Source organism: Candoia aspera, chromosome 6 (genome assembly GCF_035149785.1).
Source record: "Candoia aspera isolate rCanAsp1 chromosome 6, rCanAsp1.hap2, whole genome shotgun sequence".
Taxonomy (NCBI): Eukaryota; Metazoa; Chordata; class Lepidosauria; order Squamata; family Boidae; genus Candoia; species Candoia aspera.
Genome location: NC_086158.1, coordinates 32,404,648 through 32,548,826, shown reverse-complemented (window position 1 = coordinate 32,548,826; position 144,179 = coordinate 32,404,648). Strand labels below are relative to the sequence as shown.

General features: G+C 38.5%; 3 protein-coding genes across 3 annotated transcripts; all 3 read right to left on the bottom strand.

Moving 5' to 3' along the window:
• Positions 1-31,329: 31,329 nt before the first annotated feature.
• On the bottom strand, positions 31,330-38,273 carry SCG2 (secretogranin II). The gene is made up of 2 exons (XM_063306693.1): positions 38,170-38,273; positions 31,330-33,882 (listed from the first exon to the last, which is right to left on the bottom strand). Exon 2 carries the CDS (start codon positions 33,866-33,868, stop codon positions 32,063-32,065), a length of 1,806 nt encoding a protein of 601 aa, XP_063162763.1. The 5' UTR covers positions 33,869-33,882; positions 38,170-38,273; the 3' UTR covers positions 31,330-32,062.
• Positions 38,274-82,706: 44,433 nt separating this feature from the next.
• Positions 82,707-102,239, bottom strand: AP1S3 (adaptor related protein complex 1 subunit sigma 3). The gene is made up of 5 exons (XM_063306692.1): positions 102,134-102,239; positions 92,155-92,333; positions 88,643-88,751; positions 86,732-86,869; positions 82,707-84,071 (listed from the first exon to the last, which is right to left on the bottom strand). Exons 1-5 carry the CDS (start codon positions 102,134-102,136, stop codon positions 84,036-84,038), a joined length of 465 nt encoding a protein of 154 aa, XP_063162762.1. The 5' UTR covers positions 102,137-102,239; the 3' UTR covers positions 82,707-84,035.
• Positions 102,240-109,045: 6,806 nt separating this feature from the next.
• WDFY1 (WD repeat and FYVE domain containing 1) lies at positions 109,046-136,419 on the bottom strand. Its single transcript, XM_063306691.1, has 12 exons — positions 136,138-136,419; positions 133,073-133,140; positions 132,844-132,917; positions 130,861-130,915; positions 128,493-128,643; positions 126,419-126,531; positions 120,629-120,755; positions 119,160-119,265; positions 117,462-117,563; positions 116,701-116,831; positions 112,051-112,159; positions 109,046-110,187 (listed from the first exon to the last, which is right to left on the bottom strand). Exons 1-12 carry the CDS (start codon positions 136,272-136,274, stop codon positions 110,128-110,130), a joined length of 1,233 nt encoding a protein of 410 aa, XP_063162761.1. The 5' UTR covers positions 136,275-136,419; the 3' UTR covers positions 109,046-110,127.
• Between the last annotated feature and the right edge of the window lie 7,760 nt (positions 136,420-144,179).

Genomic DNA, 144,179 nt, shown 5'->3' with positions numbered 1-144,179 from the left:
GTGTGTGTGTGTGCGCACGCACACGTTCGAGTCGACTCCTGATGACTGCCTGGACAAGTCCCTGCAATTTTCAGTAGTGGATTGCCACTGCCTCCTTCCTAGGGCTGAGAGAGAGTAACTGGCCCAAGGTCACCCAATTAGCTTTGTGCCTAAGGCAGGACTAGATATATATCTATCTCTCAGAGAAGTGTAATGCTATCAACGTTCTGTGGTCTATGGTACATAAATGAGTAACTGTCCTAACAGCCAGGAACCACACTGAGACAAGGAACTGGTCTCTAATGTTTTATTGCTTGTACATAACAGGAATCCTAACAAACTGAAGAAGCGTGGGAAAAACCCAGACATATAAACCCCAAAGGGTTAAGGCGGTCCCGATCTGTGTCTCTTTGAATGGCTGCCCAATTCCTCAGTGCTACGCATGCGCTTAACAGTCTGGATGGGAGCCCCCTGCTCACCTCCCTTACTCATGACAGTAACTTCTTTTTATTTTAATTTTTATTTGTATATTTGATAAGACGTATTGAGCAAGGATTTCAGTAAGTGAGCTGATGACATCACCCGAGCAGTTCTGCTGATTTGTTTTTTGTTTTGTTTTGTTTCATTTTTACTATCTTTGGGGGTTGTGCATTTCAAGGTATGTTAAGTCTACGTGTAGTTTAACCCAACAGATTTCCTTTGTTTCCTATCAAAATCAATGGAAAATAGCATTTAGTGATTTATGGACAAATTTTGCCTGTGTGATGTTGGGGAGTGGCTCAGGGGAATGTTGAAAAGGACCCTGAGAGAATCATATAAACCATAGTTTATTGCTGATGGCTTATTTTCATTACAGGGAGCACAAAAAGGCACATGTGAGAATTTGGATCAGTGGGGACTTGAAATTTTAAGTAAAATACTCAAAACACAGATGATGATGATTTTAAGTCAATTTGCTCCAGAGCATGTGGCAAATTGAAAACCTGTATAAATACACATTTGAAATGTAAGTGGTATCATGTGGGATATGGTTTCCATGGACACAAACTAATGGCCTGATACTGACTCAGGGATTGTGTATGTTTAGCTTGGCTAATGTTTTACCAGCTTACATCAGCCTCTCAGAGAGGCTTTAAACTCCAAAACTCTAAAAGAAGTAAACCTCCACTAATGGGAATTGTACCTTCCTGAATAAAATTTCAGCTCTGTATTTAATTTTATTTGCATTTAGTTCTAACCAAACCCAATTCCTTTAGGGCATTTAACCAACCTTTCCATTTCTCATCTCTTCTAAATCCACTTTAAAGTTCACCTGAGACTGATTTAGGATGTTCCAATAATTTTCAGATCTATTCTGATATCAGGACAAACTGGGGATTGAAATTTCTATGGGTTAATGAGCCAAGAATCTTTAATCAGTGCTTGCCCTTTTTGGCCAATGGATGACCATAAAGGTTTGGCTCTTACCAGGGCTCAGTTACCTGCCTGCCTCATCCTATTCCCAAGCCTGCCTGAAAAAGACATCTCTCCACTTCACCAACATTAAAAAAGAATACCTTTGCTTTTTAATTTGTCAGTATGCTAACCATAATGGGAAACCTTCCAGATTACTGAAGGTGATGGCAGTTTTGCATCCGAGTTCTTTTATCTAATTAAGCTAGGTCATCAGAACTGGACAGCAGTGTGAGCAAATTCCTGTAAGAACTGCTATGCTCAAACCCCAAAGAAACTTCACTCATCTTCTTTGCAGAAATGAAAAGCTTTAATTTGGGATAGAATGCACAGTTCAAAGGAAAAGCTGCAACTGCTTGAATTTGGCGAGCAATTTCTAATTAACACACTCCTTTCTCAGTGATTTCATCTCCCCCCTCCCACATCTGGCTGAATCAGTCAGCTCGACCTTGGTTCCCGTAGCTCTGCTCCTCCTGGAATCCAACCCCTCCCGCTCGTCAGTCCAAACAATCTTGACAAGTGTTCAGCCATCTCACTCTGCCTGGTACTGACAGGAACCAGCAATCAAATGCACTGCGTTCACTTGATTGTGCAAGTCTGACAATTCCATGCCATTGAAGTGACTGTTTGGAAGGTGATATGCATTGCCTTAAAATGGATTTCCCACATTCATTAAAACAATAGGAATGTATTGGAACTTTGTGCAAACTTTGTCCTCCCTTCCTCTCCTCCATGAATATTATCTGATTACAGAGACTTAATCTTACAGCAAACCTGGAATTGAACCTTCAGTGGAACATTGTTAGCCCAGTCTTCCCATCCTGGCATTCTCCAGATATGTAGAAATTATTGTCCCAAATTCCCAGGTTTGATGGGAATTTTGTGAGCTATAGCCCCAAGGCATCTAGGGGATGCCAGGGTGGAGAAATGTTAGTCCTAATTGTTGTCCAACCTAACTGTTATGTTTCCAGACAGACTGTGTTTCCAAACAAAAACTACCATTCAAAATCAATAGTCTTCTGCAATTAATCAGGTAGTGAATATAACTTATTTCCATGCAATTTGGGGACATGAGGCACTGTCTTTTCTCTGTCCTTTATCTTACTGGACTATGGTTTCGACGTGGTACTTAACAGGCTGATGACCTCTTACAGTTTCCCCTCATAACAACTGCTCAGATTTCTGGAAACCACCACATAGGAGTATACAATATGTACTGAGTAGTGGTTTCCAGAAAGTCTGAACAGTTGTGATGAAAGAAGCTTCCTGGCTGAAAATTCATAATTTTTCTGTTACATTCAAAATACTCTGTCAGCTGTCTAGTGAAATGATAGTGTGTCATAATTTTCCAACCAGGTAATGCATTTTCCTAATTGCTTTAACCAAAGTTACTTGAGCAACAGCAGCTGGACTGGGGAAGAAGAAAAAGGGATTCAGAAGAACAAGAATAGTAGCAGGTTTGAACCCAGGAACTGGGAGATGGAGTGCTGCAATGGCAACCGCCAATGGGAAAATGGATTGCACACAAGCTCTTTAGAGTTGCAGCAATTCAAAGAAAAAGACTCTCTTTGCTGCAATTTGTTACTCATCCGAACTGAGTCAAAAATAAATAGCTCCCCATACTTTGCCCTTATTTTACACAGGCTAGTCCACTACAGTGTCTTACTTGTAGAGGCCAGTTAGAACAAACACACACAGAGACTCCTTCCCTCCCTCCCTCCCTCCCTTTATATGAAAAGCTGGAGATCAGGCAGTAAAAGTAACAAATTCAAAATTATATAAGGAATAGGTACCTATGCTCCTGTAGATGTTGCTGAACCATAACTCTTAGCAGACCTATCCACATACAAGATGTCAGGAATTGTAGTTCAGCAACATCTATAGCAATATAGGTTCCCAATCTATACTGTATGCATAAAAAGTTGCTTTTGAATTATGACAGAGGTAGGCAAACTGCAGCTCTCAGGCTAATTTTATGTGACCACTGACCTAAATTTAAAAACCCTCCTTCAAAATATCAGCTTAGACTCTTGTAAAAGCAATTTTCCTTTCCCTCAGCTCACAGAAATGGACAAAACAACAACAACAAAAAGAATAACATCAGAAAAAGATAGGGAAGGTTTTTTTAAAAAAAAAATTAAAACTCTTTGGATTCTAGCTCTGTTCACTGCTTGTTTTATTTCCATTCCCCTGTGGCCTGCAACAGATATTCCCCCAAGTCTTTCTGCCCCTCCTCTTCCTCCTCCTCCATTTTTTAAGATTTCCAATCTCTATATTTAGAGAAGGAATAGAGAGTGGCTGCTATGAGGTAGATGCCTTATATAGATGCCTCATACAATGAACCTTTGAAAAACACAGTACATCATTTGCCTTGGCAGCTTAAAATAATCAAACCTTGAAATGTGCATACATTCAGGTTGGTCACTGGATATTCCTAGACAGGAAGGCTTTAAGTGACTTGGGTTTCAGTCTGGCCCTGCCTGAAGAACAAGGCTTTCTTGAATGTTAATGTCTTTCTATACCTTTCAACTGTCTTTTAGTCTTGACTTGGTCTTTCTCTTCTGCCTATCTCCTTTTGTCCTTTCATTCTCACTGAGGGCACTTTCACAGTGCCATTGTTCCACAATTCCACAGTGCCATTCCATTAATCCAACATCACTGCACCATCATTTCTTCCAACAACTTCAGAACTCTGAGAACAAGGAACTAAGAATGTTATTTAACCACAGCTCCATCCCAAGTAGCCACAGTCCTGAAATAACAAAATCCTCTTACTTGCACTCAAAGCAAGAGGGAAATATTAAAAATTGCTTACATGCCTTCCCCCTTCCACTAAAAATAAATTCTCTCTGTGTAAATGTTCTATTCATCTTCATGCACAGAATACTTGAATGGAAGCCAAGCAAATGCAAGCAGTATCTGTAGAGGACAAATGAACAAAGCAGCTGCCCATATTTGAACTAGGGTAAGAAGATTTACAGCTGCTAGAACCAGATAAACTATGAGTTGAGTCAGTGCTGTTGAACTTTACATGGAGATTATCCTGAGATAACGTATAAGGAATTTTGTGTCTCAGCCAGTTCTAGATAAACTTTTCTTAATCTTCTATGTCCCTTCCTCACCAGAAAGATTTAATGTCTCCTTTAGGCTAGAACCTTAAATTGCTTCCCATTCTAAATGGACATATAAATGTGCAACAGTACAAGAATTAGCCTGCCTGTTCCTGTCAAGCTGATGTTTCTATCATAGTTTCTATCATAGTTTCTAATTTCTATCAAGTTTCTAGACCCTTTTTAGGTTCCATGTAAAAAACAATTTCTTAAAGTTCAGTCACTGGGTTCTAGCAATTGCTCCTGAAAAAATAAAGGAGAAATTTCAGTGGAATAGATTTCAGTGAAATAGATTTCATGCTGCTTTTGGATTTCTGATAGGAAACGAAGGATAATTGGTATAGTTCACTTACATTCTTGGTAATTTTTTTCTGAGAAAAGTCCTATTGATTGTGCTTATACTGTATAAAGACTTTTGATTCTGCAAACACAACATATTCTGAATGACTTTGGATGGTGGGTTAGTTATAGCAGCACTGAGTGCATTGTTGGAAGACCTGAAAGACCAAGTTATGGACAGATTGTCATGGAGAAAATCTATCGCTGTGGTTTCTAAGACTTGACACCAACTTGATGGTACATAATCAGTCAACTGGGCCACGTAATCTGCCTATTGAAGAATTTATATGCTTACAAGGAAGCAACAAGTAGAATGGAATATAGAAAAACTAAGTAATTCAGAATTGGGAAAGGAGTGTACTTAGAGATATACTATCATTGTGTTTGTTTAACTTATATGCAGGATAATCATGAGAAATGCTGGACTAGAAGAACTAAACATTAGAATTAAATTCTTGAGAGAAAGAATTATCAGCTTTAGATATCCTAATAATACCACTTTCATAGCTGGAAGTGAGGAAGACTTAAGGAAGTGTCCTCAGGCATATGACAGGTATATTAACAGGTTAATCTAGATGGGGAGTTTCCAGAGGGAGTTGAGGCATAATGGACAACCTCTGTGGACTGGATGCTATTTGTTTCTGGTCAGCATGCCATGAATTCACAAATCATGTGGATGGCAGTGGGGAGCATGGAGTCCTAAAGGGACAGCCATTGGTTTACTGACTTTTCAACTTCCAGGGATAGCCCTTCTTCTACCAGACTGGTTGGGAGATTTGGGATTTGAACTATGATTTCTGCTGCTGCTGTCTAGGCCACCCACTTACCACAGGTGCCTCAGCTTCATCAACATCATTCAAAGATTCCAGAGGTGGCATAAAATCATTAGGAGAAAGACATTGATTAATTGTCCTTTCTTTCAGTGGTTGCACAGAGCAGCCTGCCCACAAATGTGTAGGTATACTATTAAATAAATCACAGATTTGTTTAGATTGTACTCTTTGAATATCTTTAATGGACTGTGACATTTCTTGTAGTTTGCCAATATCCTTACTTAGGACATATCCTCCCTCCTCAGTGTTGGTAAGGTAATTGTTTTGTGATTCATTAACCTATTTCTTTTCCATCACAAGATAAGCTGTTTCTGGCTTTTCTCCTGGACTCTTCTGTTGATCCACACTTTATCTTCTCAAATTTGGTTTTGGGTTCCTCCATGTATTCAATATCTTCCTTATTTCTACTGCATGGGAGATAGCAACATTATCTTGAAAATCTGATGGGAAAGTTTTTGAACATGGCCAAATAATTAGGAATATGTTTGGATCTGCTTGGAATTTGACTTTGGGCAAAGGTAATTATTAGTCTTTGTGAAACCTTGTATTTGGCAACCAAAGCAAGGATTGTGGAGTCCTTGGTGCTCTCTGAGCCTTGTTGCTTTCTTGCAGACATTTCATTGCCAGACTAGGCAACATCTTCCGTGCAAAGAGGGAGTGGGCCTTGCTGTCAGTTTATATACTGTGGCTTGCCCTGCTTGTGTTGGTTGGGGTGTTGTTCTCTCCTTGGGAGTTCTTTGATTGGGCTGTTGTTTGCTGCTTGGTTGATTGCCTGAGTTAATAGTTCCTTGATTAGGGTGTATTGTGCTGTTTGATGGTTCATCTGGTGTTAATCCTAGTGTTGATTTTTGCATATCTGGGTGTTGATTGCTGGCAAGGGAGTGTACTGGTCTTTTGGCTTTTCTATTGTCTCTTTTGAATGGTGTGTAAATGTTGTTCACCTCTCTGTAGCTGTTGATGGATGCTTTGTCTGAGTGCCAGGCTTCCAGGAATTCTCTGGCATTTTTGGATTTAGCTTGGTTTAGGATGCTTACCGTTTCCCAGTTGAAACTATGGTTGAGTCTGTCCATGTGTTGTGAGATTAAGGAGTTCTCATCGTTTTTTCTGACTGCTAGTTGGTGTTCATGGATGCACTCTGCTAGTCTTCTGCCTGTCTGTCCTACATAGTGGCTGTTACAGTCTTTGCATTGCATGTTGTAAATAACTCCTGTTTTTTCTTCTTGGGCTATTGGGTCTTTTGGGTTGCTTAATATGTTTTGAAGAGTTTTAGTTGGCTTATGTGCTAGGGTGATGCCATGTGGTTGTAACCATCTGTTGGTGGTTTCTGAGATGTTTCTGATGTATGGCAGTGTTATCCTTTTGATAGTTTCTATTGGTTGGGTTGTAGTGGGTTGGGTGGTGAGGCACTTTTTGATAAAGTTGAGCAGGTATCCCTTTTGTTGGAAGATGCTGTCCAGATGTTCTTTTTCTTTTTTCTGGTGTTCTGGGTTGCTGCAGTGTGTAAGTGCTCATCTGAATAATGTTCTTACACAGCTTCTCTTGTGAGATTGGATTGTCACTTTGGTAGGCACTTGGTTGGTGTGGGTAGCTTTCCTGTAGACGTGTGTTTCTAACTTACCACCATTTCCTCTACTGATGAGGATGTCCAGGAATGGTAGTGAGTTGTTTAGTTGCTTTAAGGCTATTATATTTAGGTGAAGTCTTTTGTCATTTCTTAGAACCCATCCTTGCTTTCCCAGACATTATTTGTAAATAAAATAATAAAAATAAAATAAACTCCCATGGCTGCCCAGGAGAGAGATGTTTATCTCTTCTATCAGAGCACCTCAGGATATTGGCTCCTGCTGTGACACCAACTTCCTTAACCCTGATTTCATGGAGAAATTGTCAAGTTTTCTTGCCTATTGGAATTAGAATTATAACGTACAATGCTATTTCATCTTATGATGTTAATGTTTATAGATCATAAACAGATATGGGAACTGTGAAATGGAATACAAACATTTTAATTGCTTGAAGACCTGTTCTAGTACGTAACATGCTGATTGATGAGAACAAGCATATTAGGGAGGGGGGCAGCCTTCCTTCCGGAGTACAGTGTTGACTTTTAAGTCTCTTTTTTTCACTTGATGGTGTGATTTTCTGTTGCTAAGGTAGGTTTCTATGGCAAAGCCCTTCAGGTAAGTAAAGGTTGTAAAAGAGTAAATGTTCCAAGCAACCTTGGCAAACCAGTATTTTGCTCTTTCCATGAAAAACAGATTAGGGGGGAGACTGATTACTAGGAAAATGCTTTATAGTTTAAGATAAGACCTGTAAAGGCAATTCTTCTGTCAGATATATTTAAATTTCTGGTTAGGTTAAAGCATCAGTAAGTATTTTCTAGGCTATGCTGCCCTTCTTAAGCAGTCAGTCTGGCACAGATCTGCAGCTGGATTTCTTTCAAATTTCACAAGTCTCTTCTAATGATCACAAAAGATAATTTGATATTTTGGCCTCTTAGTTCAACTTCTTTTTAACTCTGTTAATTGCTTTACAAAATGTGTTGCCTGAAAAAATCTTGATTTTCATTATAACTCAGGTTTCCTGTGCAGTGGAGCTTTGCTTTAATCAATGGAAGTTGGGATTTACAAATCAAACCCTGGGTTTAATCCTGATTCACTCTGTCATAATTCCAATGAAAATATCCTGTCAAGCTGCCATTAGCTATATGTGGGGTGAGTGCACAAATTCAGTCAGGTCCACTGAAGAAAGGACTAATCCATAGACTACTCCATAGAGAGATAACAGGAATGTGAAGCCTGCTAAATGTTTTGAACTCCAATTCCCACAATTATTTGTATGCAGAGGACTGATGCAAGGTAAAGTTCAAACCATCTGGAGGGCTTCAAGTTGCTTACACTTGGACTAAGCCTTTAAGGCTGCTTTCTAGGTTGCAACTTGAGCTGTACGCATACAAGCCAGAGTCAGGAGGTGTGCATAGGAGATGGGTGAAAGTCAGATTAGGAAAAAAGAGGAACCAAAGGTCAAAGTGAGAAGCAGCTAAGTTTTAGTTCAAATACTTGGATGTTGTCCGTTGAGTTGCAAAGTTACCTGACCACCTTGAACCTAGTGGGTCATCTTATAGTTTTCAAGTCTATGCCAATAGTTCCCATACAGGGGCAAATCTAACCTCCAGAGTGATGAAACAGATCACATAGCATCAGACCTTTAAGGAATGGTGCCAGAACACTGACACAGGCTGACACTGATAGCTCTGTACAGACTCTGTGCCTTAATGCTCTAGTATTCACTAGCTGTTCAGTCCTTGTACACCAGTTAACTCTGTGATGTAGATACTGTCATGGATTGATTCAGTCTGCATCAAAGGAAACAGACTGAAAGAGAAAACAAAGGTCTTCTTCTTCAATACTGTATGTATTCAATCTATGACTCAGTGGTTAAACAATGGAGTTATTTCTTTCTCAAAATCCATATGAATTCACTGTTGGTTCTCATGATACTTATGGTTATTGGTGAGTCTCCAGCCAGCTGTCAATGTTGCCTTCCTGCTAGTGTCATCATTACTTGATAATCTTTGAATTAAACAACTGCAGCTTGTGCTAATATGCTTGCAGTGGGATTGTGCCAAATGCCTGGGATCAGGAATGGTTAAACCTTTTCCTTTTATTTTCCATGCCTGTGCAGAACTGACTGTAGCAACAAAGATGGTTGAAAAGCATCATATTTACAAACAAAAGCTTCTCAGAACCAATAATGCCTATGCTACACACACACACACACACCCCAAGCTAAATGGTAAGAATTTTAGATTGATTTGATTCTGGACCTCAGTGCTGAAAGAATTTCTAAGATGATATTGCTTTTTAATTCCTAGGAACAAATTTCTTCCATATAGAATACCAGGCTCCTCCCAAGTAGAAACTGTAATCAGAAAAAAAGCAATATATCTTCTAGAAAACAATACTTGATGGATTGAACACAAGGTCTTTACGTGTTGTAACAGGATAAGTAATGGGGTTAGGTAACATTGAAAGAGGCTTGATCCCCTGGGATCATTTATACATCACAAATTTGAATAGTGGTAGTGAATTTGGTCAGAACATCCAATCACAGATACATTCACTAATATTTTCACATATTCTTTTTGTCCAATAAGTATTGAACACAAGATATTAAACAAGTAAAATACAAATAACTAACTTTATATGGGCCACTAAAAGACCAAGGATCAAATTTAAGATTTACAATATCCCAAAGAACAAGGTGAATTGACAGTACCATGTTTCAAATTGTATTATCAAACTCATTGTCTAACCTGAAGTATAAACTAGATTATATCACCTTATGGCAAGATTGTTTCTTCTGAAGGAGCAGGACTCCCAGATGGTTTGCACAAATTTATTTGGCTCAATACATAGAGAAACACACCATCTATAATAAATTATTCAATCTTAAGCAGCATCCTAAAAGTATGGGATAAATATAGAAAGAAAATTTAGCTCAGACCCATTACCTCTTGCTTCTGTATTAAATATTTATTTTCATCAAGATGAATGTGCAAAATGAAATATCAGTGGAGAGATAATAACCTGCACATACTATGAGACCTAATTAGTAACAAAACAAAGAGAAAATCCTTTAAGATTCTTTCTTTGGAATGGTCAGGAACACTTCACTGGTTTCAATATGTTCATCTTTATTTTAAAAAGAGAATCTCACACAAAATGTTGACCTAATATTTAAATTTGTTGTTTGAATACTATGCTGTTTTCAGGGATAATGAATCATGTTAATCCCAAAGCTTTACGTGCTGCCACTCAGAAGGAATGTATGGTTTAAAAGAATAGACAGAGAGACGTGCTGCTTAATTCGGATGACTAGAAGACTAGGAAAAAGAAGCATACATGTTGACTTTCACCTCTCTATTACTCTCAAACACATGTTTATTCATATGTGTAGAAGAACCATTTCATCACAGTATAAATATTTCAGCATGTTGCCCAGCACAGTCATACGTACAATCTTTCAGTTGATTGTACCTCAACTGTGGTAGGAGTACTCATCTTCATGCAGCACATACTTACACTCATTCCTCAAGGAGACTAACATTTTGTATAATGTGTAAAAGCTGTAAGTGCTACTGCCAGGATAAGTGTCTCCAAGATGATGCACATGCATTTCTAAATGTAAAAAAAAATTAAATACTTATTATTGTTGTTAATTTTATAACTCGCCTTTTATACAGGAACTCAAGGCAGTATACGTACTGCTCCCTCCCCCTGTTTTTCCCAATAACAAAAGCTCTGTGAGGTAGGTTGAGCTGAGACAGAGTGACTGACAACAAAGTCACCCAGGGATCTTCCAGGGCTGAAGGTAAACTAGAACCTGAGTCTCCTTGCTTCTAGTCCAGCACTTTAACCACAAGTTAGACGTAATACTTGAGAATCCATACATATTTCACACCACCACACCTGAAATAAAACCCAGAATCATTTTACAGTTTTATGTGACATTTGTGTTTGTGTAAAAAAGTCAAAGTTATCCTTTAGAAGTCCCAAACCAAGTGATCAATATAAGATAAAGAAACCATCATGGCTGCATGTTGTTGTTGTTGTTGTTGTTGTTCTGATTTAGATTTCACCTTTCCTCCAAAAGCTCAGGGCATCACCTAAAGCCACAAAATAGAAGTGAAGAGCATAGGCATTTTAATAAAATAAATAAGTAAAATAATCCTCCCTCCACCATGTTTATTCCCATGGCAACAACCTTGTAATACAACAACATAACCACGATACTACACTGGTTGTGGAATACACATTTTGTCACACAGAAGTGAGATTAAGCACCTCACTACACTTCGGATGCTTCTGGAATGAAAGTATATGATATGACTAAAGATTTTAAACTTACAAACATAATCAGGAATCTGCTTCAGAACCATATGTTTTTTGTGGAGTTCCAGGGAAGATGAAGTAGGTGGAGAAATCAGAGGAATGGCTTACCACAGGGTAGTGTATTGGCCCCAACCCTTTTCAATATTTACACCAATGATCAGCCACTTCCTGCAGGCACTAACAACTATGCTGATGATCGAGCGATGGCTGTACAGGGAAAAACATTTGAGGAGGTAGAACAATGCCGAACTGAAGCCCTGGAAGAGCTGGATCGATACTATCGTGATAACCAGCTAAGGCCAAACCCAGCAAAAACTCAGGTATGTTCCTTCCATCTTTGCAATAAGCAGGCTGCTAGGAAGCTGCAAATTACATGGAAAGGAGTGTTATTGGAACATTGCTACAACCCTAAATACTTAGGGGTTACTTTAGATAGGGCCCTAACATATAAACAGCACTGTATCAATACTAAAGTGAAGGGCAGTGGAAGAAATAACATTCTCAGAAAATCAGTGTTCTACTTGGGGTGCCAAACCAAAGTCCTTAAAAAAACAGCATTAGCCCTTTGCTACTCAGCAGGCAAATATGCCTGCCCAGTTTGGTATAAATCAGCACATGCTGGGAAAGTAGACATCGCTCTGAATGAAACTAGCAGAAGTATTACCGGATGTCTGAAACCTACCTCTCTAGATAAGATCTACCACCTAGCCGGCATTGCCCCGCCTGCTGTCCATAGAGAAGCAGCTGCATATAGACAGAGGCTTAAATCATTAATATCCAAACAGCACCCTCTGTATGGCCTACAACCAGCTCCTCGGAGATTAAAATCCAGGAAAAGTTTCCTTAGGTCAACGGAAGATTTTGATGAATTTAAAAGTAGTGTGGACCTATGGAAATCTACAAATGGGTGGAACCAGCAGAGGAGCTGGCACCTGGGTCTGGTGAAAATTGGGAAGTATGGAAATTGTTGAACAGACTGTGCACAGACATAACAAGATCCAGAGATACTCTGAACAAATGGGGCTATCTGGTGGCCTCCGCCCTTTGTGACTGTGGAGACATGCAGACAACAATAAGTATGTACACTTGTTCTTTGTGCCCTGATCAATGCATATTTGACGACCTCATGACAGCGTGACAGAACACAATTAATTTTGCCAGTTTCTGGGCAATCTGTTTAACTTCTATATATATTAACTTTTATATTTTATATTTTAAATTCTGTATTTTACAATATGCCTTATTTTAATTGTGATGCTTCTGACACGAATAAATAAATAAATACACTGGTTGTGTCTATGTGATGCAACTGTCTAAGACATCAGCATCTCCCATAGGCAAACTATGGCAGCAAAACTCTTTTTCTGTCCCCTTCCACTTTTTGATGTAGAGGGGAGGAGGTTTGGACAAAATGCAGTTCCTGAGCCAATATCAAGAAAGAGTTCTTTTCTCATTCTCATTTCCAGCAGAAAAAGTGATAAGACAAGACCTAAGAGAGAAAGCTTTTTAACTTCTATGGTAACAGTATATAGAACAGAAGGGGGAAAAAGAAACCCATTTAGGAATCATAAAAGTAAATTTATATCATACCAATCCTGTGCATGACTCTTCAGAAATGAGTTTCAATAACATAAGTATGTATAGAATTGAGTAAAGGGCTTTTACTCACTTGCATCAAACTGCAGCACAACCATGACCTGGTGAACTATTTCTTCTCAGGTGTTCATGATGAGGCCTTCATGGGGTCTCCAGCCTATATCTGAGAAAGTTTTAAGTTATCTTTAGCTCTTCTGGGGTTGAAGTACTATTTTCCTTTTTATCCCAACACAATTTTTTGCTGTGGATACAATCCGACACGCTTCACCAACTATTTTCACCAACCATTTTCAGATGACTGTTAGGTGGCAGGATCTGGTCAATTCTTACTGATCACTTTAGGTTGGTCCTTTGTCTCTAGGATCTGTTAAACATGTTCTTTCAGAAAGATCTCTAAACCTATATTTAGAAATAGCTTGACTTAATAGACCAGGGAGAAGGTAAGTTTTGAAGGATGTCTAGACAGGCAGGTTTAACAATCTGTCAAAAATGAGTAAAAAATGTGTCAAAAATGAGCACAAATGGGTCCAAAGCTAGCTCACCTAACAGGTGACAGTGATCGGGGAGAGACTTCATGATACAGCAGGAGTCTTTCTCCCACTGTACCATTCAACCCCTCCCTATTGCTTACAGCTGTTATTAGCCTTTCTTCTAAAAGAGCACTAAATATGTATTTAAAATATGTAATTCAATTTGAATAATAAATAAATAAATAAATAAATAAATAAAAGTAGTCTGACTAAAAAGTGACAGGTGTGGGACAGGTGTAGGACAGGAAGAATGTATGGTGCTGTGCAATGGAAATGCTCCCTCCATCTTCATCACACATCCCCCTCATAATGTTTCTCAGGTAAAACCTGGAACTCCAACCTAATCCCACTTTAAAGAGAATGATTGGTGGATGTTTTCCTGCCAGCTTGTGATGTTTGGGTGGAATGAAGAGAAACAAAACTGGGAATCTATCAATACTTTTTCCCAAACATGCCCTGCATTCAGCAAAAAAAAAAAAAAAAAATCAATCACTCTCTTAATTTTCTGCTGGCTCAATAGGTGGATACTACTTTAAATGATATGCCCTGTAGCATATGGCTATCAGAGCTGGGCTTCACAAATTGAGGTGAGTTTTCTTTTTGCTACCATCCAGTAGCCACCTGGGTTTTCATAGCCCAAACTGGTAGACTTGCTGACAGCTGAAAATAAAACAAGGTTGGATTGTTTTGGACTTTATAGGGCAACAGCATGTATCTTGAAAATTAGGGCTAGAACTTCTGTTGGTCTTCTGCTTCTGAAGCTTCTGAATACAAACCAAGAAGTCAAATAAAGCAACAGGTCCCCATACAATATTAACAGACAATAGCCGTATACTCTTCAATGAAACTAGTATTGGTTGCAACCCTGTACATACCTTCAAGAGTCCCATCAATGAAATGGAATTTCATTTCTTGTCTCCATGTCTAGAGTTACCATAGATGAAATAAAATTGTTCTTACAATGATATTGTTAACAGACTATCTGATTACTATCTAAATAATAATTGCAAGTTTACAGTATATATTAATGATTGGTATTATTATTCTCAAAGGTATCAGTTATTTTTCCTGTTGCCTGAAAGGCATTTATTAGGAAAAAATAATCTGCTCCTCTTGTTTGTTTTTCCTATGAAAACAAGACCTTCTGTACAAACTGTAAATCTCACTTTGCATTCACAGTTTGTGTGGGAGGGCAAATAGTCACAATATGCCAGAACATCAGAGTTCTCTTTAGAATGATTCTTTTCCTAATTATGTGAAGCCTCGTGATTTGAAATAATCAGGATGGAAAATCTGAAGTATGAAATATAACAAGCTATGTATATTTAAAATGCCTAGGGAACATATTTTGGCTAAAGGAAATAATGAACAGCAGTCATTGAAACTTGTCATGTACATTGTGGCTATTCAATTATTTCTCTGAATATGTAATTTAGGAGTATTTATACTTATTGACCTCTGGAGAGGTTAGATTCAATGTTTCAGTTAATGATCCTAGTCATGAATAAAAATGTACTTTGAATATTAGAATAGATAGGTTAGAGTGATAATTTGTCATGGGATTTTAACAGAACATCCTGTTTATGTGCTCTAGATGACTGGTTGGGATCACTAGTCTTTTGGGTTTTGATAGAGACCCCTTAGAGCCTCTCCATCTCCTGCCACCAAATTATAATTTTTAATATTTTAGAAATCATTAAATATCTTTGGAATAATCCTATCAATGAATTTCCGGTTTAATATAAACTGCATTTAAAAATAAACTAAACTGAGTTTTTATCCCAGTCTCATCCCATTTGTCTCAGCCTTGGCTACTTTTTGGAACACGGGCCTGGCATGCCATTAAAAGGCAAGGGAGTCGCACGGCCCATGGCAATAGCACCACTCCTGTTTTATGGGAAATACTACCTGTAACCTCAGAGTTTTAGGGATAGCCCCAAAATTTAATTGGGCCAGAAATACTAAAAAAAAAAAAAAAATAGAAACAGAGGAGGTTACACTGCCCTTCCAAGGTTGATTTAGAAGGGCACATCTATCCATCTTATCCCCCATCCAGTTGGGAAAACAAAAAGATTTAATTGGGCCAGAGTAGATGTCTGTTGATGCAGTCGTAGTGCAAATATAAAGAAAATGAGAGATGCCACCTGTTCTTGAGGTCCTGGCAGTTAGCTGCACTTTTTTAAAATGTGCTTCTGGAGCAATCTTTTGCTGTGGAAGAAGAAACTAAGGTGAAGAAGAGAGGTCATGAGGGTAGGATGGCAGAGAGAGAAAAAAATGCAGTGGAAAGTAAAAATGCTGAGCCCTGATCAGTGAGCTTCCAGTCCTTCTATTACAGTTGTATTTCATTTTTAATTCTTGGAGAACCAGTGCGAGTCTTCCCAAAGGCACTGCAGATGAAAAATCAATTGCCTTCATTCAGGAAAGACTACCAAACTAATCACTGAGGAGGAAGCACAAGATTCATCACTGAATACCATACAAGTGGTTTAGCTAATGCAAGGCAAACAACTTGAATCTAACCATGGCATGACAGTGCTGTGGCAAACTTTTCATTCAGCCATGTCCCCATGATCTCAACCTCAGTCATCCTTAGTTGTTCCAGTTTTAAAACAGTGTTTTCTGCTTAAGTGGATGGCAACCAGCAGCAATTTCAGAGTGAGGACAGTCGGCCCCATTTCCCAAGTAGTTTGGTGGTTGACCAGTTACAAAGCTGGATAAGTATCAGTTGTCACATTCACCATTCTTTTCTGGACAGGCTGAGCAAAGCACAGCTACTGGCTGTTTGGTACCCATAGTTCATCACAGTCCTGAACAGTGGACTAGGAAAGTGAGGGAGCTATATAGTACAGTGATTCAGCATGCTACACCCCAGAGCAAGACAGCCACTGAACAGCTTCTGTGTTGGAGTACTGTCTGTCTGGAAATATTGCTTACCTAGACAGCCTTCTCCCCCACTCATCAGTTGTTTAGTGGCTTGTTGCTTTATGTATGGTTTAGGGCTCTTTCAAAACAGCATTAAAGCCCATGTGAAAACAACCTCCCCATAGCTGATGCATGGGTGGATGAGGCTTTTATGGGCACCACACACCCACCTCACCCTTCAGAATTTGATAGCTTGCTTTGAGTGCAGGACAACTGATCTGCAGGGTAGGGAAGCTGCACAATTAAGTAGTCTCTCCTACTTTATAATGTATCCCCAAACCAACCTGTGGATCAACTAGAAGTTCCAGTAAAGCAGGAGAAACTGCTTTAACATCCACTATCCTGTCCCATGGATCAGAAATCTCAGTACAAGGTTCTGACAGAAGGCTAAATCTGTGGGTCTACCCATCTGTCAAAATCATCCATCAATCATAGCAGGGTTGTGCTTGACAGATGGTTTTCTGCCAGCTGGGAAGATAAAGAAGGGCAAGGGAAGCAAAGCCAGAGGATTTAACTAATGGCTTTGTTTAATATGCCCTGTACACTCTAAATCCAGACATCACCATCCAGCAGAAAGCTAGAACAGAAGCTAAAGAAGCTGGAATAGGATTAGCAGTAGGGACAGCAAATTTTATGCCAGTTTAATTTTCTGTGGCTCAAGGATGGATGGAGAAGACCAAGCTAAGAGGTTATACCAGCTTTGATCTAAGACCCACTGTGGATAGAATTAATGTGAGCCTGTGTATTGCAACTGGGAAGAATTTGCATTTCCTTGGGCTGCTTGTGTGTTTGAGGGGTGGGGTTGCTTTTTTTTCTATTCCATGTAATAAAGTGGGGTTTTTTTTAGCTTTAGTGGTAATTTTTATCAATTTTCTCACTTTCCTATCTAAAAATGGCAAAAAAAAATCACACTGCTATTTTTGGGCATGAAAGCAATTAGCGGTTTATGGCAGTGAGGTTGGAAGTCATTCTGGGGCTGCAGAAAAATGTTGCTTGCACCAGCTTTGGAGTGTCATCTGCTCATTTAAGAACATAGGGCACAAGCATTTAATTAGTGCCATATCCACAACTGTACAAACAATATTTATAATGGTATCCATGCCAGGAATAGTTGACATATACAAATGATCCTATATAACAGAATTTGTGATATTTATATTAAGTTCTCTCTTGTTGAAATGAGAACAAAACTCAACAACAATGTTTTCTGAGAATGTGGACAACATCCCTGTTTTGTATTCAAAGTAAGTGATAAGGATTTGACTTCTAATGGACTATGTGCATATCCTGATGCATTGCATTGCAATTTGAACAAGTTTCCTCTATAGATAGATATTTGCTTGCACCTATTATGCTTAAATCATATTTTTTTCTGAGAGTGGTGTCAAATTCCATACGTCCTCTTTGTCACATCTATGTCATACATTTGTACATATTACTGAGTGTAGACAGCATGCTTGAAAAATAGAATCTTATTTTGTGGTTCAATCAGGATCCTAAAACAAGCCTCAGAGATTAGGTTGTTCATTTTCAAAGAACTGCTATGTAGAGAGTGGCTAACTAGAGATCAGGGGCCCACTGGGGCAGCCTTTCCTAACTGACATTCTTATTTGTGTTGGGCTACAACTCCTACCACCCTTAATCAGCATGGCTCCCTGGAGGACACCAGATTGGAGAAGGCAGGTTAGAGATGTTGGCAGATTGCTAGGAAAGCCTTTGGCCCAGGAGAGATCAGAAAAGTCACACACCAGGCATTTCTATAAAAATAATTTTATTTACAGAAAGCAAAACATATTTAAAAGCTTCTGCATTCTTTCAGGCTCTCAGTGAGAACAGCTTGACTCTCTACATGCCTACACAGAAGGGAAACAGAAACTAAAACAAGACCAGGCAAGTTCTTTCTCCCCGGGTGCAAAAAATTAACATTCGAAAAGGGGACAATTGAATTCAACCTCTTCACTGGGCCAAAATGATTAGTTACCATAGTAACCTTAATCTGTAGTAGAAAACATTAACACTCCCCTTTTTATACTACAGAATAAGATGCAAACTAATTTTCTTTGACAACTCTGTCTTTCCATTCACATTATTTTAACATTATCTCCCCTTTGGTTTAACAGAAAGCTACCATCCTTCTTCCTGTGTATTTCTAAACCTAGGTTATTTGTTATAGTTCCAAGGCTTTTAAATGTGAAATGGCTTTTCATGCAGGCTTCAAAATCAAGCCTTTGTTTTTCTGTTGGTGTGAACAGCAGCAAATCATCAACATAAATGCACAGATACATACAGCCTTGTTTGTCTTTCTTCATATATACACATGGATCTGCTTTTCCTTTTTCAAAACCAAAATTCTGCAGTTTTTCATCTAATTTTTGGTTCCAGGATCTAGCAGCTTGTTTTAACCCATAGATTGACTTCTGCAGTTCACAGACTAGATTCTCCCCTTTTTCATAGCCAGGGGGTTGCTGCATGTATAATTTGTGGTCTAAATCACCATAGAGAAATGCAGTTTGAATGTCATAGTGGTGAACTGACATTCCTTTGAGTGCAGCAATTTTTAACAGTAATCTAATTGATTCACCTTTAGTAACTGGTGCAAAAGTCTTGTCAAAGTCTAAATCTTTCCTTTGAGTGAACCCTTTTGCAACTAACCTTGCTTTATATTTTTGGATTTTGCCATCAGCATCCCTTTTCAGTTTGAAAACCCACCTGCAACCTAGATAGCGTTCATTGGGAGGTAGATTTACCAGTTTCCATGTTTTATTTTCTTTCAAGGATGCTAATTCCTGTTGCATGGCAGAATGCCAATTTTGTGCAATCTCAGGTGGTAAAGGATTCACTTGTTCTAAAGACTCAGGTTCTGTGAATATGTGAAAAGCCTTTACTGTTTCAGCCTGAAAACGTGATGGAGGAACGCCTTTATTACTCCTCTGAGATCTGCGAGGTAATACAGGGCTTAAATTTTGACTCCTATCACTTTCCTGAGAAGCATCTGTCTCATCAGACAGATCTTCAGTTTGCTTTTCTGGTTTAATGTCCTCATCAGGTAAAAGATCACCATCAGCAAGTCCTTGCTGTTCTCTTGTGGTGGTCAGATCAACTGGAGAGCTAGAGTTTAATCTCCCCCAGTTTTGTTCAGCAAAAGAAGCGTTTTTGCTGATTTTCAATTTCTCTCCCACTATGAACCTGTAGCTCCTCTGACTTTGTTCATAGCCAACAAAAATGGCTTTCTTTGTTGTGGGGCCTCCTTTCCTTCTCTGTTGTTTTGGAATATGAACCCAAGCAGTGCTACCAAACACTCTAAGATGGGAGTGTTTGGGGAGAGGCCATATCTACTGCCTGTTATGTACAAAACAGATTGTATAACTCTGTGATTCAGGACACTCCATTCCATTTGTTTTATGGTGTGAAACTGCTCTACTTCAGCTTCTTCAGCATCTGTGGTTGGGGCGTATATTTGGATCACTGTGATGTTAGATGGCTTGCCCTGAATTCAAATTGAGATCATTCTATCATTTTTTGGATTGTATCCAAGCACTGCTTTAGCCACTTTACTATTCATTATGAAGGCTACTCCATTTCATCTGTGGTCCTCTTGTCCACAGTAGTAGATCTGGTGGTCATTTGATGTGAAGTGGCCCATTCCAGTCCATTTCAGTTCACTGACGCCCAAAATGTCTATCTTTAATCTTGACATCTAACCAATAACCACATCCAATTTGCCCTGGCTCATAGATCTTACATTCCAGGTTCCAATGGTGTGTTGATCCTTAGAACATCGGATTCGCCGTTCCCCACCAGCACCGTTGGCCGCTAGCCGTCCTTTCAGCTTTGAGCTAGCTGTGTCATCACATCTGGAGCTAGTTGAACTCATCTTCTGTTCCTCCCCAGTAGCATTTTGACCATCTTCTGACCTGGGAGTCTCATCTTCCGATGGTATACCGACATATCTCTGGTTGTACTGATCCATTTAGTTTTCACGGCAAGAATACTGGGGTGGGTTGCCATTACCTTCCCCAGGGATCACATTTAGTCTGTCCTCTCTGTCATGACTTTCCCATCTTGGGTGGCCCTTCACGGCATCATTGAGGTGCTCAAGCTCCAGCACCACAACAAGGTAACGATCCTTTGCTGAAGAACGCTAAAATAATTTACAGTAAAATATGTAGCAAACAGATTATGTTTATCTGCAGGCCTACAGAAGATATTATACTGGCTCAGATAATGGGCTGTGATAATTGGTCTCAAACACTTTCAAAATTCATTGTATTTTAAAACATTTTCTGAGAGACATGCAACAAAATTCTACACATGTCTATCTGCATCTGAGCAAGGATTGCAGTCTAATATAATTAATATTCAGTTTTGAATAACTTGATATATGAGTAAATATTACTTCCTGAGATTCTACTTTGGGAATTCAGTTATGTGGTAGTTTAGTAAAATCTGGAATTTAACTAAGATATTTTTCTTTTAGGACACTGGGGATATGCAGACATGGATTTTGAGAATTGCTACTGCTTTTTCAATTGCTCAAGAAAATTTCTCTTTCTATTTCCCACTGCCATCCAGATAGCCGATAACAAACCAGACGTGCAAAAAGGTCTTCTGACGGGTTATGTTGCTGTAATAACATAGTGATTCATAGTAGACTAGATTGGAAAGGGATTTTCCCATGCCCTATGCATAAAAGTATTGGTTTGGAAGTCAGAAAATGTCCTTCCTATGGCTCTTCTACATTGCAAATGTAGAATTTATATTTATATAGAATATTGTTTAAAAGGATTTTTTTAAGGAACATTAAAGACATTTAATCAGACACATTCATAGCTCATCTATTATCTACATATGAATTATTTAACCCACTAAATTTTAAAGTCAGATCTAAAAATCATGAGCAGAATTGCATTTTGCAGCATCACCTCCAACTGAGAAAACAAAGTAGACTATAAATTGCACTGTGGTATGCTTGTCATATGTATAGAATTGGTTAAGATATCATGTTGATCCTCCATACAATGGCTCTTTTGCACATCTGTTCCACAAACCATTTTCAAGCAATGGTTTCCCTGAGTGAATGAGCAATCACAAACATGAAACCACAGAGCTAGAGTTTTCATGCCACTTCATACCATATGCATTCTTCAGTGGTATCAGCCATATGCAGATAATAGTAATCAAATATATAGAAGATCAAGACTCAAGAATCTGATTTTATCTGTACAGTAGTGAAATATATGACAATCAACTGAAGTATGTGCATCAGAGAATCAAATTATAGAATAATATTGAAAAGGTAAGCTTATTTTGTCACCAATTCACAGTCAATAGGAAAAATCTCCATTGGATGTTTTGCAGAAGAAAAAAGATGAGTAAGTGAAGGGGTGAGAGAGCTCATTCACTGAAGCATGCTATCTTCTCTTTCTTCTCTTGAAGTTAAACCTACAGGTAGTCCTCAACTTACAATCACAATTAGGACTTGAATTTCCATCACTAAGAGAGGCAGTCATTAGGTGAGTCATGCCTGATTTTACGACCTTTTTTATCACAGATGTTAAATGATTCACATGGTCTTTAAGCAAATCCAGCTTCCTTGATTGACTTTGCTTGTCAGACACTGGCTGGGAAGGTCACAAATAGAAATCACATGACCCCAGGATGCTGCAATCATTGTAAATACATGCAAGTTGCCAAGTGCCTGAATTCTGATCACATGACCGCAGGGATGCTGAGACGGTTGTAAGTGTGAGGACCAGTCATAAGTCACTTTTTGCAGTGCTGTCATAACTTTGAACAAATGCTAAACAAATAATTGTCAGTCAGAGACTACCTGTATTCTGATTTCAGTTAGGTCTTCAGATGCAAGGAGAGCCACTTGGGTGTAGTGGTTAAGGCATCGGACTAGAAAGTGGGAGATAATGAGTTCTAGTTCTGCCTTAGGCACAGAGCCAACTGGGTGACCTTGGACCAGTCACTTTCTCTCAGCCTTAGGAAGGAGGCAATGGCAAACCACTTCTGAAAAATCTTGCCAAGAAAACTGCAGGGACTAGTCTGGGCAGTCACCAGGAGTCAAAAACTGACTTGAGGTCATGCACACACATACACACTTCAGATGCAAGAGCAGAGTGTTTAAGAATACAACCTTTACACTCACTAGTAAATCCCACAAGGTTTATATCTCTTACTTTCAGGTAACTTTGCATACAATCCCAATGAGCGGGGGAGGGAGTATTCACACAGGCAAGATGGTAGTCATCAAATCACCAACTGAAACCTTACACCTCTGCATGTGCATGCAACTTTGATGAACATTCAAAAAAGGTGGTGTTTCTATAGCAATGCCACAACTCCCATTTTACCTGTTTTAGCACCACCTGCAGACATTTCTCTCTCTGTCTCTTGTCCCAGATCAATGCTACATGGCATATTGGCAGTAAGGGTTCTCCAACAATTTCAGTCTTGGGTGAGTGCTTCAGCATCCTTCCATGTGATATGCAGTGCCTTCAGGTCTTGTGTCAGTGTTCTTCACCATGTTATTCGAGAGTGTCCTTGTTGTTGTTTAGCCTCAGGCTGTCTGTGTGTCCAACTCATTGCCACTTTACAGATCCAGTTGTTCTCCATGCAAAAGATGTGACCAGCCAGTTGAAGTCTTCTATGTGTGACGATGTTATGAAGTTTATACAAGCCACTCCTTTGGAGCACTCCTTTGGACATTGCTGTAGAAGCAAATTAAGTCTAGGCTGGCCTGTTTAGTTGGAAATATGCACAGTACCACAGCTTGGACTATAAATCTTGTCTGGACCTGGGGACTTTATCTGGTCCATCTGGAGTGCTGTTTAGGGTGATTTTAGGATGATGGGCAACCTATCTGTTTTATAGAAGACTGAACTTGCCAACAGCAGAAGGAGACAAGCGTGCACAGAAGGTACTGTATGTCAGAGTGCTAGAAAGCATTTGTCCCGAGAGACCAGAAAAATTACACACCAGGCATTTCTATAAAAATAAATTTATTTACAGAAAGCACAAAAACATATTTTACAAGCTGTGCATTCACAAGCGCTCAGAGAGGACTGAGCTGAGAGGCTGCAAAAGCGAAACTAAATAAGCCCAGGCAAACTGCCCTCCCCCAGGCAATGCAGCTATTAACACCCAAACTGAGGACAATTAAGTTCAACCTCTTCATCCTGCCGATACTTAAGAAAGTACTCAATTACCATGGTAACCTAGTGGCTTGGTCCGGGCAAAAAACAAAGAAATGCCAACACTGTACATGTGGTACAAGAACTGGGTCAGTAGCTGCTGATGTAAACATGAGTCCACTTCATAAGCTGTCCAGTTGGACTTTGTTGTGGGGACATTTTGTTTCATCTGGATTGCTTTGGAAGCTCATTTGGAGGATCATGTTTCCCAGTTGCTTAATCCTTTTATTGTCTGGAATGAGGACTTAACCTGGGACAGTATGGTTGCTGAACAACATCAACATTGATCCTGCAGAAGAGTTTTAAGACAACCCCAGATTTGGATTTGGATAAAGGGCAGAGTTAGTTTTCAGGTCTCCCAGTTTTATTAGGCCCTCCCTGTTTTGGTGAGTCCAGGGCCAGGCGAGCAATTGCGAAGGAACCCAGGAATGCAGTGTGTGTAGTATGGGTGGCAGTCTAGTGAGAGGGTGCCTCAGGAGTTAATTTAAGTCCAAGTCACTTGGATGAGTATTTCTGTATTGGGTAGTTGAGAATCCACTCCTTTATAATGCCTACACAAAACTGCTGGAGGAGATAATCCACTGCCATGGGGTTTGGTATCATCAATAGGCTAATGATACCCAGTTGTGCATCTAGGACCTTGCTGAACAGGTAATATGGTGAAACTGCTGATCCCATGCCTGCAGATTCTCAGGGTCTAGATGGAAAGAAACAGACTCTGACTAAATCCCTCCAAAGAAAAATGGCTTTCAGTTTGTGGGCCTGACAGTTCCAGAGACATTCTATCTCTGACTCTGAATGGGGTGATATTCCTCTACTCAGAATTGTTCTGCAGTCTTGGAGTTCTCATAGACTCACAGCTCCTGTGGCAGCTGTGGATAAGAGGGCTTTTGCACAGGTGCATCTTATGTGCCAATTGTGTCCATCCCTGGACTGAAAACCCTGCTCACAGGTTCTTATGCCCTAGTCATCTCTTGTTTGGACTACTCTAACATGGTCTACATGAAGCTGCCCTTGAAGAACTTTTGGAAGCTGTGGCTAGCATGGAATGATGGGTATGTCTTAATATATTTGGATGACCCCACTGTTTCATGAGCTGCATTGGCTGCCAGCTGGCTTCTGGGTGTGATTCAAGATGCTGGTTGTCACTGTTAAGGCCCTATATTGCTCTGGGCCTCATTATCTGAGGGACTGCCTTCTCCTGCATTTATCTGCCTGTCCAACCAGATCAAATAAGATCACCTCCTTCAGGTCCCATCTCTGCAGGATTGTTAACTGACAGGGCCTCAAAAGTGAGTGATTTCAGCAGCCCCCACTTTTTTGAACTCCCTGCTGGCAGAGATTTGACCAACTTAGTTTCTTTTGGGCTTTAGAAAAAAAAGAGAGAGCATCTACCTGTTCCATTTTGCACAAGATAATGGAGTTTCCAAGGATATGGTGTTTGAATGTTTTATGTTTACCTTTCTTACATTTTTATTTTTATATGTATTGAGGATTGGGATATTTTAGAATTTGGCATTGTGAGCTGCTTACAGTCTTTGGGAATGGCTGGCATGCAAACAGACAGACAGACAAACGAATGAATGAATAAATAAATGTATACCATAAAGAGAAGTTTATGTGGTGGATGACCCCAGTCAACATTTCAGGCTTTGAAAGTAAGCATTTTTAGGCCAAATGTGGGAGACCAGCTGAAATGTCATACCTAATACATCAAAAGTGGAACAGGACTTGTAATTTGGAGCAGCTCACCCTTACACATTCATTGTATAATGTCTTATCATAAATGTTTATCAAGTAGCTTGTTATTTAAGTACTTTTTTAACTTGATGAAATGAACTGCATCATGGTGTGATGGAAGGATGATTAAGCTCATTGATTATGCAATAATTCCCAGTAAAATTCTCTCTTTCATGCTGGTAATTTGCAATGGAAGAAAAGTTCACATTGGTACCGAGGTGACCTTTATTTCCATTTTGAAAAGCAGGTGTGGGGTCTCTGATTTTTGCCTAAGACTATAGAGAAGAAGGAAGTTTAAAGACTCTCCTCCCACATCATGGTTCAGATTCATACTCACCACTCCCTTGCTAATTATTTAGTTAAAAAAAAAACAACCCACAGCTGTATACTGCCAATTTAATGATAAATGTAGCGTTTAATCCTCGGGAGAAATACTAAGCTACATTAGGAATAATTATGGGACTATACTGAATATTTAAAGGGTTAACTTAAAGGGTTTAATTTAAAAGGTTAAACTTAAATATTTAAACTTAGCCCTACCACTGCAATATTTTTAAAAAATATTTTAAAAAACCCAAAACATTTTCATAAAGCAGAGAAGACTAATTATTTTCCCCTGGAAATTCTATATCCTATAAACTCAATTATAAACCACTTTGATGAAACTCAGATTCATTTATCCATGTCTGGCTTTATAGAGCCATAGTAAATAATTACAAAAACTAGGCCTATTAGCTTTGGCTCATATGTTATACAGCCAGGGATATTTTTAAAATTGGGTTTAGAGTGGGAAAGAATAAGGCTACCTTGTCTAGGCTGCAAACAGACAACCACAAAATGACAGAAAAGAGATACAAAGCACTCTGTCCAGAGTTTTACAGTCTAGGTCTTAATTTTTTGCATATCCCAAGAAGAAAAATTCACCTATTTAATGGAGTTTTCCAAGTCAAAATATTCACAACATTTGTTCATTATTTTATTTTTATTTGTTCTCTTGAATAGAAGAATGTTAGACAATCTCATCTCTGTGTAATAATTGGAACAGCTTAGTGATACCATATAGGATATTTTGTTTTGTTCTGCACTTGCTATTTTATTGGGGGAATGAGTTGAAATACAATTCCCTAAAAAAATATAATTGTCCTTGAAATATTTTCCTTGAAACAATCAAAACTTAAGTAATATTGTTTCATTCATTCTTCTCCAACAGTGGGCAGTTCTGGTATTTTCATGTAAATATCTGGAGCCAGGTTGAAAAATTGTAGGAAATGATAATTAATCCTCATTTAATTACTAAGAGACAGGGAAGCTACATAATGGAGATATAAGGTCAGACCCAGTATATGCATCCCTAGAGCTCTACCACTCTGTCCTCCCATTATCTGGAATATAGTAGAACTGAAGTAGCCCTTATATCAACAATAGCTCTTGTATCATTATACCATAATCGATTTCCTACCTCTTTGATGTACAAAGTAGTTTAAAAACATTTTTTTAAGTTTGCTTATTCCCAGTCAGAAAATAGACACAGGGTACCATTAATTATATACTTTAATGGTATTACATACAATTTTAGAGGTGATCAGAGGATTTCAATTTACAACCAATTGGATACAACAGTAGTGTCTCCTAAAGAGAACCTGTGATTCCTGCTTTGGCACTAAACACTGTTGAAGAGTTTCAGCTAATTTCAGAGCATGAAGGTTTGAAAGCAAAAGAAAGGGGTTAGAGAAAACAAATGGGAAGTTATGTCTTCTTAAGAAGTTATGACAGAAATTCAGAATTATAACAAAGTTCCTATTTTACAATAAAGAATATATTTTAAATCACCTGTAAACTATATGATTACAGCATAACAGTAGATAATAAACATTTATGTAACTCTTGCAGTCTGGGATTAAACATCAAAATCCGTAAGAATATTTTATCATGGGATTCATGAAGTTCCAGGTTAATTAGTCTAGAAGGTTTGCTATAGTCAGAGCAGATGCCATCCATCAGGTTCATAGCAATGAGAACTTCAGCTGTTCTTTGCCAGAAGACTACAAAAACAGGAGTACTATTCCAATGTATACTGGAGACACTTTGTTCATTACCCAAGCTAGGAATCATAATGAGATGAGATAAATGCTCATGCAGTTTAACTTAAATTTAATCACATTTTATATTATTTGGGTTTAGTTTTAAGTTTCTCAATATGTTTCTATTTTAGGTTAGATATTAGATGGGCTGGATAACCATGTAAATAGATGGCTTTAATCAGGCACTGTATGCTGCATTTTCTCTGACTGCTATAACATGACTGTCCATGCTACCTTTACAAATTGCAGTAGGTAACCAAGATCAGAGATATATTTTATTTTAGCCTTTTTAACCCTCCTCCTTAAAGTGTCATAATCATATGGAAGAGTTTAACTCACACTACCCATTACATGAGAAATCTATGCTTGAATTGCTAAGCATGTTTTGTTTTGTTGAAGTACAGCTACATGAGGGAGAGGGAAAGGACTAAGATAGCATTAAGTCCTTCCTCTCCCACCCACTTCCACTAGGCACATTATCAGGAAGCAAATCAGACAGCAAGTAAGCTTGGAAAAAAATATAGGTGGAAAAGTTTAAAGTAATTCAGCAACTTCTAGAAAGCCAAAAACAGCCAAGACAACTCTAAGCATTTCTCTTGTCATTAGCCATGCTGGCTGGGGATTCTAAGGGATATCTGGAACATCTGGAATGTCCTAGATTTGGGTTAAAATATCCCTTCCCCGACCCCAGTTCTTCTCTTCCCAAAATGAGATTACTGTTTTTCTAAAAAAAAAAAGAAACAGCCCAGCAGCAGTATAATCATCTACATACAAACCTGTTATGCCTTAGCAATGCTAGAATGACCTAAACACAAAGACATCCATTTTTAAAGAGGACAGACACCTTTGCATCAGGCAAAACTCCTCTTGAGTTCAACCATGCAAGGTTCTTGGGGCCATTATACAAATTGTTTGCCATTCCTTTTTCCAGAAAGTTTTTTTTATACCAGTCTAAACAACAGTTCCCTGGTGGTCCTTTATTTAAATACTCCCCAGGGCTGACTCTGCTAAGTTTCTGAGATTAACCAATGCTGGTTAGGTGTTGATACCTGCTGGGGCAGTTTGTTTCTAACAATGCTAAAACAGTGGTTTGCTGAAGCCAGATCCAAAACAGGAAGCTGGAAGAGATACTGCTGAACTACAAAACTCTGAAGTTTTGTGATAAGAGATTTAATCAGAAAACTTGCTAATAATAGGTTGAGAGGTTATTTCAATGAAAAACCCTGTTTATATGAATGATAGTTAAAAATTTGTGTATGCTTGTTTATAGTATAGACTGAAATACTATTTGTTTTCTTGCTGAAATTAACCTAGAAATTCCTTAAAACTGTCCTCATTATCACTGCATATTGGCTAATTCCAGTACAATCAATATGAATATCACAACTGGAATATGTTTTCAATACACTGATGAATTGAAATATATCTTCATTGATCAATAATAAATAGAAGCCAGGTTTTTAAAAGGGCTGCATCTAAGAGATCACTTATATATTTTTTGCTGAATGGATAATGAAGTTAATACATTAAAGCTATATACAAGGGCTCTTTGATGCAACATGATCACTTACGTCACAGAGGAACAACCAGGGAATGCTGTAGTTCTGACTTTGTTGCTTTCACCATGCTACCATAGGAACCTGTTGCTTTAAAGCAGAATCAAAGAAAACAGCTAAAAGGGAAAAGATACTATGCTAATGATTTCTCTGATCACTACAAAGTGACAGGCTACTGTGACACAGTCATCTCAGGAATGAATCCAGTGTTAATGTATGATGGAGGCAACAATTGGAAAGAAAGTCAGGTAATTGCTGGCAAAAAGAGAAACTGCTTTTGATTTAAATGTGTTATTGTCACTCAAGACCAAATGTATGATACAAAGATTTATATTCCATCATTCTCTACATTTACTGTATGATACCAGAAAGAACACATGGAATCTGTAACAAAACACTGCAGGTTGTACTAGCCCCTTTCTAGGAGTCTGTCTCAATGCCAAATATCACCTTGGCATTTGACTCCAGAATTCCCATTCTGCCTGGGAAAATAAAAAAATAGGTACTAGCCAAGAACAATAGAAATCATGCTAGCCTTATTCAGGTGTCTGGCAGATCTATACATAAAAGGACCATGTTTCAGCCATGATCTTCCCATTATACTGATCTTCCCATTTTGATAAGAATTGTAGAGAAACTGGAAGTGAAACCCTGAATGCATCCGTTTTGGCAGTCTATCATGTATAGCATTTGGAAAGTGCTTTCAGTTAAATACTGACCTAAGTGTCACTTCAGATCTTTCCCATCAATACAGGGAGGCTGATGATGGAGGGAATGGAGCCTGAGCAATTGTGCTTATCTCCATTCTGAGAGTAAACCTACCATAAACAGTGCTGGTATACAGTATATCAACTGGCCTTCCTCCTCAAAGTTCTCTAGATGTGTTGAACTGCCACACCCATCATGCCCAATAAGAATACTGCCAGAGAATTGTGGAACTTGAAGTTAACAAAAGGGAAACAAATGGAGAAAGGCTGGCAGAGAATATGGGCTATATTTAAGTCACATACTAGAATTGTCATCTTATACTTTTTGCTTGCATAAAATACCTTGCCCTCAACAAACTAGGGGAAGCCAAAGGAGGTATGGATGAAGTAATAGACATGCATGTCCTTAACTCAATTTTATGAACTTCACCCATAAACTATGCAAAAATAAATGTGTTCACTGGGCATGTCACTTTATTATGCAATAGTGCATGGTGGCTTACTGAATTCCCTATTAAAGACTAGATGGTTCGTTTTTCAGTGCCAGTAAAGAATTGACGGCATTTGAATATAAGTATTCCAACTATAAAATAAATAAATAAATAAATAAAACCTCTCCAAAATAGACTGAAACTCCATCAAATATACCATCTTAATTTCCAATCTCTCCAGGACAGTCAACAAGCAAAGAGTGAAGAATATCCTTTGCTGCACCAGTTACTACTAGTTGATATGTTGCCTCATAATTATTAACTTATCCTTCCCCAGTTTGTCTAATCCCCTTTTAAATAATCTAAGTTAATGATTATTGCACATTTTGCAGTAGCAAATTCCAGAAATGAATGACCTTTTGGATGGTGAACAATGAAACTTAAACCAGCCATGACTAACTTGATTTTACTAGGATAAAAGAATGAAAAATTTAATTTTGTTTTAACTCAATGTATTATTTATAATTATTCAAGGATTTCAGTTTTATTTATAGCCTTCCACTGTCTTCCCCTGATACAAATGTATACATATTAGTTTTAGAGCTTGTATTTTATTCCATGAAATATACTTATAACCTTAAGTTAATGGAAACTGAAAGTGAGTCTTAAAGAGATGAATTATGGGTTGCTCCTTCTCTTCTTCAGTTAGTTACTCTCAGATAAAAGTGTTTCTGCTGACTACTGATAATTTATAACGCATAGTGTTCTGTTGCGTTCGTGACCTGATTTTGAAAAGGTGTATTTGGTGACATCATTGAATGGTGTGGTTACTTGCTATCATTGGAAAAGCTAGAGTTGTTATTATTCTTCAAAGCACTGAGATTATTTCACCTTTGGTAAGTTAACTTTGAAAATAAGCAGTTAGTCACTCAAAACAAAACACAGTCTATTGTCCAGAAATAATATTTATTCATTGACCTTAAAACACAGAATAGAAAAAGCTTTGTAAATAAAACTATATATATATATATATTTATATGTATATGAATGCTTTATTTTTTATTTGGTACTCCACAAAATACACTACAGACAATAACAAAATATTTCAATTCATTTAAAAAACCTCTGTTTTGGTGGTCAATCTGCTTTTATCAAGACCTCTCAAGATTTACCATTTGACAGTTTTCATTTTATTTCATAAAATTGTTTCTTAAAAAAATTGAAGCAATTTGTTATTTGACCAAAATTTTGAACATTTAAAGATACTCATAAACAACAGAACAGCTCAGAGGAGTTTATACAGACTGTTCAGTGCCAAATCATCCATCACTATGACCATTTGAGACACAAAACCAAACCACTTTTGCACCTGAAGGAATCATCTGGGCACAATCATTTTCACAAGCAGTATAGAGCATTTGCTGGGAGCTCACAGATCTCACCTGTGGAAGTCCCTGCAATCACTAATGTTCAAAACCACATGCAGAGACTACAGGAGCATCTATAGCTGAGGTCCATGAGCGTCTCTTTCATACAAGTAATATTACTCATGAAAAAGGGGGTGCCAGAATTCTTGTGGGCAAAAAGCAGCTAAGTAAAATGCCTGAACATGCCTCAAATTCTTAAAGAAAACTAAATCACAACTGAATTGGGGTAGAACTTAATCCAATGAGGAGAAATAATATTTAAACAACTACATATTTTCCATTGCCCTTTTGGTAATGTGTTCTCTCCCCTTTTCAGACTTCTCCTGGTTTAGATATTCCAGAACTTTTGCTAGCATATCTTCATCCATATATGGTCTGTTCTGTGTGTCATCATTCTCCTTAGCCATTGGCAGCCTTTTGCTGAGTAAAGTGAATTGATCTGATTCATGAGTTCCTATTTGGTCTAGATGGTCATCCTCAGATGAAACTGCAAGTGGAATTTCTTTGTTCTGACCTGTATTGATAACTTCAGGATACTTTGACAACATCTTGGCTAAATAATCTGACAACTCTTCTTCCTTTCCATTCAGTGATTCTTGTTCCATTTGCCTTTCTAAACGGTTAAGCTGAGCCACTTTGGAAAGTATATTTTGATTAGATCTTGCAGGCAGGTACCATTTTGGCAAACCATTTTCTTGATTTATTTGATATCCAGGATAAGGGTTTTTTTGATTAGCAACATTTTCTATCCCTAAAAGATTGATAATGTCTTCAACACTGAGGTCTTCTGGCAGATTATCTGGCACAAAGTTAAGTCTTTGCTTTTGATAACCATGTAAGTTCATCTTATTTTTGAATAGGTCTGACTTTTCTAAATTAATTTCAGGGATTTCATCAATATCTTCAGTCAGTTCAGGTTCTTGTTCCTTTTCATTCTGATGTTTATCTTCAGATTTCAACATTTCAATTAAATCCTCAGGTGGGATCTGTAAATTTCTTGAGATTTCTATCAACTGATAGACTGCCTGAGGATCAAGCTGTTTTTCAAAATATTTGGCTGCCCTTTTGTCTTCATTTTGGTTGATCCCTAACTTGTCACCTGCTGGTCTGTTCATCATCTTTTTCAAATAATAATCCATCAGCTGTGAAACATCTTCCAGGACTTGATTTTTATTCTCTTTTTTCATGTAATTGTCCAGGGCACCTGCTCTCTTTATTTCATCATTAATCTCTTCGTTTTTCTCAATTTGTTCTTTACTATCTCTTACTTCTTCTTGAGTCTGACTTTCCACTTTTTCCTCTATTGGATTCCAGTCCTCTCCTCCAACCACATCTTCATAGGCAATGTTATTTCCTTTAAAAGCATCATCTTCCTCATCAGCATATAGCTTCTGTTCCCCATTAAACCTTTCTTTGTTTAGATTATGTGGCCCCATAATCTTCCCCAGCTCCTGAAATACAGATTCTAAAGTGGCAAGACTTTGGGGTGTATACTGTTCTTCCACTATTTCATTTGTTCTTTTATAAGGACTATCTCTTGAATTTTCTTCAAAGTATGTATGTGGCATGTTAGAATGTTTATGTGTTGTAGCAAGCCAAGTACGATCATCATAATCATCCATCATTCCATCTAGAAAGATATTGTCTGAACTCAGGGGACTGAGTTTATTTTCTTTTGAGACAACTTTTGATTCTTTCTCTCTTTGTCTTAGAGCTTCCAACATTGCCTTAACCCACTGTGAATCATCTTCTGGGAAGGACTGTCTTAGGCTGTCAGGTAAATAGTGTTGGTCTTTGCTTTCTTTTGACTGTAGAACAAATGGGGGACTTTGATAGGAGTTATAATCTGGGCTTGTTTCTATATTTCTTGTTTGTTTTCTTAGGTTTTCTATGTATTCCAGAGCTTTGATCATATCTGGGCTTGGAAGCTTTTGCAGATTTTTCATTAGATAGTCTGCATCGTTTTGAATGTTTTGAAAATTTTGCAACGAAGCAGCATTGGCATAAAAGATTAGCACAAAAAGTTGGGCAAGAGGCAAAACTATTCCAAGCCAGGAAGTTTTATCAGCCATATTTGAAATGTTTCCTTAAAATAAAGAAAAAATGAGAATTAACACAGAGAAGTACATTTTGAATATCCTCTATGGTCAGGTATGCACAGCAATAACAGTTCCAGACTAAATTCTTATAAAATACTTTCAAGTTGAATTCCATTTATTTATTTATTTATTTGTGGTCATTGACCAGAAAAATGAAGTTGAATTAACCATAGTCTGTACAAATTAGTTACAGCTAATTATGTTCTCATAGAAATTGTTCCCTGTAAGTTTGTTTGTTTTTTCCCTGTTGTTTAGTGAAAAAGCCTTAGATACTTGAATAAATAATAATGAATCACATCTTTTTAAATTATAATTTATGTGGGACAGCTTTTTTTTATTTAACAATAATATTGATTTCCTGGACAGAAACCTAAATTCCCTATATTATGCATTTCTTTTATGGACTTAACACTTCTGAGACTTTGGACAGAGCATTCTCAGAATCTAGAATTAATTACCAAAAATGGTTCTGTGGCCACCAAGGTATCTTTGAACACTTGCCTTGATGCTCGCCAGGCTTTCTGAGCCATCTGATCTTTTACATTTTTAAAAAAAACATTTAACTGAAAAAAAGAAGCTGACATTTTGCAAAATTTAGGGTCAACCAATACCATCATTTTTATTTCCAAGAATTCCTCTGGACACCAATGGGTTCCATAAACTTGATGTGTGGCTGTATTCCAGTGTTTTATTTGAGAGTATATTTACCAGCCTAGAAAAGAGACAAAGTAAGTCAGGGTAGTAAGACATACCCTGAGGTTAGGGGACCTGAAGGATATGGCAGGTAAGATTCTGGTAAACTTGTTATTTCTAACTGATTAGGTTCTTCCTCGGCATTTTTTTTTTTAATGAACAAGCCTCATCCCCTCCAGCAGCCATTTTGTGTGAGTTTTCACAGCAAGCTGTCAAAATTCCAAATGTGCCCACTAGTCCAAAAAGGTTCCAATCAATCAATAAGTTTATTGTTGTGATCACAAGTTGTGGCAACAAAACATAGCATGAAAGAATAAATTTAATCACAACACAACAATAAAGTAAAAAAAAAAAGTATCTGGCTTCTCTTGGTAATTACTCACTCCTCTCTGCCAACACAATGCCTCATCATGACCAAACTCTGCAAATAATAAAATAATAAGCTAAGGCTTATTTAATAAAATAGAGTTATATAGATTGGGACAGTTTATAAGTACTGTTAGTAAATAAATACAATGAATAAAATAAATGGGAATAAATATTTTATGGAAAATAAATCTCTATCTCTAAATATTTATAACATACTCCCAAGTGCAAAATTAAAGCAATCTTGATAACTCAAGTCAGCTTTTTTCCCTTGACAAAGAATATAGATTTTAATTGCTAGCCTGGGTTATGTTTTTATAATGTTTAGTTGTGCCTGAAAATTGCAGCTGGATTTATCTAGTGCTTAATGACCTGAGAACAAGGTAAATGCCTAATGAAAATATAAATTAAGTCCATAAAATGTTATATAAATTAAAAATATAAAAAATAAAGATAAGAAATATCGTCATATGTTGGTTTTCCTATCTACAGTTTAACTGAACATCTCAGTCTCTTGATTTAGTCATTCCAAAACCTTGCACCCAGGAAATAGAACCTTAGGGTAAAAAATAAGCAGACCTCAAAAAAAATTATAGAACTAGGTTTCTGAGATAACTTAAGGATTAGTTTGAAGTTTTGCAATATATTTCATTAATTGTATGGTTTTTAAAATTTAATTGTTCAAGAAGATTCAGAAAGGGAGATTAGCAAATACCAGCCAGCTTGAGAGGCTAAATGGTCATCATTTTAAAAATGTGCTTCCCTAATTTTTCATCAGGTATATCCTTTTACTAAAGAAATGTTTTTTTGTCTCAAATGCATCTAAGGAAGCCTAGAATTAAAGGGATGGGGCAATACTGAATAGGACTTCCTAAAATCTATTGGCTTGAGTAAACCTTTTGCTAGGCTGTGGCCACCCTCATTTGTAAATGAGATTTTCATATTATGATTGTGTTAGTAGTAGGAATTGTTTTAAAAAATTATGTTTACAAAAAGAGTAGTACACAGCCCACCCTGGATTTAACCATTCCAATCATAACATGATTGATCAGACATATTTATTTATTCATAGTTACTATATAAATATCATTTCTATAATATTTGGTTGTACATGGGAGCAAGTAGTGAGCAGTATAGTGCATTGAACATTTTATAAAAACTTACTGTTTTTTATAGAAAAGGAATCTCCCCTCCTCTTTCATACACACTCAATATACACACATGACTGTCTTCAAAAAACCGTGTATTTGGGTTATTGGGTTAAAGGGACAAAATTCCTGTTTACTTAAATCTGGCTGAAACAAATTCTGAAAATTTTGAGAAAAACTACAATAAGCAGACCAGAGGAAAATCAAAACCAGAGTGGAGATAAAATTATCTTTGCCTGATTCAACTTTTTTCAGTCCATTCATTTTTCCACTCCTTCTCACACTCTGTAAAATATCCTGTTGATGTAGTAGTGGTTCATGAGGTGGAGGAAAAATGCAGTAATGCTAGTTTATCTTATTCTGTTCTGAGTAAACACACATGCACACAGAAGGTTTATTATGCCACTCAAGCAAAAGTTGACTTTGTTTTGCAGCACAGTATGACATAATTTTACATATTGAGGTAATTAAAGTAGAATTACATAATTGCTTTAATTTCCTTCAACAATGACCCAAATGAAAATTTAGATCAATAAATATGCTACTTAATAATCTGATAATTCTCAAGGCTCTTTTCAACATCATTTCAAAATAGGAGGAAGGATTCTTCTTTAAGAATGTCCTTAAAAGAAAGAGGATAGTTTTTCTTACATTACAAAAAAAGATTGCAGACCCAGTGCTTGAATGGTTTAGTCAAATACCTTTATGTACTAATTCTAAGGAAATAGCTTTTATGTACTATTCAAGGAAAATCTGTGTAAAAAATGAAAATGAACAGCAGATAAAGAAAGATAAACCATGGATTATTATATGGAATCCAATTTTAGTGCTAGTTAAACACACAGAAATCAGTGAGATTTAATTTATAACCTTAAGTCCTACTGATTTTAGTGGACTTACTCTGGATTTCACCTATAGTTGACTGGAATATTACCTAGTTAATAGCACCATTTTAAGATTGTTGTATTGATTGGTAGTTGTTTTTTGTTTGCTTCTAGATATTTCAAATAGGCACTCATTCGTATCCTGCACTCTGTAATCACTCTGAGCTACAATTATGCTTAGTTATGAAGATTTATTGTAAGATAAAATAATCTTAAGTTCCAGATATGAACAAAGGACAAAATGCATTGAAATTTAAAATTTTTTAAAAAGTAGTTTTCTTTTGTGTCCTATTTTATGCTTCAGTTGCCATCTTTTTATGCTAAAAATGCCATTTTTTAGTTAAATGGGTAAATACAAAAAGAAAATATTTAAAGGCTTTCCCCCCCATGGTGGTTGCATTATTTTCTACTTCACTACATCTTATGAAAGCACAATGAATTCAAATTCAATTCCAATATCTCCATATAATTGCTTATTAGAAAACCCTTTAGTTTCCTTTAATACTATATAGAAATAAATAATGTACCTGAATGAAATGGTAAAACTCTTAATATATTCAATGGACTGAGGGTTTTAGCTCTTAATATATTCAGTGGAATTTGATTCTTTATAAAAATATTCAGTAGGACTTTTCCTTAGAGTTATGCAGAGATCCACTGTATTTTATCCATAATGCATAAATTTATCCATAAATCTATAAATTTTACTTTAATCCAAATTAGAATATTAGAAATTCCATCTTATATGGAATAACAAAGTGTTAGTAGCATTATGTTTAAAATTATAGTGACTTATTTCTGAGATTCAGTTGCACTGACAATCACTAAAAAAAATGAAGCTTTATAAATACACATGTTTATAAACTACTAAAAATCCTGAAAAATTGCTTGCTGTTTAATGGTTTTGAATAGTGCTCGTGTAGAATTACCAACACTCTCCTTGTCCTGGTTTCTTGTTATTTTTGATATCTATGGTTAGGTCTGAAGGATATATTTAACATCTATTTAAAATCCTGTTTCTGTGCTGCTAAGTGAAGTGCATCAGGTTTCAATTTCAAACGTTTCCTGACTAGGTAATTTGCTGCTTCTAGCTTATTCTTTGTTAGGAAGCTGCCTGCAGAGAAAATATGCATTCACTCTTCCATCTGATTTGTTAATTAAAAAAGAAAGTATATATCCTTACCTGTGTCTGAGGCAACCTAAAGCATGATATTGGTTATATCCATCCGCTCCTAGTTTATGGACTGTTTTCAGCACCAGGACAGCTCCCTCCGCTTATAGCGTACATCACCTGACTCTCTACTGACAGACTGACGTCACCCCAATTGGTTGGGGGAAAAACAAAAACAAAAAAGCGACTTTCCTTTTGAGAAAGAACGTTACAAAGAAACGTAGTTTGGCTTCATTATTTCAAGGGAGGGAGAAAGAGGTTTCCTTTGTATGTTTACGCCACCTGCCTTCCTCTAGGGAAAACTGCATTCTTCGTTGCAATTAGGGAGCCTCTGAGAGCCTTTAAAAAAATGATGACACTGATCAGGTAGGTAGCAGTTTATATATTTCCCTGTTGCCTATTCCTTGACAGGGACGGGCAGCAAGTACTGTAGCTCTGGTTCTTCTGAGAGAACAGAGGAATTTACAGGATACTGGCAAAAATTCCTGATTCCCAAATACTTAGAAACTGCTGTATTAGAAGGATCTCCACTCCCACTCTGTAGATTTTAAATGATGCAGCTGAAATTATGAAAGCTTGAGAATAATCAGGAGGGTTTTTTTAAAAGTAACAGAACTGTGATATATGATCACATTTAGCACTGAATATAAATTATTAGATTTTTAAAAATTATAAACCTATCTTTTGCACCAGACTCCAGATATTGAATCTCAAGGCTTTAGTAAAAACAAATAGATTCCATAAACCTCCAAATCCCTGCAGGATAGGGATGTAATTATCATTGCTGCTTTCTATTACATTCATCTGTCTAGACATATATGTATATTTTAAGATTTATTTTGGAGGAGTTGCTCTTAAAATCTGTAATGAAATTATAATGAAACACACACAAAGACATACAAACATGAAGGAGAAAATGAACCTAATTATTTTTCACAATGTAATTATAATGATATGTCTGCTCACATCATTGCAATAAACTATAAATCTTAGGCTTCCATCTGTAGCAGCTCTAATTTTATTGGGGGAAGTTTATGTGGAAAAAGCCAAACATAAATGTAGTCTTGCATGAAGACCTCTAATTCAGGAATCTGTCTTTTATTTTCCAGTAGATATTCATCACAGGGATTAGCCACCTTAAAATAGCAATAATACTGGAATACTATTCTTGGTCATCAGAGTAGCAACTTTTAGCTTTTCAGTACAATTTTTATAATCCCTGCTCAGTCATTCCATGGCCAGGTTTATTAATTTTCTGGTCTGAAATGTCTAGAGGTGTCAATTGCTCATCCCTGCTCTAGATGAAAAGTGATCATCTAAATGTGGTTTATAAGGAAGAAAGTGAAGATTTATCTTCTCTCATTCCTGAGTGCAGAACATGGAGTTGTGTATTTAAGTTAAGAGAAGGCAAATTCTGATTGAATATTAGGAAAAACTTCAAAACATAAGAGAAGTTTGACAGTGGAACCTGTTGCCCAGAAAGGTACACTTCTACTCAAGTCAATATTTGTTCCATGTGGAATTAACTGCAGATTGTTTCTTTAGAATTCAGCTGATACACAAAACTATTTCCTTGTATGATACCAGTTCTCAACAGACTATATATTTCTTTTTGGATATTGTTATGATTGGTATGAATTTTAGATTTGAACAGCTAATTTCCACACTAACTGTCAAGGGATCCTGCATGAACAAAATAGAAGTAGAGCAATGAGAAAAGCATTCATATTTTCAAGGAAAAACCTTTTTAGTAGCAAGGCTGTATCTTTCAACATTATTTTTCCTGCCACTGAGGATGTAAATGTGGTCCAGTGATATGATGATTACATGGTGAGAATAGGAGAAACATTTGTGGTCCTTAGTTGTGTTTTTAGATGGGTTGAGATTTCAAAATAGCAATAGATACATTTTATCCAGCTTTATTTTTTTTGCTAAAACTCAGCCATTTTGCTGCTGAACTTTAATGGTATTGTTCTGGGGATGTCTCAGAGCTGCAAAATGGGATCTAGACTGAATAAATTACCCATTCTTGTTGTGGTGATTAGTTCTGGCCAGGAGACAACTGATGAGAGGAAACTTATTAATTTTATTTTGCTTGCATGTTTATATTTTTATTTAATGTTTTATATTTTTGAACTGATTCCATGGTTGAGAAAAACCAGAATCAACAGCCAACATGCTCTCTTCTCAATCACTGCCCCTTGCTCAATGCTTTATCTCCCTCCCCAATTATCTGGAGTGATGTTATGTTAGCCTGAGCTACTATACAAAACTTTAAGCAACAACTGGCCCATCACCCAGTGCAGAGGGATCCAGCATAGATGTCAAGTACTCACACCTTTCAGAACAAGTATTCAAAGTAATTTGCATCAAGTTAAGAGTGATACATAATGTTAATTTTTTTTTAAAAGATGAAGAATAATCAAAACAATGGAAAGCCAAAGCACATGATGGTAGGAAATTATTGGAACTGAAATCTAACACATCCACAGAGTACACAGTTGGGGAAAATGGTCTACACTGACTTTTAGATATTCTTCAGAGTTACAGACAAGTCTTTCCTTCTCAGAAGTGTCACGAGCTCAGGATTTATTTGGGGCACATGTGTTATACCTCTGAGCTATGATCTTTCTTCTTTTAAAAAAGATTTTTAAAATGGACTGAAAAAGTGAATGTCCTAAACTATTGAGATTTTTAACTGAACACATTTAAATGCAGTTGCCACACTGGCTGATTCATTTGCATATTATTGTCAGTTGCAAACAATTGATGGCCTAAGTAAAAGAGGCACTAGCATACCAAACATGAATATCTTCAGTATATCAAAGCAGAGCCTCACTGGAGAAGGGCTTTCCATGCACTAGGTCAGCTACTTCAACATGAAATCAACATATACTATCATGGTGCTGTTCTTTTTTAAAATTAGGAAGTATTTTTAAACATGTCACTTTTCCCACCTTTAATCTAGTTTGGAAGAATTATTTTGCAAGATGATGGCAAAATAAGTTCCCTACGTTCACATACAAAACTATTAGTACCTACTGTGGATGTCTGCTTTGAACAAATTTTATATATCTCCCAAAGAATATCAAGAGTCTTCTGACTGGATCAAGGAATTGTGATTTCAGTGGCAGCTTTGAGTCAGACATCAGATAGCAGTATTTGAGTCTCTCTCTCTCTCACGCTCTCTCTCTCTCTCTCTCTCTCTGTGTGTGTGTGTGTGTGATATGTGTGTGTATGAAGTAAAACAATGAGAAAGTCTGAGTCATAGTGTAGAGAGGATGTCAGGAATAAAGTAAGGCAGCAAATGTGAATGAATGGAGATGACTTTGTGCTGACATTTCATCAGATCAAAATAACATTTATTTTTAGTTCTTCAGAGTGGAAAAGAAATTCCCTTATAATGTTAGATTGACATATGTAATTATATAACTATACATATACGCACATACACATGTGTGCACATATTTAATTTGCCATTTAATCACTTATAAAATCTTAGGGGACATTTGAGAAGTACTTGTGAATAAGCAGAAAGAGCTATTTCCAAGAGTTATTAAAATTTGGACTTTTCTGACTCTGTTTGAGCTGCACCTCCATGAGGCAACTGGGGCTTTATGAACAAAAACAATCCAAAAAGCACTGGACCAGCAAGAAGTGGGGTAATGGGAGGGAATGAAAACTAGCTGTGCACACCCATCTCCCAGATTGGCATCATTGCCATTTTAGTCAATGGAGCTTTCTGAATATAATCCCAACAGGATTAGTAGGAGAACCCATATGTATATAGTGGTCAAGCATGGCTATGTGGATACTAGAGTTGAATAAAAATTACTGATTAATAGTCTGATATGAATTCTCATTCAATCTATATACTGTACATCAGATCTAACTCAAATTAAACTAGGTTGCCTAAGTCATCCCATTCCTCAGCCAAATAGTGTCCAATCAATTGATTCGAAGGTGGACAGTCATGACCAGCTAAGCAGCTGTTCCTTTTCTCCACTCATCCTACTAGATGCTTTTGGCCAGACACAATGGGATCCCTTATTAATGGTGGAATATGTTACGGACATGTGTAGCATAGCATTTTACTTATTACTTTATTACAGAGATTTACGATTCATTTAAAACATTTAATTCTTTTAATTTTACATAAAACAACATTATTGCATTCCACCATAAGACAAAGCTGCTCAGAGAAGTGATTATTTTTTTAACATAGATACAGCTTGGGAAGGAATTCCCTTCCAAAGGGAGTCCTCATTAATATCCTTTTAGAAGATGTTGAAGACCTTCTCCTATTTTAAAACAAGGGGGCATTTAGATTATTATATGCTCTCTTTGTTCTATCTTTGACATTAAACTATTTTAAATATTAAAATTGTTGCTGCATTTTAACATTTTTTGCTGCTCTTTTAGTAGTTTTATTTTACATTGTAAAAGAGATTTTTAGCCTAATTTGCTTTCATTTACCATCTTGAATTGTTCAGGCGAAAGACAGAATAGAAATTCCATGAGTGAATGAATGAGAACATGGGTAGATGCAAAGGTGAAGATAATGTTCTTGCCCCTTGTTCTTCAGTAGGGATTTTTGTTGTTTAGAATTATGTTAAAGACTAGAATAAAAATGGTTCTATTGCTCCCGATTGATACACAGCCAATTGGCAGATACATCTACCCAGAGAGTAAATTAAATAAATACATACCAGGAAAAGCAACAAACAATTCTATGTGCATAGTGATTTGGAGAATGAAATACAGGAATCAACACTAGTAGAGTAGAGTAGATGGATGACTGGACCTGACAAGAAGCCTTGAGGAAATATAATGTAGACTATGTGCTCAATAGTCTTGGTTGACAGAAATAATATGCCAACTATGGACTGTCTTTTTTAAAATTTATTTCTCATTCATCTATTTATATTTATTGAGACTACTTACAATACTTAATCTGAATATCACAGTAGTTCTGTGATTCTGCACAGAAGTGAATGCTTACAAATAGCTTCAAAATCAGTTGTCTGAAACAGAGTGCTAAGAATGCACTATATTTGTTCAATTACTTTTAGATGCATAAGATGTTTCAGATTAATATAAAACATCTCTCCTGCTAGGATGTTTTTGTCTTTTTTATTTATTTAGAGAAAACTTCATCAATTCATAACCTTCAATGCTATGATATTCATTAAAATTTGCAGTGACAGAATGACAGATAGTTTCAAGTCTGCCCTCTGCGCTTCTATCAGATATCACAAATCAATCTGATTTATAGACTTGCGAAGCAACCAATCAAGTCATGGAGAATTGAAATCAGTATACGGTTGGGTCCACTTTCCTGCTTCTGCTTGATTTATACACACCTGATCTTCTTCTCAGAAGCAAAAACATTCTTTGCATAGCACTAGATTGTATGGTCCAACAACTTAAGAGATGGCTTTATACATGGACTTCACCAGATGGACAACACCGAAATCAGATTGACTACATCCTTTGCAGCCAAAGGTGGCAGACATCTATACAGTCGGTAAAAACAAGACCTGGAGCTGACTGTAGTTCAGATCACCAACTTCTTATTGAACAATTTAGGATCAGACTAAAGAGATTAGGGAAGACCCACCTATCAGCTAGATATGAGCTCACTAATATTCCTAAGGAATGTGCAGTGGAGGTGAAGAATAGATTTAAGGGACTGGACTTAGTAGATAGGGTCCTGGAAGAACTATGGACAGACGTTTGCAACATTGTCCAAGAGGCAGCAAAAAATACATCCCAAAGAAAGAGAAAACCAAGAAGGCAAAATGGCTGTCTGCTGAGACACTAGAAGTAGCCCAAGAAAGAAGGAAAGCAAAAGGCAACAGTGATAGGGGGAGATATGCCCAATTAAATGCAGAATTCTAGAGGTTAGCCAGAAGAGACAAGGAATTATTTTTAAACAAGCAATGTGCAGAAGTGGAAGAAGACAATAGAATAGGAAGGACAAGAGACCTCTTCCAGAAAATTAGAAACATTGGAGATAAATTCCATGCCAAAATGGGTATGATCAAAAACAAAGATGGCAAGGACCTAACAGAAGAAGAAGAGATCAAGAAAAGGTGGCAAGAATATACAGAAGACCTGTATAGCAAGGATAACAATATCGGGGATAGCTTTGACGGTGTGGTCAGTGAGCTAGAGCCAGACATCTTGAAGAGTGAGGTTGAATGGCCCTTAAGAAGCATTGCTAATAACAAGGCAGCAGGAGATGACGGTATCCCAGCTGAACTGTTCAAAATCTTGCAAGGTGATGCTGTCAAGGTAATGCATGCTATATGCCAGCAAATTTGGAAAACACAAGAATGGCCATCAGATTGGAAAAAATCAACTTATATCCCCATACCAAAAAAGGGAAACACTGAAGAATGTTCAAACTATCGAACAGTGGCACTCATTTCACATGCCAGTAAGGTAATGCTCAAGATCCTGCAAGGTAGACTTCAGCAATTCATGGAGCAAGAATTGCCAGATGTACAAGCTGAGTTTAGAAAAGGCAGAGGAACTAGGGACCAAATTGCCAATATCCACTGGATAATGGAAAAAGCCAGGGAGTTTCAGAAAAATGTCTCTTTCTGTTTTATTGACTATTCTAAAGCCTTTGACTGTGTGAACCATAACAAATTGTGGCAAGTTCTTAGTGGTATGGGGATACCAAGTCATCTTGTCTGCCTCCTGAGGAATCTGTTGACGACCAAGTAGCAACAGTAAGAAGAGACCATGGAACAATGGACTGGTTTAAGATTGGGAAAGGAGTATGGCAGGGTTGTACACTCTCATCCTACCTATTCAATTTGTATGCAGAACACATCATACAACATGCTGGGCTTGAGGAATCCAAGGCTGGAGTTAAAATTGCTAGAAGAAACATTAACAATCTCAGATATGCAGATGATACCACTCTGATGGCTGAAAGTGAAGAGGAACTGAGGAGCCTTATGATGAAGGTGAAAGAAGAAACTGCAAAAGCTGGCTTGCAGCTAAACCTCAAAAAAAAACAAGATTATGGCAACCAGCTTGATTGATAACTGGCAAATAGAAGGAGAAAATGTAGAGGCAGTGAAAGACTTTGTATTTCTAGGTGCAAAGATTACTGCAGATGCTGACTGCAGTCAGGAAATCAGAAGACGCTTAATCCTTGGGAGAAGAGCAATGACAAATCTCAATAAAATAGTTAAGAGCAGAGACATCACACTGACAACAAAGGTATGCATAGTTAAAGCAATGGTATTCCCAGTAGTAACATATGTCTGCAAGAGCTGGACCATAAGGAAGGCTGAGAGAAGGAAGATAGAAGCTTTGGAACTGTGGTGTTGGAGATAAAATCTGAGAGTGCCTTGGACTGCAAGAAGATCAAACCAATCCATACTCCAGGAAGTAAAGCCAGACTGCTCACTTGAGGGAATGATATTAAAGGCAAAACTGAAATACTTTGGCCACATAATGAGAAGACAGGACACCCTGAGAAGATGCTGATGCTAGGGAGAGTGGAAGGCAAAAGGAAGAGGGGCCGACCAAGGGCAAGATGGATGGATGATATTCTAGAGGTGATGGACTCGTCCCTGGGGGAGCTGGGGGTGTTGATGACCGACAGGAAGCTCTGGCATGGGCTGGTCCATGAAGTCACGAAGAGTCGGAAGTGACTGAATGAAAGCCTGAGTTTATGCACTGCAATGCCTTGTTTGGCACTGAGTGGTAGGCAACAGTATTGCAGCCGAAACTCTCCCCACCACCTGAGTTTGATCCCAGCAGGAGCTGGATTCTTGGGTAGCTGGCTCAGGTCAACTCAGCCTTTCCTCCTTCCGAGGTCGATAAAATGAGTACCCAGCTTGCTGGGGAAGGTGACGAGTTGGGAAGGCAATGGCAAACCACCCCGCTCTATAGTCTGTCAAGAAAACATTGTGAAAGTGGCACCCCCCAAAGGGTCAGACATGACTCAGTGCTTGCACAGGGGACCTTTCACCTTTACCTTTCACAGGCAGGCCCTATTCAGAAAATTAGAAGACTGACACATTGGCAGGGTAGAAACAGCAGGTAGAATCTCAACCTTTCCTCTTCACTTTCTATTTGACAAGAATTTTGGAACAGGTCCAAGCAACTGCTGCTTAAATAGCAGGCTGGCATCTGCAGAATTGAATGGTGCCCCTTTTCTACAAATTCCCTGCACTTATATATCATAGAAAAGTATTTGTGTTTTTATCATTACACATGTAAGGTACCTCAAGAACACTGCCAGTTATAGTAGGAAATAAATAGCCTAGAACAGTAATTTTCCCTGGGTAACCTAATGTGAGGGGTTCTTCATATTTTGGGACCTCTTGATATTTTTGGGATGGAAAAGCTATAGATTTGATTGAGAAGCTGGTCAACTGGCTGAGCTGGTCAACCAGCTGAAGGAAGAGGCCTATGGGAAATCTATGTAGCTGAGGTACATGGTGACAGTGACAGTTAAGACTTTTTTTATCTGTGGACATGTTTCAATTGTTTGCTTTTCCATGAATATTAATAAAATCAAATAATTATTAATAAAATACTGTAATTTGATGTGAATCAAATAATACATTAATTCCATAAGTTCCTATATCCACCAAGGGAAGCCATACCTTAATGAAGCTACTCTTTTAGCACAAACATTTTCCTAGATTCAAGAAGACAGCTCCCCTGAGAAAGCTAAGTAGGAATCTTTCCAATCCTTTTGTTTGTTGTTGTTTATTCGTTTAGTCGCTTCCGACTCTTCGTGACTTCATGGACCAGCCCACGCCAGAGCTTCCTGTCGGTCGTCAACACCCCCAGCTCCCCCAGGGACGAGTCCGTCACCTCTAGAATATAATCCTTTTGTAAGATACTTTAAACAAAGCTTGGCACTGGTTTCCAGCTATCATGCAATTGAACTCACTGGGATGAATCTTCTTGTGTCCTGTAAAGAAGGTTTGTTGAAAAACTAGAAATCCATCTTCTTAAAGGGGTGCAGTACATTTCAAAAGTAAGTACATAATTAAATGGACCAATTCTTTCTTCCCTTGCAAAATGCCCCAAAACAATAGTTGTGTCTGCAAAAGTCGCTTGTAGCCATAGATGTCCAATATAAACCATGATGGTGTGAAAATGTCAAAACAGGTGTCCTGATGTTATGATGTGTGTCTTACCTTTTGTACTTGCATTCCAACATCAGGTACAAGTATATCTCCCTTCATCTATTGTTTGTATCTTGGTTTTTTATGATATTTATTAATGCAGTGTTTATAGGCATGAAAGCTGGCTGGGTGACCTTGGGCCAGTCACTCTCTCTCAGCCCAATCCACCACAGAGGGTTGTTGTGGGGAAACTAGGAGGAGGAAGGAGTATTCGGTATGTTTGCTGCCTTGAGTTATTTATAAAAATAATAAAGGCAGGATTAAATAAATAAATATTTTAATCTGTTGTTTTTATATTGGCTGTTTTATCTGATTGTTGTATGCTGCCCAGAGTCACTTTTGATGAGATGGGCGGCTATATAAATTTGCTAAACAAATAAATATGCATAATATGGTTTGTGCTGTGACACTGAAATTCACATTGTTAGTCCCTTCTGTGGACACCTAGGCTTGTAGCAGTTTTTCTCACTCTTCACTTTCTGCTGCTTATGTGATATTTCCTCCTGGACTGGATATTCTCTATCCAAGCCATCTTCTCCTTCTGGCTCTTCAGGTCTTGATCCTACCCCAGCCAGTTCACTGGGTAATTTCCCCATTGATAAAACTGCCAGACTCCCTTTCCTCCATTGGCTGAGTATTGCTAACCAACTCTTCTTACTCCTTTGTACACAAATTCATTCTGAAATCTTTCAACTTACAGATACATGGGGAATGTAGATGAAGGTCCTAGTACTTGCAGCAGAGGGGACATGAAATAATGAAATGATGGACCAAAACAGTTATAAATACAATAAATACAATAAAAGTAAGAATGTAATGGAATCAAGATGGGCGAGAGTTCTTTATTGGACTGTGAATATAGTAGGTCCATCAGAAGTCACACCAGGGTGCTAGCCATCCTCAAGTATAGCTATTCCCCCTTCCATTCCAAGCCTGTTGGCAAAACCAGGTCTTTAATCTTTTTTGAAAGTCCAGGACAGAGGTGGCCTGTCTCACCTCTGGGGGAAGGAAGTTCCAAATGGCAGGAGCTACTGCAGAGAAGGCATGCTTCAAAGACCCCAAAAAGCAGCCGCAAGGGCCCTGTCCACTTCCTCAGGTGCAACAGGATCAAACTCCCTCCAGATAACCATGAAAGACTTAGCCCATGGCCTCCACTGGTGCTGCCATAAAGCCGGAGTCCAATATACAGCGAATGTGAGTAACTTTACCCACTAGAAGTGCAGCATATTCCTCAGAGCGACTCTGTAGGTAAAACCCAGTATTACTCCCTCCAAGGAGGGATCAGGTCACCCAAAATAGGGTGACAGGGAGACAGTCTGCATATGCAATAAGAGCAGAGAAATAACTCAGTTTTGCTGCCTTTACTGCCACAAAGTAGGCTCTAATAGCGGCTCTACTTGATTGTCTTCACTCCCACCTTCTCCCAGTGGTGCTCTAGGCATCTCTTAGCCCTCTTAAGCTTCCTCAGCTTTTCGTATACCACGGGGAGCTATGGCAGCCATGGGCACAGAGAGGCCACTCAAGTGCAATCCAATCCATATCATGGTTGCTCTCTCATTCCATGCAGCCACCAAGGCTTCAGTCGGACCATGCAGCAGACTTCCCGGAACAACCCCAAGCTCCCTCTGAAACCCAACCGGGTCTATCAGTTGCCTGGCATGGGCCAATCTAAGGCCAAGCCTCCCTGTGGAGGGGGGTAGTGCTAGAGAATTGGAGGCTCACCAGGAAGTGATCTGACCATGACACGGGAGAAACCAGGATCTCCCCCAATTCCAAAACATGCTGCCACTGCTCTGACAGAAAAACCAGGTCAGGCAAATGACCACCATTATGTATCAGGCCCTGGATGACTTGGGACAGGACCATGGCTGTCATGGTGGCCGTGAACTCCCAAGCTACCTCAGACCCGTGCCCAGAGATGACAAGTTGAAGTCCCCCAAGACCATAAGCCTGGGGAACTCCACTGCAAACCCAGCCATGGAGTCAAGAAGCTCAGGCAGGGAGGTTGCTACGCAGCAGGGAAGCTGGTACAATAGCAACAGTCCAAACTGATCCCTAGTGCCCAACTTAATAAACAGGGTCTTGCACCCAGCAATCCGAGGAGCAGCACCCCTGGATGCCTCCGAAGTATCTTGGATGACCATCGCCACCCCACCGCCCCTACCCTGGGGTCTCAGCTGGTGCCACACCTGGAAACCAGCTGGGCACATCTAAGAAAGGGGGACTCCCCCTTTCTCTCCCAGTCAGGTCTCCGTAATACATGCCAGGTCAGCTTTCTCATCCATAATCAGATCATGGATAAGGGTGGCCTTATTACATAATGACCTGGCATTCAACAGCAGCAGCTGACAACCCAGGGCCTTTAATATCAATTTATATATTTGTTAAGCATAGAACATATTCCCTTCCTATAATAGCAGTGAAGATGCGCAGAATAAGAGAAGGAAATTTTCCTCCTCCTTTTGTTCTACCTCTACTCCTAGAGATGCCTAGGCTTAGTGGACCTAATTCTGCAAATAGAAGTCTCTCTGGCTGGTCTCTACATAATTCAACTTCTGGAAAAAGCTTAGGAGAACAGCCTCAGCCTCTCTTCAGGACTTGCGAAAAATGGTCTCAGAATATATGTAGCATCTTACGAGAAGAAAGAGATTTCACATATTGAATCACAGGGTCTCTCAGACTCAATCCCTCTTGCTGTATTTATTTATTTATATGCACACACACATACATACATACAGTACATACACACACACACACACACACAAACACATATATTAGCTAATCCTTAACTGGAGAGCCAGTTTGGTGTAGTGGCTAAGGCAGCAGGCTAGAAACTGGGAAGCTGAGTTCTAGTCCCACTTGAGATACGAAGCCAGCTGGGTGACCTTGGTCCAGTCCCTGTCTTTCAGCCCTGGGAAGGAGACAATGGCAAACCACTTCTGAAAATCTTGCCAGGGAAACTGCAGGGACTTGTCCAAGCAGTCGCCAGGAGTCAACACTGACTCAAATGTACCAAAAAAAAAACAACAACCCTTAACTTGGATGGCTATTACTAAGAGGAGTTATAGTCCATTGCATCTGAAAGGCACCAATTTGGTAAAGCTTGGTTTAAATTGTCCTGTAGTGTGAAGAATTTAGCCTCACACAAGGGTTCAAAAAATGCAGCCCAGATGGCTGCATATAACCTGCTGCAGCATCCTTTCTACAGCCCCTTCCCAAACAGGTATGGCCTGTTAGAAAGCATTTGGCCTCAGACTGTTAGAAAGCATTTGGCCTGAGAGATCAGAAAAATCACACACCAGGCATTTCTATAAAAATAAATTTATTTACAGAAAGCACAAAAACATATTTTACAAGCTGTGCATTCACATGTGCTCAGAGAGGCTGAGAGGCTGCAAAAGCAAAACTAAACAAGCCCAGGCAAGCTGCCCTCCCCCAGGCAATGCAGCTATTAACACCCAAACTGAGGACAATTAAGTTCGACCTCTTCACCCTGCCGATACTTAAGAAAGTACTCAATTACCATGGTAACCTAGTGGCTTGGTCCATGCAAAAAAGAAAAAAGAAATGCCAACATGGCCAACAATTTCAACCCCTTCATGTGTTTTTTTGGCATTTTAAATGCCTTAAGCCTTTTGGAAGTATGATACCCATTTCACCCCTTAAAATCCCTTACCTTTCCCTTCCCAAGAGTCCTAACCCTGCTTATTTGTCCTGTGACACCCCACAAATCAAGGTTTGATTCAACCTCTGCTCCCCCATCTACACCAACTGAAAACAACCATAAAAATAGGAGAAAAATACCACAGCACTGTGCCTCCCACTCCCAATTTCTGCAGATAGATGGCCAGAAGGATACCATGATCAATGGCATTGAAAGCTGTCGAAAGATTCAAGAACCACTACTATCCCAGTTCTGCCATTGATCATCAACCAGTGTGATGAATGCTGTCTCTGTATCATGTCCCCACTTGAAAGCAACTGTAAAGGGTCGAGATAATGTTTCAAATAGAGCCTCTGAAGCTACAGACCAACCACCTTGTCAACAACCTTACCTAAAAGAGTTGGAGACTGGATAAAAATAGTCCAGTACTGTTGGATCCAGCAATGGCTTCTTGCACATACCTGGGTATGCATGCCTAAGAAAACAGCATGTTTTAAACTCATGTATTAAACAGTATGTTTTAAACTCATTGCTCCCGCTTTGGATTTGGGGCATCATGTTCTTATACAATTGATTAGCAGCATGGAGTCAGTATAGGTGGACATCTGCCACACTTATTCCAGAGTCCTTCAGCCACTCTTATCCTTCATGTATAAAGGAATTCTGGCCTTGGAGATGACAGAGAGAGAAGTGAGTGATAGGGCCCAAGATTGGAAGTGCTGGAGATCTGCCCCTCTAAATAAGAAAAATTCCTGAGCTGATCTCTTTATCCAAAACATCTGTGTACTTAGCCCTGACTCTGATATTGGGGAAATAGTTTTCTTTTACACTTACTACTGATACTAAGTATGAATATTGCCAGAGAGAATGGCAGTCATGAGCCAGTGATATGAAATTAAAGAATGTCTCATTTCATTCCAACTCTGTTTAATTAGTAAGACAAACAGCATGTCATCCAATGTGGAATCTATTCTCAACTTAAATTGTTTTCCAATTTGAATGAAAATGAATTGCCAGGTACAACTGTTTTGTTATTCAGTCAATGATCTCTGCAGAAGGTCAGAGGAAGCTTTAGGTAGGAAAAGGGCACACAGTGGAATATAGTCATTTCAGTTTAATGGAAGCTCCTGAGGGATTCAGTGAAGAATGAGGTAAGAGGGTAATACTTGGAGCAGGGGAGACATAATTTTTTTCCACCTGTTTTGGTAAGGCTACCAGGTTGTAATCCAGAGAACCCAACTGTATATGCAAAGAGCAGAAAATGGTGCTCTTATATTACCTGCCCTGCAGCCCATGTGCTGAAGCAGTGAACCTTAAGTTTGCCCACAGCATTTGGGAAGGAAGAGGAAAGGGCAAAGAAAGAGAAAAATGCAGTGATAGAAACCTGTTCTGCTGCCCACGCTATGGTTAGTTGTTCTGTTACATTCTATTCTGCCTGTCACTTCTCTCTCCAGAAAATCAAGAAAATGGAATTATGATACCCAGATATCTCTACACAGACACCTCTGTTCTGCAAACTGCATTGGCTACCAGTGAGATTCCTGATGTAATTCAAGGTGTTGGCTGTTTCATTAAAGCCCTACTTGGCTTAGGACCTTGTTACCTATGGGACCATTTTTCTCCTGAGTTTTCTGCCCAACCACTAAGATCTGAAAGAGCTGGCACACTCCAGATTCCACTCTAAAGCACTGTCATCTTGTGGGCACTCTGTGAGAGGTTCTGCCTCGGTAACTACACCTCATCTGTAGAACAGTGTTCTCCTGAGGTATGTTGGCCCTGACCCTGTTGGGCTTTCATAAAAGTTGGCTTTTCCTGCAGGCCCTGGGGTATGGTGAATGTTCTACTCTCTAGTTTATTTCTGGTTGTTATATATTATATTACTCTCCCCAATGTGGTATGTGTTATTGTCTGGTTTTTCTTATTTTCATTACTTCTATATTTGTAGAGGTAATATAAGCCAACTAGAATTACTTTGCTGATTGAAGCAGCATACAAATTGATTTATTGATACTATTTTTAAAAGTTGCTTATTTTCATATCAGTGTAACACAACCAAACTCCATTTAATTTCTATAGATACAAGAATAGCAGTAAGTTTAACGTATGAAAATTGCACATGCCCAATTATTCCTTCTTTTTAAAGATCAGGGTCTATGAACAGTTTTGTGGGGAAGGGGGAGGAATATATCTATCAAGAATGAGCAAGCAGTTATCAAGTATAAAATATAGTATCCTAAGACAGGGAGAGCGGTCATTTATCTGCCTCCCTCCTGAGGGGAAGCTTCCCCACATGTACATGAAAAGACTGGAAGGATCTTCATTATTGCTTGGTACATTTATATACAACATTGATCATTGCTTTTATCCAGCCCTAATATTATAGTCTTCTTCTGGAAGTTGGGGGAAGGACTTCATTCTGTACTGGAAAGGTCTTAGGACCTTTTCTAAACCTCTAATTTATTTAATAAACCATAATTAAATGGCTTACTACAGTATGTTTGAATCAGCAGATTTGGTCTTGAAGATACTATTCTTGGAAACTCTGCTAAAGTTCACATTGCTTGTACCAATACATGCTGTAGGAATCTGACTGTTCAATTCACAAACCCTGTAATTCTTTTCCTGTCATTTCTGAACTGTCATGAATGACAGCAAATAGCATATAATCCCCTATAATCTCATTGCCAGAAAGTATTTACTCTCCCTGTAAAGCTTCATAGCCCTTTCCCAGTGAGATGAGGTCAATACCCTGTTTTGAGCATTTATATCCCAGGAAAAAGCTGCTTTCAGCCAAAAGCGTTTTCAGTCTGCCAACTGCCAAGTATTGAAGACTGTCCTTTTATGATACTGTCAGTTTTCACAATTGTTTGCTCTTACTTAGACAAAAGCTGAGGAAGAAACACTGCTGTGCAGGCTTTTTTGTCACGAGAATAAAAAGACTGTCTTCTGTCTCGGGCCTGATTAAGCTTGGCTACTAATGAGGATACAGTAATCAAAACTGGCAGACTCACTGCATTCAAATTGGATGGCCATTTCTTGGGATGGCCTGAATACATTCTTTTTCCAGAAACACACCATGCACACACAAGCGTGCAAACACACACAGATGCATATATGAAACTGCATGCATCTTAATCTCTCATTTTGTAAAGTGATGAGAGTCTGATTGAATACATCTTAAAAAAAGGTTAAATCATTTTTTAAAATATTGCTTATATTGTGCATTTCTCTGCCTGTCTATCTATCTTTTATCTCTATCATCTATCTATCTATATCTATCTATCTACAAACTAACACCCAGATCAGAACTAAATTAGGAAAGGGAATAAGCAAATGCAGAATTGTCCTCTCCATATGTATTAGACTACAACTTCAACTCCTACTGTGCTGATTATAAATTATGGAAACAGTAATCCAGCACAACTAGGAAGCACCAACTTGAGGAAATCTAAACTAATAGGTAGTAACTATCATGGAGAGACCTGAGAATAATTTTTCTTCTAAAAGAAATCAGGAATGATGCTCACTGAATTTGTACAGGAAGTATGTTTCAGAGATATAGCACTACCATTGATAAGGCCCTATCTCCTTCATCACTCACCTCACTTTTAAAGCTGGAGAAATTGGAATGATGGCCCTGAATGATTTTGGTGGATAAACAAATTTGAACAGGTTTTGAAACAGACTACCTTTAGATATCTAAAACTGTCCAGTATTTTGAAGACTATTTGTAAATAATATATGAGTTGGCCCAGAAGCAAAAAACTAATAGATGCAAGTCAGTCAAGATCAGTGTAATGTGATTAGTGTAGCAATTACCTGCTAATAAGCACACTGGCACATTTCTCAAATTTAGCTCAATCACATACTACAGCTTTCCCAACATTGTGTGTTCCAGATGTATAGCCAAATGCATCTGGAGGGTGCCAAGTCTGAGAATTCTGCACTGAAATCAGATATTGATATTAGAAGATTATGAACTACCATTGCAAACTTATCATTACTTAAAAGTTGATCTAACTATAGCTGATGAACTACAGGTTTAATTAGGTCCTCCACAGGGAGCTCAAGTTATTGATGTTTCTTCCTAAAACTAGGTTCAACTTCTTCCAATTCAGCTTCCCTTAATATATATTCAGCATATAGATTGAATAAATAAGAGGAGAGTATACCAACCTAGAGTCAGTCCGTTTCACCATGTTCTGTCCATACTGTGGCTTCCTGATCTGTATACAGGTTTTTCATGAGGACAATTAGTTTTTTCTAAGCACAATCCACACTTTGACATATTCAACACTATCAAAGGCCTTTCTCTAATCAGTGAAGCACATACTACTTTACTTTTGATATTCTTTGGCTTTCTCAATTATCCAAGGTGTGTCAGTAATAATTTCTTGTGTTCCTCAGCCTTTTCTAAAGTCAGCTTGAGCATCTGGCATCTCCTTTTTCATATTGGGTCTAATCTTCACTGGATGGTCCTAAGAATTATTTTGCTAGCATGTGAAATTAAGAATTTTGTACAATAGTTTGCACATTCCATTAAGTCTCCATTTTTTAGTATTTGAACATACATTGAATTCATCCAGTCTTATTCAGTCTAAATAAATGAATATAAATATATCATGTTCATCTATCTAGTATAACTGTTATGAGTTAAGTGGAAAATGCTCATACCAGCAAGAGTGATGTAGAAGTAATAAGGGTTATGCAACCTTAGCACAGATGAGATGAGATGCCTGGCATATACAACTTGAGCAATCTTAAACTACTATACACCTTCAGGTGCAGGAAGGTGCAGAATGGCAGAGATAAAGCATATTTATAAGGCTATGAAAAAATATGATAATAGGTGAAAGAACTTGGGGTAGAACTTGAAAGAGGCTTTGAGATGCTTGAGGTCTCATAGGCTAGATGAACTGGCTTAGTAGGTAGGATAAGGTTTGCAGGCAAGAGTTTCCATGTCTGCCAGTGTTGATGATTGGCATCTGGGACTAGAGGCAAATTACTTGCATGTGCTATTCAGTCCCGAATAACTGTGCCCCAACTTTTTTTTTTTTCAGCAACAAAGCCAAACAAAAGCCCAGTTAATAGTTCAGCTTACACAAAACACTGAGATGCCTGGAAAAGAACAATAAAATACAGCTGCTTGCTGCTCCTACTTGGATTAGTAACATCACTGAGAATTCTCTTTTCAGATGACCTTTCCATGTTACAAGTAAATTAAAGATCTGTGGCTCCAGCTAGAGAGGGGTGTTTGTGGAATATTAAGAAATGGATGGTTGTATATTATTGTGCTTCTGATATTCAGTGAAGTTTTGTCAGACATTTGCAATATGGTTTAAGTATCCCTTTTTTGCATGATTAAAAGAAGGAAAAATCTCTGCAGCATTTATAAAATAATGGAACATATGCTGGTTTTGTTTTTTGCATAGAAAGGAATATAGCCAAACTGTTTGTGTCAGGAAAGCCTCAAAGAAACAGAAGGGTTGCCTTGAGTGCTCGTCTGATTATTTGTTTTGAACAGAAATTGAAACTAGAAAGCAAGTGGGACTATTTTCAGAATTAATTCAACTCCATTTGCCTCTTTGTTTTGTTTTTTAAGTGTAAAAACACTCTTCCCACTTCTAGTCATCTGTACTGTCTGACTGTCTGACGCCTGCTAGATGGTAGCTAAGATGATGGAAGTTATAACCCAACCTATCTGGAGATTTGTAGGAAACTGATGTGGTCTTCTGATGGCCTGTCCTGAAACTTTCCTTGTCACAAGATTATGTTACTCTCGATATTTTTACTGGTTTCCTCAGTTCTGAAACTTTACACATGCTTGAAGTTGAAATGCTCACATTTATTTATTTGTTTGTTTGTTTGTTTGTTTGTCCAATTTGTCCCCGCCCATCTCCTCCCTTCAGGGGACTCTGAGCAGTTTACAGTAATCAATTAAAACAACAATCATACAATGAATAAAATATACAATATAAAATTACAGTAATAAATAATATAAATAGGAGTAAAAAATAAAAAGTCCAAGTGGCAAAATTATTATATACTGTGTAGACTAAAAAATTATATATAGACTATACATTCCAGTGTATAGTCTATAAAATACTTTTCAGCTGCTACTGTTCAGTTGAAACCCTTCAGTTTCACCTCCAAGAATTCCCAGCCCATATGCTCAAAGACTGGGAATACTGGAAGTTGAAATCCAATACATCTAGGGAACATCATTTTGGAAGAGCTTGCTTAATCCATATAAGGATTTTGCATCAATTTGAAAACAACTACATATGTCTCTGATCCCACAATATCAGAAGTGTTAGACAGCTGAGCTGACTTGTTTCTGGCTCAGATTCAGTGCAGTTGAAACCATGCCCAAATTAGTATGGGGTTTGTGTTTTGTACTTCATTTTTTTGGATTGCTTCTGAAGTGTGGAAATTGTGAGAGTGTGTTAGTGGTGAGAGATGTGGAAGACAGTGACTGAAGGAGTGGTAGCTGAAGTGATGGGGGATGAGGCTGAATGCAGTAGAAGGGTATTTGAAGAGGGAAAACAGAAAAAAATGAGGGATATACAGTATAACTGCTAGCAAGTTGACAAGAATTAGTGAAACAACAGAAGAAAGAACAAGAGAAAGTTTGGACTGACTGATTGCTGAGTAAGGCTCTTGTGCCAGATTGTTTTTCAGGTGGCATGACAATAGAATTTGCCACAATTTGTTGTGGTCCACATAGTCAAAGGCTTTAGAATAGTCAATAAAACAGAAATAGATGTTTTTCTGAAACTCCCTGGCTTTTTCCATTATCCAGCGGATATTGGCAATTTGGTCCCTAGTTCCTCTGCCTTTTCTAAACCCAGCTTGTACATCTGGCAATTCTCGCTCCATGAATTGCTGAAGTCTACCTTGCAGGATCTTGAGCATTACCTTACTGGCATGTGAAATGAGTGCCACTGTTCGATAGTTTGCACATTCTTTAGTGTTCCCCTTTTTTGGTGTGGGGATATAAGTTGATTTTTTCCAATCTGATGGCCATTCTTGTGTTTTCCAAATTTGCTGGCATATAGCATGCATTACCTTGACAGCATCACCTTGCAAGATTTTGAACACTTCAGCTGGGATGCTGTCGTCTCCTGCTGCCTTGTTATTAGCAATGCTTCTTAAGGCCCATTCAACCTCACTCTTCAGGATGTCTGGCTCTAGCTCACTGACCACACTGTCAAAGCTATCCCTGATACTGTTATCCTTCCTATACAGGTCTTCTGTATATTCTTGCCACCTTTTATTGATCTCTTCTTCTTCTGTTGGGTCCTTGCCATCATTGTTTTTGATCATGCCCTTTTTCGCCTGGAATTTACCTCCAATGTTTCTAATTTTCTGGAAGAGGTCTCTTGTCCTTCCTATACTATTGTCTTCTTCCACTTCTGCGCATTGCTTGTTTAAAAATAATTCCTCATCTCTTCTGGCTAACCTCTGGAATTTTGCATTTAATTGGGCATATCTCCCCCTATCACTGTTGCCTTTTGCTTTCCTTCTTTCTTGGGCTACTTCTAGTGTCTCAGCAGACAGCCATTTTGCCTTCTTGGTTTTCTCTTTCTTTGGGATGTATTTTGTTGCCGCCTCCTGGATAATGTTGCGAACTTCTGTCCAGAGTTCTTCCGGGACCCTATCTACTAAGTCCAGTCCCTTAAATCTATTCTTCACCTCCACTGCATATTCCTTAGGAATATTAGTGAGCTCATATCTAGCTGATCTGTGGGTCTTCCCTAATCTCTTTAGTCTGATCCTAAATTGTGCAATAAGAAGTTCGTGATCTGAACTACAGTCAGCTCCAGGTCTTGTTTTTACCGACTGTATAGATGTCCGCCACCTTTGGCTGCAAAGGATGTAGTCAATCTGATTTTGGTGTTGTCCATCTGGTGAAGTCCATGTATAAAGCCGTCTCTTAGGTTTTTGGAAGAGAGTGTTTGTTATGCAGAGTGAGTTGTCTTGGCAAAATTCTATCAGCCTATGTCCTGCTTCATTTTGTTCTCCAAGGCCATGCTTACCTGTAATTCCAGGTGTCATTTGACTGCCCACCTTAGCATTCCAGTCTCCTGTGATGAAAATAACATCTCTTTTAGGCGTGTTGTCCAGTAGGTGCTGCAGATCCTCATAGAACTGCTCTACTTCAGCTTCTTCAGCATCTGTGGTTGGGGCGTATATTTGGATCACTGTGATGCTAGATGGCTTGCCCTGAATTCGAATTGAGATCATTCTATCGTTTTTTGGATTGTATCCAAACACTGCTTTAGCCACTTTACTATTAATTATGAAGGCTACTCCATTTCTTCTGTGGTCCTGTTGTCCACAGTAGTAGATCTGGTGGTCATTTGATGTGAAGTGGCCCATTCCAGTCCATTTCAGTTCACTGACGCCCAAAATGTCTATCTTTAATCTTGACATCTCACCAATAACCACATCCAATTTGCCCTGGCTCATAGATCTTACATTCCAGGTTCCAATGGTGTGTTGATCCTTAGAACATCGGATTCGCTGTTCACCACCAGCACCATCAGCCGCTAGCCGTCCTTTCGGCTTTGAGCTAGCTGCGTCATCATGTCTGGGGCTAGTTGAACTCATCCTCTGTTCCTCCCCAGTAGCATTTTGACCATCTTCTGACCTGGGGGTCTCATCTTCCGATTGTATATCAACATATCTCTGGTTGTACTGATCCATTTAGTTTTCACGGCAAGAATACTGGGGTGGGTTGCCATTACCTTCCCCAGGGATCGCATTTAGTCTGACCTCTCTGTCATGACCTTCCCATCTTGGGTGGCCCTTCATGGTTTAGCTCATGGCATCATTGAGGTGCTCAAGCTCCAGCACCACGACAAGGTAATGATCCTTTGCTGAAGTTGGGTTAATGTAGCCTATCTCAGTAAAAGTAGTTTCGGCCTTCCTGTGGAGTGTATTTCCTGATCTGGTCTACCTAGTACAGCTGACAGTAATGGTGCAGAGGCTATCTGGAGGTTCTAGAAGAAGCCCTACATAAAACAGCAGAATGGAAGAAGAGGAACAAGGATCCACAGGACTGGACTGGAGGCAAGCAGCAGATGGGAGACACTGAAGACCAAGTGTGCCACAACTGTGATGGGAGGATGGTTTCTGAAAAAGAGGAGAGTGGGAATGAGGAGTGGATTTTTCCATGGAGTGTGAGATGAAGAAGAAAGAAGAAGACCTACCCAGAGGTGAGAGTTTAAGGGGTGGGATGCTTATCCAAGGATGAGAAAATGAGATTGAGGTGCACTAATATGTGAAGCTGGGGAGTGGATTGATGGCTTTTGAGGGTCATGTTTATGTTAGTTGGTGAGTAAATATATTGGAGAGGGTGAGAAGAATCATACTCCAGGTTGTTTGAAGGTCTTTTATGATAAACAGAGCATGTTTTTAATAAACATCACATTTATTTAAGCCTCAGAGAATGTCTGTGTGATCCCCTAAATTGAGTACACTAACAAGCTTAGAAACAAGAAACAGATGGAAGCCCACCAGATAATTATAAAAATAAAAACTAAATGTTCTGAGAAACAAATAGAGGTAAATTACTGTCAAACTCATTGGGAATACAATGCATATATTATCCTGCATGGCATTTGCTGTAGTGTTCTTGGAGAACAGCAACTTGAAGAAAATCAGAAAGCAACATACGAAGTTTATTACCTTGAGACTTCATCTGGAGTTCTAAGTGAATTACTTATCAACTTGTGTTAGTTTGGACCATCTGTTGAGAATGTAATATTGACGAGCTTCTTGAATATATTTAGCTGCTTTGAAATATTTCTATTCCTTTTAAATAGCACGACATTGGAACATTTATTCTTAACACGTAGGAGCTAGCGTAATAGAAATGCATATAATAAACCTACATAAGGATGAGTTAGCTTATGTGACATCATCATTCTATTTTTAATTAGTTAAGTTGGCAAGCTTTGCTGACATACAGTGAAGTTACCTAAAACTTGTCTAGTTTTATCTTATTGCATGATGACTGTTGCTCTACCTTGGCTGATTCACTTCCTTCTTTAGAAGGAAGACCTAACTTTCCATGCATTAGTGAAATACAGTTTACTCACATTCTTTGTTCATTATAAATAAAATATTGTTTTATTTTATATAAATCGTGTTTATAAATTTTTCTTTGTTTATTATAAATTAATAATAATAATGTTGTTCTTTCAAAGAGGTCTATGAAACATTCTCCTCTTCCTCTCCCTGAATTTTTTTTTCTGATTTGTGAAAACATTCCAGTGTTTATAAGCCTTCCTTAGGGTGAAATTTCACACCTTAAAAATCAAGATTCCTACAGAAAAGACAAAATGACTCTTTGTATAGCTTTGGGCACGTGAGAACTTCTTTTCCTCTGTCCTTTCCTCTCTGTCAACTTCAAATCATATTGGTCTATCTTAAAGGGTCTTTGTGAAGATGAATAACAAAAACAAGAACTGCTTCATATATCAAGAATGTCATAGAAGTCATAAATATTAGTTTTTATCATTATAAGCAAATTTATTTCTTAAAACACTGTAAAGATATCAAAAACTGGTTTCTAAGTTTTATTTCTCCTATTCGTCCCTTCCATAAAAAAATCATAAAAGCTGCATCTGAAGAGATCAAAAGCATGGAAGTAGTATGAGAGTCTTGTACCCTTTGTTAGTAATAATGCAGAAATGGGAAATTCAGCAGATGCAATACTTGCTGAAATCTCTTCTTCAGCACAGCTCTTAAAAGTACAAGGCATCTTGTAAAAGTACGATACTTGTCATCTTGGCATTTGATTCTTGTTGATTCCATGAGCAGATCACATCAGAAAGCTCTGTGCATCTGGAGTAGAATAATATATGGATCATCAGCTCTATCATATATGTAATGCATATGCAAATGGAAAAGGCAATATAGAGCTTCCAATATTTGTTTCTATTCTAGAATTTTCTCTAATTATATTATCATTCCAGCTCTTCCACCAGAAAGAGAGATGGAAATAACAATACACAGCTTTAAATTATCAGTATTTTTCATACTCTGATAACTATTTGCAGGACACCATGATCTTGCTACCTCATCAAGTCAACATCATCTCTTGAATGTCAACTAAGCTATAAGATAATATTATAATTTCCAAATTGTTGGAGTACATATGTATATATACATACATATATGTACCAGGGCCTGAAGGAGGAACTAGAAAGGATGTGGAAAGTGAAGGCCAAAGTGGTCCCAGTGGTGGAAGGGGCGCTTGGGGCTGTGACTCCCAAGCTGGGACAGTGGCTCCAACAGATCCCAGGAGCAACATCAGAGCTTTCTGTCCAGAAGAGTGCAGTGCTAGGAACAGCTAAGATACTGTGCAGAACCCTCAAACTCCCAGGCCTCTGGTAGAGAACCCAAGGTTGAGGAAGACACATACCACCCATAGGGGTCAGAAGGGATAAACTGTGTGTGTGTGTGTGTGTGTGTGTGTGTATACAGTATATACAGTATATATACACACACACACACACACAGAGTACACATACTGTATATATTTCCCTGATTGCCTCAGAGGTATGCTACAATTGAAAATTTCTTCCAGTGATTTTGTTGTTGTTGTTGTTAAGGAACCAATGAAGGAGCTATTTTCAAAGAATCATTGGTCATTCATAGCTTTCCGAAATTTGATATGGATGGCCAAAAGAGAGGTTCTTCTAAGGGACTAATCAACCTACCTTATTTGTCTGCTTGGATGAAAACATGCAGTATGTAAGGCTGCAATACTTAACTAAGTTTTAATGAACTCAGTCTTACCTTTTAGTACATGTGTGTAGGAATTTATTACACATGATCATATTTTGGGGGAATTGATTACTTGAATGGTAAATGGTAGGGTGACTAACCCTACTTTGGATCAGATTTCTAGGAGATTTCTATTTGCCCAGCTCATTTTTACTGCAGATGTTTGTGTTCCCTGAAAAACTATTTGTCTTGATGGTTTACAGCAGAGTTTCTCAAGCTCAGCAACTTTAAGATGTGTGGACTTCAACTCCCAGAATGCTGGCTGGGGAATTCTGGGAGTTGAAGTCCACACATCTTAAAATTGCTGAGGTTGAGAAACACTGGTTTAGAGGATCCTCCAACATGATTTGGAATGTGGTACAGGAGTTGCAGTTGTAAGAGGAATCAATTGTGCTTACATGGGCAGTAGTATCTCCTCCCCCATTTAAACAGACATGTCTTTTAGTTCATTTAGGGAGGTTATTTCTTGCTGCCGCCGCCACCCCCGGCTAATCTTCAGATCCAATTTCCCATCTATGATATGATAATGTAACCTAGCATTGGCTTTGTTCACTGCATATTACCTTGGTAAAATAATGGAAGGGCGGAAAGTAATCAAGTAAATGCTTTCATTTGATAAATACTGTGGGACAGAATTAAAATGACAGAGGAGAACAGTGCAAACTGAACAGTGTGCCTCCAGAAGGCTAGATATGATATTTGTATAATGAAGGATGAGGAGATCTACTGGTCAGAACTATCACTGTAATTCTTAAAGCAGCTTTACTACTTCACAACAGCTATTATAAATGACTGCACCTTGGGGGAGGGTGTGGGTTCTATGGCCCCCAAAGTCACATTTAATATGGTTGAATATTTTATACTCTTTAAATCAAAAGTGTCAGTTTATGAGGCACCTGTGGAAAAGCAATGTAGAAATTGCCTGGCAACAGCAATCTCTGAGGGTAAAGTGACTTAGCACTGCTAGGATGTTTTTTGCTTTTTGCCTTGTGCAGTGTGTTATCCAAAGCTGAACTGAAATGGACACCGACCTAAGCAATTGAACATATATTTGCTTGCTTGCTTATTACCTTTATTTTCTGCCTTTCCTCCAGGAGCTCAAGGTGGAGTATGCAGCATTTCTTCCTTCAATTTCCCCCCACAACAGCAAGCAAGGTAGGCTGGGCTAAGAGTGGGTGAGTGGTCCAAAGTAATGCAGTGAGCTTCCATGGCTGAGGGCTCACTTGAGATTAGTTCTGGCCAGTCCTAGTCCAGAAATATGCCACAATATTGCCTTATGGGCTTGTTGCTCCATCACTTGCTTCAAGCTGGGAAAACCTGCAAAAGCTAGGATCTGTTTTTTGCTCTTATTTCTAAGGAAGTATTCATAAAGCTAGGAGTCCTTGGTGCTCTCTGAGCTTGGTTGTTTGCCTGCAGATGTTTCATTACCCAGCTAGGTAACATCATCAGTGCCAGGCATGATGTTACCTAGCTGGGTAATGAAACATCTGCTAGCAAACAACCAAGCTCAGAGAGCACCAAGGACTCCACAGTTCAACCTTGAGCTACATATATTCTCTTTGTAATGATTGCCTATTCAAAATCACCATCAGACTCACACAGGGCTTTCATGGATATCTGATTTAATAATGAATAGTATGCAGGATCACAAGCAAAGCTGAGCATAGTAAAAGTGCGGGATGTCTCCCAATAAAACCCCAAACAACTCCTAGTCCCTCCCCCCAAAGTCTGTACAATTCCATGCCCTGTAGGTGCCCCTAACAGTACCTGCCGGTCTGCGGGAAATGTCCTTGACCAGGCAAGATAACCCAAGCATGCATTCTTCACTCCTCACATCACAGCCTGGTACAAGGAACAGGAGCAGCCCCCTCCCATACAGCAACTCGTGTCAACCCCATGGCATGGGAACCCATTACAATGTTTTTCAGGAACATTGGAACAGTAACCATGACACTCTTATGAAGCTTGGATTTTGGATTGTTGCTAGTGATCTGAAACCTTTGAAAGAAATGAGGCTTTCTTTACTTTTTCTTCCTCTGTCCACTTTTAAAATGAAACCCTCAGGATCTTCCCCAAATTAGAATGTAGTCCTCATTCAGGTGAAAGAGATTCACCTGCATTGCTAAGGTCTTCTGCTCTTCTATCCCAGTCTTCGGGGTGCTTTCATTCTTCAGAATTTATGTTAAAAGCAGAGGGAGTTTGTGTTGTTGACTTTTTCTGTTAATGCATCTTTCCAACCTACTGCAGACTCCTTGGCTGCTCATACTTCCTATTATGAAAAAATCCACAAGAGAAATTAACTCTTAGGAATTAATGAAAAAGTGGGGAGCACAACTCAGAATCTGCATTAAGACTAAGAAGAACCCCCGTCACACATACAGTCACACAGATTCTTCTCCAATGTCTTTAAAAGAGATTTGCTTTCTATCAAATTGAATGAGAATAGTGAGGGAAATGTAAGAGGAGTGTTAGTTAACTCAGAAAGCCTTTATGTAGAATTCTCATTCTAGTGAAACTAGAAATAGTTATGATTAGGTATCAAGTACCAGCATGAGGTTTAATGTTGGCATAAAACTACTACTATAAACTTTAAAATACTTACTTCCCTGAGAAACAGGAGCAAAGATGTGTTTATTCCTCTCATCCACCCAACTGCATTTCTTCCCCTAGATTAGTAAACATCAGTCTTGAGCTAGTGCCTAAATATGAAAGCAGACGTGCAGTAGTCTCAACTACCTTTTTTTGAGGTGGTCACAGATAAGAGTAGCTCATCTGCATCATGCAACTGAAGATGAAATAAAGAGCAGAAAAATATATTGAAATAACCACAGTGAAGGAACAAGTTCATTCCCCTGTGGCTGTGAAGTTCTGACTCAATCTCACTGAAGGAAATGAGTCATTTAAGTTTGAGTGCTTCAAAATGCATTTATCCACTTAGTTTAAAAGCCTAAGTAACAGGATTCCATTTTGATTGCATTTTTAAATAATGAAATTTAGCTTAAAAAAAGATGAAACTTACTGTAAATTGGTGCTATGTAGCTGTTTTAGACACTACCTCTTTTTGGTCAAGGGAGACTCCTCTAGAGATGGACTGGTTCTAATGAAATTTAGGGGTCTATTGGCTTTTGGGGGAAGGTGGGAAATGAATAAAGAGGGTATCCAAAGAGATCAAAAAATAGATGGGAGCAATTCTAAGAAAACTACCAACAAGAATGGAGAGAAAAAAAATTAAGTAATAGTCATTGGCTGTGTTCACAGGACAGGTGAACCCATTACTGGGGTAAAAAGGTACCCATTTAGTCATGTCCGACACTAGGGGGGGGTGCCAATCTCCGTTTCATGGCCAAAGAGCCAGCATTATCCGAAGACACTCTGCGGTCACGTGGCCAGCATGACAGTCACAGAACGCTGTTACCTTCCCGCTGAAGAGGTACCTATTTATCTACTCACATTTGCATGCTTTTGAATTGCTAGGTTGGCAAGAGCTGGGGTCAGTGCAGGAGCTCACTCCATCACGTGGCGCTCAGGTCTCAAACCACCGAACTTGCAACTTTCCGGTCGACAAGCCGGGCATCTTAACCGCTGATATCTTAACCCCCTATTATTGGGGTACCCTAAGATGCAGCGCTGGCATCTTAAGCCCCTATTAATGAGGTACCCATGATTTATTCAATTAATCCAATTTCCTGAGTTTCCTCAACACACTGAACCATAAACTTGCCATGCAGGCTAGGTTTTCAAAATGAGGGTAAAATGTAGTTGGCTAGTGTGTAGTACAGCATGTCTTCTAAACTGTCTTGATCTTCTAACATAACCCACTCAGAAAGTGAATCCTATAAGTCTCAAGTATTAAGACATACAGGGAGATAGAGAATCTGCACAGCCACAGAACTCATCTAATCAAGCTCTAGAAAGCTTTTTAACTGAAACAGGCTATATCATATACAAAAGCATTTAATGCAGGGTTAGTTTTAAAAAATCTAAATAGCATAAGATGGGGGATTTATCAATCTTCCGGTGTTTTTGATCTTCATGAGCTTCAGATTACATAGCCGTTTTTTCAACATGATGGTAGCTGCAGTCCAACAACGTCAGGAGGACCATGGGGTCTTTGTCTCTGCCTTTGCCCCCAAAGTATCTCAAGATCTCTTTAGTTCAGATGGAGTAAAAAGCAATTCAAAGATTCTTTTCTCCTCTCTTGGTTTAATGTAAGCTGGAGCAGTAAGGTTATACTTAATGAGAGTCAAAATGAGACCTAGAGACATTAATTTTACACTGAACCTTGAGAAAGCTGCATAACTCCCACACACTTTTGTGGCCCAGTCCTTCTTACCCCTTCTCAGGGAAAGGAGAAAAGACCATAGTTAATGTCATAGTACAATACAAACACAAATAAGACCCTCTGTGTTTGTTCCCTATTTCTAAAGGGCCAGAGATGAATTTGGACTAGTGATGGGTAGAAATAATGAAGCCTCTATGCTGTGCCCCACGTATCTGTCACGAGAGGGTAATGCTCCAGGCTGTGCTCTTCAGAGACTGTTATTAACTTAGATCATTCAAAATGTGGGTGATTCCACCTGGGCTCCTTGTGCCAGTTCATAATCAGCCCTGAATCCTTGCATAATCATAACATCTTCAGTGTACAAGACATGAGCCTTGCTGCATCCATTTTTCAGAAACTGGAGGGAAGCTGGTCTATTCTTTTGCAATGCTGCAGTTCCTCAGCACTTCTAGGTGATTTAAAGGGAACTCTTACTTCACCCTACCTGCCTCTGAGCATCCTGCTCCTGCTACTTGTGAGTAGGCATTGTTTAGAATGTATCTCCCACCACCACAGCTGATACTTATGGTTAGAGAAACGCATCCACAAAATTTAAACCCTCTCAAGCAGCAAGATGCTTTTAAATGCAAGAGAAAAGGCAATTTTGCAGTCAGGAGGCTTTTCCTCATAACCACCATTCTTACCTGTTTATTTGGCAAATAACCAGAGAAATGCACACAAACCTCACTGATTTCAGTAAAAAGATTAAACATTTATTTAAACTCCCTGACACTGATATTATTAGGACATAAATGCTAATTAGTGACCATACAATATATTCAAAGTTAGTAAATGGAATGAATTGAACTTTTGATGACTACTTTTAATAATAAGGCTCTTAAGGATTAACATTTTATTCCAAAATTTAGTGTCACGGTAATTATGTAACCTGCATAAATAATATATATAAACTCAGTTGAATTGGATATATGTTAGTTATTTGTTCTGTATAATTTAATTTTCCTTTCTTACCAAGATTGACATAGACTTATCATACTCTGAAGCCCCATCTATGACCTCTGGAGATTTTGCTGAACTGCTCTATTTCTTTAAAATTCTTCAGGGACTGTTCCTACATTTGATGCTTTCCAAATGTTTTTGGACTTCAGTTTCCATTGATGATGATGTCTTGGGTTTATGGGATGAAAGCCAGCATATCCGGGAGGGTTCAGGTGAGAAAGGCTAGGGCATTGGGCCTAATCTTGCTAGAGGAAAGTTATCAAATGATTTTTCTAACTAAGTTATATAATGTTCTGTCACGACATTTGTCATTTGTGTCTTCCTGGACTTTATTTATAATAGTGCAAAGGCAATGTTCTTGGTAATTTCTCTTTCCATATTCAGGTTTGCACCTACATAAAATGAGATCTTATAATGAAAATAGAAACTTAATTGTTTTTTTTCACCCAAGCTTTCCCCTTGAGCTTTCGGCAAGGTTTTCATGAATGACTAACAGAGCAGATGCTGCAAACAAAACTGGGAGCCTGTGTTTGCTGCCGTATTAAGGGCAGTGACTCATTTTGGCATGACGTCAAAGCTCTGAAAAGAAGGGAGAATTTGAAAGAAAACATCATGGTCCAAGAACCTCAACATCTGCTACAGCATGAACAGAAGTTTGGCCAAGTGCTAACTTTCAACTGGTTAGAAAATTGGTGATGGAAAACTCCAGTCACATCTTGGTTGCTAAGACATCATGATGTGAAGACATGAGTGACTCTCTTATTTTTCTCTCACTTTTAATGTATGAAGAGAGAACCCAGGTGAGATAGTTATTATTTTAATATCACTTGAATCTCATTGTTTGAGCTCAGAACCAATTTAAACATGATGTTAATGATGATAGATTAAAATGGCTGTCTGTATAATGTTTACATCTAATCCTTCACCACTAACTAAAAAGCAACTTGGGGGCATTTAAATGTTATTCATAAATGCCTACAAAGCGCTTCATAGTGGTTGACATCCTGATGCAACATGAAGCTGATTATTTTTAGTCTTCTCAGTTTAATTACAGTTTGGCAACGTTTCAGGGTAACATATCATTCTAAAACAATTTTTCACTTGAGCATCATTGAAAGTAGAGTTCTGTAAGCCACCCAGAGTCATCATGTGTGAGTTGGGCGGCCTTATAAACCTGTTTAATTAATAAATAAATAATAAAAGTATAGATGTCCATGTTCCTTTAAGACGCTGGCAAGCAAAATATTTAAAATTGTGAGATTCTGTGTAATATAATGCAGTTAGATAACTAGAGGGCTTGCCTGTGATGCAACTACCTTTTAAAATTCCTAAGCATGCATAACAGAGTAGAATTTCATGAAATTAATACCATGCTTCTAGCTTTTCAGTCTTAATGTTTGGCTACTGGATGGCTGTAAACTGAAGACTGTCTCAAGTTGAGTTCAGCTAATGGTTGTTGTTGTTGTTTATTCATTCAGTTGCTTCCAACTCTTCGTGACTTCATGGACCAGCCCATGCCAGAGCTTCCTGTCGGTCGTCAACACCCCCAGCTCCCCCAGGGACGAGTCCATCACCTCTAGAATATCATCCATCCACCTTGCCTTTGGTCAGCCCCTCTTCCTTTTGCCTTTCACTCTCCCTAGCATCAGCATCTTCTCCAGGGTGTCCTGTCTTCTCATTATGTGGCCAAAGTATTTCAGTTTTGCCTTTAATATCATTCCCTCAAGTGAGCAGTCTGGCTTGGTTTCCTGGAGGATGGACTGGTTTGATCTTCTTGCAGTCCAAGGCACTCTCAGAATTTTCCTCCAACACCACAGTTCAAAAGCATCGATCTTCCTTCTCTCAGCCTTCCTTATGGTCCAGCTCTCGCAGCCATATGTTACTATGGGGAATACCATTGCTTTAACTATGTGGACATTTGTTGTCAGTGTGATGTCTCTGCTCTTGACTATTTTATTGAGTTTTGTCATTGCTCTTCTCCCAAGGATTAATCGTCTTCTGATTTCCTGACTGCAGTCAGCATCTGCAGTAATCTTCACACCTAGAAATACAAAGTCTTTCACTGCTTCTACATTTTCTCTCTCTATTTGACAGTTATCAATCAAGCTGGTTGCCATAATCTTGGTTTTTTTGAGGTTTAGCTGCAAGCCAGCTTTTGCACTTTCTTCTTTCACCTTCATCATAAGGCTCCTCAGTTCCTCTTCGCTTTCAGCCATCAAAGTGGTATCATCTGCATATCTGAGATGGTTAATGTTTCTTCCAGCAATTTTAACTCCAGCCTTGGATTCCTCAAGCCCAGCATGTCACATGATGTGTTCTGTGTACAAGTTGAATAGGTAGGGTGAGAGTATACAGCTCTGCCGTACTCCTTTCCCAATCTTAAACCAGTTCATTGTTCCGTGGTCTGTTCTTACTGTTGCTACTTGGTCGTTATTCAGATTCCTCAGGAGGCAGACAAGATGACTTGGTATCCCCATACCACTAAGAACTTGCCACAATTTGTTATGGTCCACACAGTCAAAGGCTTTAGAATAGTCAATAAAACAGAAATAGATGTTTTTCTGAAACTCCCTGGCTTTTTCCATTATCCAGCGGATATTGGCAATTTGGTCCCTAGTTCCTCTGCCTTTTCTAAACCCAGCTTGTACATCTAGCAATTCTCGCTCCATGAATTGCTGAAGTCTACCTTGCAGGATCTTGAGCATTACCTTACTGGCATGTGAAATGAGTGCCACTGTTCGATAGTTTGAACATTCTGTAGTGTTTCCCTTTTTTGGTATGGGGATGTAAGTTGATTTTTTCCAATCTGATGGCCATTCTTGTGTTTTCCAAATTTGCTGGCATATAGCATGCATCAGCTAATGGTGAAAACAGTAATTACACTCTTGAAACTTGCTTTACTATTTTATCCAGCAGCTTTTCTATCAACATCCAGTACAGTTCTGTAGTGCACAATATAAGGTTAAAGGAAAAGTAAGCATTTTTTTTCTCAAGATATGCAATGAGTTCTTAGGAATTGATTAGACAAAATACAGCATAGAAGATCTTTCTTGCCAATCATTTTGATCTTCTTTTTTGGAGTAGAACAAAGATAGAAATATACTACTTTACAGTATTGATTCTTTCAGCGAGATAATTATGCAACAACATCCAGCCTATGCATATAAAGACAGCTTCAGCTTCCCCCTCCTTTTGGGCTTCTGCCTTCATAGGACTGTTGTAGATTATTTTACAGCCCAACTGCTTTATAGTTCAGAGTTTAACTCTCTGCCATAGTATTTCTTCAACTAAAATGACAGTGTTCCTGTTTCTTCTCTGTTGCAATATCATCTTAAAATGTAGTTGCCAGTAAATTTGCCATTAATTAAGGCAACTAACTTAATTGGCAACCTCTGAAGGCCAACACACACTCTTTTTTTGTAACTTTGGATCATCTTTTCCCTCTGAACATCTGCACCAAGTAGACAGGTCCCACACTGCATCATTCTCCCTGCATAGCTGAGTCTTCACTGATTTTGAATCACCCTGGAAATTGAGGGTGTCAGACACTCTGAAACTCATTTCATCATTGCCTGCTGGCTATTTTACTACTACTCTCTGTCCAAATCCAACACTACTAACTTCCAGCAGCTGCTTAGCCTATTTCAACTTCTCCTCCCCATGAGAGACTTTGTGTATGTGTGAAAATCTTACCAGTGTGTTTATTTTTCCTCCAGCTCTTTTCCAGGCCACAGGTTATCACCATAAATATACCAGGGAGATTATATGACAGATGACTGTGTTTGCCATCTCCATTGTGTCAAAGGGGAACTTTGCACAGACTGGAACATAGGAATCTTTCTTTACCAGTTCAGATTTCCCCCATTTAACACAGTACAATCTTCTTTGAAATACTAGCCTAGAGCTTAGTTCTGTGATTCTCAACCAATGATAAACAGAGAGACCTTAGGTATGATGGAACTCATCTCTCCAAATTTGTGCATGGAAGAGAGATACAGGAAAGCAGAGAAGAAGGTAGAGCAACCAGTCTCCTGTTGAATGTATTAAAGGTGTTTAGTTGAATGTGGCTAGAGCAACTTTGCAACAGACAGAAGGAACAGGGACACTTTCCTGCTAAAGCTGCTGGGAAAGACACCTCATCCCTGCTGCCTCCTTTTGAGGTATACTAGAGGGAAGTGTGTAGTGGAGAGACAGCAGGATTTCAGACTGGCTAGTGATATAGCCAGTAGATATACAGAGACATTCTGCTGACTGTGATCTGGGTAGTTGTTAGATTAGGGCTATTACAGAGATTTTCTTTTGGCCAAGAGATACACATTTCATTCCATTATATTCTATTCCATTATATATTCCATTATATTACTCCAATGTGGAGAAAAATTTGATTCTCTTTTGACTGAAATTCTGGTTAGTGAAATGCAGCCACAAGTTTCTCACCAGTGATTGAATTATCATATCTGCTGTGGTGAGGAAATTATTTCTTATCTTTGTGTTATACAGCAGCAAAAGTTTTATCAGCACAATTTTTGCAGATTTTGATGTATTTAAAACTTACCATAATGGATAAAGTAAAAATACATGTAAACATATATGTCCTTCTTGGAAAAAGTGGCCTTTTTGCTTTTATCTTGGTAGAACTCAGGTTCTTTGACATACTGATTGGTGGGGCTTAAGGAAAAAAAGCTGAACTAGTCATCTTTCCCATCCCATCTCTTGCTGACTTTTAACTTAAAGATTGAAACTCGTACTGTACCTCTAAGCCAGTGTTTCTCAACCTCAACAACTTTAATAGATGTGGACTTCAGCTCCCAGAGTTCTGGGAAGTTGAAGTCCATACGTATTAAAGTTGCTGAGGTTGAGAAACTCTGCTTTAAGCTACAGTCCAATACTATCCCCAAAAATTCTAAAAAGAACCATACTGGGTATGCTGGTTGGCCACATTTTTTGGCAGCTGAATGTTAAGAAAAGGACGGTTGCAGGCAGTAAGTGCCATATGAGAAACTAAGGAAATCAAAAGTATATGTTCCATTTTAAAAAGCCCTTTAAACAGAACAGAACAGAACTACTACTACTACTACCAGAAGAATAAAAGGAAAAAATATAGAAAGCAATACAACAAGAATAGACTCCTCATACATGTATATAGGTGTATGAAATTCTATACAACCATTTTAATACAAGACAATGAAGTGTTATTTTAATCATCCATACAAATCTTCATCTCTAAGCAACTTTTTCATAAGTCACAAGTAACATCAGGGCTTCAATCTACTGAATAATTGAGACCATAAATTTACCTTTCCAGTGTTGAAGGACTATTCTTTTAAGGGTATACAATATATTTCCATTGTCCAGCCAATTTCCATGTAATAGTTATGTAATTCAAAAGATTATGGATGTAAAAAAATATATCAAGCTTTCTCTCAAAAGAAGAAGGAGATGACCTTGGAGAAGAAATGAGGTGGCAGTAGTTAGCAAAACTTGAATGAAGCCTCAGAAAAGAAGGTGTTAGAGAGAAACTTAAAGTGACCCTGCCTTGACTGTCTGATATAAGGAGGAGGAAATGGAAAATGCTGTAGGACTTTCAAGTTGCTGTTAGAAGAGCCAATATTAACAGAGTTGAGTTCCAGTATATCTTGTGGAGTCGGTTTTCTGACCTCAAATGGCTGACAGTAGAGGAACATGCTTCTGGAAAATGTTCATCTTCATATAGCTCCAGTCATAATCTCAGCCTGATAAACTCCATTCTCTATCTTTACCATATCATCCGCTATTGTGCCTGCTTTGGCATTAGGATCCTAATTCATTAACCTATAGTGTTCTGTGAAGATTGAAATGGGGAAATCTGGTTTAGGGACTCCTTCCAAACCAGGATATGAAACAATAAGGATGTGATGAAATTGCAATAGTATGTATAACTTTCAACCAGAACCTAGTTGTGAATACTTTGGGCTTTGGTCTCAATTCCTGTAAACCTTAGGGTAAAACTGGCAGAATAGATTACTCTTCTCCAACCTTGGCTCTTTCAGATGCATTTAACTTGACTAACTGTAGTCAAGCATTGGGTTAAAGAAGATTGAAATATGTAATATAGTTGCTACGGAAAAACATACCGAAGTAAATTGGGCATGTGTGTGATTCTGTGTATGCTGAAATAAAACAACTAAATTCAGCCTATGATATTCAGTGATATGAAATTACACACACTCACATACTCTATTCAAACTTCATTTTTATTCTTTGCAAAATAAGTAGGCTGCAGTTCCCTCAGGCAGTACTTCACCTCTTGCCTTTCTTTCTCACCAAGATGCAATGCAACTTTATTCTGCAACCTGTAGACTATAGGTAGTGAGTGAACTATAAAGATAAGTATTCCTTATTTCTCAGGTTGCTGCAAGTGTTTTGCTAGAAGCAAAATTTACTACTACATCTTGTATCTTCACAGGAACAGCCCAAATAGCTGCTGATGGATGAGAAAAGGCAACACATAAAAGTGCTTCTGAAAATCAAAGGCATCACTCCTTCTACTGTTCTCCACACAGAGTTAAAATGGTAAACAGATAAATTCAGAGGAAAAAAAACTGTTTAAAATTGCATGAAGTCAGAGACAGAGCACAGTAGACTTGCTGGCTTCCCCTTCAGGCTTCTTGTAAGATTTGTTATAAAGCCTGTTTGGAAGAAAACTTAGATCAATACTGTATCAGAAACTTAGTTAATCAGTAGTTTTGAATGTTATTTATAGTTTGAAAAAAATGTAGGCAAAGATTCAAAGAAGGCATGCACTACGAGAAACCCAAGATTCCTACTTGAATTGGCTGCCTCATTTAGTCCTTCTTCAGGTTGTTGTTTTTTTTAATCATGAAATGGAAAGAGAAGTTCAAATGGACCAGAGGTTGGCAAAGTCATTGCTGAAGATTCAACACAGGGAGAAAAACATGCAAAGATAGTGGAGAAGACAGAACTAACACCAATGTGGCCAGGCCATCTTGTGGCTCAAACTGAAAGACTGGCAGGAAAGATTTAATAAAGCAAGATTTGAGTTGACTGCCTTTGGGCTCTGGGCCAGAATCTGGACAGTACTGTATTTTAGAGAGCATTTATGAGTCATACAACCTAGATTGGTAGCTGGTTGAAAAATACAGGAAGTAAAGGTTGAGATCTTTAGACACATGGAAAAAATAGTTTCCAATGTTATGGATATTGGGAGCTCTCCTAATGCTGAAACCTTCTTGCCGTATAAAGGTCAAGAGAAATGCCTCTTTAGAACCCTCTGCTTAAAATTCTGTTTAAATAGTATCTACTAACTTTTGCTACTGATACTGTTGTCTTTAAAACAGTCCATTTAATGTTGATGGCTATAAGAAGCTATCTTATACCAGAGCAAACTTTTCAACAGGCTTTTACAGATGTTCAGGCAGATGACTTTCCCAATACTTTTTTTTTTAACTTTTTAACTAGGGACTTGATTTGAAGCCTTCTGCATTGCAAAACATTTATTCTAACATAAGGTTCCCTTCTGCCTTTTGAGTGTTAAATCTGGTTAAGGTTTGTTTGTTTGTTTATGTTCAGCCTCATATTTTACATGGCAGATCAAAATTCTTTTCAAAGCTCCAATTATGTATAGATCACATGAAGTTTCATGTAAATTTTTTATAAAATGGTTGTTATGACTTTATTCCCAGAACAAATTCTATTGCTACCATGCAGACTTTAGATTTGGCTATAACTCTTCACTCTCTGGTCCAAGCATATTTAAGTTTAGATGCTCAGAGTAGCTAGAGAGTAGGGGTCATCTACTCAGTTCATGAATTTCAACACAAGAAACACGTTCAGGTAGAAGGATTCAGAAAAGCTGCTGAACACGTGCTCTAGGTGAAAGCTCTTCCAGGCAGCACCAGGAAAAGAGAATTGAACTGAAAGGGGGTTGGTGGGAATTCTCATGCCCTGCAAATTATACATTCTGTGTTTCAAATAAAATGCTGTGTAGATGACAAAGAGTAGGAAACATGATACTGGCAGACAGTTTGGCTGCTGTATTGTGAGATGATTCTTTTAAGGAAAGCTGTTCTCCTGCCCATGTGGGGACTAATTGGCTGCCTTCCCAACGATGAGAGGGTAGAACTGATGCCTGGCCATAGCTGGCAAGAGGTCAGCACTGCAGCTTCGGTAGAGAACAGGTAAGGACCCTTCTGGCTTATTTATGCTTTCAAACTAAGATTTTGATCATGGCCCCCTTGACATTTGAATCCAATGAATCAGCCCAGCTAAAAAGGCAGAACAGCCTGATTCACTTCAGGCAATTAGCAAGCATGTTGCTCTCATGGAGATGCATACACTGGGAAGCTTTGGCATTTAGAGGTATTGTTCCAAGCAAAACAAATCAAACCAAGCCCAGTGTGTTTCTGTCCTTTTCTATGTTACCTTATTATTTGATTTATCCTGCCTTTCTTTTTTGTCAACTCAAGGCAGTGTACTGTACATGCCCAATGCTCCCACTTCCTATTTTCCCCACTGCAACAAGCCTGTGAGATAGGTTGAGCTCAGAGAAAGTGACTGGCCCAAAATAAAACTCTGTCACTCAAGTAATAGAGTGTACATACTGCAGTAAGCCAAGGTTTGATTAACCAAGCTACTGAATAAGTTACAATTGTCTGGATTCACAAAGCATGCAAAGTTATACACCATGTTTTCTAACCACAATGGCTATATTCACATAACATGATATTCCCAAACCAAATTACATTAGGATATTAGTGGATAACTGGTGACAAGAGACACATGTCATAATTTTGGAGAGGACAAGGGTCATACTGTGTAGGATGATGATGCAGAGTAGAAAGGGGCAATTTTCCCCCCTGGGTTTTGCAGTAAATTTGGCGCAAGGATTCTATTTTTTTTGAAAACAATATTATGCTATTTAAAAACCTATGCTGCACTCTTCATGTATTTCCCACCTCAAAATGTCAGGAAATAATACACAGATTTTTGACGGGGTTAGAAGGCATTTCAGAAAGTGGTAAGAGGGCATGTGTGGCTCTGGGGTCTCAGGTTGTTCCCCACTGGCTTAGTGTGTGACCCAGGCTTGTCTGAAAGGCATTTTCACCTCTCCACCCATCAATTCTCTTATTTATCTGCCCTTGGTGGGTCTGGCATCCCATTTGCTCTTGTTCTAAGAGCCTTTTTCCTTTTTTCTGATGGTTGCCAATCGTTCTTTGACACTGGCATTCCTCTCCACAAGGAAGACAGCCAGGAAAGGGACAGATTATCCTTGTAGAACTCTGAACCAATTACTTGCAAAGGGCTTTGTAAATTAGATTTAGGACCATATAAGGCCACTTGTCAACTCTTGACCTAGGAACTCAAAATAATATACATTGTGTTTCATAGTATGTATATCCTCTTGACAATCCTGTGAGATGGATCATGACTGAATGGAAATTTGAGCTTGGGTCTCTTCAGCACTAATCTGAAACTGAAAACTACCATGGAGGATGCAAACATTGTTATGCAAAAAAGACATTCCACAAGGTATAGAAATCCTAATGCATCTAATGCTTTGAGAGATACTAATTTATTTGGAGATTTCAGCACTAACTTCTTAGCATCATTGCTACACCATTACTAAGCTCTTCTCTTTTGCTGAATGACTAAATGGAAAGAAAACAAGAGCATACTCTCTGATGCAGCATTCCCCAAGCTGCATTTCACCTTCCCTAGTTATTAACCAGTATGGCCAAGGAGGTGGAATTATGGGAACTGAAATTTAGGAAAAGCCACTATTCAGAGGCATCCGCAGGATCTGAAGCTTTCACCATAACGGTAAAAGCAGCGCCACCTACAAAAAGGGCTTGGGTGCATTGTGATGGTGTGATGCTGCTTTTGTCTTTCCCCCACCCCATCCCCCAAAGTCCTTCCTGCAGAGCTTTCTGGCACCATTCTGCTCCCAATATATTTAGCAGCAGAACTCAGCAGAATTGGTCTGTTAGGATCTGTGCTTTTTTTTTCTTTTCTTGCAAGCTTGTTTGTTCGCAGAATGATTGTCTCTAGCCCAATTCTTCTCATGCAAATAATGATAAATACAGTAGTAAGTCATTGCTGTATATTTGCTATATGTAACTTGCAGCTGACTGACAATTGTTGCTGAGTGTGTTGTTGTTGTTTTTCAAAGTAGTGCCTGCTTGTCACTAGTCTGATAATGAAGATGGTATGATTTTATATACTGCCACAATAAATGTTAGGCACTTAAGATATTTTTTAGAGTATTCCAGATTTGTAATGTCAGCACTACATTTTAATATTGTATAAAGAATTACACAGGACACAGAATGACAGCTTAAGCTGAATGACAAATACATGTCAGGAAAACACAACACAGCAGCAAAAACAGTTTTGTCAGTGGAAAGGTTCAGGTCTCCCATTCACTGGGAGGTTCAAGCAGAGGCAGAGAGCCATTTCTAGCAGATGTTTTAATTTCACTGACTGCACCCAGTAGTGAGTTGGACTCAGTGCTTAAAATAATACCTTCCAGCTCTCGGATTTTATCATTCCAACTATTCACTGAAATAAGGAATGAAGCCCTAAGGTTTGTGGGTCTTTCTTCTTTAGAGAAACTACAAACCTATTCAAAGACTTTGAAACAAAGGGTATTATTTTTAATGATGGCCTTTCATTGTCTGCTGTTCTCATGGGAGCTTTTTCATATAATGAGGAGTTCCAGTGAATGACATGGATGAAGAGATGCCTATAATGATGCTCACAGAAAATGAGGAATGAGAATTTTTGTTTCAAAAAGTAAATTAGGAACGGAATCTTTAAAAAAAAATAAAACTGTCCATTTCACACTGAGACCAGACTTGGAATCTACAATTACTGCACCTCAGGACATTACTGTCCTGATCAGACTATGAGGTGGCCAGACAGATTTAATATTAAAAAAATACTCTTTATTAAATAACTATTTACAATAAATAAGTCCTTAGAATCAAGAAGTAAACTGGTTTCGATCAAGACCAACTGGGCAGCAACAAGGAAACCAGCAAGGTTGCGGGGGAGATGGTAGTAAAACGGTGGAGCAGGATTCTCTGACGGAGGCTGGAAGGCTGGGAGAAGCTAGGGTAGGTGGCACTACTGGAACTGGGATCGGATGACCACAAACTGGAACACCACTTGAACTAGGCTGGCACTGGAACGCTGGGCGAGGCTGAACAGAGCCCTCTGGCTAAGCCTTGGTTCTAACGACAGGACTGGACTGGACTCAGTGACTCAGGCTATACTGGATATTCAGAACTGGAGACTTGGAACAAGGCTGAGAACTCGAAGTAAGGCTAGACTCGGCTGGAGGCACTGGGCTGGGCTGAATACTCTGGACTAGAGACTCGGAGCAAGGCTGAGGACTTGGAGCAAGGCTGGACTTGGCTGAAGATTTCTGGCGAGGCTGGAAGCTAGGCACAAGACAAGACTGGACTGGAAGTTCTGGACTAGGCAAGGGACTCAAAACATGACAGGACTGAACCACAGGTTCTAGACGAGGTTACAAACCTGGTTCACAACAAAGTTGGTGTGAAACTCTGGAACAATGTTGTGCAATGTGGCAAGACTGGACTTCAAACTCCAAGGCAAGTCTGGAGATCGAAGGCACAATGAAGCTGTACTGGAGACCTTGGACAAGGCTGGGAGCTAGAAGCATGGCAAGGCTGAACTGGACACTTAAGGCAAGGCTGTGGACTTGAAACACAACAGGACTGGACTGGAGACTCTGGACATGGCTGGAAACTTGAAGCAAGACTGGAAGCATGCCTGGAACACGCACAGGGTGAACACAGAGGACCGAAACTGGATACGAGACTGAGGTTGCTGGGTCTGGCGAGGAGAAGATCCTCAGTGGCAGCGGAAGCAGGATCCAAGTCCTCTCTGATGGGAAACACACACTGATTCCTCTCCAGTAACAGACTCTGTTTCCGACACAGGTAAGGACTCTTCTGCGGGAGCTGTGAGCTTGAAGTATCGGTTGTCTCCAGCAGCTTGTTCTTCGCATGGCTACCTTTTATGCTGATCCTTTGCACGCCTATTCCCTTCTGCAGACAATTGGGCTGCCTTCTCCTTCATCTTCTTCTCCTTCTCCTTATTCCTGATTGGAGGATTCAAATCCTCCTCCAAAGACTGGCCAATCAGTGTCTGTGACTCTTCCTGCACTACTGACTCATCTCTGGGTTTCATTTTCCCAGTTTCAGTCCGGTAAGTTTCTATTTCCCTCTCTGACTCAAAAAGAGTTTTGTTTCCTGAGTCAGAGGCTGACTGGAATCTCACAATTACAAAGTTTGGAAAAAATGACATTGAAGAACTAGTTGCTGAAAAGAACCACCAAGGTGATTAAGAAGATAGAATAGTTCTCCTGTGAAAACGTTACATTATTTGAGGACTTCTAGTTAGAAAAACAAACAATAGATGGGAAGGATAAAAATACACAAGTATGTATAGTGTAAAGGCTATCAATATAATAATAAAAAAAATTCCCTTCTCACCCCTATGGGTGGTATGTGTCTTCCTCAACCTCGGATCCTCTACCAGAGGCCTGGGAGTTTGAGGGTTCTCCGCAGTATCTTAGCTGTTCCTAGCACTGCACTCTTCTGGACAGAGAGCTCTGATGTTGTTCCTGGGATCTGTTGGAGCCACTCTCCCAGCTTGGGAGTCACAGCCCCAAGTGCCCCTTCCACCACTGGGACCACTTTGGCCTTCACTTTCCACATCCTCTCTAGTTCCTCTTTCAGGCCCTGGTACTTCTCCAGCTTAGTAGTAGGTTGAGCTAATGAAATTGAGTGACATGAGATACAACATTAACCCTAAAAAGTACTTCATAAAATGCAGAGTTAAAACTCTGACATTTGTATCAAACTATCCAACTTTAACAAGGGGATTACTCAAATTCATGGAGCAAGCTATCAGTGACAATAGTCCAGGTAGCCATGCTTTATCTCCAGTACTAGAGGTAGAATATTTATTGAAAATTAACCGCTGAGAAACCCAACTGAAAGAATGCAATTACGGTCATGTTCTGCTTGTGAGTTTTTCATGGTTGGCACTTATGAAAACAGAATCCTGGACAAAATATATCTTCAAATTAATACAGCAGGATTTTAAAACAAACATATATATAATCAAATATATATTTGATACTGTTGTTATTGAGAAATAAGCCTGTGTATGTGAACCAAATGGAAAATGTGCAAAATATGATTAAATTTGTACCTATGCATAATTTTCAAAGAGCCAAAATGTGATACTTGAACTACATCTTTCCACCACCTTGTTATTAGAGCCATATAAATGATAACGTGGAAGGTTGCAGCAGAAAAGACCGGGAGGGCAATAATGTGCACTATCAGAGTGAAGAAAGCCAGCAAGGCCAACAGATGTGTGCTAGGAGGGATGGATAGACAACTATTTCTTCTTCTGACTAGTTCCGTATGTGTTCAGTTATCAGTTCAGTCTATCCCTTTTCTTTCATTAATCTGTTTCCTTTAAAAAAAAAAGCCTAGTACAAATGTTCATTCTTATACAAGTTTGTGTGTTGGAGGGGGAAGGGTATTTTATGTTTTTTATATATACACAAATATAGGTACATAAATATACCTTTTAAAAGACATTTTGCCTCAGAGCACACATTTCTAAAACAGAGAGTTTTGTGTGCCTCTTGGGGCATTTTTCTTAGCGGAGAACAGCCTCAGTGTGAAAAATCTCAGGAATAACTGCATTCTCATCCATGGTGTAGTTGAGTACATGCAGACCAAATCTGTTTGCTTTGATATGCTGACCGAATGAAATACTGCTACCAAGTGAAGCTATTCTCCAGTAGAACTTCTGCAGCCAAGCCCTGCAGTCTCCTGACCTTGTTATTATCCTTTTTGGCTATTGGTTTCTGTTCATCTGTCCTTTCCAGAAAAAAACAATTGAAGGACAGAGCAGAAATGCAGAAACCTCCACACACCTTGTTTTCTCCCTTTCTCTGGAAGAAACCCAGAATGGACCAGGAGTGAAAAAGCGGCAAACAAATGGCTACTGCTAATGTATCCTCAGGGCACCATCACTTAAATTATTTTGTCCAGGTCCTCCTACAAATTTGAAGTATCATTGTGACAAACACCTACTGTATATGTTGACATGACTCCAAAACACCTCCTCATAGATAAAATTCAAGAACCTTTTTGGCATGGAGGCTGCAGTGGGTGTGATGGTGTGAGATCATTGTAGTGGGCATAATCTGCACCACTTTTAATTGTTTGGGGGCTTTCACCAAGTAACACTGGTGCAAAGCTTTCACAGAAGATTTACACACATCTATTGCACTCTAACAACACAATGGGAAATCCACCTTTGGATCTAGCTATGTTTTTACTAAAAGCTGATAGTGACTTGATGACATGTAGTCATCATCAATCATCATCACAAGGGATTCCATGGAGGGCTGCAATGCTGAAGGCACCCAGTTTGTTTCTTAAAACCACCCAAAAAATCCATCCCCAAATACAAATGGGCTTGACCCCTGCTAGGGCTGTGGGAACTGCTTATGGAGTATTAGGTTTGTAGGTGGCTCAGATTACCTACCCACTCCTGGAATGTCTGGTAAGTTGAGAAGCCTGAATATATCAAAACTCTTTCTTTCTTTTCTTTTCACACAACAGTTCACCAAGTTATCAAATGAGAATTGGTCAGCCCCTTTATCATTCAACTGGAGAGTTGTTCAAAGGATGGAATCAGCTGCCAGGCAATTTTTTGCTTTATACCCTCAGACTCCCATGTTTTTCTTTTTCCAGACAAGTTCTTTATCATAACTAGAAAATTGACTGCTTTGAAAGGGAATTCTAGTAAACCTTTCTCACATCATGTGCATGACTGCATGGCTACATAAGTACTCCTTATATTCTCAAGATTTTTATAAAGTTTGTTGTGTTTTGTATTTTCTGGGCTTTCATCATCAGAAACTGAGAGAACTTGCTTTTCACTTTTCATTGACCAGGGCTGAAGGGAGAGGTTCTTGGCAAATACAGTACTTAGTATACCCCAGCTAGACAGATTACAGTGTTTGAGGAAATTCAACCTGACTGGTGGCTGTATTCCATGACAACTTTTTACCATGGAAATCCTTGGAAGAATGGCTCCTCTAATAAGATAAAATCTCCATACCTCCCAAATCCATAAAAGGCACTGATGCAGGAAATTGACTGATAACTCAAGGATGCCTCTAGCTATTGTACAACTGCATTCATATGTTTATAGATCTATAGCTGTAAGGATGAAATTCAGCCATTTCAATTTATTGCTTCACTGAAGAAGCTCAAAGCCCAGATAAAAAATTATCCAAACTAGGATATAATTGTTCGTTTTCAGCTTGTAGAAATACTGATTCAGGAATGCTTGACAAAGTTTATATTCAATCTTATACAAACTGATTCACCTCCAACCCAAAGGACTACACTGTACTGTATTAAATTATTTACAACCCAGTTAAATCTGGATTAGGCCACTAGCCATCAAAGCAAATTAAAAATTAGCAACTATCAACTCCACGCATGTTTTGCAAAAGTATTATTAATCTAGAAGAAATGACCACATAACATTTTTTTTCTTTTTATAAAATTATATTGAATCGATCAACAACTGGTCCAGAATCATAAATATATCCTTCAAAGGTTCTAGTATCAATTTCTTAGAATTAAAAAGCTGATAGTAAGAGTTGCCATAAAACTTTCAATCTAGACAGCCAAGAAAGATTATATTAAAATAAACTCATAGAAAGTATAATATACATGTCCTGCTATAAAGACAGCACTATGGCTGACCTTCATCTTGACAATTGCATAGATAATATACCACTTTTGGAACTTTAGGGAATGGTATCAGACAGAATCTGGCACCTAGGAGATGTTATACCGTGTTACATGGCCTCTTTTGCTGGTTCTGTAGCTTTGATTTAAAAGGCAGGCTTGCTCATATATTCTTCCATTGTCTGCAACAAAGAACAATCAAGAAAGTAACTCAGTTATCAGAAGTTACACATAGAATTCATAATATAAGAACAATCACCCTATGAAAAAACAGAACTGAAACTAATTTGCTAAGCTAAGAAAATTAAGAAAAATCACATTATAAGTAGACTCATTCTCCATTCACTAGCTTAGTTTTCTAGCTTAGACTAATTCTGAATGTTAAAATTATTTATTTTCACTACAAAAATAAAATAGTTTTGAAATCAAGGGGGCTTATGAATATGAAGCATTGTTATTTTGTTAATAAATCCATATTCTTTCAATCAAATGATTCTAGTAGTTTCATTCACCAATCTACAATCATGCAGCCTAGCAACTTAAGCTTTTCTTTAAACATTGAGAATCTCAAGATATCAGCTTGTTGCTGGATTAAAAATGGATCATCAGAGTACTTAGCATTTAGTCAACAAGATTTGTTTGTTCTCTTTTTAAAGGTTTGATCTGGGTTCATTTTAGATGTTTCTATTGAAGTCTTTAGTAATTTTCTACAATGGTAAAGTCATTCCCAATTCTGTTTTAAAATTCTAGCATTGCTTGTGCACAAACCAGTCTCAGTGGTGTGCTTATGTCCCATTGAGACCAATTTTACTATGCTATATATTCAGCTGAGTTGCTCAACAAATGAGACTTAAGGTTGTTTCACAAATTATACCTTGTTTTTCCATTACATAATAGGTACATGCTATCAGGGATAAATAGGATACAAAGTCCCCTATTTATCCCTGATATAAATTAATAGAAAGTATTAATTTATATAGCTGATACTAATTGTTATGATCATGTTGGACAGATTGGGAAAAATAGTCCTGATTCCTGACTCTTTTAAATCCCTCTTTAGTTAGTTCTGCCCATGAAAGCAAGTATTTGAATAGATTAGATATTTCAATGAGTAGGCTACGTACTTTAGTGTTTGAACTGACCCTTAGGCACACATAATATCTTATAGACTTGTGCTGTTTACGTCTGTGTGATCTGTTCTACAGTCAGCCTCTGGCCATATCTTTGCTGTTATAAGCGAGCTCTTCCACCCCTTTATACCAATGATATAGTGAATTTGATTTCTCTGTACTCCAACCAATGATGTCCATAGTGTACTAAACTTCAGGCCCTATATGCCAATCATAATATGATTTATTAATTAATTTTGTTTTTCAGAGAAAATATTATACTTAGGAACGTTCACAGGTCATGCATCAAGAGTAAGGGTTTAGAAGAAAATGGCAACCAATTCAAACATTTGATGTAATTTATATAATAAATTGTCTATGGGCTCTGTCTTTTGGTACACCCTGTATATCGGCATAATTTGGTTTGTTTGAAGACTGTGTTAGTGATAAAGAAATAATTGGTTTGGCAGAAATTGTTAAGTCATTCTCCTGCTTTATTTGGTTTCCTAGGCCATACAATTCAACTACATTTTCCTCCTTCATAGTTCCAACTTGGGCATTACAGGCTCCAATCTTGCTTGCATGTTTGGTTGATTTCAAACTGAACTTCAGCATAAGTTCAGCCTTCTCTTCTTCTGCACCAGTGGTGGAAATATAAACTTGAATAATTGTACATTAGAGGGTTGTCCATGAAGACTAATTGATATTATTCCATCACTGATTTCACTGTAGCCAAGTACTGTTCTTGCTATATCCTTCCTAACTATGAAAGCAACACCATTCCTTGTTTTTCATGTTCTAAGCAGTAAACAGCATGATATTTTGACTGAAAGTGTCCCATTCCAGTCCATCTCAATTCGTGGATGTCTAAGATGTCAATGTGTAGTTGATTCATTTCATCTTTCAATGTGCTGAACTTTCCCATATTCTTGCTTCTTTGGTTCCATGTTTTTAGTGTAATTCTTTTCTTGCAACTTTGGATTTTATTTTCCTGAATGGCAACATTAGCAACTAGAGGTTCTGTATGGTTTTCTTAGTAAAATACACAAGTTGTAGGAAAAGTTGCCTTTGCCATTGTCACTAAAGTGATCTTCAACCTTCAGCATCTTCCTGTATCATTGTTGTCCAATATGTATGTCTGCTTGCTTTAGTTGGGCTGCTGACCATGCCTTGGGTGACTGTGCTGGGATTATATATTCTAGGCATACACTGCCTGTATTCTTTGCTCATCCCTCCTAGGAACAGTCTCCTTTGCCACAAAGAGACAACACAGCAGGATGTTGGGGTGGGGGGGTAGATATTTACTCATTAATTTATTGTATATAGCTTTCTGAGCCACAGAAGGTAGCACCATCTAATCTACCTTGGCTAATTCCAAAAAAAGCTAAACAGGGTGGTTAGTGCTTGGATAGGAGATCACCAGGAAATCCCAGGACTATAAGCTGGAATGGAAAATAAAAAAATATCCTTGAAGGCAATGGCAAACCATTTGTCAATTTTTCTCCAAGAAAACTACATGAACTTCATAAAGTGACCAGGAACTGAACTTTTTATATAGTATTCTAACTTCTGGCATTCTCTGTTAACTTCTCTCCTATGTACTGGGTTTTTTGTATTCTTTATCTTGTTACAATATGATTGATGGCTTAAACAATAAATAGGACATTTTTTTAAAAAAAAGAGGGAAAGGGAGGGATTTGTTTTTGTTTTTCTTCTTCTCTCTTCTGCCTTACCTCTTGTAACATATCACCTTCTTCTATGGCTTTCACTGCCAATTTTTTGGATGTCTCTTGAATTTCCCCTCCCATTAGAAATTCATCAAGAATAAAATATGCCTTTTCAAAATTGAAAATAATATCCAGCTCACATACCTGTTAAGGATCATAGAAATAAATATTTAGAGTCAGTATTCTACTACTGAATGTGGTAATATACTCAGGAACATCAAAACCCTGCTCTGTGTATATAAGTACACTTCTAAGGCAGCCAGGGAACAAAGGAAATGCAAAATTAATGGATTCAAGCTGGGAAATAATTTACAGCTATGTGACATTTCAATGTCATTTCTTTCCTAAACTATTGAGAGACTGCAATCCTTTTCACACTTCTCTAGAAATATCTACATTCAGTGGAGCTTTATAAGACGTACGTAAAGGACTATGATTTTTGCCTTTCTATAGACATGCTGACCTTTCTTCAAATTCACTCATGGGTGCTACATTACACTGGGATGAAAACCCAAATAAAAAGAAAACACATTATGCAGCATGTTTGTTTGAGCAAGGATTGGAAGGATATACACAAATTAATTTCTGGGGGGAAAGGAGAACTTTAGAAGAGTTAGCCCTTCAGTGTCCTGATATTTCTCTGTACTCTATAGTCTAGACAGTGTCTTTATAGAGATGAACATTACTTTAAGAACTAAAGTACACAGAATAATCACATCTGTAGTCTTATGAGCGGCTTTTCCATATCTGGGAAAAAATTGGATACATTATTCTTCCTGATAGATAGGCAGGTTGATGAGAAGTAGTGTTCCTTCGAAGCTTTGGCTACATTGTCTTCCATAATGCTGTAACAGCATGAATCTACTGGCTGTACAATATGCTCTCAGTAACTTAATTTTTTATGACAGGTGACTAGTCCACTGGCAACACGCCATAGACCACACCATTTTCTAATATGTGGTGGGTCTTCACTTAGCCTTCACCCTCTCCCCAGCATTTTAACATTCTTCCAGCCATAAAAGATGGTGAATATGGATAGCCAGGTGACTAGTACTTGGAACTGTCCTTGAAAATGAACCAGTAACTACTATTTAATAGTTAGCTAGATGTTTTTCCACAGATTGATGCCAGCAAGAAACTTAGCAGATATATTGTGAACTAGTTGAAGTTCCTGACTAGTTTTCAAAGTTGCCCCACAAATTACACTATGAAGATCATGAAAAATAATTGCAACCAAGTACAGTAGTCTCTTTCCAGGCAGTCTCACAAACCTCAGCTGGCCACACTACTGACACTATTGAAGCCTTGGGTGAAAAAGAGTTCAGACGTAATCTGTCAGGGAAACACAAGATCATCTATCCATTTTTACTTGATTTATATAGATTTTATTTGGGATATCTTTTTGCTATATTGCCCTGAAAAGTTTTGCCTAGAGAATGACTAATAAAGCTTAGAAATACATAGTTAAAATATAATAAATTGCAAATAAGCTGAACTATTTCTCTAAATGGAAAGAACATGTACCAAAAGTATTTCTATCTTGTCAGGAACATTGGAATTAAAACAATTTCAATGAATACAGTGCTTATATCCCTGCAAGCCTGCTTTTCCCTAAAGAAAAAAAATCACAGTATGATTGGGTTCATATATAGGCTTGTTGAATAAGCTCTAATTGGCTAGATTTTCCCCATATTCTAAGCCATAAACCACAATTTACAAACAACAATAGCTGGGTTCATACAACATACAAAGCCAAACCAAACAAGCAACATTATGACTTAGTACAAAGTATGAACACAGCCTGTATCTTGCTAGGCCTCACAGGCCAGGGAGAGACAAGTGACACTTGATAAACATGTTATCAGAATAATTGCAAAGAAAGTCATTTATGGGGGAAGGAAAGAGAAATAAGCTTACATTGCCAAAATATCTGTCCAATAGCTCTACGTAACGATGGACAACCTCTAGGGTCAGGAGTTCATTATCTTGGTCTTCTACTGCACAGCAGAAATATAAACTAGCATATCTAAATTATAAAGTGAAGAGAAAAAAATATGACCATTAGGATATATTAACGATCAGTCATTCTTCTTTGTTCAATTTGGCTTATACAGTACATCATAAAATAATCTGTCTTAAAAGTGCACTGAAAAGTGTTTATCAGTGATTATGAAAACACTAGGTGCCATTTCAGTTATGTAGATATGAAGTAAGGATAACATTCAGTCCAATAATCTGAGATAAAACCTCAACCTATTTCTCTCAGGTCTGTCAACCTATTTTTTACTTCTGAACAAACCTTCATATGCCTTCATTCTTTATTAACATCAGTCCCAAATAATATTTTAAATATTTGCATATTGGTGTAGTTTTCATGTAAATCACATCATTAAAAGAAAAGGTAATTGTCTATTTAAAACAATCCAAAATTGATATTCAAATAGTGCTTCTATTCAGCCCCTTTCAAGGTCATGCTGAAAGTTTACACACGGAGTACTCCACGGGCAGCTCCAGAGCACCCCGAGATTTATCACACAAGCTTAGCAGCAGAATTTGCTTTGTTGTTGTTTATTCGTTTAGTCGCTTCCGACTCTTCGTGACTTCATGGAGCAGCCCACGCCAGAGCTTCCTGTCGGTCGTCAACACCCCCAGCTCCCCCAGGGACGAGTCCGTCACCTCTAGAATATCATCCATCCACCTTGCCCTTGGTCAGCCCCTCTTCCTTTTGCCCTCCACTCTTCCTAGCATCGGCATCTTCTCCAGGGTGTCCTGTCTTCTCATTATGTGGCCAAAGTATTTCAGTTTGGCCTTTAATATCGTTCTCTCAAGTGAGCAGTCTGGCTTGATTTCCTGGAGGATGGACTGGTTTGATCTTCTTGCAGTCCAAGGCACTCTCAGAATTTTCCTCCAACACCACAGTTCAAAAGCATCGATCTTCCTTCGCTCAGCCTTCCTTATGGTCCAGCTCTCGCAGCCATGTTACTACGGGGAACACCATTGCTGTTACTATGCGGGCCTTTGTTGTCAGTGTGATGTCTCTGCTCTTAACTATTTTATCGAGATTTGTCATTGCTCTTCTCCCAAGGATTAATCGTCTTCTGATTTCCTGACTGCAGTCAGCATCTGCAGTAATCTTCGCACTAGAAATACAAAGTCTTTCACTGCTTCTACATTTTCTCCCTCTATTTGCCAGTTATCAATCAAGCTGGTTGCCATAATCTTGGTTTTTTTGAGGTTTAGCTGCAAGCCAGCTTTTGCACTTTCTTCTTTCACCTTCATCATAAGGCTCCTCAGTTCCTCTTCGCTTTCAGCCATCAAAGTGGTATCATCTGCATATCTGAGATGGTTAATGTTTCTTCCAGAGATTTTAACTCCAGCCTTGGATTCCACAAGGCCAGCTTGTCGCATGATGTGTTCTGCATACAAGTTGAATAGGTAGGGTGAGAGTATACAGCCCTGCTGTACTCCTTTCCCAATCTTAAACCAGTCCGTTGTTCCGTGATCTGTTCTTACTGTTGCTACTTGGTCGTTATACAGATTCTTCAGGAGGCATACAAGATGACTTGGTATCCCCATACCACTAAGAACTTGCCACAATTTGTTATGGTCCACACAGTCAAAGGCTTTAGAATAGTCAATAAAACGGAAATAGATGTTTTTCTGAAACTCCCTGGCTTTTTCCATTATCCAGCGGATATTGGCAATTTGGTCCCTAGTTCCTCTGCCTTTTCTAAACCCAGCTTGTACATCTGGCAATTCTCGCTCCATGAACCGCTGAAGTCTACCTTGCAGGATCTTGAGCATTACCTTACTGGCATGTGAAATGAGTGCCACTGTTCGATAGTTTTAACATTCTTTAGTGTTTCCCTTTTTTGGTATGGGGATATAAGTTGATTTTTTCCAATCTGATGGCCATTCTTGTGTTTTCCAAATTTGCTGGCATATAGCATGCATTACCTTGACAGCATCATCTCGCAAGATTTTGAACAGTTCAGCTGGGATGCCGTCGTCTCCCACTGCCTTGTTATTAGCAATGCTTCTTAAGGCCCACTCAACCTCACTCTTCAGGATGTCTGGCTCTAGCTCACTGACCACACCATCAAAGCTATCCCTGATGTTGTTATCCTTCCTATACAGGTCTTCTGTATATTCTTGCCACCTTTTCTTGATCTCTTCTTCTTCTGTTAGGTCCTTGCCATTTTTTTGATCACACCCATTTTGGCCTGGAATTTACCTCCAATGTGTCTAATTGTCTGGAAGAGGTCTCTTGTCCTTCCTATTCTGTTGTCTTCCTCCACTTCCGCGCATTGCTTGTTTAAAAATAATTCCTTATCTCTTCTGGCTAACCTCTGGAATTTTGCATTTAATTGGGCATATCTCCCCCTATCACTGTTGCCTTTTGCTTTCCTTCTTTCTTGGGCTACTTCTAGTGTCTCAGCAGACAGCCATTTTGCCTTCTTGGTTTTCTCTTTCTTTGAGATGTATTTTGTTGCCGCCTCCTGAACAATGCTGCGAACTTCTGTCCAGAGTTCTTCTGGGACCCTATCTACTAAGTCCAGTCCCTTAAATCTATTCTTCACCGCCACTGCATATTCCTTAGGAATATTAGTGAGCTCATATCTACCTGATCTGTGGGTCTTCCCTAATCTCTTTAGTCTGATCCTAAATTGTGCAAGAAGAAGTTCGTGATCTGAACTACAGTCAGCTCCAGGTCTTGTTTTTACCGACTGTACCGATGTCCGCCACCTTTGGCTGCAAAGGATGTAGTCAATCTGATTTCGGTGTTGTCCATCTGGGGAAGTCCATGTATAAAGCCGTCTCTTAGGTTGTTGGAAAAGAGTGTTTGTTATGCAGAGGCAGAATTTGCTAGAAAAGTACAAATGAAAAACCATAAAATACAAAATATGAACCCAAGAGCTTCAAGAGATAAGTTCTCACACATCTACACTTAAAAGTCCTCAAATGATTGTGAAAGCCAATATTTTTCATCGTATCACTGAAAAAAAATATCTGCTGGCCAGGTCAGTGTTTCTTAACCTCAACTCCCGGAATTCTCCAGCCAACATTCTTGGAGTTGAAGTCCACACATCTTAAAGTTGTTGAGGATGAGAAAGACTGGGCCAGGTTGTTTTGTTGTAGCCACTGACCTTGAAAATGTTACCCAGCCCTTCCTTCAGCTAACAGGGTTCCCTGAATGTAGCTTTTCTTCAGTATATTGATACAATTCCTATCTTTCTACAAAAACAATAGATTTTTTTTTAAAAAGATGAAACTGAACTCCTGTAGTTTGTCAGGTCATTCAGCCAAGCCAATTGCTATTTATAAGCACGCTGTCTTTGACTTACAGAGCTTTTATTCCTCTTCCCTTTGTATCACACATGGAAATGATGTACTGTATATAAAAAGTTGACTTATAAAATGACCCACACCTTTTGTAAACAAGCTTGAGGTCTTTCCAATCAACAAAACTGCTCATTTTTTGATTTCGAGCCAGAATAATCTGCACAATTTCTCGGGTGATTTTTTTCTTTTCCTTTTCAGGAAGAGTGATAAACCATTTCTGAAGTCTTAATTTCCCTTGTCGGCTGAACAGCAGGATAAAATGGATCTAAAAAAAAAAAAAAAGTTGGTTACAGGGACAGAAGTGTAGAAAACGGCTAGAAATGCTACCAACAGCATTTCTTCTAAAGTCAGCTTGTTAGCAGGACAGGTATTTTTCATGCAGAATCCTCTGGTTACTGAACAAGTGTCAAAAAAAAATTAGGCTTATATTGTGCTGCTTACTCTCTCTTCCCAGGCCTGATATTCTCCAAGCAGGCTGGGTTTCAACATCTATAATTTCTATCTGGGATGGCCAACCGTTTCACTAATAATGCTTTCTTTAGTTCTACTGCTGCTATGAATCCATTCTTGAAAAGAACTGAGCTGCCAAAGAAAAGTGATGGAAGGAATGACACCACAGCGCTGGAGTGTGTATTATCATAACATCAATGTACAAATATGCAGTAAAGGCAAAGCATCAACAATCAAATTAAACAAAAAAAATATACAAAATCTCTGGTCTAAAGCAAGTACAAAATACATTTATCTCTGTTTGGCTTATAAACTAATTAGCTTTCTATGAACTTTAACCAAACCCAACAAGCTGTCCTCAACATTTGAACAAAACAACGGAGTAAGTCAGTAACAATCAGTGTTAGTTCAGTTACTTTTGGTCACTTCCAGTTCGAGCAACATAGGAAACCCTTCAAAAGACGTTCATTTTTTTTAATTTTCGAACATTTTCTGCCATAAATTGCAGTTCTGTCATATTAACTGACCCCATTGAAAAATACACACAACACTGCAATGTAGAGCAGTGACTGCTATCACATTTTGCTAGTTCCAATGACTCCCTTGCCAACATTGCAAATAGCAGGATTTAAAAATGAGTAAGTCTATGATTAGTCAGACAGATGAACCACTAACAACCACAAGTTTGGAGGTTCTGTTCAAGAGGGGCTGAAAATCATTTTATTTCTCACATGATATGGAGAACGCTATTTCTATCATTAATATTATAATACCTTGCATTATACCTGCTTTGAAAAATACACTGAATGATGCTTGCCATTACAATACTGGTAAAGGGCAAAATTCTTCCAATCCTTTTGAGTTACCATTTTAATCCCTCACTCTCCATCTAGAAGATAACCATATAAGCAGATTGTCCAATTGTAAGCTTATAATTATAAAAGGGTTTTGAGTTCAGGTGGCTTGGCTCAAGGTCACCCAGTATGTTTCACAATTCCACAAACTCAGTTCTCACCACTCCAAGTTCAGCACTCCTGCCACTACATGTTATATATCTTGTATTTCCTCTTAATAACCCAACCTTCCCAAAGTAGAAATGTTGGATTACCAGTGATTATCTAACACTTAGGGGATGCAACTACAGTGGAAGCTGACAAAATTACAGCTGGTCCTTGAGTCATGGAGCCAAAGTATTAATTCGGGGAAATCATTATTGATTTAATATAAGTTGTCCTCAATATGCAGATTACCTTAATTCTACTTTTTCTCGTGACTTGAGGTAGGTGAAGCTGCACAGGTGAAGATCTAATTTCTGGATTCAGTAATGGTTTGGACCTATAAATTGATGCTGAATCTCAATGGGATAAACTCTTGTGGCCTGATTCCCAGATCCTGAAACTGGGTGTTTACTAGATGGGATTTCAGTCCTGTGAAACAGCAAGACTCGATTATGGGTACTGCTTGATCCAGCTTTGTCCTGGTCTATTAGTGGCCAGAAGTGCCTTTCACCAGTTTTAACTGGCTCAAGCTATGTATGATCTGGGTTAAGATGTCTGACCTCATCTGTGCTTGCTCAGGTACATTCCCAACTTTATTATTACAGTGTACTGTTTATATGGATGCCCTTGAAAATGACCTGGGAATTTCAACCAAGTCAGCATGTAGCTATTAGATCAGTGTTTCTTAACCGTGGCAACTTTAAGATGTGTTGACTTCAACTCCCAGAATTTCCCAGCCAGCATTAAATAGCTACAGGTACAGCCAGGTGAAATTACACTAATGCTGAGGTCACTTATTTGCTCTCAGGCTAATTCAGAGTGCTAGCTTTGACCTTGAAAGTCTTAAGTGGTAAACCAGAGGATATTTCTCTGTGTATCATGCCCTAAATTCTACTAGGGATGCCCTTCTCAAAGTACCATTCCATACATTATAGTGTCAGCAGGGGAAGAAAAATTTATCTGCCCTATTGCTAGGTTAATTTTTGTTTGTGTCATTATCTCTGTCTGGGATGATTTGTCCCTTGATATTTTATTCATGTATTTATTTTTCATGTGATAGAAACTTTTTTCCCTAACTTGGGTGGCCTTTAAATCCCAGAATTACTAATCAGTATGACAATTGCTAAGAATTCTAGGAATTGAAATCCACATATCTGAAAGATGCGCAGGTGGGGAAGGTTAGTTTGATACAACATTTTTTAAAAGAAGAATTAAATGCAATTATAAATACTGTATAAGAACAATTAGATGTTATTAACCATTAAAACCAGATAACCGCATGTCCCACTTTGACACACACATGAAGGCTTATATGTCATTTGGAACAGACTGATTCCTCAGAATTCTATAGTCATCTTTTATGTCTGTCTTTAGAACACTGCCCCATTATTTTAGTATAAAAGGCAGTTATTTTTTTTTAAATAATGTAACAATAGCAGCAGCAACTATATTCCACATATGCTGATCTTATACTTTCATAAGGTACAGGCAACTGACAAAAAAAAAATGGAGAATTGGAATCAGCAAATCTGATTTCAAGAACTGATCATCATTTGCCATTCCACCCAACTACTATGACTCTTGCTCTTTGCCTGTTAAGCCAGTTAAAAATAGAGGAAGTATCACCTGAATTTAACTTGTATCTTACAACACTTTTCCTATCCCAGTTCATTTAGCATTTACTAGGTGAGCATCAAATACAATTAAATGAGAATTCTATCAACAATCCGGTGAAACTCTGGTAATTTTATCCTTGCCTTGTGTTCTGGGCCTCAATTTACTGATACTAAAACAAAAGGTGTGTTGTTGATTTAAGTCAGTGAGTCACTTTAGAGCTCTCCCATTTCAACAAGACTTTACCTGGTTGATAATATTGCTCAGCTTGTATATCAAGGGCCAACAGGAAAGTTCAAAGATGTAACACTAGAACAGAGTGTGCCTTTCTGCCCTCTCTCCTTCTATCACAATGATATAATCAAGGGAGAGATTAATTAAGTAACCCTCCTATCAGTTATCTTGGGCTCTTGTATGTTAATGAGATTTCTGTCCAACATATAACAGATTTGGACTATCAGCACAGAAGGAGAAGGAAAACTAATTACTGACAAAATGTTGGTGCTATAGGGGAGATAGAAGAGAACAGATACAGTTGGTGGTATAGTAGCTATAATAAAACTGCCAAGATAGCAAAAAGTGGATTTCCCCCCTTAAAAACTATTTCCCCTCCCAGTCATTACCTATTTCAAAGGTCCTTTAAATATTTTAAAAGAAAAAATATTTTTTGTATAATTGTTGTGTTTTGTGACAGACAATATTATTTGTGGACATGGCTATCCATTTGCTCTGATAAAAATAGCTGATGATGTTGAGATGGTTCTTGTTTGGAAAAATGTCACATTACAAAAAGAAAAGTATATGTTATTTTGCTAATTTGGAGGCTAGGCACTATCAGCTGAGTTGGGAGCTGAAATAAAATTTCACCTCCCCCGTTTGTGGTGGTCAATGAAATTCAGTCTACAAACTGCTCATGGGAAAAGATGGAGCTTGATGAAGAACTTTAATTTGAATACAAAGGATGTAATGAAGTCAGCTGAGCCTGTCTTCATGGAAATCCAGTTTCAACCAAATTTGTAATATCCCTGCTGTTTAAATTCCAGTTTACTAAGCTCTTACTTTTCAGTGTCAATTGTAGCCAAGATTTTGAATTAAAATAAAGGCTCTTGAGTCAGATGCAGAAAACCCTGGGTGTTAAGTTGGGTGGGAGGGAGAAAGAGAGAGAGAAACAGAATCCCCATTGTAGTGAAACCTTAATTTACCCAAAGACAAGTTTTAGGTTATGAAGAAATGTTTAACTAATGTTTTTGTAAAAATGAAGATCTGCTTTATTCTAAGATAAACTAGAATGTTGTGCCTGCTGGCCTCACTATTTAAAAAGAAAATGGGGAGGGGAGGAAGCATTCATGGCAAACAAGAATGGGATGACAGCAGAACCAGGATGGAATGGATTTGCCTGCTTCCAAGTGCTTTTCCTAGCAGGAAATGCTGGATTTTTCATAATTTTTGAGGGACAGAGAATTCAGCCGGGTATACCAGCAAGAAATGTGTCACAAACAATGACCCTTTCTTTCACTGGCTTATTTCGAGCTCTTCAAATGTTCTTGTGCAAATGAGAAGTAACAAGGGACAGAGAAAGGGGGAAAAAACATAATACATGACTCAGCATCCTTCTCCCTATCCATACTAGTTAAAGATCTCTTGGAAAACTATTGTCTCTGATTACAAAATTGTCCTACCAGTAACTCAGTTCTCCTGTGCTATCACAGCACTTTCCCTGTGTGGAAAATAAACAAGGAATGTGGCTATTTGATTTTACTTTGGCCTTTCTGTAGCCTTCTGAATTGCTGAATCACTCACAGGACTTTCAGAGGGTTCAAATTCAGTTCAAAACTGTTTTCAGTTTTGACTCTGAAAACAATGGAATCTCTTCAAAGTACCCCAATTCTACTTGGATGTCTTTGTACAAAGCAGGTTTAGTTAATAAATCAAGCTATAATACCAGGAAACAAGATAAAATATATTGTGTGCAAGATACAGCAAACTTGGCTCTTGTACATAAAAGTATGAGGAAGCACAAGGATTGGCCGAAGCTTGAAAGAAAGAACAAACTGCAACCAGGACAAAAATGTCACCTTGATGGGATAGAATATGAGATGGCAGGAAGAAAGTGAGAAACAGAGAAGACAGTGTATTTGGGGCAGATGGCTAAGAGAAAGGAAGCAGAAGAACTCCAACATTAGAAGCTCTTGAATCTCTAGAAGGAGTATCTGACACTTCACAGATTTAAGTAAGTGGCCACTGGGAAGAGTGTGGGGAGAAGCAAATTTGCGTTTGTTTTTTTTAATTTGAGATGACTACATGTGGCTAATCAAGGAAAGCCTATAAGAAGTAAGTAAAATTGTATTGTGTCTTCAAAAAATATTCACTTTTTTTGCTGCTAGGGCTGCTATGCTGTACCTTACACCTGAGAAGATGCCAGGTAGAAGAGTGCCTCCCTAATACATCATCTATGCCCAAATTAGCTGATCTTTGCTGCCAGGCTCTCCCCATATTTTTGACTGATTAAGTAGTCCATTCTTAAAAAGGTAGGTTCACTGATAAAATATTAAACATTTAAAGTTCTCAATGAAAGTAAAGTGGCTATTTGGTTGGGAACAAAGCCACCCACAGCATCAAAGAACAGGAAGGACTATTCTGTTGATAAGACCAAACACTAGGAAAGCAAAACTAGCCTTCTTGAAAGCAAATGTTTTGATAGACAAACAGAAGATTCTCACTGGGCACAACGGACACAGAAATCAGATAATCAGTTTCAGATGATAAATGGGATCAAATAGTTGAAGACACAAACACAGGAATTACTCTGGCTGGATTATTCCATCTAGGAGCATCAATTCTTGCTGTTTTATTCAGCTAGCATTATGCTGTGTCTCCTTACCCACAAATATGGCATGCTGTGTATTCTGTTAGTCTTCTATAGAGATTACATGTTCCCTGGAGTTAAGGACTTTGTATTCTTGTCAATCTGAATTTATTTTAATAATCAAAAGGCAGACTTTTGGGCAACTAACATGCCTAATAGCCTGTAGTGAATCAGAATATTTTTTCTCCAGCTTTCCTCTGAAATTCTGTATTCAAAAACAGTCTACCTCAGATTACGATATGCTTTGAAGAAATGATCCTTTCCAGAAGTGCTAAGCTACAGTCCATAATCTTGCCAATACCACAACTGCATGTTGTAGTCCATCACATCAGGAAAGGATCAGGTTGAGGAAATTTGCTATGGGATTCCATTGGGAGAGAAAGCAGTCACTTTCAGGCAGAGCTTGGCCAGTTCCTGGTTAAAACAGAATGCTGGTCTACAGAGCTTTATCTAATTCATTAAGGCAACTCTCATATTCTTAATTTAGCAAGAAAAACACTTTTTAGTAGATGGAAGTATTTGACTAAGTGCCAGATACTATATGTGACTCCTGGAAATAAATCCTAAAGTCAGCAGTTCCCTTTCTTAAAAACACATTCTCACACATATAATTAGGCTTGAAAAATTGGCTCCAGTGCAGCTTTTTTCAAATTTAATTGCAACATTGAAAAAATCAGCAAGCTTGATGGGCAGGCCTCTCAGGCTGCATCCAGTATGAGTGGCTCCCACTCGCAGTCTTTCACTATTCATTAGAAAGAACTGAAACACTTTTGACAGATGTCCTTTGACATCTTATTTATAACAATCAGAACAGTATGTAATTGCCATTCATGTGTTCACAAGCTTTAAATCTGAGTAATAGTTTTGTGCAACTAATTTGTGTGTGTGTGTGTTACTTTCAAAGATGCTATTTTTGTCTTCCCCAAAAAGATGTAACAGAAGAATAAAATTATTATGGCTATGCAGAGAATGGAATTTGAAAAGCAAAATATGAAATGAGATGCACATGGGTATACACGTATCACCATCAGGAACACCTTACAGCAGCTGTGTCTTTTCCTGGGCTCATGCAGTTGCCCTCCACAGCTGCTGTGCCACCTCAGGAAAAGATAGACTTGGGCTTCTCAAGCTTAATTGCATGAACTATGTGATCCCTATATAGCAAGCTCAATACAAAGAAAGGCAAATCAAAATATTTACAATGTACAAATCAAAGGTCAAAATCCACCATTTCCTGTCCTTGAGGCAACAAATGAAAACCCTCTCCAATTGAGTCGACTTAGTTGAAGAGCTGAATTAAATTAAACTAAGAGTTGAACTAAGCTGAACTTAGAATGTAGTCAACCATCCTAATCATTTGGTAACCTCATCTTTTACTCAGCATCCCTGCTTTTTTTACTTGTCTATCCTTGAACGCTTCCATACTTAATCATACCAACTTTCCTGTCTCCATTCTGAGGAAGCAAAATGTACCTTAACATTAGCAATAAACAACAGAAAATCATTTAAGGAGGTACGAATTCCTGGAGATCTTCCTCATATATTAATCCCATAACATAAAACCCTAGCAAATGTTCAGAATGAACAGGGGTACCATGTCAAGGCAAACCTCACTTGCTTGGAAACAAGCAAGTGTTGTCCTCCTTCCTCTTATGGTAGAGTCACTGCTGACATGATGAGGGCAGTGTAAGTATCTCAAACCAATATGAGATACCATTGATAGCAAACTCTCAAAGCTTTGGAGGGTCAGTTTTTTTCTGCAAGAGGAGTCCTTCTTGAGTTGTAATAATTAGCTAAATTCTCATAAATACAGCCTATGCATGGAATAGGGAAAATTTATTTGAGCAGATTCTTCCCTCTCCCTATGGTAGCTTCTAGTATAACAGAAAATGGTTAAAAAAACAAAATGCAAAGAAAGAATCTATTAAAGTTTTAGCTAGAAAAGCACAGAAATTCTCTGCTAGAGTTACTGATATTGCCTAATGACATTGTCCACTTCACATGTGGGTAATATCATCAAGCCCAACCTCCGACTCATGCAGAATCCATTACAGTCTCTGCTCAAAGATCTCCAGTGAAGAAAAACCCAGCACAACATATAACAGTCTGTTCCACTGGCCAAGAGCTTGTAAGTTGAGACATCTGTAGCTTGAATGTACTTCCTTATAATTTTAACCCATTGATTCTGGTCCTGCCCTCTGGGGCAATAAATCCCATGTTGTCTTCTAAGTGACAACCCTTCACTCAGTTGAAGACAACTATCATATCTTCCCTTGGTTATCTCTTCTGTTTGCTAAACATATCCATACATGACTTATATAGTTGGTTTCCAGATCCCTCACCGTGATGCTCCTCTTCTGAACTTGCTACAATTTATAATTGCCCTTTTTGAACTGTGATGACCAGAACAGAATACAGTATTCCAAGTAGGGTCTGACCAGGGCAGAACAGAGTGGGACAATTACTTCCCATGATGTGGACACTAGTTCCTACTAATGCACCCTAAAGTGTCATTTGCCTTTTTTGCATTTGCATCACACTGGTGAGCATATCTAATTTGTGGTCAACAAGGACACCCAGATTCCTTTCACATGAATTGCTGACAAAGGTCTCCCCCATCTTATACTTGTGCCCTTCATTTTTCATTTTTCCTATCCAGATGCAGAATTTTACATTTCTCCATTAGGTTCCATCTTATTCATTTCAGGACACTCAAGCCTGTCTAGGTTTTTTTTTTAATTCTGTCTCCTCTTAAGTATTAACCACCCCACCTTTTAGCTTCCCTAAGCATCCCCTTGGCTTCCTCATCCAAGTCACTAATAAAGATGTTGATGAGCACAAGACAGAGCTCTGTGGCAACCCACACCATACTTCCCTCCAAGCTGAAGTGGAGCCATTAAGAGCATTCTTAGGGTGTGGTCATTCAGCCAACTGTGAGTCTGTCTAACAACAGCGTTGTCTAGCTCTTACCTTACCATTTTATGAAGGAAATACCATTGGAGACTATTTCAAAGACTTGGTATGCTCCTAAACTAGTAACTTTATCAAAGAAGTTTAGTTTGGCACAATTTCTTTGTTACAAATCCATGTTGACACCTGTGTTTACACAACTCACAAACTGAACCATGGTTTACTGAATTACCATGAATTCTCAAGTTTTCACAGCATACAGAATCAAAAACTTAGCATACTGGCTGGTTTCACAGAACACAGTGAACCACAATGATAGTTTAGCCTACTATAAGGTGTGAACTCAGCCACAACCATGCAACAGGCATTTTTACATTCATGGTTTTTCTTCATGTTGGAGGTGATGAATGGCTTAGCTAAATACCCACTCATCACTTGCTGACTCAAAGTAGAATTAGTTGATCTCTCATGCCTACTTCTAAACTATTTCCCTGCCCTCTGCCATGTAACTCCATAATCTCCAGCCAACCAACCAGTTCTGGCTTTGTGTGACAAATGATGCAGCCCAGCCCACCTGGTCTGGAGATGGCTGATCTAATATAATACGATTTAGCTTAGACTGTACTTAGCAAAGACTGCCACCGGTTAAGTTCAGCCCAGCAGTATCTCTGGGCCGAATCCTATGAAAAGAAAGGTGGTAAATTTAAGAAATTAAAACTGGATGAGGTCTTGGATAACGATTCCTTCTCCTTCCTTCCATGCCTGGTACTGAATTAGCAATAGGCAAAGACAGGCACTTCAAAGGCAGGCGACGTTTGCCCCGTCCTTCTCTTCCACTGGTTTCTGCTGCAGCCCACAGGGTGGGAATTGAATTAACCCTCGCGCTGGAAACAAGCAGGAACAGGAAGGGGAGAGCAAAGCAAGCGAATGAGCCTATTAATGGCCAGTAGCCGAATCAAGTTCCCCAAAATTCGTCTTCTTTCCCTCAAGCGACCGATCGCTACCCTAGCCCAGCGAGCCCGCTCGAACCGAGCAGCCCGTGGAACTTGCTGAATTTGCGGGGCGCTAAAGGCGAGCCTCGCGCCCTACCCTCCCGCCGCTCTGTTCGGAAGGCTGCTTCACCTGACTTCAACAGGTAGATCCCTCCTCGGTCAAGAGGGCCCCGAAGCTGCGTCCCATGCGGGTTCTCCTTCCTCCCTCCCCCGCCAGGCGCTTCCCACCACTCACCATGGCTGCCGCAGACCCGCTTCCCCGGAGGCTCGTCCCCCCCCGCCCGATGCGGGTCTCCCCCCTCCCCCCGGTGCCACAGGTGAATTTCCAGCCGCTCGCTCTGCTTTCCCATCATGCCCTAAACTGAAAGTTCTTGGATGCTCCTCCCCCGCCCGGCCTCCGGTGTCACTCAGGCAACCGCCCCAGGGGCACTTTGGGGGCACGCGGGGCAGGGCGCTCCGCGCTCTCCCGAGTCTGGGATTGGAAATTTTACGCGCAGCGCCTGCCTGCCGCTGTTCATTAGCAAGGTTTCCCCAAGAGAAAACTCTTCACTGCTCTCTCTCAGGGCGCTCTGCTGCAGAACAGACACGTAAGGACGCCCTCGGACCTGAGGAACTTACAGTCTCGATTTAGCCCCAGGGAATAGGAAAGGGAACAGGGAAGGGAGAAGGGGAAAATGCAGGCGCGCGGGCCTCGCAGATGAAGGGCCTGCTCCAGACACTGGGAGATAACTTAAAGCAGTGTTCTCAATCTTGGCGATTTTAAGACGTGTAGACTTCAACTCCCAGAATTCCCTAGCCAGCATGGCTGCCTGGAGAATTCTGGGAGTTGAAGTCCACACTCAAAAGTTGCCAAGTTTGAGAAAAACTGGCTTAGAGTATGCATCCTGGGATGTCTTTCCCTTGTACCCATATATATCTGCTTTAGCTTTAAGACTAGCATCGGAGTTTCTAGTGGCATTGGCTACCAGCTTGGTTGGCTTCAAAAAAAGAGTTGGATGAATTCCTGGAAGTCATGGGGATCAGTGGCTATTAGCCTTGATGGCATAGTGACTGCCTCTGCAAGCCATCTGCTGGGAGACTAGTGGGTTTCCTTATGCAGTTGGTCAGCCACTGTGGGAAGAGTCTGCTGGACTGGATGGGGCAGGGGTCCAATCCAGCAAGGAACTGTTTATGTTCTAGTCAAAGAAGTTAGATTGGTAAATGCCAGAGATGGGAACTTTTTTTTTTTTTTGAGGGGACCAATATTTCCAGAACCTGCTGCACAGGAAAATGCACATGACTGTTGGTGTTTGGGAAATTCCCAAATGCAATCCTACAAATATCTGACTATTTCAAAAGATGCTATAGTTGTGCTGTTGAAGAACTATAATATATTACTGTTGTTTTTAATCCGTTCAGTTGTGTTAAATTCCTGAAGACTGCCTGGGCAAGTCCCTGCATTTTTTTTTGGCGAGGTTTTTCAGAAGTGGTTTGCCATTGCTTCCTTCCTAGGGCTGAGAGAAAGTAACTGGCCCAAGGTCACCCAGCTTGCTCTATGTCTAAGGCAGGACTAGAACTCACCATTTCCTGCTTTCTAGCCCAATGCTTTAGCCACAACACCAGACTGGATCTTATATTACTGTTACTTTAATGTTATTAAAGCTTTAAAGCTGAAAATTTTAGATTATATTGTAGGAGTAAGGAATCTACTTACTTGTTCCTCTGATGGTTAGGGTTACAGTTCCCATAGTCCCTTGATTATTACCTGTACTGGCTGAAGTGATGGAAACTGAAATATATTTGTATTTTAAGTCCATCTTGTAAGGATAATCACCCTAAGTGATTGGATATATTATATTTATTACTGTTGCCATTGGAGTAGACCTGAGCAGGTGTCCAATTACAGTGGTATTCCAAAAACATATTTACAAGAGGGTCTGTTATGGCTCTGTGTAGCATAAGCTATCTCTGCTTTGCCAGTTTAGTCTGTGTGTGGTCTCAGAACAACCCTTCTGATCAATGCAAAATAGCAACTATATTTTATTTGGGCTGATGCCATGAGGCCAAGCCTGTTAAGGTAAAAGGCTTTGCTTTAAATTAAATACGCTGTTAAAGCCATGGCTACAAACTGGTTACAAATCCAGATATTCTAGTTGAGCTGGATTTCCTTCTTGAAAGTGTTATTTTTCATTCCTTTCATATTAAACATAGTTGTAACAGTAGCATAATACTAGGCAACCTTTGACTGGTGGGCAAGTTCGAAACTTTGAGAGGTTATCAAAATAGCTGCTACTTATTACAAAACATCCAAGCTTGTAAGGTTGCCCCTCTCACAGAATGCTCACAACTATCTTAGCTTATCACCCCAACCCACCCCATACATACCTTTTTAGTTAGTTGCAGACAAAGCATGGAGTTTCAGCCAACTACCAGTTTTATTTTTTAAGAATGCCTGTGATAATTCTGGGGCCCAAATTTATTCTAGAAAATAAAAACAGCATTGGAGCTGGTGCTTTGGGGCAGGCAAACTTCCTCTCTATTTACTTAGACTCATAATCAAAGAGTTGAAGGGGGTCATTCAGACAATGAATTCCAACCACTCCTTACATGCCATGCAGTAATCTACAGGGAAGTGGGAAAAATACTTTGCTTCAAACCTGGAACACAATCATCTCTGGAGATTCTGCTGAACCGTTTTGAATCTGTTTGGCTGCTTTAGAGTTTGGCAGAACTCAAACCTGGAATATATTTGCTGATCTGGGTTTGGTAGATGGAAAAAAAATCTGGGCATGGATAGTAGGGAAAAACTGGCACATGTTGCCCTTCTTTCTCCTCAAGAGCTCCCAGTGTAGCAAATCTCGTGAGTCCCCTTCCCCCTCAATCTTCCCAATGTCTTCTTTTCTCAGCTGCCATCACTGTCTGTGCCCCAGCATGATGTCTCCCATGAACCCATCCCCTGAATGCCTTCCCTTTCCTCCTTCCCCTCAGCCACGGTCAAAGGCCCCATCAAAAGCCCAGCGTGCCATACCCCCTGAGCAGCTGCCCTGATCCTCCTAGGGCCTTCCCCTCCTTCTTCTTCTCTTGCCTCTGCTCAGCCACTTATGTTCTGGGCTTTTTCCCTGTCCCCTCCCCAAACCCTTTTTGTCTGGAACAAAACAGCCCATTTAATTCTAGAACAAATGAAAATGCTTGTTTTAATTTGTACAGAAACTCCCCCCCTCCCCATTTCATCTGTTCCATGTAGGAAATGACTCAGTTTAAATTAGGATAAATGTATCCTAAGACACAGGATTGCATATGGCCCACAAAAAGCCTTGGGTGGACCTCGCACAGTTCCTCCAAAGTTGCCATCTGATCATATTTTTTTAATGGTATCAGATAGGAAAATTGTCAAATGTATGGTAACAACAGGTGTGGAAAGCTACTGTGAATTGTGTTGGTGTAAAGATTTAGTTGCATTTCCTTTTCTTTTTCTTACCCCTTTATTGTCTTTAGCTTACTGTTGCTTTCTCCTTTCCTATACTTCTGTAATGTTGTTTACCCCAAAGGGAATACCATGATTGGGAGGGACGGATTAGGGGTGTGAACAAAATAGATTTTTTTTTTCCAAACCTGGAATAGATCATCATGTCTTGAGAGTTCTGCTGAACCATTTTGGGTCAAATGGTTGGGCAGAAATAAAACAGAGATTTGTTCTGGGTTTTTAACAAACCAAAATCAAGACAATGAGTAGAACAAGGCTGGTATACATTGCCCTTTCTCTCCCCTCAGTTGATAGTGCAACATATCCCACACCCGTCCCCATTTTTTCCCCGTATTTTCCCTCCCTCCTGTATGGGTAAAAGGGAAAGTTGGCAATGTTTCAGAATGTACTTCAGGCAACAAGACAACTCAGTGAGCTTGCCTCACATCATGCATTAACTGAAAGATATTCTACAGCAGCCATTCACCACCTGGTGCCTTCTAGCTGTACTGGACTGCAGCTGCCACCATCATTAGCTAACATAGCCACATTGTGTGTTTTATATTTTTAACACACCTTCTTGGTCATTAAGCGAGACAGCATTTGACCACAAGAGACTTATGACCTCACTTCCACCAGTTGTTAAGTGAATCACCTGTGGTTCTTAAGCGAGGCATCATGTGACTGCAATTTGCGATTTTACTGCCAGTTTCTCCATTAACACTGCTTGTCAGAAGCCAGCTCTGAAGCATGCAAATGGTGATCATGTGACCGCAGGATGCTGCAACAGTTATAAGTGCAAGGACCAGATGTAAAGTTACTTTTTCAGCACCATTGTAACTTTGAACAGTTACTACACAGGGACTGTTTAAACAGTCATTAAGCAGGCACTACCTGTAGTTTGTATTAGTAGTTAAACTCTACAACTAATGCCCACATTTATGACCTTTGCAGCATCCCTCAGTCAAGTGATCACCATTACAGACAGTATGCGTTGTCCTGTGCCTGACCTGTTGTTTTTCTCCCCTCCTCGCAGAGTGGAGAGATTGTAGAGGAAGGGATTACAAGAGAGTAAGCAGGCACACAATGGGGAATACACATCAAAAGGAATGTGGTGGCACTGGGAGCCACAAGCGCACTACACAAACAGCCAGTGAATTCCCATTGTGTGCCTGCTTAGTCTCTTGTAATCCTTTCCTCTGCTATCTCTCCACCCTGCAACGGAAGGGGGCATGTCAGGTACAGGAAAAATTGCCTACAGAAATTGCTTGTTTTTTTCTCCTTCCCCCCTCGCAGACTGGAGAGATTGGAGAGGAAGGAATTGGCTGAGCATTCCTAAGGGTGGGGGAGTGCTTAGGAGGCAAACAAAAGTGGAAGGTATGAAACAAGTTAATGGGATTTATCTGCAGTCTTAAATGAGAAGCAGCAAACCGGTAGCTTGTTTTTGCTATCTTGCTCATTTGTATTTGCCAGAACAGGAGTAGGGCATTTTTTCGAACACATTTCACAAAATATTAGATGCAAAGGGGTTATTATAATAATTATTTTATATACCACCTAGGTGAGATGCCTTAGAAACCATACAAATAATGCTGGCTACTAGTATTACTGTATGCAGTCATTAGGCCTATCTACCAACATGAGAATGTTTGGGAATTGATGGATTTAAGGCAGCCTTTCTCAAACTGTACATTCTCCACATGTATGGATTTCTACTCCAAGCACTGACTACTACCTGAGAAATTCTGGTACAGAAGTCCACACATCTGAAAAGCACCCAGGCTTGGGGAAGGCTGATCTAAAGTCACTATTTGTTCTATTCCCATCCAGCTTCTGAAATAGCTGCCATCTCCTAGCTGCCTTCTGTCTCCAATTGGCAGTCAATTATTATAATTGTTGTTTCTAGACTTGTCAAGTTTCAATTTGCATGTCTGTAGACTACCCAAATTCTCCATTTATGGCTGAAATTTAGTGAGTCCACTATGGATTTTTCTTCCTCATCAGCTTTTTTTTTTCATTGTTATACACATGGAACCTCCAGAACAGATACAGTATGCTTGCTATTCCCACTGCCTAGCAGGGAAGTATCCCAACCCATAGCCAGTGGTTTGAAGGGCTTGGTTCCCTGCTTCTGCTTAATCATATAATTTGCAAGTCTCATCCAAATTCCAGAGTCACACAAATTCTTTACAATTAGGACTATATATTTTCTGAAACTTTTTTAGTTATTTTTTCCTTGCTCACCCACTGGGACAATGTTTGATGCACATACTGCGCAGTGAAAAGTCCCCCACAGACCATCAATGAAGAAGCAAAATTTACAGGAAATATTTTTATTGTATAATAATCAAAGCTTTTCTTTTCATTTTTAAGACAGAAAAGGGAACAACAGTAATAACAGCTTCTCAGATAATGAAAGATACAATGTTTCACAGGAATACAGTTATCAGACAAAAATACATTAGTACTTCTTGCTCCCCCAAGAAGAAAGGCTTCAGGGAAAAAACATAGTAAACATGACTGCACATTGAAAATACAGGGGCAATTTTTGTTACAATGTACAGCATGATCCTTATCCTCTCCCCCGTGCATAAAAGCATTTTATATCAAAAGGAAGCAATGGAGTTTTTACAGCTCTATGTCTCATCTGAAGAACTTCAACATGGAATATATAAACAGTGTAGTGTTTTGCCAGTGTAGTGTTATGTATCTATTTGAACCCAGCACTTTAATAATATCTGCTATCTACCCCACCCCCAACCAACCAGCAAAATATTCTTCAGTGATGAAACAAATTTGGCAAAACGATGGATTATTTTGAGTGGAATTTGAGTAGAATTGCCAAATCTTTCAATATATTTTTGTGCAATTTTTACAGCTAGTAAGTGAAAACAGCAGGGGGTCTCCTCTATATACTGAAATATTGAGAATGAGTTGTTCTCTGGGGCCAGTAAGTTATCCCAAGTTTCAAGGATGTTAAAAGGGCGGGGTGGGGAAGAATACCCATGCTTTTGGTTTTCTTAACACAGATGCACATTTCATGTAAACTTTTATTTGTGGGTGGGACACTGAAGTGAAATAATTAATTCTGGTTTAATCCAAACAAGTTAAAGTTCTCCTTTTTATACAGCATAGTAAGGCAAGTAAGTAGAACAATGTTACCATTATAACAAAACCATCTTTCTAAGATTTACTTTATTTGTATAGTGATATTGCAGAAATGTTTGATTCCTCTTTTACATTTTTATCTCTGTCCCTCCAACAAAGTTAGTATCAAGTTAAGAAGCTTACGAACAATAATTCACTAACAATAACATTGATTTATACCCATCTTATATGACTTTCCAACACTAACACTGATTCACCATTAATTAATCCCTCAGATTATACTTCCCTTCTTCATACACATTGCCCTAATTAAGATTTTTTTTTAAAAAAATTCTTTGGGGCTTACATTTTAACATGGTGATATATCAAGACTAGCCTAAAACAACTTGCCTTGAGAAAGATAGAGAATCATTTTTCACTCACTTATTTTTTATTAAGTATCCCTAAAAGAAATGGCTAATTACACAATTTGCACAAAAAATTTTTAATTGGAGGGCAGATCGAACAGTCTACTTGTGCTACATTTTGAAGTGAATGTTTCCGATCACTTTTAATTAGCAATGACTTAATTTCATTGATGCTGATGATTCTACACCAGATTTTATAAATCTATATTTAGTCATACAATTTAACCTTAAACTCAAAAGGAAAAGAGCAGCAACCTGAAAATGTTCTTTACAATTCTGTACTATAGCAAGGTACTTTCATTTTCAAAACTAATGACAAATTTTAATGTACACATTTTTTTCCCATTACCTATTCCTACCATTTTTACTTGCAGGAGCCCACATGCAAGCTTCTGGTACAAGACTAGTTATTGCTGAAATTGAATTAAAAATCTGATTTGGGACTGGCTTTGGAGGACATAGAGATGGTACCTGCTATACCACAAATATACCTTTTGTTCAACATATATTTACTGTCTATTTCACCAAGCCTCAACTGTACCATTTTACTACATATGAAGAGTATGATTCAATACCTCATTTAGCTTCAACCATTATGGAAAACATTTTTATTACGATTTGGTATTTTGCCAGGTGCAAAAAAACCTTTCAGTAGACAATTTAAAACTGGAACAACATCAAATGTAACAAAGAAACAAAATAGTCCAAAACACACTATCAATGCTCCCACCCTTATTGCAATGCTGCTGGGAAAGGATTTTTTTTTTCCTCCTGCTGGCAAAGTTATATTCAAAGTCTGTGAGCCATTATTCACAGTGACTATTCATAAGACAAAACTAGTCTACAGGGACAGTTTACAAGGAATACATTACTACTTTTTGAGTAGTTTACAAGGAATACATTACTATTTGAACATGTTTTGTTGTCACTATACTGTACTCATTTTAACCCTTAGCCACAGTACAATATCATTTCAGCAGAGAAAGCACACTGAATGCTACAAGTAAATCAAGCTATGAGTGGTCTTCCTAGGCCAGATATTCTGTGGTACGTAAACCTTCCTAGTGTTCATTCCACAAGGTATTAACTTGTAGCTGAACACCTTCCATCACTCTTCATAAGCCCTAAACAAGTATTCTGTCCCACAAAACGAAGATGTCCATCTTAAGAAAATGATATCCTCAAAGTCAAGCAGCCGGCATGTGTGGCAAGAGTTATGAAAGGGAGTATATCTGTTTGATGCATACAGTATACTATTCTGGAAAGCCCAGATCAACGGGAAGCATATCCAGCTGCAAGGCTACAACCCACTACTGGTGTCATGTCCCAAATCTAAAAAATAACATATAAAAACAAACACATGATCCATATCCTGGGGGTGGGGTATTTTTTAGTTTCTAAATGTTTATTATATATTTGCATGGTGGTAGCTATGGCAAGGAAACTTAGGCCAATGGGAAACAAGGACCCTTCATTTAAGGACAACTTTGCCATTTCAAAACATTTATATCCTACCCTCTGTCATGTATAGTCACTGGTCTGAGATGGGCGGCTATATAAATTGAATAAATAAATAATAAATAAAAATAGACTTCTAGAAGGGACTCAAAGACAGCCCTGAAACTCTGATTCATAAATAAAAAAGACAATCTGCACTGATTCTGAGATTGTATAAGATGAAGTCAAATCCCGGCCTACAGGCTGTGTGTAAAATGTGGTGCTTCATAAGCTACAAAAGGCAAATGTTATGTCTGAAAACAGCTCTGTTTCTTCCCCAATGTTCATAAAATACCTAAATAGGGAGGGAAGATAGAGTGAAGCCAAGTGAAGAGTACGGAACAGTTTGTCCACCTATAGTCCTGACAATTTCCCCAATGCCATAAAATTGATGGGGACAGCTGACAGGATCAGCACTGATGCTCATCAGCTTCACCATGCTACCATGTAAGTGTACTCCATCCCCCTATTCTCAGTAAGATGTGCTTAAATGAATCTTTCTCTACCTTCTCCAAAATGTATAAAATCTATCTTGGCCAAAAAAAACTTTTAACTATTAGAGATTTAGTAAAATTTTCCCCCAATTGTAGGCTGTTCATATTATAAAAACATAATAGCCATGTTCATCCATTACAAAAAAATTTAAAATCCCGTGTTATATGACACTATCTTAAGAGTAACTAACTATGAGCTATAAAATCCATGGGCTGTTACATCTAGCTAACGTTTAGGCTTTTTGCTTCCTCCCCCCATTCTTCCTTGTTTTTTTTTTATAATATCTTGTCTGATAATGGTTCTAGGAACCAAAAAACTTGCATATTATTATTATTATTATTAAACTCAACTGTGGTTTTGTGAGAGTAGTCCCCTTCCAACCCCTCTTTGGCAGATTTCAGGGAAATCAACATTTTGTCTCAAACATGCTCCTGCTCATGCAGGCAAGATCATAGGGCCAAAACATGACCTCAGAGTTTATATTACTTTATTGCTGCTGCTGTTGTTTTTCAGCTGCTTTGTCCATAAGGTGTTCAGGTTGTGGGATCCATACTTGCCCCACTCATCACCGTTTAGGTGGAAAACATCAGGTAAGTACATTTCCCTGGAAAATACATGGCAGGAGCAGTAACTCCCAAGTAGCTGCACTGAGGCAGAAAGGAAGGTCAGGGTGTGCAAAACCTGAAGGACTTCTGCAAGCAGCAGATTGAGATTCCCCCTCACATTATACCACAAGGGTATACCAACTAGAAATACTATGAAATTTATTTCTATGGAGGGAATCTATATATCTTTAACAATGTCAGAAAAAAATCCTAGAGAAGGTTCAAAAACTGAGGTAATCCTTTACGGATCTCTAATGGGCTATATGTCAAAGCATAATTTCATGTCTACAGAACTGTTTAAATTTCCAAAATGTTAGTTAACTTGAACTTTGTTATGTATCAGGTTTGTCTTTAGGACCTCTGAATGTTTTCCTATCCATTAAATTTGGCTTCTGAACTGTGTGTATAACTAGACTGTAGTATGGTGTTTCTCAACGTTGGCAACTTTAAGATGTGTGGACTTCAACTTCTAGAATTCCCTAGCCAGCCTGGCTAGGGAATTCTGGGAGTTGAAGTCCATATGTCTTAAAGTTACCAAGGTTGAGAAACATTGCTCCAGTACTTTAACTAACTAAAAATAAAAAAAAGAATAGCTTACCTTCACTACACGATCACTTCCACATGTCACCATAAGTCCCCTTGCAATATCCATGGACATATGGCAAATGTTGTGTTTTCCTTCATGAAAAGTTGCCAAAGAAGTGCGACTTGAAGAGGGAAAAAGCAAGTTTAAGTAACAGCAACTTGTCAGATCTTATTCAAATCAGGGACAAAAAACAGTAATACAAAAACACTTGTGCAAAATAAAACTTCTGAAAAGCAAATATGACAAGCTCAAGATCAGTGTCATAATTTGAATTATATTTGAAGAAGCAGCCAGTTCATTAAAGATCATGATGGATGTGAACTATGCAAAAGTGAAATAAAGGAGTTACAACAACAAAAATCAAGTCCCAACATTAAGGCATTAACAGATCCACTTGCTAGGGCATTTATATTTGCTGGAGGCTCTTTTCCAACATGTTTGCAGACTTGTACACACACACACAAGAACCCATTTAAAACATCTTTTCAAAAGGTATAATGCAAACAGAGAAGATCTAATTAACACTGATTTGCTAATTGGGGAATGGATATTTCTGACCTGCTGTTTTAGGAAATAGGTATCTCAAAACTGCGCTCAATATTCCTACAAGGAAGAACAGTTAATCCAGCAACTGCCTAACTTTATAAGCAATGGGGAAGAATTAAAATGAATATGTTCCCCACTTAAGTTGGAAAGATACTGAAGTTCTATCAAAGCAACAATGTTAAGCATATACACAGACCAGAAAACATGCAGAAGTCACACTTTTACAAGAAAAAAAAATGCTTAGTTAACATGCCTACTTCCTAGCACCAATTTTAACTGTTTTAATTTAAGGGGACTTTCCCCACTATTGAGTTATTGTTTTATCTACCCATCCCTGAGTTGGTACAAAGTAATACTAGTTCAACAACCCTTATTATTTTCTGAACACTGTGATTAGGAAAAGCAAGGTAAAAATAAAATTCAGAATACTATAGAAGCAGATGAGTGGCAAAACACCCCTTCTTTGGAGATAAGCTATTGTCAAAAAATACTCTGGGAATGGTGACAGGTATGAAGGAACTCAATAAATACTAATAGCAAAGCAAATACTAAAAGAGAAATATCTGCATGAAGGCTACCTAGTTATCAAATGGGAAAAGGGGGGAAATTGTCCAACAGTCATTTAACATACTTCCTGTCATACCCATAACAGGTCAGTTGACCTTACCTCTAAGATAATGTGTGACAAAGCATTACAGATTTTATATGACTTGAAGCCGTGGAGGAACAGTATTGGCTTAAGGGGGAAATGCTATTTTAAAACCAGGACACTTAATGACAACTTAAGGCTATTTACTTATGGGCTGAGGATGAAATGAAGGCAACGTTATGGGGCCAAGAAAGGTTTGTGTTATCATAGCTAACTGTGCTGTCATAAACTGCAAACAGGGACACGGCCTAAGAATTATTTTTTTTTAAAAAGATGGAGAAATGGAACCAGTGTTGCTCAGTCAGGAATTCGAACTGGTACTTGGGAAATATCATTTTGGCTACACAGACCAAAGGAAGGTTGGCTTCCAGGGAAACAGGGAATGCAGTGGTGAAATTGAAATTGAAACATTAGACATGGAAAATAGAAACAGTAAGAGTGTTTTATAAATTACCTGTCCCACGGATTGATAATGATATGGGGGAAGGAAGAGGAACACAAAGGACTTTGCTTCTATGCTGATTGACTAATTGTATGCCATCAAGTCAGAGCTGACTCTTAGCAACCACATAGATTTTCTCCAAGACAATTACTTCTATGTAGTTTGTGAATAATTTTTTTAAAGTTGCTATGTAAAGGCTACCATCTAGCATCCTGGCTATCTAATCAAACCTGGTATGAGCAAAGCTGTTAGTAGAGGCCCTGAAGCCTCCAACAATTTGGTTAAAGCAGTTCTTTGGTTAAGACAGAACTTTTTCAGAGAGAATAACTCCTTTGAAAATGACTTTTCTAGATATCAAGATAACTATAACAGCTTAAGAAAAAAGCTGAGATTTTGGCCCCGTAAATAGGGGCTGAGTGCCAGAGTAAAATATAACTAATGCTAGGTAGAGAACAAGAAGGCAGTGGTAAACAATTTCTGAAAATGTTGCTACAAAAACTGCATGGACTTGCCCAGACAGTTGCCAGGAGTCAAGACTGACTTGAAGGCATCCACGTGATGTCATGAGTAAGGATGGCGAGCAGGGGGCTCCCATCCAGACTGTTAAGCGCATGTGTAGCACTGAGGAATTGGGCAGCCATTCAAAGAGACACAGATCGGGACTGCCTTAACCTTTGGGGTTTATATGTCTGGGTTTTTCCCACGCTTCTTCAGTTTGTTAGGATTCCTGTTATGTACAAGCAATAAAACATTAGAGACCAGTTCCTTGTCTCAGCGTGTTTCCTGGCTGTTAGGACACGTGACAAGCAAAGCAAAGCAAAGCTAGGTAAAATCATAAGGCAGATAATTAAGCCTAGGTCAAACTCTAGACCCAAATCAGTGGGCTGAAAGTTAACAGGCAGGAAACAAGACAGCTAGAAAACTGTCACATAGCAACTAGCCATGAAAGAATGGCAAGTCATATCTAGAATGTAAACTAGGTGTAGATTTCACGAGAAATCATTCAAAGGGCTCAAGGATTCTGGACTACACCTAGGATGCGTCAAGGCAAAGTAAATAGCACGTACGTCTTGACTGATGAATGGAAACTTCAAGCTTCTTAACTGCTCATCTATTTACTTAACAAAGGATAACTGGGAGCTAATATTTATAGTGAGTACTCCTACAATTTCAATGATGCCACGAACCTTGATCATTTCTCTCTGCTTTGTATGCCCCCCATTTCTTTCTCTCTGCTATTCTCTTTTCATCCTATATCAGAGGGCTGCCAGAGAAGGGGCAAAAGCTTGCAAAAGATTTAACAGTTCATTTGTAAAGAGCTTATGAAAATTATCTCCCTCCTGATATAGGAGGATGCTTGTTTTAGCTATCTGATCAAAACAACTATGTCAAAGCATGAAAGGATTAAAAGTAAGACTGAAACAATGGAAGGTGCAATTTTGATTCAGACTGGAGACTGAAAGACTCACTGAGGAAGAAATGTGCAGAGTATGTGCACACTAAAACTACTGAAAGAACTACAACTAAAAACTAAAAATATTTATATTTTATGTATTTTATGTGGTTTTATTTTAATTTTTTTAGCTTTATTGTAAACCACCCAGAGTCCCTCTCTTGGGGGGAGATGGGCGGTGGCAAAATTTGATGAATAAATAAATAAGATAAATAAATAAAAATAGGAGTGAGAGGGGGCAAGGGCATTCAATGGAAGGCAAATAGCTTCTCCTTTTTCTTTGATTGAGCTCTTACTGCAGACTAGCTATTTAAATGGTAAACCATCTTTGTAAAAATGGAGAGAACAATATATTTTGGGTTTATGTATGATTCAGAAGCAAGCTGGAATGAATTCAATGGAATTCTGAAAAATATGCATGTGTATTATATCCTCAGAATAATATACTGAAGACGGAACATTTGTAATTGAGTGAAGTAGAAATTATGCAACATTTTTTTATCTGAATTTGACAAATTTCTCATCATACTCTTTTGCTGAAGATAAATACTTTTTAAAATACATATAATAGGTTTGGTATTGTGTCACATTTTGGATTTCTCACTATAAACTGAGATCTGATTGGATCAAATCCCTTTTTCTGGAAAAGTGCTACTCCTTCAATTTTCTACAGGAGCTGAATTGATCAATACTTTCTGGAAGCAGTTCAAGCTGCTGATAGTCACTTATAAGCTTTTACATGGTTTGGGATTTAGATAACCTCAAGACCACCTCCTCATAGTGGTTTCTGCCCATTCAGTAAGATCTGGGAGAAAGGGTCCATACCCTAAAGAAATTTCATCTGAAGGGACCTTGGGAACAAGTCTTCACAATTTTTTTTTATTTAGCAAATTTTATCACTGCCCATTTCCCTCAAAAAAATTACATCCTCCATTCTTTGGAAAAGCACCCCACACTGTCCCCTGATTAGAACCGGTTCTCTCACTATTAACTGTCTAGAAAGCCATTAAAACCTGGTTATTCCAAACAGCTTTGGATGAGAAATCATTGTGAATGGAGATGACTCTTGCTATGGTATATTTAGTGTATGATTATTTCTCCAAGACTATGTTTACTGTTTTTGTCTTTTTGCCTTTGTTTAATGTTTTGATGTATTTTTTTAGTCCTCTTGCTGGAGAAGGTTTCGAAAGCAGCTTTCAAAATCCTCTCTAGCAATCCATTTTGTCGACTGGAATGGCATACGAAGCTTAACAAACAAACAAACAAACAAACAATGGTTTGATAGAAATGGGCAAAATGTATACTTTCTCTTTTACTGTACTGTATTATAATAGCATTAGATATATTACTGGACATGAACTAGCAGATAGTAAAAAATAACCCTTTGCAACCAATCTCTGCAATTTTGTTTCCTACATACACTAACTTTAAAGAAAGCATATCAAAAAACCTTATGAAAGGAAGGTTATCTGTAGTTCCTATCTGGCTTGTATACTAACAATTTTGGCCTCAAATCTCTGACTTAAAACTAGAGGGCAGTAAGTCATAGTCTTCTAAGCTAAAGGTACTCACTCTTCATCTTTGATAGACTCAAAACAAGAGTCACAAACCCGGACCTGGAATTCAAAGCCCATTATGGGATAGCTGGAGCGTTTCGTGCTGCATTTGCCACATACTGCTTGACCACATTTCCTACAGTGATGCTGGATAATGGAAATGAAAATGAGAAACAATCAGAAAACCTGGTATGTTCCAAATTAAGCCAAATATTAGGAAGGAAGCCATCAAATTCTCATGTTTTCAGTTAACTGAATTCAACTGTGCACTCTGTGAACTTTCATCAGAGAAGACTACTCTCTCGGTAGGCCTATCCCCATTAATCTCCTAAAGACAGCAGCTTAAATATGTCCCAGGTAAAAATCTCAGTTAATAAGCAAAATCATAAGGATAATTATAGTTTTTTCATCTCCTGGTCTAGACCATTTAGGACAAGTCTAATACAGAACACTAATTTGTGCTCAGATGCATAAAGACACTACATAACATAGCCCACTCAGGATACATTAGGACCGCAATTCTCAGTGCTTCCACCAGCATGATTAAGCCCTACTTGCTGGGAAGTCTGAAAGATACAGTTCCAACACATCTAGTGAGTTCCAGGTTGGGGAAAGGTTGACTTAAAATCCAGAAGAAGTATGTTGCCTGTTGTGGGGCCATGGAAGATGAGAAGGATGCGTGCATGGGAATCAGGAACTAATTCAAAAAGATATATCCTAATTACTAACTTATTTAACTTGCATACAGTTATACACAAAACACTGCTGGCTTCTCACCTGCCTCAGACCCAGTGTCTTTGTATCCCACATCTGCTTTATATTCCAGAAGAAGGGCTGCTCACATTTCTGACAGGAATCACTTTCTAACCATTGAGGGGCCTGGAAAAGAAGAGATGACAGAAATGTTCAAAGATGCCATCATGAAAAAAGAAAAAGGAACTCCCCCAGATTTATAAATGTCAGTGGAATTAAGGAGCCACCTTTTTTTTAATTTGATTTACCCTCTATCAGAGATACAATTAGAAATAGATAAAGTTTACAGTTCAGAGATAAAGTCTGTTAGAGCAGTGTCCCTGAAAGCAAGAGTGCCTTATAAAATTTGCTTCCCCCCAGATATAATGACTAATATAGTCTCAAATGGTATAGATGAGGTCACTCAAGCTGTCTCTGTCCCCCAGATGCCTCCTACACTTAGCTTGTTACGAGGCAGTTTTCACCACCATCACATTAATGAGAAATATGCTTTTGTTACACTTTACCTATTAGTTTCCTGTAGAGGGTTAAGTGCCTCAGTTTTTCAGTGTTTGGATTGCGTAACTGAAAAGCTGAAGTTTTCCACAGTCAAACAATTATGCCTTCTGTTTTCACTCATAATCTGACGTTAAATATGCCCTGTTCTCATTCTGAAGCACCATCAACTGCTATATATTTAAAGCAATTAAAACTGCCTGGGTCAATCCTTCTGTACAAGTACTGGTTTCTATTCCTGGTCTCACTGCAAGCAGAGCTTTTGGAAATCCATGTAGTGAATAGGATTTTCCCTAATTTATTTCCTTATTAAATAGGTTCTTGCAGGGTAGCTTAACCAAAATCCATTTTTTTCAATATTTTTCATATACAGAAAAAGGGCTGGGCAAATGAAGTTACAGGTGCAGCCAGCAAGCATTTTTGAATGCCTGGTAATTTCACTAACAAATTTTATTCAAAGGCATAAGCTTTCACAAGCTCTGGCAAACGTTATTAAATATATAGAGTGTTTCGAATGAAGAGAGTTGTAGTTTATGCCTTTGAATAAAATGTGTTAGTCTGAAATAAGGCTCCTTCTGATTTTTGGTTACCATAAACTAACACACCTCTCTTCTTATAATGGTGACCTCACTGGAACAGCATCTTCAGTTCTGGAAGTAGGGTTCTAGCCTTAAAGGCTACCCTTAATAATGTGATGGCAATATATCTTTTAATAATTTTTTTCTTGTTTAAAAATAGTACAGAAAGCCAATGTTGTCATTTTCCAGATACCAGTATTTCTCAGAATGGTTCCTATTGGAAGATGACAAGTTGATAGGGTTGTATGGTATTTTATTTTTTACAGCATGCATCCCATGTTATGACCTACATGCATTTATGCAAAGGGTATTCAAGATACTGAGAGATATATACAATTATATACCTTGAGTATGATCTCAATATTATCTGTTAGATCCAGAAACATTTTAAATAAAATAAATTTAAAAGACAATGAGCTGGAAACTAGGACAAGGAGATTCCAAGGCAGGATACTTGAGGTCATTTTCCTCTCTCCCACTTTACTTTCTAAAATATCACTCCAGTATCCCTTTTCCTGGCTAATTGCTAAATTTGACTAGTTAGCTGGATATCTGTGCACTAACAGAATACAAGACTGTTACAGTTAGGAGATATTAGCTTTTCATCTGCACTTTTGATATAAACAAAAACTTTTAATTTAGTTCCTACCTCTTCTCTACTAATATCCATATTCCAGACTGTGATCCCTCCATCTGCTGAACAAGAAACCAGTTGTCGTGTGAGCTGGAGGTAACAGAGGGCCTGCACCTTGTCACTGTAAAGAAAAAATGGACTGAATGATAAAACCATGTAACAACGGTGTCTTCCACGTTTGACTTGGAAACATTTGAAGTTTGTTTGTATTTTATTGATGCTTGCTAAGAACACTTTCCAATATCAAACTGCATGGCCTGGGTTTTTTCCTTTTCAAGTATTATTAATTTGCATGAAATACCTGAATGTCAGTTTTATATTACATAGATTTTAGCTTCACCATGTACAAATGTCTTTCCAAACCTATTGTTTCCAGACATATCAGATTATAAACTCCAGGATCCCCAGCCAGAATGGCCAATCATTATGGAAGTTATAGTCTAGCACATGTGGAAAGGACTAGGTTAAAAAAAGACCGCTGTCATCTTTCCAGATTTTCCTGTCTCATTTGTAAAGAGGTAATAAGGACAGAATAGATTTTGAGGAATAAGTTTTTATAACTCTTCCTGCTAATTTCAGCTACAAAATTATCTTACTGATCCAGGAAAAGGAGATGTTAGCTTCAATTCTGCAATTTTTGATAGAGTATTCAGAATGTTTCTGAGTATGTTAACAATTTGGAATCTAAATAACAACACCATGTCACTCCAGGACATCTGTATTGCAAAATACTGTCCATTGTAGACAACAAGAAAAATAATCTTCTGCCTTCCTCAGCATGAGAGGACCATCCTTTTTCCTGCTGCTTAGTGAAGAGGCTGTTTTTGTCATGCCTGGGGAAAAATATGAAGTGGTTATATCTCTTAAATGTTTGTAATATACTGTTACCCTTGCAAAAATGAAGTATTTAATAAATGGTGATAATGTGTTTTGTAAAAGAAGGGTTTTGCATAAAGGGAATATCCAAGAACTTAGTCCCTCTGGGGAACACAGGGATAGTCATTAGCATTGCAATCTTCCTTGATGATAGAAGATACTACTGAAGCAAGAGCAATTATTGATACTTGGACAATGAACAAGGAAAAAAAATATTTGTCTTCTACCAGCAAATGCTTTGTTAACTGGCAATTCCACTGCATTCTTCTGGATCACTGCAATTTATTTGCATGGGTCTCATGCTTTTCTGTTAGCATGCTATAGATACCACTGTGTCTACAGTAAGGTGTAAGACATGGCTGGCTAAAACCAGGAAACAAACAGATCTAAAACATCAGATTTCAAATCTTTACCACCAACTTCATGTGCCTTTGAAGAGTATCAAAACAGCATACTTCAATAATGTATTCAAAAATAACACTACAAAAGCTCTTATTGGATTTGTGGCTGACAGGAAATAGAACCAAATACAATCTTCATTCCTACGTGAAGGACACCAAAGGCTGAACCAGAATTATTACATGCTAGGGAATAAAATTGCTACATACTGATGGCCTTGAAGAAGCAGTGTCCGACCTCTTCTTCCACCAATATCCCACATGATTATGCTGTTATCAGATGCTCCAGAGAAGAGTAGTCGCTGAACAGGATCCCACCACAAAGAAGAAATACTTCCTATGTTTTATATATTGGGGGGAGGGGAGAAGAGAAGGGTGAAATGTTGTTGATCTACACTTGCTGGATGAACCTGTAAAGACAGTAGTCCTATGGCTATACAAATATGATAGATAGATAAATAAACAAATTCTCTCTTTTAAACAGATACTTTTTATTGTAGCAAAATGAAACAGCTGAAAAGAAAAAAAACATACAGCACTTGCTGAACTGTATCACAAAGTGATTTTTTTTTCTCCTGATAAAAGTCTATGTTGAAGATGTCTTTTGATCTTTGGACATTTTTTAAATGAATTCCTCACAGAAAACCTCCATCTTCTTCAGTTGCTAAACTAAGAAGTATCTCCAGCATCTTTGAACTGCAAATTAAATATGGTAATGAGAAAAATAGCTTGCTTTTTGGCAAAACAGGAGTTATTGAAAATTTTCTAATGTAAAAACATTCTTCCACCCTAACATTTTTGGCAACATACATACCTAGAATGAGAAAATCTGAAACCACCAAAAATACAGGAGGAGACCTATCAAAGGTACCACAATCTCTCTCAATCCCTATTTCAACTGAATCAAGGTAATGGTGACGGTAGGAGTTGAGGTGGGCCTTCATATGCAAGGATCAACACTTCATTCCTTCCCCTATCCTTTTTAATAAACTGGAGAATGTTAGGCAGTGAGAGGCAGTGCTGTGATGGCTAAAGAGCCAAATTAAGACAAAGAAAACTCAACTTTAAAATCCTCATATTCATCAAATTGTTTAGTGCCCTCAGGGAAGTCACTTAAATTTACTGTAATCTATGCCACAGAATTGTTGTGAGGATTAACAACTGGAGTTGAGATCCACATATACCACTTTATGCTCCATGGAAAAAAGGCAAGATATATACACAATAAATAAATATGTTTTTAAATTAATACATTTTAACCAAACTAGGTTCCTCTATAACTCAGATAAAAGTACATTCATCTCTAAAAGCATGTTCATCTTTAAAAGGCTCAACATGTACTACGAGCAAATGTGTGAAAATTAAACAAAAACCCTCCTGAGTATAACCTAATTATGAAATACTTTGGCAACCCCAAGGAACTCTCAGAAATTATACTGCTGTACTTAAGATCAGTCTAAATTAATTGGCAGTTAATCAATGGTGCTTTTAAATGAATTATAACTGAAACTTATCCATAATTATCCACTTTACCAAGACTGCTTCTCTGAGTCAGCCGGCTTTTTAATGTACTTTGCTTAGCAGTATCCCAATAGTGACTCTTCCTAGCTAATTCATAGTACCTAGTATCTATTACAAAGGTCCGTAAAACTTGGCAATTTTCTTAGGAACACAGCTGAACTCACTAGCACTTGTCCTTTTGTTTCTTGATGTTTAAAGCTGTATAACTATTTATCTACTCTGGCAGAACTGTGTTATCGTAGCTGACCTCCTCAGAAAGACATAAATAAACCCTAGATATAATCACAGTGGTAGTTCAGACAATGGTCTAGAAGGCACATGATTTAAGTAGTCCAGGCAATCTTTTAATGGCGATGCACTGTGTTTAATACATTTGGAGAAACAAGAACTTCAGTGAGCAGGGCAATGAGAAAAGTAGATGTGGCTGTGTGACGTGTGGGAAGACTCAGAAGCTGAGAGGGGGATTTCTTGAGGTGAGGGAGCATTTACATTTTCTAAAAAATAATGTTAAGCCTAGATTAGTGCTTACACTACAGTTCCATGTGAGTCTCACCTCAAAAAATATAGCCAGTAGTACCAGGGACTTTGAAGGCTATAGATGACCCTGGTTTTAACTAAAATGAGGACCTAGCCCAAAACAGAATCTGGACAAAATTGCACCTGGGAACTATAAATAAACCACTGTGTTTGTTGTTAAACCACTGTGTTAAACGTTATGTCTCCTTAGAGGAAAAGCAGGGGATGCAACAATATAGCATGGGATAGTTGTGTCCCAACATCTGGCACCAGAACCCAGTATCTGAATAGCATCCCACTGGTAGATTGCCTTTGTCAGGTCTTCTGCAACCTCCATGCACTAAGTGTGGCTCATCCCACCTGCCTGAGTAGGAAGAGCTAACTGCTCTAACAAGGTACATGCCACTGCACATGGCAATAAAAATCTGATAAAGATGATTAGCATTAGATGAATAAAAAAAAGCAATAGAAAGAATGTTAAAGGAGAGATGGGGAAGAAATCATTTTAAGGATGCCAAAGATTTCCTGAATCCTTTGTAAATCTCTTCCTGAGAAGTAATATTCTCCAGAAATTTAGCAAGTCTCCTTATTTAGGACTTAATGATACAGTAAAAATTGGGTGAATTCAATGATGACACACTGCTGACTGGCTGACATAGGAAATTAATACATCGGTTATTATGAAAACTGCTTGAGGCTCAACATTTGAAAGTGAGACATCTAGTGTTGAAATAGTTCAAGCACAAGAAGTGTTTAGAATGAAGTGATCAAACTAGAAGAGGCTATTTGGGCCATCGAGCCCAACTCGCCCATTCAGTGCAGGAATCCAAAGTAAAGCATCCTAGACCAGTGTTTCTCAACCTTGGCAATTTTAAGATGGGTAGACTGTAAGGTGTTTGGACATGCTGGCTGGAGAATTCTGGGAGTTGAAGTCCACCCATCTTAAAATCGCCAAGGTTGAGAAACACTGTCCTAGACAGATGGCTGTCTAGTTTCACTTGAACATATCCCACCACCTCACTTAACGGATTACATTGACATCAAACTACTCTTACTGTAATGATATTTTTTCTGACAATCAAAATCTGCCTTCCTGTAACTTAAACCATTATTTTGTGTTATCTACTCTGAATTAATGGAGAACAGTCTTGTCTTTCTTTGGACATTTAGCTTTTTTTTTTAATTAAAATTTTTTAGCTCCAAATTGGTTTACATTTCTGGTGGAGTATTAATATTCCTGCCATAAATTCAGTCTTGTCATTTCTGAGCAGTTATCTCAGCAATCATACAGCCCAACATTACTTACTCTGTCACATGACTTCCCAACAGCAGCTTGCAGGGCACCTACAAGGATCTTTTATGTAATTAAACTTCTTTGATTTTTTTTTCTTTATGGATGAACAGACTCATGAAGGCACTGGCCTCTAGTTTCCTGCCATCTTAGAACTCAGGAATAATGGTATAATCAAGGTGTTGGAAACTTTGCACTCCACTAAAAATGTAGAACATAAAAAAGAAACTCACTGCAGCCTGTTAAGTGGAAGGTGGAGAAACCCATGTCACAAGACAGCGGGGAAAAATAAGTAAATGTACTGAGGCTGGATTCACATATGCACCGAAGCATGGCTTCATAACCATGGTTACTGAATAAACCATAAGTGGCTGTGTTTGCACAATATACTAAGACAAAACATTAAAAATAACATTAAGGTTTAGAGTGATGAACAAATTAAGTGTCTCTGTGTATGTATGTTATGAGATACACGTTTGGGGTGGAGCAGGGAAAGTAAGGTGTATCTGGGTGTTGCAGAGCAGGTAATCCTGGAAGAGAGAACACCAGGTGAAACAAAAGCTGAACAACAATTGATGTGAGCACTCTTTTGGAACAGAACACAATGTTCTTCAATTAGTTATGAAGATTCTTTTTCATCTGATGTAAGTCATCAGATGTTCTGGATCAGTGCTTGGATATGGTAATGAACTGTACTGTATAAGGAAAAACATCTATCTGAACAAGATAGAAGTTCACTGCCTCTTGTGTTTTTAGTATGTATTTGCAACTGATGATTGAAGTCACACAGCAGGCTTAGCTTGCAGTGTCACTGGCATGGGGATAACACAAATCTAATCTTGTTTCCACCTGTTACATCCAGGGAAGCTAATGGAAAAGGTTTTCAGACAATTTTAGGGAAGACAAGTAAAATTTAATTCAGACATCATGAAAGTACTGTAGGTGAAGAAGCCAGTTGAAAAAAACATTTAACCAGTTATGCTGCCTCTGAAAGAATTACTTTGTTGAGTCTCTTCTAGAATTTGGTTTCTATGACAACACTAGTACTAGAAATGGGTTGGGGTATTCTGTATCAGTTTAGCTGATAATGGTAATATGATCTCATATGGAATTCAGAGCTAGTCTCCATCATTTATACATTTATTACATCCAAACCTGATTACTGTTAACCTGAGATTGCTTTTCAAGATTGCTCAAGACACAGTGGAGAATTGGTAAGAACCAACTACTGGCTTATTCACCTTCAGGTCAAATTCATAGTTCTGCCATCACAGGTTTTAAAAGAATAGTTCATTTAGTTGCCTTGAAACTGCCTGAAATGCTACTAAAAATGCTAGTTTGCTTCCTTAAAGCAATGCAAAATGTCTTGAAATGAAGAATAGCAGAAAATGCCTAATAAGGGGGAAAAGTCCTACTTGTTGAATTAAGTAAAAATAATTATTGTATAAGATACAATCCACACAAAGGGCAAAGCAAATTCAGGATGAATTTTGGAAGATTAATGCCAAAAAAAATGAATAATGAATAACCTAATTGGGGTACTCTTGAGAGATATAATATGGGAATAAAGTTCATGTTTCAAGTTCAGAAGGTTATCCAAGGGGTGAAAAGTCATCGAAAGTATTACTGAACATTTAAAAAGTGTAGTTGAAGTCTTTGCTTTACCAATTAATGGGTAAAAATCTTGTAAGATAAACACATTAAAAAGCTAGACACAATGGTATCTAGAATAGTCTGTACTCTTAACCGTGACAACTACATTTTAAAGAACACTCATTTCAAAGTTGTAATTCAAAATTAATTGCCTACCGTGAAAGACAAGTACATAAAATCTAACAAGAATTTTTAAAGAATCAAGATTGTAAGCCTAATTTAAAGGACAGCTAATTCATTGCTTTGTTTTATGCAAGCATGTAAAACATTTTAATCTCAATATATTTATCTATATTAGGATTTTACTGAAGTTGTTCAATAAAATAGTACACCCATTTTTAGACTTGGTTAGGTTTATTTTATTGTTCTTTTAAATGTTTTTTAAAACTGATTAAATAACATTAATTAACATAAATTTTTAATTAGTATTTCAAGCTATATTTCCTCCTGGCAGCCCACTGAAAGCAACAATTTCAATAGGCTGCTATAAGGATACACTGCAGTTTGAAAGTTTTTTATAAATCTCCCACATTTAAGTACTGGAATGATGTTTAACCCATTTGGAATGGATATTATCTCCTGAGGATCAGCTCCTCAGTCTTTGAGATTATAAAGAGAAACAGCTGCCTTTATCAGCATCAGCTATGCCACCTACCTATTCCTTAGATGGAGAAAGCTTGGCCACAATTGTCTATCTTTTGATAATCTCCTTAGGTATTAAAATACATGGTTATGAAATTGATGCTATAGTTGACCCAACCCAGTGCTGGAAAATTTACTGGACATAGGGGTTATGGCTGCCTATTGCTATAAAGCTTGAAATAGCCTCCAATACCTTAACCAATATTTCGGACTGAGGAAACTTAATTTACAAAAAATGAACAAAGCTGGTGACAATAATTTAGTAAGAGCACATAGTGGATACTTCAGCCCAACACTATGGACCCAGTTGTATCTCTAATGTTTTCTTTTATAAAGAAAGGAAGATCTGAGTCTCAATCAGTAGAAAAATAAGTTACCTTCATGACCCTTGAGAGTTGTGATCACTGAGCACGTGCTCTGCTCTAGCTTCAACAGAGTAATCTGTCCAGAGTAGTCCCCTACAAAGGCATGCTGGGTTTCAAAGTCATATCTTAGCACAATCACAAGTCAAGGAGTAAGTTTCAAAGTCTCAGGAGCTTCAGCAGAAGGCAAAAGACTGAGTATAAAAAGTAATCTATTTTAATTTGCCCTGAAAGTAGTTTATAACATGCAGCAGAAGCTGTGTCCATTTAGAAGTCCAAATAAGAAATAGTGAGTGCTACTTTTATTTTGAATAAATAAGTAAAATACTATGGATGTCTAAAAGTCACTGTTAGTAACTCTAAGGCATGCACATTTTTCAGTGATATAATTTATTTTTGAATGCCCAGCTTAATGGTCTTCTGTGAACAATACAGGAGAGAGAGAGAAATATAAAGCCACATGTAAGTAGCAGTAGTTCTGTTATACAGGAGATAAAATACCAGCAAAAACAGTGTGACAAGAATTGGAAGGAGAAAGGAAATACATCTGACCATGCAGAATTTGATTCCCTACTCCCTTTCCAAGAAATTAGTATAGCCCCAAACAAAAAGGAGATAAAAACAAAGAAAATATGTATACAAATTTATTTTCTCACATTAGTCCTATCTTTATCAAAAACAATGAATTTAAACAACTTTCTGTGTTCCTCAAACAAGCATTACAGGATGACCCATATACAATGACCCAAAATAAATCCAGTTAAAGTTGGTTACATTGTAACATGACTAGACCAAGAATGTATGCATTTAAGTCAGCTTGTTGCCCAGCCTTTTTCATCAATACTGTTCTGTCATTTGGGGAATATTGTTTGCTTTTCTAGAGCACACAATACTATAATTGCCCATACTGCAGCACGTTTGCTTAACTTGCCTTAACCAGCTGATTAGCAACTATGCATTGGAGGCCTTTGGCAAACATTCTGAAAGCGTAATGTCTTGCTACGAACAATTTCATGTGATGCCAAAGAGGGAAAACACTTCTAAATAACAAGCTGTTTGTAAAAATCATACTAGCCTTCTAGTATACTTCAGAAGAAAGGCACTCATTGGAAAAAGTGGATTTATTCAACTACAGTTCAGCTCACAGAACTCCAGCAGCTCATTTGACACCTCAAACGTATAAAGCAAAGAGTATTCTTTTCTTCCAGAACAATAATATAGCCATTGTGCTCTGGGATTGGGCTTTATTTGGCTTTCCTGGTATTTCTCATAAAGCTCTACAAAAACAAAACAAAACAAAATTGGAAGGGGGAATATGAAAAAAAAAAATGGGATATCATGAGAAAAGGGGAGAGAGACAATTATTAAATTGAAATAACTCATTAAAACAACTACTGCCACTAAGTAGATGTTATATGATTCTACCATGTTAAATGAAAGGCTTTTGTCTTCCAAAACAAGTTCTCTTCAGCTCTTTTCTACGGCAGCTAGGGCTGAGAGGGACAGGTAAGAAAGAAAGAAAGGTAAAGATGACTGGGTAGAATCAGCAACAGCCATTCCCTGCTCTTATCTATCCAGTTTTTAAATAAAATGGATATGAAATAATAAGGAATTTTGACTAGTCAATAGAAAGCAGCTTTCTACAAAAAATCATTGGATCAAGATATCATCTACCACTATCAAAAGTCTATTTGACACAAGTGGCAAATAGTGTAATAGTCTCAAATTTCAAAATTTGCTTATGGTAACACACCACCTTAGAGGTGACGGACTCGTCCCTGGGGGAGCTGGGGGTGTTGACGACCGACAGGAAGCTCTGGCGTGGGCTGGTCCATGAAGTCACGAAGAGTGGGAAATGACTAAACGAATAAACAACAACACACCACCTAACAATTTTTATAATAGACTTTTAAAACTTATAATAATAATAATGAAAACTGTTAAACACGATCAGTTTCTTGACAGAACAAATACTGTACAACATGATATAAATGAAATTCAAGTATCAGAAATATTAAGACTGGTGTGTGTTTTAAACAAACTTTAAGAAATTGCACATCTGCTATGATACAGCTACTTTGAAGGATACTGTAGACAAGATGCCCAGGAAGTGAAATAGTGTCTTCCCAACATATTTCCACTTCTGGTGCACATCCAGCTGACAGATTTATCATGGCCAGTGCTAATCACCCATTCTGCTTCCAAGCAAAAAATGACTGCTGACACTCTGTTCTGGTGAGCTGTGCAGACAGACAAGAATTATAATACAGAGATAAAAATATTAATACATAAATTGGAATGGACATCTATTCTTTTACAGGTGCAATTAGTGATAAACACTTTTCTTACTGACCAGGAAACTCTCTACCCACATTAAATTTAAATCTCATTATTACCTTATATGATGGCAGCTAGGGAAGAAGAAGAAATTAGAAACTGTAAGGTATATTATTCCCAGAAGCTTTCCATTCTATTTTGAAATGATTTTATTTTTTACTGTTCTCCCTCCTGAAGGAACCCAGATATAGTTTACAAAAATAGAAAGAATAAAACAATCTTTGGTAAAAACTATTTGATTTAAAAAGAAAAAGTAAAAAAATACAGTTAAAACAAAATTCAGTTTGTGTGTCAGACTAGTCTAGAAGTAATGGTTACCCTGCAAATTGGCTACCAGTGTGCTTCCAGGTGCAATTCAAGGTGCTGGCTGTCACCTTTAAACCCTTCATGGCTTGGGGCTGGCTTACTTATGGGACTCTTTCTCCCCAATTGTTTCTACCATTTGTTCCAGCAGAAGAAGCATGTTCTAGGTCCCATCAGCTAAGGAATGTCAGCTGGCGGGGTCCAGGGGAGAGTCTTTTCTGTGGTGGCACCTGCCCTCTAGAATGCCATCCCTCCAAACATCAGATTGGCCCCATCCCTGTTGGCCTTCTGTAAGGCCCTGAAGATGTGACTCTGTGCCCAAGCTTGGGCCCCGAGTATGGGACGGAGCCTGTCGCCTGGCTATGCTGAATGCTGGGAGTATGGCTTTGTGATCTTTGGCTATTGGTTTTAGATTTTTATATATGTTTTGTTTTTAATATTATAAGCTGACCTGAGTCAAATGTATGAGATGGGCAGTTATATAAATCCGCTAAATAAATGCCCATGTGAAGAAGTATGACTTTTGTCATGTAAAACTAGGTAGCATTTATCCTTTAAGAAGGCTTCATAACCATGTAAAGCATCATCACGACAAATCCCTACTCCTAATCACCACTCTGTAAACCTGGCCTGCCAGTACACAACAATCATAACCCTCCCCAGCTGATCTTAACACATTTGTTTGATGCAGTGAGTGAGCTAATAAATGGTGGCCAATGTAGTATTAGTGAGTACATCCAAGCATAGTTTATAGTACCACCAAAAAATAAGACGATAAACCAACTGGTTGTTGGACAGTCATTTATTTTATGTACCTCTTAAAGCACATGCAGCAGCATGGAGAAAGTAAAAAATCAAAACCATGCAAAAAACTTTTGTTCTCAAAGATTGTTAAATCCTCCAAAAGAACTTTCATTGCGTAAAGTTGGTAGGATTGCCTTCATTATGACTGATCCAACCACGGTGTGTTTCTCTTTTTTTAGTATTTGCCAGGCATCCATTCATTTAAAGGTTTCTCTCAACTACTCATTTCCTTCAAATGGAAATGAAAAATCACCCTCCACTAATGCAAAAGAGAAGCAGATGAGAAACAAAATATATTCATAATTGTAATTATACCACACTGTGAAATTAAACCAAGAGGAGTAGAGGAAGGGAAGAGAGACATTACAAAACTAGTGTGAAATGAGGAAAGCATTGCTATGGGAAAAATCATCTCATTTTGTGTAAAAGCTGTAGTGTTATTTTAATATAAGGCTTATCTCAAGGCCTCATTCTTATCTATGGCAGAATGGCAAACAGGATCCTCTTATATTGTGTTGATGTTGCAGTTAAAAGGGCTTCATATGAATGGAGCAACATATTGTTCTAATATTTTGGTTTTCCTCCCTATGTATAAACCCACAACACTACTACTAATTCCAGGAGAAATAAACTCATGTTCTGAAATTCATTTCCTTTCAGCCCCAGCCAAAATAGGGATTTCCTGAGTTCTGACCTAACACATTTGTAGGACATTATGCTGTACAAGTGATTTGGTAACAGGAAAGAAAGTAGAATATGAGAATCTTTTACAGGACTGATAAAAGTTACAATTGTTGTCTTTATGTTCTAAAGTTATAGATAATTTAATGTTGGATAATACTGATCTGTGACCATAATAAAATATTGATTGATTTAATGTTGGATCATATAGGTGCTTAATATTTATTTTACCAAATTGATATTATCCACGTGAATTTTGGAAGTAAGTCAACATTCCATGTCAATTATTTAAGGCTTTTCATCTGTGCAGGGATATTTCACTGTCTCATTACCTGGATAAGTCTTGACAAAATTCATCTTATTAAAGTCTTCTGAGATATGAAATTCCTGAAATCAAATAAAGAAGCAGTAAGATACATGATCTTGAAATCATGATGATGCCAGAGAAAAATACCTTCACAGGCCAAAGCAAACCGAAATGTGGGAACCACTGACTCCCCACTGAATGATTAACAAAGTCTGCCAACTTACCATTAAAATTTCAGGGCTTAGAATTCTCTCATTTAGGAAGCAGAGATACTATGAGTTTGGCTACTGGGATAGAAAAACTTGTTGTGAGTAGACCTTCTGGTAGAAATTTCTGAGATGCTCTTTGGAAAGAAGGCTACAGTGTATTTCATGGTATCTGGATACTATGGTTCCGCTCTCTAAATATGCCTGAAAGGCCCTTATATTACAATAGCAACATTTCATTTGTTTTACTTTGTGGCTGAAATCCTCTACACTTTTATAAAGAAAAGTCCCATTGCAATCAATGATGTTTACTTCCAACTAGGAATGCATAAGATTTTACTGTAAACTTGTTTTATGCTGCTTTGAACAACAGGAACAGGAGTAAACTATTAAAACAAACAAAACGTGTATTTGGAACATTTTATCCATTGAAACTGTGACTTCATAATGAGGATTAGTTAGACAATTTTATTCTTCAACTGATATGGTATCTGTTCATATGAATTTCAGAAGGTTGTTTAAATCATATGCTGAAACTTCACTTTCTTAAAAAAAAACCTGCACAGAAGAAATTACTACCTCTTAGGAAAGGTTAAGTCAGAAATATTTGTTTATTCTAAATATATTAGATTTGCTCTGTAGATGTATTCATATGAGAGCTTTTGAGAATAATAATTCTCTGCCTGTGTTCTGACTTCACATTTCAGATTTATTTCGTATTCTTATAAATACGAAGGTCAGTTCTACCATGAAAGTCAGGAAAGGCCTCAAAGGTATACAGAAATGTACCTGATATAAACTGTTTTACTCCTGGGCTGAAATGCTAACAATCTTTTCCTTTTCCTTTCTGTAAAGCCGGTTTTATGTTTCCTTTAAAGATGACTGATTTCCATAGCTTACCAAATTAAAACAAACACCTAGATAAGTAGCAGAACCTAAGATGCACCTCATACTTCTCACAAGGAAATGTGATAAAGATACGAGTTTGGATGCTGTTTCATTAAAAATACCTGTAATGGGAAGTAGAAGTTATTGTATTTCTGTTCCTAAAAAGAGATGGGTGCCCAAGTACAATGAAAGAAAACCTACTGTATTCAATATATTGAGAATAACAGAAAGAAGGTTAAATTCTTTCCATTTTAGAGAAAGAGATGTCAGAGAGAAGAATTCTAATCTAACCCTTTTCCTGATAGCCACCCAGTGCATAATAACTGTTACATAAGAAATCTAACTGCTCTTTATAGGGCAGGCTTGACATTAACCTGACCTTGGCTGATATTGAAAAGCTAAGCAGGGTTATATTTAAGTAGTGTCTGGATGGGAAATCACAAACAAATACCAGGGCTGTAAGCTTCACTGTGAAGTTAAGAAATCATCCCAGAAGGCAGCAATGGTAAACCACTTAAAATTATTGCACTATTACTACATAGATATGAACATGAAATTACTAGAAGTTGCGTTCACCTCAAAGTAAACTACCTTCTAGAGTCTATTGGAAAACTTCACAGATGTTTCATTAAACACAAAACCAAGTGGAGGCCATATAAATTAGCCCTAGATCTACTGATGATACCACCAAATTAATTTATACAAAATCTATAGTGCAGCAGGATACTCCATAATGTGGTACTACAGGAATCCCAGAAAATTTAAGCTCTTGAACAATGGTTTAGAATCAAAGTTTATTTGTGCATATTTGCAAAGAAAGCTTAGGATTGATGAATACTAGATATTGATATGCAAGATGTGTAAATATTTTTAGCAGCAGTTAAATGAACAGTCAACTAAAAATAAATGCTTACCATAATGGCTCCATTATCTTGGCCTACAAATATTCGTCTGCTGTCATGATGATAAGCCATAGTTGAACAAGGAGCTGCCCAAAGAAATATTGATTTGCAAAATCATTATTATACTGAATTGAATTTCTGTCTATCAAAGCTGTAGCAGGCCAAATGTGAAATCATAAAAATTCAGCTTCTAAATTCATATTAGAGACATATCTGTGTAACAGTATCTAGGTGTACTTACATGACATTGTATGGTAGATGCTGGGCCAATACTGCCCACTGTCTCTCTTCAGCCATACTCTAATTGTCCTGTAAATATAAATGAAAGGGACAAAAAGATAAGGAGAATTATCCCAGTTAGTCTATTCAGTTTTCATCAAACAGCCCAGATGCATGCTGACACCAAATAGGCTTATTTAATCCAAAATCAGTATCCGGCATCCACAGTTCAAAAATCAGCACTTGGTGTCACAGACATCTGAGAACTGTAAATAGAGGGTAGAACAAAATCAGGTATGATTTCCATTGTAATATCATTCAGTTCAAAAGATTTGCAGTACGAATAACAATTCTGATACCAAATTATTTTGAGAAGTAATTTTTGAGTTCATATAACATACACTGTAATGTAACATTTCTGAGAGTAAGAGAGAACATTGCAAACACTAAGTCCCACCTTGTCATGACTGTATTTTATTTATTTATTTATTTAAATTTATATAGCAACCCATCTCACATAAGCAACTCTGGGAGGTGAACACAATTAAAAGACATCAATATAACACAAAATAACAGTAACAATACATGTACATACTGTAATACAATGGGGCAAGATGGATAAGTCTATTTGGTTTTGCAGTCAACTCCTGCTCACATACCAGGAAATTCCACTACTTGTTGCCCACTGTTTCTCCCACATGCCCATCAAGTCTATTTATGGGGTTATCTCAAACTTTGAGCAGATATGGGGAGCACATAGGGTTGTAGGAAATTTGAACTGCCAGTTCTGTCTGTTTCTCTAGCAGAAGGTCATAGATGGATACAATTCCTGATATTCCAGGTCAGTGTTTGGCAACTGCAGACATTTTCCAAATGTTGCTGATTTCCCAGCAGCCTCCACCAGTATGATCAATGGTGAGGAATGCTATTATCTTCTGAAAAGTCACAAGTTTTCTACTCCTATTTTTTGCACTGCTCTCATTGCATACAGACACTAACTGAATCAAAGCAATGATAAAAGACAAAAAGTACACTTGACAACAAAGACTATACTAAGCTACCAAGATAGTTTTGGAGAATAAGCTTCTAATAGGCCTGCAAATAGATGAACCGGAAGTTAATCAACAGACAGCTTACACCTAGCAATCATTCTACCTCAGCAGTCAGCTGACAAATGAAATGATTTAAGTATGGAGGGGGAACCTTTAAGCAATGTTACACCATATGGTGCTTGACCTGTTAGTAATAAAACCAATTTCATTTTTCCACAGCCCCAATTCCTATTTGGAGTAAGAACTGAGAATAAACAAGAAACAGCAGGGCATCAATATAGTTCATCCGCTCTGAAGCTCAGGGAATAATGTGTATTTTTTCCATGTAATTAATGCAACAGATTTAGTATTCCCTGAGGGCTCTTGTGAACTACTAACAATTAACCTCATGGTCTGAGGAAACAGATTATTATCCAATTATTTCAGAAAAATTTTTTAGGATAGTTTTTCTATAATACTTAACATTCCATCAGCTGCTTAAAAATTATAACTTTATTGTGGTGGATATCAATGCTGCTGTTTAAGAACTATTCAAAGAAACATCCAGAGAACAATTTTGCAGATCATGTAAACTTAAACTATTCTGCATACAGCCTGAACAAGCTGATGAGTCACACAATTACTGTTCATAATTGATAGCCATCCTAAATCCATGTCAAAGAATATTGTTATAAGATAGCTGCCATTATTTTACTAATCATCCCGCCCCAAGACAACACATTTGTTTACAATACTGCCCCCTTCTATCTCACAGTAAGTTTTTTCTTTAATAAACACAGCTGCACACTATCATGGCTGGGAAGAAAAAGATTAAACATCCTTTTCTTATGAAGTGGGGTTCCAATTAAAAAAAAAAGACAGAACTCTTCTGATTAAGAATAAAAAATAAGGAATTATTAGTTAATTACAAAGCAAAATCCAACTAATCTCATTCTAAGTATTATTAATGGCTTTGTGAGCATACTTTCATTGCACTGAACTTACTTCAAACCTCAGTCTGAAAGAATTTACTCCAGACCAGTTATTCCTGAGTATTTTCTTCCGATGGTCAATGTTGAAGGGGCAAAAATACAGGGGAAAAAATGCATATGGTATTTTTTCAAGTATGTATATTTTGGAGAATGGCTTTTCTTGGTATAGTATGATATCAAACTGCCCCAACCTGCAATACCAATGCATTTCAAAGATGTTGAAACCCACCTCCCTCTATCCATGTCACAAAGTTTTTGCACTAAGAATACTTTATACAATAGTGGCAAAGCAATAACTAACCCCATGCTTCCCCTTCCCCTACCCCAAATATGGTTCCCTATAGATGCACTGGGGGACCACTTTTATGACTCCCATCCAATCATACTGGCTGGGGATAAAAAGATTATAGTCCAACTTGTTTTTTTCTTTTTGTATTGGGGGAGATGGCAAAGAAGAGGCTCAATTAGCTCATCCCCACTTCTGATAGGAGTCCATCAGACCACATCAGCCAAGCATTGCTCTGGATTTCTGACTCTGCATGGACAGAAGGAGGTAGAAAAAATAAAACACAGCCATGAATGTGTCTTACGGTTTCCAATTCTCAGAAAAAGAAACCACCGTTCCTTGCTTTTTCCTCTTGCCTCACCACTTTCATATCATCCCACAACCTGGCAAACCCCGATCCCCGCGCATATAAATCCCATCAGTCAGTCAACTTGCTCCTTTCGTCCTCCTGGGGAAGAATGATGGGGCTGGTAGTCCACCCAACTGGGAAGGGGGCGATGGTAAACGGGACGGCCCGCCCCAAACAAACCAGAAGGGGGTGTGTCGCCTGCTGCTTAGCAGAAAAAGGCAAGGACCCTTCGGAGCAAGGACCCGTCTCCAAAACGAGCAACTCACAGCTCGGGGATCCGGAAACTCGCAGATTACTGTACAGAGTTGTTGTTGTTATACCGAGCGCCCCGCGTCTTTCCCGCCTGTCCTTAGGGAGAGAGAGGGAGGGAGAGAGGCGGCGGCCGACCCTGCGCGACCGTCTCCGGAAAGCGTCTTGACGCCTCCCCACCTGTCCTCGCTGGCAGTAATGATGCCGTCCTCTTTGGGGATAACGAGCGCAGCAGTGACGGCGTCCTGATGCCCCTCGATCTTGCTGAGCAGGACCGGCCGGCTGCTCTGAGGCCGCGAGTGGATCTCGGCCGCCATCTCGCCACCAGGCCGCGGTCGGCAAAGTCCAGGCAGCCTCCCCAACTGGAGCGGCCCTAATCGTGGGAATAGCGGCGCCTCCAGAAAGCCTCAGCAGCCAGCCATTTTCCGTAATGACCGAAGTAGCGCCGCCCCCGGAAGCAGTCGGAGGTGGCAGGGGAAGGCGAGGACGGCCGCGATGGCGGAGGTGGCGTGGGGCGCTGCGTGGAGATGTGAAATGAGTGGCTAGGCCAGCGCGGCCTAGTCGTTCATCTTAAGAATTAGAGGGGGAAACTCAAAATCGGGTTAGAGGAGGAGGAGGAATAACTCAAATGCTGATGTCATATGTGTCGGAGCACCTACTGTTTCAGCATGTCTTGTTTATTCGTTTAGTCGCTTCCGATCGTGACTTCATGGACCAGCCCACGCCAGAGCTTCCTGTCGGTTGTCAACACCCCCAGCTCCCCCAGGGACAAGTCCGGCACCTCTAGAATATCATCCATCCACCTTGCCCTTGGTCGGCCCCTCTTCCTTTTGCCTTCCACTCTCCCTAGCATCAGCATCTTCTCCAGGGTGTCCTGTCTTCTCATTATGTGGCCAAAGTACTTCAGTTTTGCCTTTAATATCGTTCCCTCAAGTGAGCAGTCTGGCTTGATTTCCTGGAGGATGGACTGGTTTGATCTTCTTGCAGTCCAAGGCACTCTCAGAATTTTCCTCCAACAACACAGTTCAAAAGCATCGATCTTCCTTCTCTCAGCCTTCCCTATGGTCCAGTTCTCGCAGCCATATGTTACTACGGAGAACACCATTGCTGTAACTATGCGGACCTTTGTTGTCAGTGTGATGTCTCTGCTCTTAACTATTTTATTGAGATTTGTCATTGCTCTTCTCCCAAGGATTGTCTTCTGATTTCCTGACTGCAGTCAGCATCTGCAGTAATCTTCGCACCTAGAAATACAAAGTCTTTCACTGCTTCTACATTTTCTCCCTCTATCTTCCAGTTATCAATCAAGCTGGTTGCCATAATCTTGTTTTTTTTGAGGTTTAGCTGCAAGCCAGCTTTTGCACTTTCTTCTTTCACCTTCATCATAAGGCTCCTCAGTTCCTCTTCGCTTTCAGCCATCAAAGTGGTATCATCTGCATATCTGAGATTGTTAATGTTTCTTCCAGCTATTTTAACTCCAGCCTTGGATTCCTCAAGCCCAGCATGTCGCATGATGTGTTCTGCGTACAAGTTGAATAGGTAGGGTGAGAGTATATAACCCTGCCGTACTCCTTTCCCAATCTTAAACCAGTCCGTTCCGTGATCTGTTCCTACTGTTGCTACTTGGTTGTTATATAGATTCCTCAGGAGGCAGATAAGATGACTTGGTATCCCCATACCACTAAGAACTTGCCATAATTTGTTATGGTCCACACAGTCAAAGGCTTTAGAATAGTCAATAAAACAGAAATAGATGTTTTTCTGAAACTCCCTGGCTTATCCATCGAATATTGGCAATTTGGTCCCTAGTTCCTCTGCCTTTTCTAAAGCCAGCTTGTACATCTGGCAATTCTCGCTCCATGAATTGCTGAAGTCTACCTTGCAGGATCTTGAGCATTACCTTACTGGCATGTCAGCATGTCTTACCAGGAAAAAAACCTTTCTCTAACAATAGTGTTTCTCCATCTTGGCAACTTGGAAGATGTGTGGACTTCAACTCCCAGAATTCCCTAACCAGTATGCTGGCTAGGGAATTCTGGGAGTTGAAGTCCACACATCTCCAAGCTGCCAAGGTGGAGAAACAATGCTTTACAACCTCTGCTGAGAGGTACATAATGCTCAGCATACAAAACTAGAGAAATCATTTACTGGTGATTCTTCAGAATAAGACACCAGAGAGTTCAGAAAATGCTGATACTCACCAACAAAGCTGACAAGCATCCGAGGGCCTTTAATATGTGGGTTTTCAGGCAGTCACGTATGCCTTGGTCACCTCTCAACTGGATTACTGCAATTTAAGGGGCTGCCCTTAAAGACAAGAAGCTGCAGCTGGCCCAGAAGCAGTGGCATGGGCAGTAATGGGTGTGTGGCAATATGTCTATGTCTTCCTGCTCTTTGCAAGCTGTATTGGTTGCTGTTTTACTTCCAGCTGCAGTTCAAGGAGCTGGTTATCACCTATAAAGCCCTGTGTGGCATAGGGCCTGGTACTTGAGGAACTGCCTCCCTCCAAATATTCCTGCCCATCGGGGGTGGAGCCAACATAGCAGCTCAGCAACACACTTTTTCCATGCTCCTGCCCTTTTAATTTTATATTATTTTTAAATAGTATATTTTAGCTATTGTTGGTTTTTTTAGATAGTTTTAGTTAAAATAAGTATAGTAGGTTACCATAGATTTTAAATTAGATTTTTACTGTTAGACTATTTTAAATATATTCATAATTTTTTACAGTGAGACAATTGTGGAGTAAAAGGTGCAAATAAAAGTGTCTGACTGGATTTGAACAACATGGGGAAAAAAATGACATGGAATCAGTTCAGGATCTCTCTCCTCTTCAAAGTCTGCTAAACAACCAAAGGTAGAAGAACTTTTTACACGAAAGGAAACTGTAAGTAAAGCAAATCTTCCACTTCCAACAAATTTGCAGCCCTTGAATCACTTGAATGGGACTTTCAAACAGAACTGGAAAAACAACAGTTGTTAGACCTCTCACTATTGGTCAGGGAAGAGCTCAATGAAAATTTGGACTCCCTCTCGGACTCTCACTGTATGTCTCCAGCGCAACTTGCTAGCTCACCTAATAACTTCAAGGGAAATAAAAGTAAGTTTAAAATAAGATACGAAGTCAGAATTTGGAGAGGCTCCCATGGGAAAATACAATGGTGTTTATGGCAAAGCAATGTCTTCTTACAGCTCAAACTGTTATCTCACTATTTGAGCAGCTGTCAGCTATAAAATATGACTCAGATCTGCTGAAAAAAGACTTTGAGGCTTTTGTTCAAAAATATGCAGCTGGACCTGCCGCCTCCATTAAAACCAATGCAGAAGCTGTGGCAAAGCAAGACATTCCTGGAATGTGCTCTGATAAAGGGCAAGTTGTTAAAGTAAAACAAACTGACAAAAGTGTGCAATGACCAAATGAGTGTACTAATAAATCCCTACTCTCTGATGAGGTAAAGAGAGGTGGTCTTGTACAGACTAACACCCCTTTGGATTCAAAAGGGGAAATTCACTGCAAGCAAAACCGTTTACTTCAGACACAGCAGGTTGCTCTCTGTCTCTCCCTGAATAGTTTCAGTACTGGATGTTGGGATTCTAGGAGAGCAATCAAAACCTCTTTAGGGCAACTTCTGCACTGTCACTACAGACAGATAGATCTATGTGCTGTTGAATGGCTTCCTACTGTACAAAACCAATTTTGCTATCTTTTAATCAGCCTACTATTCTACTAATGCTATTTAAGATCAGACCATACTTAGCAACATTTCAAATTTTTCCCATCAGAATTTTTCACGATGTAATAGTTAAAGCTTTATCAGACTTTGCTTCATCTAGACCTGCTCCAAAACTATAACAGGTTAGCAAGCCCTCCTTCCCACATATGACCTTGAAAAAACAAGGCAGTGGGAGTCAGCCATTCTTACAAAATAAAGGTGTGTCAGATCCAGCTGAAGCCTGGTCTTATCAGTGCTTTTGGTTCTCTGCCCAGGAAGGAACAAGATAATATACTACATAAGCTGGAAAATCTTAAGAAAACCTTACTGGTCACTATTGCTACAGCAGAACCACTTATTGATCTTTTGTCTCCAAACACTGACCCAAATTGCCATTATTCGGTGGACAATGAAATGGATGGAAATTGACACCCTAATAACAATTACTCCAGCCTGTATGGGATGAATGGGGAGCCTGCTGGAGAGTGCCAAACCTTGCTAACTATTGAAGAAGAAGTGTTTCCCATACCACAGACAGATGCTGAACAATGTTCTTTGGATCTTAGACCTTTTCTAAGGTCTAAGCACACATGATGACCTTTTTATTATACCCCTCAGAACCTACTAGCCTTCTTCCCCAAAATTTAGATCTGGATACTGCTCCTGGAAGTTCTAAAATCATCCAACTGGAAGCTACCCCATAAACTCAGGTGGTGTTACAACAGGCAACACTAGATGAAACTCCAACTTTGGCCCCATTCCAGAAGAAAGACTGTATGTACAGCTAATTCACTGATAGTAACCTCAGACTCTAAATGACTCTATCATACAGAAGGGGGCATCTCTATCCTGTTCTGGAATGTTGCAGGCTGGAAAGCAAAGATGTCAGATGTTTCATTTATGGAATATATTTCTTCTTTCGATATTCTTTTGTTTCAAGAAACATGGGCTAGGGAGGATCTATTTCTACTTGGATATATTCCCTTTACTTTGAATGCAATTCCCAGGACAAAAAAGGGAACTCAGGTGGCCTGAGTTCTATAGTTTCTGTTAAACTCAATGTCCGAGTATTCATGCTAGAGTCTTGCTCAAATGTGGTTCTAGCCCTCCTCAGATTTAAATTTTACACTGTATTACTTGTTACTGTATATTTGGTATGATAATGACTGCATTAAAGCTAAAAAGTCTCTCTTACTCAATAATTTCCTTTCACCAGGAAAATTCTGCAAATGCCTCACAATTACTTAAAAAAAATTATAAAGATCTCTTGAAGATAAAGAAACGGCAGGCTATAAGAGAGAATTGGAGTAATTTAATTTTAGCAGCAAAGCTCAAGAATTCCACTTGGTTCTGGCGTTTAATAAATCAGTCTCTTACAGATAGGCGTTTTGGCCCTATCCCACAAATATTTGTGGATAAATGGGAGGATCATTTGAATAACATCTTTAAAAGGGAATCTGCTGTAATCTCAGATGTGATTCCCTCTTGTAATGACCTCCCGGGTTGGCCACCAGTATCCATAGCTGAGGTTAAAGATCTTATTGTCCAATTAAAACCAGGTAAAGCATCTGGAGATGATTTTATCCCCCCAGAATTTATAAGGGAAAATGAAGAGTGGTGGGCCCCAGTTTTGGCCACCTTATTTACACACATTAATAACACAGGACAATTTCCATCTGACTGGAATCAGGCCATTGTTGTGCCAATATACAAAAATAAAGGAAATAGACTCAACCCTACAAATTATAGGCCTATCAATTTATTAAACACAATAAATAAACTTTATGCCAGATTTTTATATTCAAAGTTAGTGGATTGGGTACAAAATGAAAATAATACTATTAATATTATTTATTTCAGGCTGGATTTAGAGAGGAACAGTCAACACTAGATCATTGTTTGGTTCTTCACCATTTGGCAGAAAAATATTCTAACTCCAACCCACTCACGGTTCCCTTTTTGCAACTCTGTTGATTTTAAGTCAGCTTTTGATCTAATACCAAGAGAGATTGTGGGATAGTCTGAGACATTCCATGATTGACAAAAGGCTGCTAGCGCTTATTCAGTCACTTTATTCAAACACCTCCCTGAAAATTAGATGCACCCCCTGGGGACATTTATCTAAAGCAGTCCCAACTTATAGAGGGGTAAGACAAGGTTGCATGTTAGCTCCATTACTTTTCAATTTGTATCTAAATCCAATAATTCAAGTGTTTGCTGTTTCAGCCCATCATCCACCTATTTTGGCTGATTGTGCAATTCCAGCACTACTGTATGCCAATGATGAAGTCATTATGTCTACTTCACAAGTGGGAATGAGAAAAGCACTTAGGGCACTAGCTTTATTCTGCACAGATCAAAAACTTTCAATAAATTATGAGAAAACTAAAATCTTAGTTTTTGCCCGACACCATCGTAAGATTCACAAATGGCAAATAATGGACTCCACTTGAACAGGTGCGCACCTATAAATACCTTGGAGTGCAATTCTATGCTTCTTTATTATGGAATGCTCATTTTCTTTACCGGGCACAGCATACCTCATCAGCTATCAAAAGATTCTACCATTCAAAAGGAGTCCATTATATTCCTGCAGCTTGCAAGGTCTTTCAAGCTAAGGTAGTTCCTCAGCTTCTCTATGGCTTTCAAATCTGCTCCCTTGCAAAGCTTAATATTATTGAAACCATTCAGAATAAGTTCATTGGAACCATATTGATGGTACCAAAAAGTATCAAAAATGCCATCCTACTGGTAGAAATAGGTATAGTTTCATTGGATGCCAGAGCATGGTTCCTTCTTACCTTCTGGCTAAAGTTAATTCTGTTTCCCATTAGTATTTAGAGATCATTTTAAGTAGTCATGGCGAAAAAAAGCCTTAGATAAAATTAAATTGCTGGGCTTCTCTATGGAAAATCTGTGCTCATTAGGATTTGATAATGCTACAACAGCCCTTAAACAATGAATCTGGGATATAGATCTCCAAACAAATTTAAGGAAGATGCTACACCCCATTAACTGTCATTTTCTTCCAGAAGGGTTCATTCCAGCTTCTTATTTATCATCCATTAGAATTTTGAAATTTCGTAAAGCTTTCACCTTAGCCAGGCTGGACGCACTGCCCTCAGCAATCCTTTTTGGACATTTTAAGGGTACTCCTATGCACCTTCAGTTATGTCCATGTGGTGACAGCTCATAGAAACCCTAAGCCATATGTTGTTATACTGTTCCCTATATAAGGACTCTAGGGTAAAGGTAAAGGTTTCCCTTGACGTAAAGTCCAGTCGTGTCCGACTCTAGGGGGTGGTGCTCATCTCCGTTTCAAAGCCTTGGAGCCGGCGTTGTCATAGACACTTCCGGGTCATGTGGCCAGCATGACTCACGGAACGCCGTTACCTTCCCGCCGAAGCGGTACCAATTAATCTACTCACATTTGCATGTTTTCGAACTGCTTGGTGTGCAGAAGCTGGGACGAGCAACGGGAGCTCACCCCGCCGCGCGGTTTCGAACCGCCGACCTTCCGATTGACAGCTCAGCGGTTTAACCCGCAGCGCCACCGCGTCCCATAAGGACTCTAGACAGATCCTTATATATCCGATATTGAAGAAATTTCCAGGCAGGGAGTGTGATTTCTATTTAATGCTACTTCTTTCGGACAATGACCCGAAAATATCCTCCCAGGTTGCCCAATTTTGTGCTACCATCTACACAATACACTGCACCATTACTTAGGTTTAGAAATTTTAACGTAATATTTTATTTTGATCTATTTTTGTATTTTTATTCTTAATTAATTTTAGATTTATATATTTATATTTATTTATATTTATATTTATGTAAGATTGTTACTATTGTATATTTTGACTGTATCTGGCCTTAGGGCAGTAATACATGTGTTGTTCTATATTCCTGCCCAACCGGTGAAGTCAGTAAGAATGAGCACACTCCAGTCTCATCTGTTAAGCGGGGTCATCTTACAGGACCCAGGAAGCAGGCCACCTGGGTTATGGCTACAGCCCTGTGGAATGACATCCATAGTGCTCTCCACCTTCTGCCGTTTCGTAAACTCTGTTAGACCTCTTTGTTCTCCCAGGACCTGAGCCAGAATGGAGGTCCAGCCCCCTTTGGTTGGTTATTGACTACTTGGCATTGGGAGTTTGGGTTCCTGTTAGGTATCTTGTTTTTCCTACGGATATTTTTTGTTTTGTTTTGTTTTGTTTTCAATTTTTATCTGAAAGCTGCCCAGAGTCACTAAGGAGTTGGGCGGCCTCGAAATTGAAATAATAAATAAAATAACTTATATCAATATATTTGCCAATTTAGGGATGAGCCCTGTATTGCATTCTGTTTTTTAATCTTACATTACAGGTAAATGTTTAGTACAAAAAAAATCTTACAGAAAGTTGTAAAACTATTTTCTCCTATCAGAGCCATCTGATTACCAAGGATCATTTATGCTTATTTTTAAAATACATACTCAAATATTTAGATAGGAGTCACTTAAACGCAGAC

Excerpts from the sequence above, each read along its gene's own strand:
- SCG2 (XM_063306693.1), bottom strand. The coding sequence starts at position 33,868 with ATGGCTGATAAAACTTCCTGGCTTGGAATAGTTTTGCCTCTTGCCCAA.
- AP1S3 (XM_063306692.1), bottom strand. Across the intron at positions 86,870-88,642 it reads TGGACAGATATTTTGGCAAT|GTATGTGAGCTGGATATTAT; the intron begins GTAAGCTTATTT and ends GATCCTTAACAG. Across the intron at positions 84,072-86,731 it reads AAGGTGATATGTTACAAGAG|ACAATGGAAGAATATATGAG; the intron begins GTAAGGCAGAAG and ends TCTTTGTTGCAG.
- WDFY1 (XM_063306691.1), bottom strand. The coding sequence starts at position 136,274 with ATGGCGGCCGAGATCCACTCGCGGCCTCAGAGCAGCCGGCCGGTCCTG. Across the intron at positions 133,141-136,137 it reads ATTACTGCCAGCGAGGACAG|GACAATTAGAGTATGGCTGA; the intron begins GTGGGGAGGCGT and ends TTATATTTACAG. Across the intron at positions 130,916-132,843 it reads AAGATAATGGAGCCATTATG|GAATTTCATATCTCAGAAGA; the intron begins GTAAGCATTTAT and ends ATTTGATTTCAG.